The sequence below is a fragment of the Martes martes genome, assembly GCF_963455335.1.
Source record: "Martes martes genome assembly, chromosome: 7".
Lineage (NCBI taxonomy): Eukaryota > Metazoa > Chordata > Mammalia > Carnivora > Mustelidae > Martes > Martes martes.
Window position 1 is genome coordinate 114,987,497 of NC_137894.1, and position 115,253 is coordinate 115,102,749.

General features: G+C 38.8%; 2 protein-coding genes across 8 annotated transcripts; both read left to right on the plus strand.

Annotated features, from left to right (window-relative positions):
- The first annotated feature begins 2,793 nt into the window (after positions 1 to 2,793).
- Positions 2,794 to 38,601, plus strand: ATXN3 (ataxin 3). 6 transcript variants are annotated; one of them, XM_080808256.1, is made up of 11 exons: positions 2,794 to 2,888; positions 10,461 to 10,625; positions 10,872 to 10,916; positions 12,751 to 12,836; positions 13,232 to 13,298; positions 18,952 to 19,039; positions 20,294 to 20,426; positions 21,292 to 21,458; positions 22,985 to 23,081; positions 28,966 to 29,066; positions 34,345 to 38,601. In XM_080808256.1, exons 1-11 carry the CDS (start codon positions 2,865 to 2,867, stop codon positions 34,437 to 34,439), a joined length of 1,068 nt encoding a protein of 355 aa, XP_080664382.1. In that variant the 5' UTR covers positions 2,794 to 2,864; the 3' UTR covers positions 34,440 to 38,601. The 6 variants fall into 6 exon arrangements, with proteins under 6 accessions (XP_080664382.1, XP_080664384.1, XP_080664385.1 ...); XM_080808258.1 differs by having other exon boundaries at positions 2,810 to 2,888; positions 10,510 to 10,625; XM_080808257.1 differs by having other exon boundaries at positions 2,864 to 2,888; positions 10,875 to 10,916.
- Positions 38,602 to 46,443: 7,842 nt separating this feature from the next.
- TRIP11 (thyroid hormone receptor interactor 11) lies at positions 46,444 to 114,353 on the plus strand. Of its 2 annotated transcripts, none has more exons than XM_080808262.1 (21): positions 46,444 to 47,199; positions 51,054 to 51,115; positions 57,952 to 58,062; positions 61,178 to 61,456; positions 64,058 to 64,126; positions 66,471 to 66,636; positions 68,975 to 69,340; positions 72,430 to 72,470; positions 73,033 to 73,119; positions 76,552 to 76,764; positions 77,586 to 80,606; positions 81,519 to 81,659; positions 82,869 to 83,062; positions 86,684 to 86,847; positions 87,994 to 88,097; positions 92,715 to 92,814; positions 105,156 to 105,237; positions 106,070 to 106,184; positions 106,661 to 106,777; positions 108,742 to 108,886; positions 111,637 to 114,353. In XM_080808262.1, exons 1-21 carry the CDS (start codon positions 47,061 to 47,063, stop codon positions 111,855 to 111,857), a joined length of 5,937 nt encoding a protein of 1,978 aa, XP_080664388.1. In that variant the 5' UTR covers positions 46,444 to 47,060; the 3' UTR covers positions 111,858 to 114,353. The 2 variants fall into 2 exon arrangements, with proteins under 2 accessions (XP_080664388.1, XP_080664389.1); XM_080808263.1 differs by having other exon boundaries at positions 46,499 to 47,199; positions 51,057 to 51,115.
- The last annotated feature ends 900 nt before the right edge of the window (positions 114,354 to 115,253 follow it).

The following is a 115,253-nucleotide window of genomic DNA, read 5'->3' on the forward strand; positions in this document are numbered from 1 at the left end:
TGCTCAGTGGGGAGTCTGCTTCTTCCTCTGCCTCTCACCCTGCTCGTGCTCACTCACTCTCAATAAATAATAAATTTTTTAAAAAAATCTTAAAAGAATTACAAGGGGGCACAAGAAAACTTCAGAGTATACGTTGTTCATTTTCTTGATTGTGATGGTTCCATGTATGCATACATGTTATCTGTTGTATTCAACTACCTCTTCTCAGAAAACATTTTGTTTTAGGTAATATTGAATTTAGGAAAAGTAAAATTACAATAAAATGATAGTCCCTAATTATCACTGATAGGGTCTTTGACAGTATAATTAAAGATCTCAGTATGAAATCACCCTGCATTAGGGTAGGATCTAAATCCAATCATTGGTACTTATAAGAGGAGAGGACAGAGACACAAAAGGAAAAAGGCCACATGAAAACCAAAGCCAAGGTTGGAGTTCTGCAACCACAAGGCAACTAATGCCAGGGAAGTTGGAAGAAGTGAGGAAAGAATTCTTCCTGTCACCATGGAGCATGACCCTGCTAACACCTTGGTTTCAGACTTGTGGCCTCAAGAACAGTGAGAGAATAAATTTCTGTTTTTACCCATCAAGTTCGTGATGATTTGGTGCAGCAGCCGTAGCAAATGAATACAATTTTTTTCTGAGAATCTAATACATTAAATATTTGAAAAATCAAGAATAAAACTGTATACTGTGAAAAGTCTCGTTCCCACCCCTGTCTCCTATTGCCTAGTTCTCTTCCCATCTCAAAAACAGGCATAACCTCAGGATTTCTTGAATATTCTTCCACAGATTTGTAATGTATATGAACAACAACAAAAAGATAGTGTTTCTGTACACACTCACTTTCTTTAAAAATAAATCAGGAGGGACTCCTTGGTGGCTCCATTAGTTAGGCATCTGCCTTTGGCTTGGGTCATGATCCCAGGGTCCTGGAATCCGAATCTAGCATCTGGCTCCTTGTTCAGGGGGGAAACTGCTTCCTCTGTCTGCTGCTCCCCGTGCTTGTGCATGCACTCTTTCTGTTAAATAAAATCTTTTAAAAGTTAAATAAATAAATAAAAATAAATCAGGAGAAAATGTTTTGCATATTTTTTCACTTCGTGAGACCCTGATTTGTTTCCCCAGTTAGGCCACAGTTCCTTAAGAACATGCATATACTGTTCCCCCAATAAGGAAATGTGGACTGTGCACCCAGGAGCATTCAGTAAAGGGTAACTAGGTAACCTTGAGCACCTGGTCCTCACTAGTACTCTCCATTTCCTTGCCTCCCGCTGCCCATTCTGTTCCTCTGAGCCTACACTCACTGATGACCCCAGTGGTATCCATAGCAACAATTTAGTGGACTCTTGTAAGTCCTTATGTTGCTGGACCTCTTGGCAGCAACTGACACTGATTCTTGAAACATTCCTTTCTCAGGGCTTTGGGAATGTCACACTCTCCTGCTTTTCCTCCCTTCTCCTTGGCTATTCCTTCTCTGCCCTCAGGGTTCTACTCTAAATCTTCTTTTCAATCTCTTCCTTTTCCCCTAGATGATTTTATTCACTCCTGTGAATAACTCCCCATTCTACAGCAAAACCAAGCCCCTGAATCCAGACCATTTATATAGAAAGAGACAGATAGATAACCTCCACTCATTATTTGTCTTACATATCATAAGTATACCCCCAAACCTTGCCCCTTCCTCCAGTATTCCCTATCTCGCTGAATATTATTCCTGCCACAGTGGCTGCCTAGGGCAGAAACCCAGACATCATCCCTAACATTTCTGTGTCCCTCGCTCTCCACTCTCACCAAGTTCTGTTGAGTTTCCCCACTTCGTAATCATCTCTCAACATGGTTTCCTCTCCACTGCAGGTCATTACTCTAGCGCAAACACCATCATCTCTCCCAAGATTCCTTCCACAGCATCAGCTCTTTTCTGCAGCTAGAGTGATCTTTATAAAATGCAAATCTGAGCATCTCTTCGTTAAAAATTTTATATAACTCCCCAACTGTCTTTAAAAACATAACTTCCTTAATCTAATTTCAAGGTGCAAAATCTACTATTTTCCTACTCCTTCAGCTTCATCAAACCCCTTCCCCCACTTTACTGAACTTTTCAGTTCCCCCAACTCATGCTGCCTTTTCAGGGTCAGAACGCAGACACTTAGTAACAAGGTGTCTGGATTTGAACCCCAGCAAGGGCAACTCACTAGCTGACCTTGAGTTCCCTTCTTTTCTTAACCTCCCTGTGCATCAGTGCCCTCGTGTAAAGCAGGGATCATAACAACACCTATGTCAAAGGTTGTTGTATTAAATTCATTAATATACGCAAAGTAGTTCAAAAAGAATGCCTACCTTACAGTAAGTTCTCTATAAATATTGTATTTTTACACAAGCGCTAGTGTTGGGGAATGCAATGATGTCTTTTGCTTAATCAGGCTTTCAGTGGGGGAGGAGGAGAAAGATACTAAATAATTTAACGCAGATATAAGCAGAAAGTACAAAGTGGAAAACATAAAAGAACATAGAACCCAAGTGTTCCTCATCCAGACCCCTTAATAGCCTAAAAATCCATAGCAATGGGTGGGAAGCAGAGAAATTCCTCCAGACAGTAGGTGGCGCTGCAACACCCCCAGCCGGCCCGATAGAGGGATATGGGAGGACGCGCTACAAAGGTCACGTGCGCTTGCATTTACCGCCCCGGCGTTCACTTGCTCTTCGTTCCACGTGATTCATATCCTCCGGGATGATTGGTTTGTACGAGGCACGTGGGCGGGGGCGGCTCGGGGCGGGGCGGGGTGGGAGGAGGGGTGGGGCCGAGGGGCGGGGCTGGAGGGGGGTGGTTCGGCGCGGGGGCCGTTGGCTCCAGACAAATAAACATGGAGTCCATCTTCCACGAGAAAGTGAGTGTCCGCGTTCGGTGGGGAGCTGTCTGCGGTGCGGTGGCTGCGGTGGGGCGCGGTACCGCCTCCTTTCGGAGCGCTGGCTGGGGCCCCCGTCGCCCCCGTCCCAGTCTCGCCGGGCGGAGGAGCTTCATAGGGCGGGGAGCTTCACCGACGCCCCCACCGCACCCTGTGCCTCAGAGGCGGGTCCCGGTGGAGTCCCGGGCCGGGACCGCCGGGGAGCTGGGAGGGAATGAAGCAGGGCCGGGGGCGCCATGGGGCACGGGAGGGGGGTGGCACCGAATGGGTTAGCTTTTGCGCTTCCCCTCCACTTTCCGTGGGATTCGTTCTCCAGTCCCTTCTCCTTACTCTCCTAGGTTTCTAGCTGTTCACCTCTTCCACAAGTCCCTCGACCCTTCCCAACTCCACCCCACTCCTCCCGTCCTGCTCCTGGCAGAATTAACTTTTCCTTCTCTGGGCTCCTCAATTCTATGTTGGAACCTCCCATACACTTAGATCTCTGGGATTGTGTTCTTGTTCGGCTGCACTAGGTCCAGGAGCCTCCCGAGGGCGGGGTCCTTGGCTTGTCCCCTGTAGGGGCTGACACTTAGGGAAGTGAGGTAGGAAATCCTCCGCGCCCCTAAATAGGGAAGTCGTCACAAGAGTTTTTGTTACGGGATATTTAAGTTTCGTTTCTTTTGGTAGTTGCATCTTTCCGGATCAGGAGGCCAGCTCTCTTATTAGGTATTAGGAGTGGACTGGAATAATTGTGTTGTGGTCCGCCTAGTGCTTGTGTTTTATTCTTGGATGACCACGCACTTGAAGATGCTGTTTGTGGCATGTGGAGAAACTCGTCTTTTCTCACATACAGTAAACAAGCTATTTGGGTGTGAGTGAAACCTTCCTCAGGACAACTTTGGCACATGATATGTTGTTTCATAATAGTTTCATGTTTGGAAAGGGTTGCTAGTGAGGTTATTATGTAGTACGAGCAAAGGGGTTTTGTTTTGTTAAATACTTGTAAACTTTCATTTATCCATTTAAAAAGTCACACAATTCAGAGCCATCAAAGATGAAAGAGGCACAGAATAAATCTAAACGAGTGGTTAAGTAGAATGCTTTTCTTTGTAGAAAACATTTTAGCACATTTTGACACTGGAGTAGACCAGTTTTTATGTGTGGGGAAGGACTCAGTGGTATAGTTATCACTAATCTTTTGACTTAATTGACATGATTTATGAATCTTGCACAAGAGAAATTTAGTTGCTTGATTAAGGCGATTGGGTGATGAGAACCCTACATATATATATTTTTTATTATTAATTTTCAAAAGCTTTAGTGTAGGACCAGATGTTTCAAATGGAAGACTTTAAACGTTTCCACACCACCTCTTGAGTTTCATATAATATATTTTTACAAATATCGATTGGTGGGTATGGGGCGCTATTTGGATAGATTTCAGTGAAGGTAACAACAACTGAACCACCAGATCAAAAGAAGCTGGGTGCTAGCCTCATTAAGGTGTCCTTCCCTGAAAGAACTCACTATCCAGGGATGCCTGGGTGGCTCAGTCTGTTGAGCATCTGCCTTTGGCTGGGGTCATGATCCTAGGGTCCTGGGATCCAGTCCTGCATCAGGCTCCTTGCTCAGCCAGGATCCTGCTTCTCATTCTGCCTGCCAATCCCCCTGCTTGTGCAATCCCTCTTTGACAAATAAATAAATAAAATCTTAAAAAAAAAAGTCACAATAAGCGTCTGTGTAGGCTTAAAGATACTTAAAAAGTACAATTTACCTTTGTCATCAACTTAAATGTACTTAATAGATGAGGCTTGTAAGGTTTCGGGGGCGTATTTCAAGAATGGAAAGCACCTGTAACCATAGGGCTCATTGTTAATCTTGTACACAGTCCATTCTGGGAATATTTTAGCTTAATATGCCATTTTCTAGCACACTCCCTTCCCCTATGCCACACACGTTTAACCTTTGCTAGAGTCAGAGAACCAGCTTTGACTCTAATGAAGCTGTGTATGTAGAGATACCTGCCTACAACAGGCCTTGCAACTACTTTCTGTGGGATGTTGGGTTCCGCATTTTCAGAGTTACCATTTTGAGTGTCCTTTTTAAAGATAGAATCTAAGCTTAACAGTTGTTTGGTGATCTGTCCCTGGTGCCTAAGACAGTGCCTGACACACAGTAATTGCTCAATAAATATTTGACTGAATCGAGAATTTCTTGAGCTTCTAAGATGTGTGTGGTGCTATTTATCTAAAGTAAATAATTTCTTTTTAGATATTTTAGGCTTTCTAGGCTATCTATGGTATCTCACATATCCTTGTTTAATGTGTGTATGGGTGTGTTACCCAACCATCTAAGATCGTAAAACCCCGGGGCACCTGGGTAGCTCAGTCAGTTGCATAGCTGGCTCTTGGTCTTAGCTCAGGTCATGATATCAGGGGTTGTGTGGTCCAGGCCCGCATGGGGCTCCATACTGAGCACAGAGTCTGCTTCAGATTCTTTCTCCCTCTCCCCCTATCCTCCTCCCTCCTTAGATGCACGCTCCCTCTCTCTAAAATAAATAAAGACATCTTTAAAATTTTTTTAAAAAATAAAATAATAAAAACCATTCTTAGCTACTGGAGCAGGTTGTATTTGTCTATAGGCTAGAGTTTGCCAACCCCTAGCTTAAATCCTAATACTAAATGGCCACTAACCGCTGGGTGTTTTGGTTTTTGTTTTGGTTCTGGTGTCTGCTGTCATTTTTGTTACTTTTTCTGTTGCTACCTGCTCTTGGTACAGTCACTGTGCCATCTCAATTGGTACTTTTAATGTAATGTAAACTGAGAATGATAATCAAACTTTTGGGGATTGTATTTGAAAATACTTAAAAGGTGCTGAGCTTTGACTGTGATATTTGACTGTGATTGTTGGTTCATAATTGTATTTAGGATAGTTGAGGTTTGGGAATAACCAAATTCCAAATGAGTGGTTTGAGGAAGTAATAATATCATAGACATGAAACTTCTGCCTGAGTTTGAATCCTACCTCTGCCATCTACTACCCATACGATCTTGGGCAAGTTACTTGTTATGTCTCTCTGCTCCAGTTTCCTCCTCTGTGGTGAGAGGATAGGAAAGTGTCCACCTCGGTTATAAGCACTTGGAAGGCTTCCTAGCCAGCAGTATAGACATACTGGCTGTTGTTTTTATTCAGATGCATGTGTTCGCTGAACCTTATAATAGGGAGTGAGACCTTATCATCCCTGAGATGGGATGAAGATCTGCTAGGTTGATGGCGTGGCCCTTTAGGTTAGGCCATTTCTGAGCACACACTGTTAGGTTTATGCCTGGTTTCTATTGTAATCTGTTGTAAACAATAGTATCTCTGGGAATTTGAACTAGTGGCAGGTTGGTCCTGAAGACTTTGGTGACAGTAAGGGAGTGATGTGGTTCCAGTTACTATTTATGGTTTTGGTTTTTTGTTTTTTGGGTTTTTTTTTAAGATTTTATTTATTTATTTGACAGATAGAGATCACAAGTAGGTAGAGAGGCAAACAGAGAGAGAGGGGGAAGCAGGCTCCCTGCTGAGCAGAGAGCCTGATGTGGGGCTCAATCCCAGGACCCTGGGATCATGACCTGAGCTGAAGGCAGAGGCTTTAACCCACTGAGCCACCCAGGCGCCCCACTATTTATGGTTTTATAAAACACCTTGGTAGGGACATCTTGGGGGCTCAGTGGGTTAAGCATCTGCCTTCAGCTCAGGTCATGATCTCAGGGTCCTGGGATTGAGCCCTGCGTGGGTCTCCCTGTTCAGTGGGGAGTCTTCTTTTCCCTCTTCCTCTGCCCTGTGCTTTCTCTCTCTCTCTCAAATAAATAAATAAAATCTTAAAAATAAAATAAAATATCCTAGTTTGTTCATCCTCTGATCCCAGCACAATAAGTCTGGGCCTGAAATCATGGAATTTCAGTACCACTGAATTTTGACTACTGCACAGATAAACTTCTATCTAACTTTGGTTGAAGTTCCATGAGAAAGAGGTGGGTGGGGATAAGTTGGGCGCAGGGATGCATAATCTTAGGTGGGGCCATTGTGCAATTTTTTTTGGTTCATACAGAATTTGATTCATCTTGTGACTTTAAAAAATGATTTTAAATTTGGACAGAACAGTTCTTTTCTTCCATTAAATCATATTAGAAGTTCAGAACTTGATGTTTCCTATAGCAGTACAGTTTTACTTAGACAAGGTTTGATATTAAATGCTTATTTTTTTTGTATTTCAAGGCTTTTTTATAGAGACTTTCTTTAGTTTTTTTATAGAGAGAAGTTTTAAACTAATAGTTGGATTCACAATTTCAATGTATGTATTCAGTGTGATGACTGTAGTTTGAGAGTACCAAGCTGAGGCATGTAGCCTGTCAGCTGGACAGAAAATTTGCATTAGAACTGTTCCCAGAAAATCCAGTGTCTAGTCACCGTAGTAGGGAGCTCTTGATATGTGAAAATAGCTGTATCTTAGCAGAGGTCTTTTTGTTGTTACTTGAATTTTTTTAAGTGTAACAAAAACAGGTTAGGGGCACACAGATCATCAGAGTACAGCTCAGTGAGGTCTCACCAAGTGAACACATAAATAATGTAAATAATTCTTAGATCGGGTAACAGAACATTTATCTGCATTCTATAAGCTCCCCTTAGGCCATCTTCCAGATACTCTCCCTCTGCCCCACCTTCACCCCTGCAAGGTTAATTGCTATGCTGAATTCTAATGTCATAGATGAGTTTTGCCTGTTTTTGAGCTTTGTAAATAGAATCATATAGTGTGTGTTCTTTTGAGTCTGTCTTCTTTTTTTTTTTTTTTTAAATATTTTATTTAGAGAGAAAGTTTGAGCAGGGGGAGGGCAAGAGGGGGTAGGAGAGAGAATCTCAAGCAGACTGTGCTGAGAGCAGAGCCCGATGCAGGGCTCAATCCCATGACCCTGAGATCATGACCTGAGCTGAAGTTGAAAGTTGGATGCTGGGGCACCTGGGTGGCTCAGTGGGTTAAAGCCTCTGCCTTCAGCTCAGGTCATGATCTCAGGGTCCTGGGATCGAGCCCCGCATCGGGCTCTCTGCTCAGCAGGGAGCCTGCTTCTTCCTCTCTCTCTCTGCCTGCCTCTCTGCCTACTTATGATCTCTGTCTGTCAAATAAATAAATAAAATCTTTAAAAAATAAAAAATAAATAGAAGTCAGATGCTTAACCAACTGAGCTACCCAGGTGCCCCTTGAATCTGTCTTCTTTAACATCGATTGATCCATACCGTTGCAGGTAGCTGTAGTTAATTCATTGTCATTGTCATATAGTATTCCCTTGTGAATATAACACAATTAACCTGTTCTACTCTGATGGCATCTGGGTGGTTTGGGTTGGGAACGTTACGAATAGTGGCTCTTTTATAGATGTCTTTTGATAAATGTATGTTTACATTTCTAATGTTGGCATTATGCACATAGTTGTGGAATTGCTAGATCGTAGAGTTGGTATATGTTAAGCTTTGTAGATACTCCAAATAGTTTTCCTGAGTGGGTGTGCAATTTAATGTCCACCAGCGGCATACAGTGGTTTTAATGTTTCTAATCTCCAACATTTTAGGCATTTTGGAGAGTCTGTAGTAGTGACGTTGTGGTTTTACAATGTCATTCCCTGATGGTTAATGAAGTGAAACATCTTTTTGTGTTTTTTAGCCATTTGACTATCTTCTTGTGAATACTTCTTTGTCTTGCCCATCTTTCAGTACAGTAGAATATTATTAGTAGGATGTCTGTATATCCCTTCAATTCACATTTTATTTTTCAGAAGGAGTTGCTTTTTGGCAATAGGAATACAGTAAGAGGGAAACAAGGTCAATATAAGTTCTCTCTCACTATGTAGCTGTGACTTGAGGGAAAGATTGTGTCTTTATCTTCAGGTGAAGTACCTATTCTGTACTAGAATTTGAAGATGAGTTTATCTCAGTCCCCTGTCTCACACTCAGATGGTCTCAATGCTCCCTTCCTGTTCTGTTGTATACATATACCCTGTATCATTTTCAGAAGCTGAATCTTGTTCCTAGAAAATTAATTCATCAGGAAAAATATGTATCTTGCAAGGTGTTGCTCTCTGGGGTCACCATCTCTTGAGTAACGTAGCTCAGAACAAACTGCACAAGGTAAGACAGGCTGGGGAAGACTTTACTGGGGAAAAAGAACTAGAGGGCAAGGTTAGCAGGAAAAGAAAAGTGTTGTCATCTTCTTCCATCATTCCGCAGAGGGATCTGTGTTCACAGGAAGAGATCTCACCCACCAGTCTGTCTCCCTTCTTACAAGGCAAGCATGGGAGAGTGGCCTTGTTGTGGGGAGCAGGGTGATAGACAGACTGCTCAGTGCCAGGCAGCTTGGATTTAGATTTGGGGAGCCAGTGGTGTGAGAGCCAGCCGCCCAGCACCTGAAGACCCTGGGCCCGCAGGAAGTTGTATTCCCTCCACCCCGCACCATAGGAGGGTGGTGATCTCGAAGATCCTGTGGTTTCGTGGATGCAGCTCCCCTTACTGGCTTGTCTGGAAATGAGCTCCAGGGGTGGTTTTTGGAAGTTTTGTCCATTGTACTGTACTGCATACACATTTTGTGCAGAGTTCCCCAAAGAGAACCTTGGCTCTCTTAGCTACAGTCTTCATTAACATCAAATGGGATCTTTCTTACCTGTAGTAATTCTTAAAATTCTTTTGTTCATTGATTTCAAATTCCTTGAATAAGCATTTTTTTTTAAGATTTTATTTATTTATTTGACAGAGAGAGACACAGCGAGAGAGGGAACACAAGCAGGGGGAGTGAGGAAGAAGCTGGCTTCCAGCTAAGCAGGGAGCCAGATGCTGGATCGTGACCTGAGCCGAAGGCAGACGCTTAATGACTGAGCCACCCAGGCACTCCTCCTTGAATAAGCATTTAGATGGGTAGAATGTCTTGGTAAAAGAATACAAATGTTCTAGGGATTAAAATTCCCTTTCAGCATTTTTAATTTGCTTTGGAGTCTCCGAAGATGTATGTATTTAAGGTACTGAAAATGAGAGGTGCTAATGTTTTTTATAGAGTAGTTTCTAGTAAAGTATGAAATTTGTCATATTTGATAGAGAGTGATATTTGTTTAATATAAATCATTCTTAAGGGGCGCCTGGGTGGCTCAGTGGGTTAAGCCTCTGCGTTCTGCTCAGGTCATGATCTCCTGGGATCGATCCCCCACATAGGGCTCTCTGCTCAGCAGGGAGCCTGCTCTCCCCTTTCTCTCTCTACCTGCCTCTCTATCTGCTTATGATCTCTATCAAATAAATTTTTTAAAAAATCTAAAAAAAAAATCATTCTCAAGTTTTTGTTCATATAGTTAACTAATTATAGTTTTATTAGTGGTAAAATAATGAAATAAGTGTTAGCAAATGAAAACTCCTGCATTTATGTTAATCATACTCATCTAAAGCCAAACGGTTCTGTTTGGCAGCGTTAAGTTAATGATTAAATTCCTCTTTAGAGGAAGCTACTGTACAAATTTGTTAAACCAGTCACATTTGAATTTTTTCTTTTGGAAATATTAGCAAGAAGGCTCACTTTGTGCTCAACATTGCTTGAATAATCTATTGCAAGGAGAATATTTTAGCCCTGTGGAATTATCTTCAATTGCACATCAGCTAGATGAAGAAGAGAGGATGAGAATGGCAGAAGGAGGAGTTACTAGTGAAGACTATCGCACATTTTTACAGGTACTGATTTTAAACCCACTAAATCATGTTTTTGTTTATTGTTTTTTGTTTTTTAATGTGGGTACTGTTTAGAAAAGGATGCGCCATTCTTCCTATGGGGCTCTGACTTGTTAATTATAATTGTGCTCTTGACTGTGTAAATGGGAATGCACAAGATGTTATTTTAAATATGCGCACTAATGACAGTTTTTATCCTTCTCTCCCCACCCTCAACCTCTGCCTCAACTACCTATCCAAATTAAACAGCAGCCTTCTGGAAATATGGATGACAGTGGTTTTTTCTCTATTCAAGTAAGTAGTCAAAGCGTGTTCTAAGGGTTGTTTATCTCCCAGGCACTGTTCAAGCTAAGGATAGGGTTGATGTGAATATCTTTTCACAGCCTTTCATGGTCAGTGTAATGATATGACCTTCAGAAATTCCTCCAGTAGATGGTGTCTAAGAGTGTACAATTATTAAAAAAATAAAAATGACGGGCACCTGGGTGGCTCAGTGGGTTAAGCCTCTGCCTTCATTCAGCTCAGATCATGATCTCAGGGTACTGGGATCAAGCCTGGCGTTGGGCTCTCTGCTCAGCATTCTGCCCCCCCCCCCCATCTTCTTGTGATCTCTGTCTGTCAAATAAATAAATAAAATCTTTTTTAAAAAATAAATAAATAAAAAGTAAAAATGAGCTATAGAGCACAAGGAAAAAAGTGGAAAAAAGATTATACTCTAGAGTACTAGATTTTTATAGAGATAAACATGAAAATTAGGATTGTAGATGCTTCATTTTATTTTATTTTATTATTTTTTATTTTTTTAAGTAGACTCCATGCCTAGCCTGGATCCCAGTGTGAGGCTTGAACTCACCACCCTGAGATCAAGACCTGAGTTGAAATCAAGAGTCAGACGCTTAACCGACTGAGCTACCCAAGTGCCCCAGAACCTTCATTTTTAGAGTAGAGCTTTTTGAAAGGAGACTATTTAATTTACATCTGAATGCTGATAACCATAATTCCAATAAGTTGCAGTATTTCGCGCTTCCTACTTGTGTAAATTTGAGAAAACGCAATTCCTCACTGCCTTCCATTTAAATCCACCTACCAGGATTGGATTCCTTTATTGTGGTCTAAGGCTTCTGCTGGTTTTCTTTTTTGCAACTTAAGTCTCCCCTTGAATTCTCTGGATGATTATACATGTACTGGTGAGATCTTTTATCTTCTCTTTGGGTCTTTCATTCTGTTTCTGACCCCTGAGAGGTTGAGAGGTGTGTCCAGAGTTCTTTCAGAAGCTCTCATGAGGAGTCTTTTTATACACATATCTCTGTCTCACTCCCTTGTGCTGTCCTGCCGGACTCCTTATGCAGCGGCCTGTCCGTCCAGCACTCCATGGTGGCCTGCAGCCCTCTGCGGCTGCTGCAGAACTGGAGGAGGCCGGGGCAGGCCCAGCACCTGCCGTTGCCTGTGCGTGCAGTGCTGCTCTTGGTGCCCACTCCCGTTTGCCCACTGCACTGCGTTCACTGTGTGTCGGCGCAGGTACCTGCTTCACTTCCGGCTTCATTGGCTGCCTTGGAGGGCAGAGGGTGAATTCTCAGAAAGCTTTTTGTTTTCTCAGTTTGAAGTAATCAGGTATGTTTTTGTGGGGGGTTTTTCCCCCTACAAATTATAAACCCATGATAACAGAAGCTTAAATTCTGAAAGCTTCTGTTGAAATTCCCAGAAAAAACTCTTTTTAATAGACAGTATTTTTATCACTACCGAAACCTCTAGATAGTGAGTTGAATATAACTTTTCTAAAGTAGGACCCGTAGCAGCCAAATTATCGCATGTGTATATTGGACTAGTTTTAAGAATAGTACCCACTGGATAGAATGTACATCTGGATTTTTGAGGCAGTTCTCTTTAGGAATTGTGTGCTTCTCTGGAACGTTCCAGAAACCTAGTGTAAATAGCACTCCCTTAATGCTACGTTTGTTCTTCTATGGATTTAGTGATGCAGCTATACACACACACTTTTTTTAAAAACCATAACCTTCTGGGGAAAATTATATATAAAATACAGTTGTTTATACCCTAACATGCCTACACTACTTAAATTTGGAATTGATGGTTTAGCTTATGGAAAGTTGCTATTTTTTTTTAACAGGTTATAAGCAATGCCTTGAAAGTTTGGGGTTTAGAACTAATTCTCTTCAACAGTCCGGAGTATCAGAGGCTCAGGATCGATCCCATGTAAGATTTTATTTTGCTTTTCCTAAATTTGATTTTTAAAGTTAAAATTTCTTAAAGAAGAAAAGTTTATTCTGAATGCTTTTGTTTTGATGATCCCTGTTTCATTCCCTTGGTTTCCCATTACATCTTTTGGGGATGTCGTGAACATCTGCCCACTGAGCCTTCCCCACACCTCAGTGTCGGAGCTGATCCTTAAATGCTGTGTGAGGCCAGTGTGTGTGCCTGGCACCGCTAATCTGCAGAGAGATTTATACTGTTTTGTAATTTCTTAAAAACCAGTGATCCCTAACTGTGAGCATAATCCTAATGTTTTTTATAATACTTGCCAGTAGATAAAGTAAATGAATATGAACTCTACTATTTCAACTTGTGTATGTATCTTTTTCTTTTTCTAGAAATGAAAGATCATTTATATGCAATTACAAAGAACACTGGTTTACAGTTAGAAAATTAGGGAAACAGGTAATGTTTGTCCCCTTCCCTCTCTTTTTTCTCATTTTGCACTCCATTTGCAGCTATAATGTAAAGGATTGGTACCTTAAAGGTGAAGAAACTTACCAGTAATGTGTGTATGTGGTATGGTTTCAATCTTGATAGACAGATTTGCTATTTCTTTTTTTTAATTGAGATTTTATTTATCTATTTGACAGAAAGAGACAGTGAGAGAGGGAATATAAGCAGGGGGAGTGGGAGAGGGAGAAGCAGGCTCCCTGCCGAGCAAGGAGCCTGATGTGGGGCTCGATTCCAGGACCCTGGGATCATGACTTGAGCTGAAGGCAGACACTTAACGACTGAGCCACTCAGGCGCCCCGAGATTTCCTGTATTAAAAGATGGTATCAGTTTCCTTGGGGCACCTGGGTGGTTCAGTCGTTAAGCGTCTGCCTTCGGCTCAGGTCATGATCCCAGGGTTCTGGGATTGAGCCCCGCATCAAGCTCCCTGCTCTGTGAGAAGCCTGCTTCTCCCTCTCCCACTCCCCCTGCTTATGTTCCCTCTCTCCCTGTCTCTCTCTCTCTCTCTCTGTTAAATAAATAAATAAAATCTTAAAAAAAAAAAGAAGACAGTATCAGTTTCCCTTATAGATTTATTTATAACAACCATGCAGAGTTGGCTCTTGAACAGTGTGAGTTTGAACTACATGGGTCCACTTACACATGGATTTTTTTTTTTAACAATACAATACAGTAAATGTATTCTCTGTATGGTTTTCATAGTAACATTTTCTTTTCTCTAGCTTTATTGTAAAAATAAGTATATAAGAGACACTTGGCTGGTCATAGAGCATGCGACTCTTAGAACACTTAGAACTTTCAGAGTTGCGGGTTCAAGGCCTGTGTTGGGCATGGAGCCTACTTAAAAAAAAAAAAGGTACATAAATAATACATTATACAAAATATGTGTTAATTGTTCATGTTAGCAGTAAGGCATGTAGTCACCAGTAGGCTATTAGTAGTTGAGTTTTTTGAGGAGTCAAAAGTTACATGTGGATTTTCAACTGTGGAAGGGGTCAGCACCCCTAGCTAGGGTCAACTGCACAATTTAACTATATCATAAGAAAAAGTTTCTATTTAATACAATACAGATGTGGTTACTTTTAGTGCGTTTTTATGTGATAAAGATGTTAATCCAGTTAATGGTGACTTTTATAGATTTGTGTTTAGTGTATAATAGTGTCACGAAGCCTAGAACAATGTCCAACATGAGTAAAAGTTTTTCAGTTATGTTAGCTTTAGCATATCAGAATTATTCACATGCCAGAATGCCATGTAATACGTATATCTACATGAAGTCATTTCTGGTTTGGGGTGGGGGGCAGTTTCAAAAAAGAATATCAAGAAATGTACTTAAGATATCATTTTTGTAAACAATAACCAAACATCTTTATATACATGATACCACTTTTGAAACAATTATTTAAAGTCCTTTTTTTTAGAATTTTGAACTTTCAAAAGAGGATTATTGTAAATGATCTAATATAAAAAGAAAGAAACTATTGGTATGTTCAATAACATGGGTGGATCTAAAAATAATTAAGCTGAGTGAAAGAAGCCAGACACAAAATACTACGTAGTGGATGGTTCTATTACATAAAGGTTTAGAAGATGCAAGCTAACCTATAGATACAGAAAACAGATTGACCAGTGGTTGCCTGGGGATGAGGAAGGCAAGGAGCAGTGAGAGATTAGGATCATACGGGGCACCAGAAACTTGGTTGTGGTGATGGTTTCTTAGGTGTGTAGATATGTTAAACTTCAAATTGGACATTTTAAATGTGTGCGATTTCTTGCATGTCAGTTACATCCCCGTAAAACTTAAAAAAAAAAAAAAAAACAGGGCAGGGGCACCTGGGTTGCTCAGTGGGTTAAACCTCTGCTTTCGGCCCAGGTCATGATCTCAGGGTCCTGGGATCAAACCCCGCATCGGGCTCTCTGCTGGGTGGGGAGCCTGCTTCCCCCTCTCTCTCTGCCTGCTGCTCTGCCTACTTGTATTATGTCTCTCTCTCTCTCTCTCTCTCTCTCTGAAATAAATAAATAAAATCTTTTAAAAAATAATACAGAACAAAAAAAATGAAATCAGGAATGAGTGCATTGAATTAAATCAATGAGATCATTCAAAAGCAGGAACTGTACTGTTACCTTTTAAGTCAGCTACCTAGAGGCAGCTTCATGTGACATGGTTATCCCTAAAGGTCCCTCCTGAGTTACAAAGAGCAGGGAAGGCAGTGTGGCTCATTAGAGGCTGAACTGAATGGAAATCAACTCTAGGGAAAGACTATGGAGGACGCCGCCAAGATTGTTTCACCCTTGGCTTTTATTTATATTTCTTAAAAATGTAATTAAGTATTCCTTACTTTTTCTGTATAAGGTAATCACTAGATGTCTTTAAGATCTGAAAACTTAGATCCCAGAAGTTCCTTTATATTGATTTGCATATAAACTTAACATCATTATTTTGATAGGTTGTAAAAATTTTAGTTCTTAATTTTTTTTTAAAGATTTTATTTATCTATTTGTCAGAGAGAGAAAGAGTGCAGGAGAGCACATAAGCAGGGGGAGAAGCAGGCTCCCCACTGAGCAAGGAACCCAATGTGGGGCTCAGTCCCAAGACCCTAGGATCATGACCTGAGCTGAAGACAGACGCTTAACTGACTGAGCCACACAGCCATCCCCAAAATTTTAACTCTTTAAAATTGAATTTTTAGGGTGCCTGGGTGGCTCAGTCAGTTAACTGTCCAAGTCTTAATTTTGGCTTAAGTCTGATCTCATGATTCGTGAAATCCAGCCCGCTGAGGAAGGAGCGTGCTCGAACATTCTCTCTCCCTCTGTCCCTCCCCACACACTCTCACTCACTCTCTGTCTTTCTTTCTCAAACAATTAAATGAAACTTAAAAAAAAATAGTAAATAAAACTGAGTTTTCACATTTTAAATTATTTTATCTTTGACAAATACAAGAAATATTATCATTTTGACTTATCTTTGGCTCTAATTTCTATTTTTGTTTATAGTTATATTTCTCATTACATAGTCTTTTGTATGAGGTTCTTGTATAACAAAAAAGATGACTGGAAAAGTTTCTTTTTTTTCCCTGTGTATGTTTTTGATTCCGGTGTAGTTAACATGCAGCGTTGCATTAGTCTCAGGTGTGGAGTACAGTGAATCAGCGACTCTGTACATTACCCAGTGCTGCTCACAGTCAGTGTATTCATCACCTTCACCCGTTTCACCCATCCCTTCAGTTTGTTCTTTGTAGTTAAGAGTCTGTTTTTGGGGTGCCTGGGTGGCTTAGTGGGTTAAGCCTCTGTCTTCAGCCCAGGTCATGGTCTCAGGGTCTTGGGATCAAGCCCCATATCGGGCTCTCTGCTCAGCCGGAAGTCTGCTTCCTCCTCTCTGCCTGCCTGCCTTTCTGCCTACTTGTGATCTCTCTCTCTCAAATAAATAAATAAAATCTTTAAAAAAAAAAGTCTGTTTTTGGTTTGTCTCTTTTTTTCTTTGTTCCTTTGTTCTGTTTCTTAAATTCCACATATGAGTGAAATTATATATTATTTGTTTTTCTCTGACTGATTTCACTTACTTTTTTTTTTTTTTTTATTTGACAGACAGAGATCACAAGTAGGCAGAGAGGCAGGCAGAGAGAGAGGGGGAAGCAGGCTCCCCGCTGAGCAGAGAGGCTGATGCGGGGCTTGATCCCAGGACCCTGAGATCATGACCTGAGCTGAAGGCAGAGGCTTTAACCTACTGAGCCACCCAGGCACCCCCCCCCCTTTTTTTAATGATTTCACTTATTATTATACTCTCTAGATCCATCCATGTTGTGGCAAGTGGCAAGAGTTCATTTTTTTTTTTTTCAGATTTATTTATTTATTTAGAGAGAGAGCATGAGTTGTGGGGGGAGAGCCAGAGGGGAGGGAGAGAGAGTCTTTTTTTTTTTTTTTTTAAGATTTTATTTATTTATTTGTCAGAGAGAGAGAGGAGTGAGAGTGAGCACAAGCAGACAGAGTGGCAGGCAGAGGCAGAGGGAGAAGCAGGCTCCCTGCCGAGCAAGGAGCCTGATGTGGGACTCGATCCCAGGATGCTGGGATCATGACCTGAGCCGAAGGCAGCTGCTTAACCAACTGAGCCACCCAGGCGTCCCGGGAGAGAGAGTCTTAAGCAGACTCTGATCTAAGCACAGAGCTAGACTTAGGGCTTGACCTCTTGACCTCCAGATCATGACCTGAGCCAAAATCAACAGTCGGAGGCTTATCCAGCTGAGCCCCCCAGGTGCCCCAAGATTTCATTCTTTTTTTTATGGCTGAGTAATATCCCAGGGGTGTGTGTGTGTGTGTGTGTGTGTATCTATCTTCTATCTTCAGCCATTCATCTGTCGGTGGACACTTGGGCTGCTTCCATAATTTGTCTCTTGTAAATAATGCTGCAGTAAACATAGAGGTGCATATATCTTTTCAAAGTAGTGTTTGGTATTCTTTGGGTAAATATCCAGTAGTGGAATTACTGGATTGTAGGGTAGTTCTATTTTTAATTTTTTGAGGAACCTCCATACTGTTTTCCACAGTGGCTGCACCAGCTTGCATTCCCACGCAAGGGTTCCTCTTTCACCTCATCCTTGCCAACACTTGTTGTTTCTTATGTGTTTGATTTTAGCCATTCTGACAGCTGATATCTCATGGTAGTTTTGATATGCATTTCTGTGATGAAAAGTGACGTTGAGCATCTTTTCATGTGTCTGTTGGCCATTGGCATGTTGTCTTTGGCAAAATGAATGACTGGAAAAGCATTGTATCTGTCAAAATCAAGGAAACGTAGTAGGTCATGATGCTGAGTAATTTTTGAAACTTCTGGATCTTGTGGGTTAAATTAGGAGTCCTGTGAAGTAGTGACTAAATGATCTTAATTACATGTGATAGTGGCTTAGTGATGTTTGTAAGATAATTGGCGATTATGAATTCTCTTCCTGGAATGTCTAGTTTTCTCACAATTGAAATCTTTTTAAATTTTATTTATTTGAGAAAGGGGGGGAGAGCGTGTGCAGGAGCAGGAAGAGGGGCAGGGGGGAGAGAGAATCCTTGAGTAGAGTCTGCATTGAACCTGGAGCCGAACATGGGGCTCCATCTCATAGCCCTGAGATCATTACCTGAGCTGAGACCAAGAGTCAGACACTTAACTGACTGAGCCACCCAGGCACCCCTGAAATCTTTTGACCAAAATTATCAGCAGTGGGAAAATTTTGTGTAGTTTATTTTTCTTCAGTATAATGTGATAAGGATTTTGTTGGGCCGATACTTTGAAAAAAGATTCAATTATACCTATCAATAAAGATACTTTAAAGTACTGACTTAGTTTCTATACTCTTTTTGGGGGTGGGAGATTTAAAATTTATGACTTAAAGCAAAATTCTATTTTTAAACATTTTTTAAAGGCATTTAATATTGATAAATCTGCAATGCTTATCTCAGTTCTTAAAAATCTCATTATTACTTTTAAAAAATCTTGGTTTGACAATGTTTTCAGTATTTAGATAGTCTTAATAAGTTTAGACATGTTATATTCTTAACACGTGGAACTTCCTTATTACTTATAATGTACATTAACTTAAATATTTACAATTTTTTTTCCAGTGGTTCAACTTGAATTCTCTCTTGACGGGTCCAGAATTAATATCAGACACATACCTTGCACTTTTCTTGGCTCAATTACAACAGGAAGGTAAATAAAGACTGAAATTTTTACAATGTTATCTTTCGAAGTAGCTAAATAAAACTAGCTCTATTAGGTTTAAGTATAAAAAGAACTTTATGGCAGTGAAATCATCTTGGTGAACCTTAATCTGTGATTTGGATTACACCATCCAGGCAGAATTTTCACTGATACTTTGCCCTCACCTGAGGATGCTGCTTCCTTAGCAGCCCCACTAAGTGTGGCTTTTTTTCCTTCCAGACCCCACAGACCCCATGGCTAAGGGTTGGGGGTGGGTAATCTTCCTGCTTCTCCTTGCCCCTCTTGGGCCACTGTCCTTTGCTGAAAACTCTAGCTCCTTTAAAATACCTGACCCTAAAAAATTAATCAATTAATTCATTCATTAATTAAAAAGCTAAAATAAAACACCTGACCCTGGAGTAAACTCTCCCTCCTGCTCTTTTGCATTTATCTGTGATCCTCCTTTTCCACAGGAGATTTTTAGAGTCTGACTTGCGGTTTTCTCTCAACTTGAACTCCTTTCGTCATTCTTAAGTGATTTCTACATCAAAATATGAACCACATCAGCAACACCTTGACTGGGTTTTGAGCCTTGTTTTCTCAGCTCCTGTTTTCAGCAAGGAGGGGGTTGTGTGTGCGTGTGCCCGTGAGTGTGTGCGTGTGTAGGTGTGCATCAGGGTGGGGGGTCGGCTTTTTCTACATGATTCATTTTACCCATATTTCACATTATTACACACATTATCTGGCTGTATCCTTACAACAGCCCTCTGAGGAAGGTACCAGTATCATTAGTTTAACAATGGCAAAAACTGAGATGTAGCAGGGTACACTGATTCACCAAAGACCATGCTCAGTCTTGGAACTGGAAGAGCTAGGACCAAAACCCTGGCCATCTGATTCCAAATTCCTTGCTCTTCCCCACTCCTTTACCTGCCTTTCTGTTAGCATTTAGTGAGTAGTCTCCTTGGGCACACATTCTCTTGGTAGGGTCCTTTGCAGACATTTCATTTATTCCTCACAGTCGCTCTATGAGATGGCTATTCCCATCTTGCAGATGAAGAAAGTGGGGCTTAGAAACTTTCAGTAGTTTGTCCAAGATCACCCTGCCAGTAAGTGTAAGAACCATTATTTGAACCCACGTCTTCCCCACCCTTCAGTTTGTATTCTTTCCACTCTACTGTGCTGCCTTTCCATCTGCTGTCATTTTAAACCTATTTTTAATCTCTTACTAGCTGTTTTAGTGTATTTTTGCCTTTTTTTTAGGTTATTCTATATTTGTTGTTAAGGGTGATCTGCCAGATTGTGAAGCTGACCAACTTCTACAGATGATCAGGGTCCAACAGATGCAGAGACCAAAACTTATCGGAGAAGAATTAGCACAACTGAAAGAACAGAGGTAAAATTAAACCTACAGTATGGAGTATATGATAGTATTTCATCACAAGAATTACATTTTCTTTATTTTTCTTTAAAGATTTTGTTTTTTTAAGTAATCTCTATATCCAGGATGAGGCTTGTACTCACAAGGCCGAGATCAAGAGCTGCATGCTGTACTAAGTCAGCCAGAGACCCCCTAGAATTACATTTTCATGCTTACTTCGGGTGTGTGGTCCTTTTATTGTTGGTGATTTTTTTCTTTTTAGACTTGTTATATTTTTAGTGAAGTTTTTTGGTTCAAACTTGAATCAGTTCTTTGAATTACTTAATTAGCTTAGATCCAAATCACAGCACGATCTTTTTTTCTTTTTTTAAAGATTTTTATTTATTTATTTATTTGACAGAGAGGGATCACAAGCAGGCAGAGAGGCAGGCAGAGAGAGAGAGGGAAGCAGGCCCCACGCCGAGCAGAGAGCCCACTGCAGGGCTCAATCCCAGGACCCTGAGACCATGACCCGAGCCAAAGGCAGAGACTTAACCCACTGAGCCACCCAGGCGCCCCAGCATGATCTTTATATTATGAGATGCTCTGCCAGAAAATGTGTAATTCTTGACTTACATAGACTCTTTGGGGGCAACTGGCTGGCTCAGTCCGTGGATCATATAACTCTCAATCTCGGGGTTGTGAGTTTAAGCCCCACATTGGATGTAGAGATTACTTAAAAAAAACAAATGTAAGTGTGAGCCCCATGTTGGGTGTAGAGATTACTTAAAAATAAAATCTTAAAAAAATTATTTAAAAATATTTTTCATTTGTAAGTGTCTCTATGTTTCATCCAAAACAGAAGACTGATCTGCAGTTACTATCTGTTTTTGTTCTTCAGAGTCCAGAAAACAGATCTGGAACGAGTCTTAGAAGCAAATGACGGGTCGGCCATGTTGGACGAAGATGAGGAAGATTTGCAGAGGGCTTTGGCACTAAGTCGCCAAGAAATTGACATGGAAGATGAAGAAGCAGATCTCCGCAGGGCTATTCAGCTCAGTATGCAAGGTCGCGATGTTTGGATGTGTACTTCATTTGTTGTTGAAGGGCTGATTCAGATCATTCTTTGTTCCCCTGGTAGTAAACGTACTGTTGGTAAAAGTTCTTTAACAATTACTACAGGAGCAGTAACTATGTACATACAGCCAGCTATTCTTTTAGCTTTCTTATAATATAAGTAACTTTTTACAACCTAAATTATATTAGGACTAGTTATGTTTTTATGCTGGTTTTTCCATTTGGTTATAATACTGTACTAGCACAACAATAAATGGAGCTTAATCTTTTTGGGCAAAATGCAGGGAGGCCCTTCCCAGACCAGCTGTTCTGTAAATGTATGCTGTTGGATACAAAGGAAGGCCTGGGCAGAAAATATTTAAAAAGTCTAACTTAGTGGCTGTGCAGCTTAACAACTTAAGCCCACTTGGATGGGCCCACCTTGACAGTGACATAAGGAGAATGAAGATGTATCCCTGAGGGAGTCCAGGCAGAGGGAATTGTCTGGGATATAGCTCAGAGAGGCTTCCTGAAAGGTATGCGTGGGTTTTTTTTCGGCTGTTTTGTTTTCATCTAATTAATGTGAATTTGCCTTCTGCTTAATGAGATTACTCAATGGAATTTCTTAAATATCTAAACAAAATTGAAGTTATGTTACTATGAAAATTATCCTTTCTATCCTGAATTCTCCTGCCTCCTGGCACATCTTGGAGTGCTTCATGTGTGTGTAATCCCATTTTTGATTAGTAGAGCCCTGCTCGATTAGCCCAACAATGAACAGACAGCAGCTTTTATAATTTTAGGTATTTTGGGGATCTTCACCTTTCTTCCTGCTTTATTTCACCATCTGAGCAGGATCTGTGCTTGGTGCAGTTACTAAGTGAGAACAGGGACACACACTTCCTTGACTTGGTATATATAGCATGCGAGTATTTTAGATTAGAGGAATACAGAGAATGGGTTTCCAGTCAACCACTTTAAGTTGTTTATAGTTGAAAGAGCCCATTCATTTCTAATAAGTTAAAGAGGGCACACACGTGTGATGTTAATGGCTCTTCCTTCCAGGCTGGCTGTTGGACTTACATCCTCACATCCGCTATGCCACAGATGGGTGTGGACATGGATTATATATGAACTGCCTTATTCAGATTTGTCCTTGAAAGTTTCAGAGCCTTTCTTATATTTATAGAATAGTAGCACAATATTTTTAAGAGGAAAACTTCAAAAACTTGCTCAAATAAGTATAAACATAGGGTTGCTTAAATTGGTAAATAAAGGGGGCGCCTGGCTGGCTCAGTTGGTTAACTGACTGCCTTTGGCTCAGGTCTTGATCCTGGGGTCCTGGGATGGAGTCCCGCATCAGCTCCCTGCTCAGCAGGGAGTCTACTTCTCCCTCTGACCCTCCCCCTTCTCGTGCTCTCTTTCTCTCTCATTCTCTCTCTCTCTTTCTCAAATAAACAGAATCTTTTAAAAAAATTTTTTAGTTTTTAATCTTTTAAAAAAATTTAGTTTTTTATTCTGTTTTCTTTTGTTTTCAGGTAGTTCCAGAAGCATATCTCAAGATACTCCACCCACCTCAGATACACATCTTACTTCAGAAGAGCTCCGGAAGAGAAGAGAAGCCTACTTTGAAAAGTAAAGTAGTTGGTACAATATTAAAATTGTATATTTAATGTGTACTTTGTCTGTTGTGTCTACAGTTTATACGTGTAGAGCTTTGGTTTAAACTATTTTATTTAGGATTCTCGCCTTTTGAAAGATTGGTTACCCCCTGAACCCTGTGAATATCTGAGTGTATTTTTTTTTTTTTTAATTTATGATGAATGAACTGAAATGATAAGTAGTTTTAGGGAAAACCTTTGCCTTGATACCAATTAAGTTTATATGAAATAAGGTGAAGGAAACCCAGTTAAACTTCAGTCATCAAAATAAAATGGACCAAAGCAAGAACAGTGCCTGGTGATCCTCTGGATATTATTCTTGGTTATCTGACCAACCCTGCAAAGTTCTTCTGTCACTTAGCAGGAAAAACAGCATTGTGGTCAGGAAGCGCACTCGCATCTCAGATAGAGGTGGTGATTCATTGTTCTGATGGTCACTTGAGGGGTTATTGCAGGCCTATTGGCATAGGGACATGGGGGCAAACCGTAAATCTGAATCATCAGCTCCCAAAACCCAACTGCTTAAGTGCTCTCAAATTAGAAAATAAAAATGTCATCCTCCTCAGTAATTACCATGCACAAGTTGTCTTCCCTTTTTCTTCTTTTAAGGATAAAACTTTATTTTAAAGGTTACACAGTAAAGTAAAGGTTACACAGATAGATACTCAGATCCTCTGATCCCAGATCCGAAACCAGAAGGCCAGTGGCTGAATCTGGCCTGTTCACTGTGTTTCATCAATTCTGAGATGTACATATTTTCACATTTCAACATCTCTGCAAGTAAGCATCTCACAGTCATAATTGGCAGTATTAGAGGAATCTAAAATATTGGCACATTTTACATTTGATGGTGTAATGAAGATAATATTTACCTTGTTTTCTGTTTGTTTGTTTTTTTAAGTCACAGCTCAGAAGTATATGAAGGAAAGTTCTGATCAGCTGACATCCTCTTAATGTGAGATATTTCTAGTCTTTATTCAGTGATAGATTAATGGATTTAATTATATAAAATTTCAGAATAGTGCTTATTAGTGCTTCACTTCCCTTCAAATTTTTAATTTTCTTACTTTTTAATTTTGATAAACTTCAGATATCTATAAAAGTAGAGAAACCAGCATAATGAACCCCTGTTTACCTAACGTTGCCCAGCTTTAACCAATGTCAGCACATGGCCAGTGTAGTTTTCTGTGCCCCCATCTCCCCTGCTTTCCCCTCTCCTACCACCTAGCTGGAATTATTTTGTGACATCTAAATTATTTTATCCTTTCATCCATTTTTTTTTGGGAATATAGTGAAATGTTATTGTCGCACTATAATATTAATAATTACCACATGATAATTATTGGTAATTCTACAATATCATTAAACATCTAGTTAGTGTTAAAAATAAGGGGCGCCTGTCTGGCTTAGTCAGTGAAGCAGGTGACTCTTCACCTTGGAGTTAAGTTTGAGCCCCACATTGGGTATGTATATTATTTATAAAATCTTTAAAAAAAAACCAAAACTCCAAACTGTTTAATTAGATAAAAACCAATATTCTAGAAAATTTAAGACCTATCAAAATTAAAGGAAAACAATCCTAGCCTTTAAAAATTAATGTTAGTATTTTGACACATTCTCTTCTAGTCATACACATGTATGTTGTATGTTAGTTACATCCATTTTCCCATAATAGTAAATAGTCTTTATAATAGGCTGTGTGATATTTCATAAAATGAATGTATATGTCATAATTTATATGTGAACCTTTGACTTTTACTATTACAATTAATAGTGCAATGAATAATGTTTGTACTAACCCTGTGGCTCAAACCTCTCATCATTTCTTCCAGTTATTCTGAGATTTTTGGGTCAAAGGACAGAAACTTTTTTTTAAGGTCTTGGTATAGATTTCTAAACTGCTTTCCAGAACGTTCCCAAATAATACTTCTATCATGCTTATTTCACATTCCATTTTTTGCCAGATTAAATTGGTCCAAACAGATATACTTTATTTTTTTTAAAAGATTTTATTTATTTATTTGACAGAGATCACAAGTAGGCAGAGAGGCAGGCAGAAAGAGGGGGAAGCAGGCTCCTTGCTGAGCAGAGAGCTCGATGGGCGTGATCCCAGAACCCTGAGACCATGACCTAAGCTGAAGGCAGAGGCTTAACCCACTGAGCCACCCAGGTGCCCCAAACAGATATACTTTATAGCAAAACTAAAAAATTCACAAGTAGACGTAAGAAAAAGAAAATTTTTTATACTTTAAAAAACAAATCCCTTTTTTATTTAAAAATTTTTTTTTTTTTTTTTAGTTTTTTAAATTTTTTTTTTTTTTGTGGCAGTTGGCGGGTTGAAAATGTAGAACTTTAATACATTTCATCTTTATCGTAGAGAGGATTTAAAATGTTTGAGTGTCAGTGCAGCTCCTTCCGGGTTGGAGGATAGTTGACTGGGGAGGAAGATGTGTAGTGATGGTTTCCAGCTTCAGTTTCATCATCTGCCTCCTGGTCTGACCTTGAAAATACTGCTGGGAACTTAAGGAGAACTAGAGAATATTTTACAGTCACATGTTGCTGAGAAGAGTTAAGAGCTGACTTCTTGATGTTTCTTTTCAGCATTGTCTAGCATTCAGAATCTTGTAAGACTCATTAGTAAAGGAGCGGAGAAACAATATTAGTCTCTAATATTAGGCCTTTCACTAGAATTCCTGATTACTTAGACTACAAGCTTCAGTCTTTGGGAACTGATCTCTAAGGTTATTGAGCTAACTCTTTGTTCCTTCTGACCCTCTCTAAATGGGCCCTGGTGCTAACTTGTTATTCAAACAAATTTTAAATTCAAAATAAGGGTTTTTTTTTTCCATTCAAAGGGTTTATTATTCATTCAAATAGGTTTTTTCCCCTATACAGTATTTGAAGCTTCGTGCCTAATGTAGTAACCACAGTATTCATGCATCAAGCATAAAAATACTGTTTAAAAACCTACTTGTTACAAAGTCATAGTCAATGGGGACACCTGGGTGGCTCAGTTGGCTAAGTGTCCAACTCTTTTGATTTCTGCTGAGGTCATGATCTCAGGGTTGTGAGATCCAGCGCTGCACTGGGCTCCCCGCTCAGCAGGGAGTCTGCTTCTCTCCCTCTCACTGAAATAAATCTTAAAAAAAAAAAAAAAACCAACAAAGTCATTGTTAATGAATATTAAGTAATATGTTCATAGCCAAGATATATTTTCCAGTAGTAATCTCTAAACCCATTACCTATTACTAAACCCCAAGTAAAACTCTTACTATATATCAGCAATGTCGCTATAAAACCTACCTTAAAAACTCACAAATTGAGTGTCAAATTAGACAATGTGTGTAAAACTATTGTGTAAACTGTAAAGTATTCCACAAATATCTTAGTTCCCACGAATTTTTAATTCTTCTCCATGTGTAGCTCTGAAATGATACAGATTCTTTCCTCTGTTACTAAAAAAGCATTTCCCAACAAAGAGGGAATTACTGGCATTGTCTTCATGGTCATGGATTGCTGTGATTTTTTTCATTGTTTAACACTTGAGCTCAGTGCCCAGTGGCATGGCATAACAGGATTCAGTTTAAGAAACAAGCTAGTAGAGGTATTTTAAGCAGGAAAATACTTAGTACGGAAACTCAGCATTTACCCAGTCTTAGGAAGAGCTGAAGGTACAGTCTTTAGGCCAGGCTTCCAGAATTCCAAAGACCAGCTTGTTTGAAGAGCTGTGTCCACTGCCCCAGTTGGCATCATGGGGAATTGGGATATATGGAGTTGAAGAACACACTACTATGGCTGTCATCCTAGGATCAGGAAGCTGCCACCACAGTTGCCTAGACATGGAAACACAAAGTCTGGCCCCCACTGCAGCTGGCATGAAGCAGAATCCTGGCACGGCAGCTTCTTGACTTGACTTGCCAGCAGAGAACAGCCAAAGCAGCAGGAGGATGGTTGTGTCTCATTTCTGCGAGTGCTTAATTGATAACCAGAATCCTAGCTGTACAGAGATGTAAGATGATGTTTTTAGCTTTCTAGCCTCCGATTCTGAGGCCACATTCAAAGCCACAGTGAAAATGATGCCGCTTTGCTGTTCAAACGTGTTGCATATTACTGTGTCATCAAATATGAAAGTGTCAAAATTGTTTCAAGGTTGGCAACTCATTTACTTCTCACTTTTCGTAAATTTAAAGTAGAATAAAGGTTATCCCTCTTAAGGTCACTGCCTCACCTGCCACGCTCCTGTGTTCTGACATATTGTCTTGATTGAAGGGGGAAAGGGCACGGAGAGAGAGCTGATGGGCCAAGATTTTCCTCCCACCTCGCAGCCTGTCTGGTGCACATCCCAAACTCGGGGTATGCTGGTGGGAGCGTCCCGCCATCTGATGCATCATTAGCCCCGCGTGCCTGAGAATAAACTGAGACAAATATCGGTATACTTGGGTTTTTTTGTTACTCATATTTAAAACAGAAGATTGAGACTCTAAGGAGAAAAAAGTGTGCTATTCTATGAATAATGTTACTGGTAAATTTAAAATACTGGTTCCTTTACAAATCCTTCTAAACATGTTTTTTTAAAGCTATGGCTTCTCAGAGTATCAGCTCTTTATAAGGTTCATCTAATTTTCAACATATATCTGCATATGATGTGAAATAATTTGAAATTTATGTAAAAGCAGAAATAGTTAACAGAACTCCTTTATACCCTTTGCCCAAATTCCCCAATTGTTGACATTTCTGAGGGATTTGAGCATAACTTGCAGACATGATCTCCCATTACATCTCAGTACTTCAGTATGTATTTTTTTTACATACAAGGACACTGTCCTACATATTTATTTATTTATTTATTTTTAAGATTTTATTTATTTATTTGACTGACAGAGATCATAAGTAGGCAGAGAGGCAGGCAGAGAGAGGAGGAAGCAGGCCCCCCGCTGAGCAGAGAGCTTGATATGGGGCTTGATCCCAAGACCTTGGGACCATGACCTGAGCTGAAGGCAGAGGCTTTAACCCACTGAGCCACCCAGGAACCCCTGTCCTACATATTTAGATCATAACCATCGTGTTAAAAGTTTTAAAATGTGGATTTTTCTGATGTTGTTTTTCCGTCTGAAAAAATACAGGGAAAATTTATTTTAATGCAATAAATGGTACTGAAACTTGATCATGCATCTTAAAGTTACATTCTTTTATTGAGCAAGTATTTGGCGAATGCCTGCTAACGTGACAGGCACTATTTTAGGCACTTGGGAAACAAGATAAAGTTTGTGCTCTTGTTAGCTGATGCTCGAAAGAGGGAGACACAGAGTATCAGATGGTAATAAGTTGATGCCAGAAATTGAAAGGGAGCAGCGATGAGATAATGAGAGTACTTGGAGGCTGCTGCAGGTGGCTAGTCAGGAAAGGTCTCTCGGAGGACATGCTGAAGGTCAGAGCTAGAGGACAAGGAGGAGCTGGCCATGGAAAGATCATGCTAACTTGCATGGTAGTTGGGATGCTTTATATTCTCAAAGGTGCTTATTTTTAGTGACTTCAACAATATTAAGGATCTGTAAACCAACATGTTTGCATAAGAATAGCTACCAGCAAATGCTTATGTTGATGTGTTATTTTGTGGTGAAAATCTTTACCTATTAATTTGATAATTCAGATTTTGTATCTAGGTTTCCTAGGACCGGCACTGTGATACTTTCAAGTAACATAAATCGGACTCATTGCCCTGGCATTCTTTTGTGGAGTTCGTGACAATGACTCTTGTTTTGTGGAACTTTATATTTTCCATGTGAATACTTTTTCTCATGGCATATTTATTCTTAAGGTTTGTTTTTTTAATGTACATTCACTTTTGACTGTTTCAGGCAGCAGCAGCAGCAGCAGCAGCAGCAGGGTCCCCCGGGACAGCTTTCACAGCCGTGTGAGAAGCCGACCACAAGTTCAGGAGCACCAGGCAGTGATCCAGGTATGCATCTCTGCCCATGCTTTGACACAGGTTCCCTGTGATCTTGGCTTTACAGGCTTTTTTTCTCCCCTCTTTAATATACTGAAACTCTTGCATGATTTCATAATCTACTAAATCCTTAGATTAAGAAGCAGGCAGACTAGAGTACTCAATGAATATGTTTCTTTAGAATTATGAACAACAAGGCACCTGGGTGGTTCAGTCATTAGGTGTCTGCCTTTAAGTTGGATCATCCCAGGGTCCTGGGATGGAGCTCCACGTTGGGCTCCCTGCTCAGTGGGAAGCCTGCTTCTCCTTCTCCCACTCCCCCTGCTCATGTTCCCTCTCTCGCTGTCTCTCTGTCAAATAAATAAATAAAATCTTTTAAAAAAATTATAAACAACACTTGCAATTTAGAGTAATTAATAATTCTCCAAAAATTCCTCAGATATAATGTATATTAGTAGTTGGAAGATGAATACATTTTACCCCCTGGAAAACTAAAATGCCCAAGTGTAGTCTAAAATTATTTATCAGGCCTTGGTTTAATAGGTCTTAAACTTTGGTCAATTATTTGTAGTACAAGTTGAGTAAGAAAACAACTGTATGTGACAAAGGCCAAGAAAATTCAGATGGGCAATGATTGGAACAGATCCTTCACCAAACATAAGGTTGACAAAGAAGCCTATGAAAATATGGTTACTATTAATAATCATTAGGGAAATGTAAATTAAAATACAAAGAGATACCATTACACACCTTATTATAAGAATGGCTTAATAAAAAAAAAAAAATCGAGAGTACCAAATGCTGGCTAGGATCAGAGCAACTAGACACCCGTACATTGTTAGTAGGAATATAAAATGGTACAGCAACTTTGGAAAACGGTTTAGTATTTTCTTACAAATTTAAATGTACACTTAACCATATGATTCAGTAGGCCCCACTCCTAGGTATGTAACCAAGAAAAAAAAGAAAACATAAGTTCCCAGAAAAACTTGCAGGTGAATGTTCACAGCAGCTTCATTTTTAATTGTCAGAAACTAGAAGTTACCTAACTGTGGTCCTTCAGTGGTGAATGAATGCACAAACTGTGGTACTTGCAAACAGTGGACTACTATTTCACAATAAAAAGAAATGAACTGGGGCTTTTCCCTATTCTGCTATTTACAGCTAATAACCACGGACATTTATAACAAACGTAAGAAAATTCTGAAAGGCAGAGAGAAGACAGGCTGTATAGGAGGCTCAAGGACCAGAGGAATGACACAGTGGTGTGTAGCCTGGATTTTCTTTTTGTCTCACATATTCTGCACTTAGAGCTGAAGAAGCCACAGTAAGGATGAAGTAATAAAGCCTATTCTGTGTGGTCAAAAGGGACTACCTAGCAAGTAAAAACTTTGAGATAATAAATACTCTATTCCAGCCAAACAGGATTAGGTAAATAAACTGGCCTTACTGTCACCCCACCCCATCAACACAGACCAAGTAGGAGGGTAGACTGGTATCCCAGCTGCCAGGAACGAGGTGTACCTCCTGCTTCCCCTGGCCAGTGTGGTGTCAGAGAAAGCCATGTGGGAAGCTGGGACTTTAGGTCCCTCCAGGAGACAACAAGGGGCTCTTTCCCATGGTGTCCGTGGTCGTAGGGAGCCTAGACTTCCCCCCACCAATACAATATGGAGGTGTCCCTCTGGCTTCCTGCCTGGCTGGCTTCAAAAGAGGCCCAGTGGAGAATTGGAGTTAGTGATTTGAGGCACTAAAGAGGCCATACCGAGAATGTCGGTGAGAGGCAGTAAGGAGGCATTCCTGCCCCTTCCGGTGAAGGAGCTAGCAGTGGAGTACAGTGGGGAGCCAGAACCCCCACATGGGCACAGAAGTAATGATCACACACACGCTCCCCCTCTCGGGCTGCAGCAGGCAGTGCCCCTCTCCCACACTTGTCAGAAGAAGCCTCCTAAAAGAGAAGATTTAAGTAAGACTCATAGTCTTATAAAATGCAACACCACAGATGTTTAGGATGTGATCAGAAGTGTTACCATACCAAGAGCCAGGGAAAATTCAACTTGATTGAGAAAAGACAGTTCATAGATACCATCACCAAAATGACACTGGTATCAGAATAAATCTCACAAGGATTTTTAAAGCAGCCATCATAAAAATGCTACACTAAGCAATTATGAACATGCTTAAATGAAGAAATAGAAAGCTTCAAGAAAGAAATAGAAGATGAACTAAATGGAAATTTTAGAACTGAAAAATAATAATACCTGAAATTTGAAAGTGCAGTGGTTGGATCCAACAGGTGAATGGAAGGACAGAGGAGAGAATCCATGAACTTGAGGACTGTTGCCCATTCTGAGCAACAGCGAGAATTAGACTGGAAAAAATTAACAAAACCTGTAGGACTATAGTAGAAGATCTAATGTGCCATGGGAATCCTAGGAGATGAGGAGGGTGGGGCTGAAAAAATATTTGAAGACATAATGGCTGAAAATCTCCAGCTTTGGCAAAAGATCTAAAACTACAGAATCAGGGTACCTGGGTGGCTCACTAGGTTAAGCATCCGACTCTTGATTTTGGCTCAGGTCATGGTCTCAGGATGTAAGATCAAGCCCCATGTTGGACTCCACACTGTGCGTGAAGCCTGCTTAAGATTCTCCCTCCCTCCCTCCCTCTCTCTCTGCCCCTCCCTGCCTAATAAATAAATAAATCAACAAGTTAATTAATTATAAATTAATTATATAATTATAAGTTAAGTATATAATTATAAGTTAATTAATTAATTAGTATAATAATATAATATAATTAATTATAAACCAACTGCAGAATTAAGAAGCCGCGTGAAGCTCTGACAGTTAAGCCCAAAGAAATTTATGTCAGAACATCATAGTGTAACTTCTGAAAACTGAACAAAAGAGGAAAATCTTGAAACCAACTTGAAACATCTTGCCTATAGCAATTTGTATGACAGCACATTTCTCACCTGAAATCATGGATATCAGTAGGAAGTGGCACAACTTTTTTTTTTTTTAAGATTTATTTATTTTAGAATCTTCAAGCATGCATGAGCAGGCAGAGACAGAGAGAGAATCTTCAAGCAGTTTCTCCACTGAGCACAGAGCCTGATCTCATGACCCTGAGATCCTGACCTGAGCCAAAATCAAGAGTCAGATGCTTAACCAACTGAGCCACCCAGGCGCCCTTCATTTTTTCAAGTGTTTGAAAGAAAAAACCCAGGGGTACCTGGGTGGCTTAGTCGGTTAAGCATATGCCTTTGGCTCAGGTCATGATCCCGGACTTCTGGGATTGAGTCCTGAGTCAGGCTCCCTACTTGGTGAGGAGTCTGCTTCTCTCTCTCCCTCCGCCCCTCCCCCTCACTGGTAGTTTCTCTCCCTCCCTTTCTCAAATAAATAAGATCTTAAAAAAAAGAAAAGAAAAAAGAAACCCTAGAATTCCCAGTGAAAATTTCCTTCAGGAATGAAGAGAAAAATTAAGAGAATTTTCCTTAGTAGACCCATCCTAAAATAATGGCTAAAGGAAGTTTTCTAAACAGAAATAATGGGGGCGCTTGGGTGGCTCAGTCATTAGGAGTCTGCCTTCAGCTCAGGTCATGATCCCAGGGTCCTGGGATTGAGCCCCATGTTGGGCTACCTGCTCAGCGCCTGCTTCTCCCTCTCCTACTCTCCCTGCTTGTGTTCCCTCTCTCGCTGTATCTCTGTCGAATAAATAAATGAAATCTTAAAAAAAAAAAAACCACACAGAAATAATAAGAATTAATCTGGGAACATGAGAAAGAAAAAAAGAATAGTAGTAAGAGTAAAAACATGGGTAAGCAATAGATATTCTCCTTTTGAGTTTTCTAAATTATGTTGGATGATTGAAGCAAGAATTAGAATATTGATTTTGTTTTTAGTGTATATGTAGAAAATATTTAAGACAATTACATTATAAATGGTAGAGTAAAGGGAAGTGAAATTTCTATGTTTTTCAACTGTTACAGTCATTCTGGAAAATAGTTTGTCATTTCTTTAAAAACTGAACTTGTACCACATACAACCCAGAAGTTACACTCCTGGACATTTATCTCAGAGAAATGAACACTTAACCTGTCCATGCAAAAACCTGTACACAAATGTTCATAGCAGTTTTATTTCTCATAATCAGTATCTGGAGACAACCAAAATGTTCTGCAGGAAGGCAGAGAAGGTTAAACAAATGGTAGTATATCTATGAAATACTACTCAGGACTAAAAAGAAACCAGCTCTTGATACATGAGCAGTTTGGTTGTGCCTCAAGGGCACTATGCTAAGTGCAGGAAAGATCTGTTACAGTGTGGTTATATTTGTGTGGCATTCTAAAAATGACAAATTTGGGGGTACCTGGGTGGTTCAGTCGGTTAAGCATCCGCCTTCAGCTCAGGTCATGATCCCAGGGTCCTGGGATTGAGTCATGCATAGGGCTCCCTGCTCAGCCAGGGAGTCTGCTTATTCCTCTGCCTCTCCCCCTGCTTGTGCTCTCTCTCTCTGTCAAATAAATTAATAAAATCTTCAAAAAAAAATAAAAAATAAAAACGACAAATTTGTAGAGGTGGAGAACAAATTAGTGGCTGCCTACAGTTAGGGAAGTTGGGGGCAGAGAAGTGGGTGTGAATCAGAAGGGACAGCAGGAAAGAAATCTTTGTGGTAGTTGAACAGTTCTCCGTCCTGGTTGTGGTGCTGGTGCTTACACAAATCTACACATGTGACGAAATAGCATAGAACTACACACAACTTTGTACCAATGTCAATATCCAAGTTTGGGGTTAAGCTGTAGTTCCCTAGGATTTAACTACTGGGTGAAATTGAGCCAAAATGTACACAGGAACCCTTTGAACTATCCTTGCAACTTCCTGTATATAAATTGTTTAAAAACAAGATTTAGGTAACAAATTATGTATATGTATGTACACACACACACACACACACACACAACTAAGTTTAATCTTTCATTTAGCATAATGCACTTGTTTTGAAATATAGAATAAATGTATTATGGGGATTGACCACAAAGGGGCAGCATGTGCAAATTTGGGAGAGCAGCAGAGCAGGTCTGGATCTGGTGGTGATGGTAGTTATACGGCTCTATGCATTTGTCAAAACTTATAAAATTGTAAGAGAGTGCATGTTACTTTATTTAAGTATTAGAAATTTTAAAAGGAAGCTATAGTAGTCAAATGTATTTTCTAAGAGCTTACCTTTTGATGACTTTGAGAATTTTCCAGAAACGTCTAAGAGAGATGCTTGTTTTCTTTCCCAACAGGAGATGCTATGAGTGAAGAAGACATGCTTCAGGCAGCCGTGACCATGTCTTTAGAAACTGTTAGAAATAATTTCAAAACAGAAGGGAAAAAATAATACCTTTTACAAATCATTTAGATATTCATATTTTCCAACATTATTATTCTGTGTGGTTAGAGCATAGAGGGTCCATTTTAGTAATGTGTCAAACAATGTTCAACAGAGGAGATAAGACTTTAGGTGGTTTGCAACAAAAAGATGAGAAAGTGGAAAAATGTGCCAGTCGTGGGACTAAATAGTGATCCTCCAAACACTAGCCAAAGAGGCATTTAGCAATTAAAGAAATTTAAAATAGTTTTCTAAATGTTCCTTTTTCTTTCTGAGTGTGCAATATCTCACTTGTCTAAAATTAGGGCATTTTTCTTGGATCTTTTTGCAGACCAACTAATTAGCTCTTGCCACAGAACTTTTCCATACATGTTCTTCTCATCCTTTCTGTTCAGGTCGTTTGACTCACTTTCCATCATCTCATAGTTGCTTTTCTTTCTCATTAACCAAGTTAACCTTTTAGGACAGTGTCTCTTTTCTGTGTTGATAGTAGTAACGGTTCCAGAAAGATCCGCTGCTTTCCCTCCAATTATGTAGCGTGCCCTTGGATGTTTTCTCATGTTATTTCTCTAATCAGTTTCTTTGCTACTTGGTTTTCCTTACTTTTCTACAGCTCTTTTGAAAGATGGTAATCTTTCTGGAGGTTTTGCTTTTTAAGCCCTCTAAGATGGGATCATTAGTTCATGATTCTGGTGCATTCCAAAATGCTGAAATCAACAAGTATTTGAGAATAAATGAGAATTTTTTTTAATGTTGAGCACATCCTTTTCCAGATGTTTTATGAATGTCTTCTCAATTATGTTAGACTGTCACAGCTCTGCTGTGACTTTTTCTCCTGCACCTTGATATTTCCTTTTCTCCAGTTGAGAAAAATAGGAGAAGCACAGTATGCAAGCAAGTTTCCTTCTGTGTCAGACTTCACAAATAATACCCACCATGAACGTATGGGAGACAAAGATGGGCTTTCAATTTAGCGGCAGCTTCATTTTATTCTCTCTTGTGACCAGAGCTCTCTTGTTTATGGTGGAGTCACGGAACATAGATGGCTGCTTCTGCTGCATATCTTGTAGTAGGTATTATTGCCAGAGATGATGATCTGGAACATGAAATTAATCTACTAACAAAAGTACATTTACATTTATACTGTGATTTGACACTCACATCATGTTTAAATAGCTTAAGAATTACAGAAGTCACACAGTACTTAATGGGTCTGTAAATAAGAAAGCCTTTAGTTTTGATAAATATTCTTTAATTGGGATGCACAGAAAGTTTCTTGCTGTGTCAGTACAGTGGTATGATTTTGGTGGAAATTAACTATGTCTCTCTGAAATGGACATTTCGGATTCTGTCACTTACTCCCCCATCCCTCATCCTCCACCCCCTTTGAAGCCCTTTGGAATGTTGACTTATTCATAAGCTAAAGGTTAGGAAATTTCAGCTAACAACATAGAAAATTAAAGTATGATATGTTGCCATGACTAGTGTATGGCTACACATTTTATCAGGGAAATTTTTTTGACCTAGGATTTATTGCTGAGGTGAAAAGAGATGAAAAAATGCCTTTTATGATTATGAAAGAGGTTTTTTTTTTGGATAGAGACAAAATTTTTTTAGTCATTATTTTGTGCCAAATAACGTTTTCTGAAGTTTCCCTTGCAAAAGTAGACTGTTTTACTTTAAAATCTAAAGTTTTCTTTTGAGAATTGATAATGTTTCAGAAGAGTTATAAAACTTTAGAATTGCAAGGGACATTGGCGTTAGTACTGCTCCCTCAAGATTTATAAACCAAAATATTTTAAGATTGAACATTTCTGTAGTTATACCCAATATACTTGTCCTATTTTCCATGGATATTAGTTTTTACCTTATCCCATTGGAAAAATACATTAAACTTTTCATACGAATGGGTGACTTACCTAATATAAAAATGAGAAAAGAAATATGCATTTGAAAGTTTTAACCTTAGAGTTTATAAAGTTCTTATATTACACGCCTTTATTAAAGCACTTAAGGAAATATGGCATGTTGACCTTCATTTAGGGATTTTTTTTTTTCCTCTGCAGCAGAGCTGAGCACACACTGGATACATTTGAATGTGTTTAGTTTCTTTTGAATATTGCATTTGGCAGGCAGATCCAGAATGACTAGAGAACTGCCAGATTTTAGGATTGGCTTAAACTTAATTTAGATTCCATTCCTTAATTGATTGGCCAGTATGAAAAGATGCCAATGCTCATAATTACAGTATCAGAAAACTTCGTTATACAAAGGTATAGTTCACACATCAGGAACTGTTACCTACTGTAAGCAACTTGCAAGAAAGTCAGAAACAATGAAATTCACAATAGCTGTCCTGCTCCGAACTCTAGATAAAGATTTCCATTCTGTTTTACCAATTGGGAACACCTTAATGTTTAATATTTAAACTACTGGTATCATTTTTCTAATGTATAAATTGCGTTACCAGGATAAAATACATGCAGTGGTTATGCTAGTATTTAAACAAGTTTTGGAAACACCATTTTCATATTTTGAGATGTCATGAATATAATAAGTAGTTATTTATGTTTTAAAAATTCACAGTAGTTTAAAGAAATTAACAGTAGTTAACCTCTGCTCTAAAATCAATAAACACTTTTACAGTAATTCACATACAGATATTTCAGTAATGTAAATTGAAAAGATTGCTGCAGGTAAACTATATTTTAACTTTTAAGATCTTGATCAAATAATTTACAATTCACAGAATATTTAAGGAGGTGCTTTTTTTTCTTTAAAACTTGATTTTTCTTAATTAAGACTTTATTCATGCCAAAGTTAATGAAAAAAGTTCAACACTGGTTGAGGGTCATTATAGGCAAAACTACCAATAGTCTGTGGTTTTTCATGTAATATTAAGTTGAATGAAGTAAATTTTATTCCTGTCAGAGCCTGAATCACATTTTTAATGTCTGCATGTTTGATACTCTTCTTAAATAGTATCATGCCAGTGCCAAGATTTACTAAATGTGTTAAAATTGGCCTATTGGGCCCACACAAATTTAAAGAAGATTGAGTCAGTGCATAAGCAAAATATAGTGATAGAAATTAAAATATCTCCAGTTGAAATAAATCTCGATGTTTTAAATTGTCAAGAGAACTCAATAATTAATATTGATGCCTTCCTATTTAAAACTTTATGTGCAACTGGAAAGCCCAATGACCACCACTCTAAAGGTAAATAGTTGTATCTGGGCCCTAACAAGTACGAAGATATATATGTGACCTTAATTAAGAAAAAACAGATTGGATCAACTAAACATTTCAGCAGTGTCAATAATTTTTCATATTTTCAAAAGAAAAACTTTCCTTTATTCCTGGTCCCTTTATGAACCAGCATCTTCTGCTAAAGAGAGAAACTGGCTTGTATTTTTTAAAGTCTTACATTAGCAAAAATGTTTTGTTCCGTTTTACTTTCATGAATGAAAAGATTATTGACATAGTTGTTTAATTCTTGAATTTTGATTTTTTTTATTTGAAGAAAATCTTTGCTTTTATTTTTGCAAAATGTTCTGGCATTTTGAGGATTAATACTAGTAACATAATTTCTAAATTTACAGTAATTGGCATGTTTAACAATAGTGTATCAGTAAATATATTAAGACTGGATTCATAGACAAGGAATGGGAAGCAATAGTGAAATGTATGTAAAAATTCCTGATTCATTTAGGAAGCACTTCACCTTCTTGCATAGTTCAAAGGTGAATGTCTCCAGGAACTTTTAAGAATTTTTTTAAAAGAGAAAGATGTACATTTGAATGTGAAAAATTAATTTCTACAACACTGGACTACTAGAAATAACTTTGTAAAAATTACTGTTCTGTATAAACTATTTGAAATTCAAGTACAAAGAAAACACCTGAAAAGCATTGTCTTTTGGCCATGACACCAGTGCACTGTGGCTGTGCCATTTGCTCAGGACCCAGCTCCGTAGCCCTCTCTGTGTGTGCCCTCCCTCCAAGTTCTGTTGCAGTTACTACACACACAGGTCTTCCTGTCTGGTCCTTAGAAAAGCCGGGCTTCCAAAGCACTGTTGAACACTGAGGATTCTATTGTTAATGTGGATGTTCGATGAGTTGTATTTTAAATATCAAAGATTATTAAATAAAGATAATGTTTGCTTTTTTTATTTCTGTTTTTATTTGTGTTGATGGGTTAATTCCTAGCCTTGCTAAGTAGGCAAAGGGTGGAAGACCAGCCGCCTCTGCACCACCTGAGAGCTTTCCAGAAATACAGAGCTTTAGGCCACACCTAGACTCAGGACCTGTGTTTTTAACAAGACCCCCAAGGAATCACATGCAGATTCAAGTATGAGAGGCTTGTTTTATGAGCAGTTTGTGACAAATAAAAGGGGTGGGGCACTGATAATCCATTCCAGCTCACTGCTGCCCAAGGGCCCACTATTACTGGAACCTCTCATCTTTTCTTGGAGATGCTAGGTCCAAAGTTTTACTTGAAATCTGATTTTTAAATGGTGATCCATTGCTTATATAACCCTGAGGGCCAAACAAATCACCTTGGTAACAATTTTTAGGAGTGCTGTTTTTTCCTCATCCAACTCTGGACACCAGAATCCAACTGTAGTAATTGGAATCCACTTGGACGGATCGAGGATTCTAGAATCTTCAAATCATAACGAGGGTTATATATCCATTTTATCCTTAATTAGGGTTGGGCACGAATATTGAAATATAAAATGTTCAAACTGATTACATGAATCTTAGCAAAACCTCAGCTTAGTGCTTAGAAGGACCGTGTCATTGAATTTGGATGCCACCAAATGGCTCTGATCTCATCAATACCTACTTGTGGGCCCCATGAATTTTAAGTTGAAGACCCATTTTATACGTTAGCTGATATAAAGGGGAATTTGAGGGTTGTCTTTATCCCGAAGATTTGCATGTTTGAGGACTCTAACCATTTTGTCACCAAATGCTCAAAAGCAAAGTTCATTCTTTAAGTAATTTGGGTTGGGCTGACCTACTCTCTTGATGTTTCCCCTTTACACACTGTGGTCCTAGCAGACCTCCTTGTGGGTCTTCCCCCGACCCCCCCCCCCCAGTGCTCCCTAACATTCTCCTCGCTCCCTTCCCTTCACTCCTTTGATATCCCTGCCCCAGAAGTCTGTTGGCCACCCCCTTGCTGGGAGGGCTCTTTCATCGGGGCTACCACCCTTTGCTGTGCCCTGTTCTCCCCCTCCATCGTTCCAGTGCTTTCTGTGTTGGGAACCGCAGCCACCCTCTGTCTCGGGCTGCTAGCAAGAAACAATCACTGTGGCACTCATTCAACAAAACATCTGAGCACTCCCGGTGTGCCAGGCATGGTTCTGGGTCCTCGGAAATGAGTCATGAGTCAGATACTGTGCTCTTGTCCTTGCATTCTGGCTGGCTGTTATGCAGAGGAAACCTTTCATGAACATAACTTCACAACATGTAAAGAACTGTGCTTGTTTTGTGAGCTCCGAAGACAGGGTGATGCACTGGAGTGTGATTGAGAGGGAGAGCCACTCGTTCTGGATGCAAGGAAAGGCCTGCGCAGAGGTGACCTTCACACAGACACCTGGTAACTCCTGAGGCCTCCCTGCAAAGGTGAAGGGCGTGAGACCGGCCTGAGGAAACGGCAAGCACAGCAGCTCTGAGGTGAGGGCTGGTTGTGTCCGAGGAACAGAGAGAAGGCTGGAATAGGCTAGCAGGTAGTGAAGAGAGATGGAATTAGGATGTAGACAATTTCTGTAAGCTTTTATAAATACAGATAAGTTTGTATTGTATTGTCCTATTATACCAAGCCATCTGCTTCCATTTTCTAAAATATTCCCCACTTCTTTCTAGAATAGTCCCAAGACTTTTTAAAGGATTTATTAGAGAGCGCGCATGCGTGAGTATGAGCAGAGGGGAGGGGCAGACAGAATGAATCTCAAGCAGACACCCAGCTGAGAACAGAGCCTCACTCGGGCTCAATCCCCCGACCCTGAGATCATGACCTGAGCCGAAATCAGAGAGTCAGACACTTAACTGAATGAACCACCCAGGCGCCCCTGAAAAAATAATCTTTTAAAAGGTTTATGGGGAGCCTGGGTGGCTCAGTGGGTTAAAGCCTCTGCCTTCGGCTCAGATCATGATCCCAGGGTCCTGGGATCGAGCCCTGCATCGGGCTCTCTGCTCAGCAGGGAGCCTGCTTCCTCCTCTCTCTGCCTGCCTCTTTGCCTACTTGTGATCTCTGTCAAATAAATAAATAAATAAATCTTTAAAAGGTTTATTAACTACATCTACCAAAGATCATGCCAGTGCTCACCTTCAGCAACCCCCAAAACTGGCTGTATTTTAGCATTAAAGATACTGCTTAACATAACCTCAGATCAGGATTTCAGGCAAGCCTCCCATTCCCCACCTGTGCATTTTGTTTTTCTTCCTCTCATATCTATGCAATTGTTTTCATCACTATCAGACAAATTACAGTTCATTTTGAAATCTTAGCGTCATATTTTGGTTGGTAATCCACATCAACTGTAGTGATTAATATCCAGATATCTCCCAGTTACTCTGAGCCTTTTGTCCAGGATGCCATCATATTATGGTAAGCATGAGCAACAGTATCATAGCTCTTCACTTGGACTTCAGCCTTTAGATTTGGTTGTCGGAGAAAAACAATATAACAGTGACTTTATTAGCTCTAAGTTTTTTCTCTCTCAGCTTAAGAAAACCAGAGCTGATTGGGCATTACACAGTGTAAAGATTTTTTTTTTTTTTTTTTTTTTTTTTTAGAATCTGCTTTCTGGTGGCACCTAGGTGGCTTAGTCCGTTAAGCCTCTGCCTTTAGCTCAGGTCATGATCTCAGGGTCCTGGGATCGAGCCCCGTGTCAGGCTCCCTGCTCAGCGGGAAGCTTGCTTCTTCCTCTCATCCCCAGCTCGTGCTCTCTATCGATATCTCTGTGTCTCTCTCAAATAAATAAATTTTTAAAAAATCTTTAAAAGAATCTGCTTTCTGTATTCTTGCTTTACATACATGGATGGCTTCATTGCTAAGATCAATTCATGGTTCAAGAAAGCTGCTGCAGGCGGGGCCCATGATTACATCTGCATCCCAGCAATCAGAAAGCAAAAGGAGGATCGAAGAAGGCCACGTGCCCATCCTTTCTTTAAATAATATCTATGCCTAAAGTGGGACTCGAATTCACGACTCTGAGATCAAGCGTCCCATGCCCTACTGAATGAGCCAGCCAGGTGCCCCCATGTGCCTTTTCCTTAAGGTTACCTCCTTGAAGTTGCATACGCCATTTCCACTTACATTTACATGGGCCAGAACTGAATCACATGGCCCCTTCCAGCTATAAGATGGTTTTTATTCGGGTTGGTCATGAGTCTTAGCTTGGGCATCCTAAAGGCAGATCCTGAGTTGAGGATTCCTGTGAAAGTGATTTTTTTTTTTTTTTAAAGTGTTTCCAGGGGCACCTGGGTGGCTCAGTCAGTTAAGCATCTGACTTCATTTCAGGTCATGATCTCAGGGTCCTGGGATTGAGTCCCCTCACTGAGCTCTGCATCAAGCCCTGCACTGGGCTCGCCGCTCAGCAGGGAGTCTGGTTCTCCCTTTCCCTCTGCCCCTACCCCTACTCATGCACTCTCTCTCTCTCAAATAAATAAAATCTTTAAAAAGAAAAAAAAGTAATTCCAGGAAGAAAGGGAAGGGGCATAGTGGGGTAAGAAAGTGGAATAAGGAAAGGAAGCCAAGCAAGGGTATAACAATAAGCAAAGGCTTAATCCTGCAGACAGATCCAGTTGGATACAGTATATTCACATCTTGGAGTTGTGACATCGTGGGCAGGGAGCTGCATCATTTTATTTTATTTTTTTTTAAGATTTTATTTATTTATTTGACAGAGAGAGAGAGAGATCACAAGTAGGCAGAGAGGCAGGCAGAGAGAGAAGGGGGGTGGGTAGCAGGCTCCCCGCTGAGCAGAGAGCCCGATGCGGGGCTTGATACCAGGACCCTGAGATCATGACCTGAGCCGAAGGCAGAAACAACCCACTGAGCCACCCAGGCACCCTTCATTTTAAATGCTACTACACGCAGTTCCTCCAGCAGAGGAACACCTGTTGAGAGTGAAAGCACCCCAAGAAAAGGTGTGCACAAAAGAGGTAAAAGGATGAAGGGGTCAGGAGGGGGCCCCGGCATTTTCTGCTATACCACGCATCCAGGCAACAAGGGAGGGTTCAGTAACTGCGCGTGAAGTGGAGAACAGACTCTGCAGAACGATTAGCCACTGCTAGGTGAGGCGACAGCAGAAGTGAGATGTGGCATTTTGGGCAAAGATGGAAAGTCTGTATAGGACTGAGCAGAGGTGAGGAGGCTGAACACTGTGTTGAAGAGAGGTACACGCAATAGCAAACAGGAGACAAAAGTAACAACTATCTTGGAAGGTGGGGGTGAGATGTGGACTGAGATCAAGAGGATTGATTTAAAGTCTCCAAGACTAGCAGAGTCCCCAGAGAGGAGGCACTCACCAATTAAAAACAAAACAAAACACAATGCTTTTAAATAATTTGCTGAACTAAAAGACATAGTTTTTTAAAGTGTTTGCTGAATGCCAAGCATAATGAATGAAACTACAAACAACCGATTGCAAAACACATCACTATTAATTTCAGAGCATCAGGGGCACCTGGGTGGCTCAGTCGGTTAAGCATCTGCCTTCAGCTCAGGTCATGATCCCAGGGTCCTGGGATTGAGCCCCTTGTCCGGGCTCCCTGCTTAGTAGGGAGTCTGCTTCATGCTGTACCTGCCACTCCCCCTGCTTGTGCTCTCTCTCTGATAAATAAACAACTAATTAATTAATTAAAGTGAAATAAAGTAGGTTTTTTTTGCTTTACACTTGCATAAATAAACCCATTTAGATAGTTTTCTCACAAGAAAGGAATTTTTTTTTTTTTTTTCTGGAGACATATTGATGATACCACCACTTGAGAAACCAGGTTCCAGCTGATAATATTTTTGTTTCCTTTTTTTTTTTTTTTTTCCCCAGCCATTGAGATTTCAAAACTCCTAGGTTCAGGGGGTGCCTAGGTGGCTCAGTCATTTAAGAGTCCAACTCTTGGTTTCAGACCAGGTCATGATCTCAGGGTCATGAGTCAGCCCTGCATTGGACTCTGCAATAGGTATGGAGCCTGCTTAAGAGTCTCTCTCTCTCTCCCTCTCTGCCTCTGCACCATCCCCTCTCCAGCCCCCAAATAGCATGCTCGTGCTCTCTTTAAAAAAAAATCCTAGGTTCAGAATTGCAGGTAAGCAGCCTAGCCCCCATCACCCCGAGCCACTCAGATTCATGGGCTCTCTCCGATGTGATATGTTTGATTGTGCAGGAGTGATTTTGCTACTCATTGTGTGATAATGAACATCCATGTTAGCTACAGGGATATTTGGCAGGAAAATGAGAAGTTATCTTCAGCCCCTCAGCCCAAACTTCATTAAACTTGGATGTCTTCATTTTATTATAAAAAATTTCAAATACCTATGATGAGTGCTGTGAAATGTGTAAACCTGACGATTCACAGACCTGTACCCCTGGGGATAAAAATACATTATATGTTTATTAAAATAAAAAAATTAAAAAAAAATTTCAAATACATGCAAAAGTAAAAGACTATTATAATGAACCTCTGTGTACCCAGCTTCAACAATGATCAATTCCTGGCAATTATTGTTTCATCTACTCTAATCCCATTATTTTGCAGCACATCCCAAACATCATGGTATTTGTCAGAATCATTCTTTAAGTCTCTTGAGCCATAGTTCATCCCACAGGAAAAAAAAAGATACCTCATAAGGAACTTATAGGACATAGCTTTTTATGCTAATTACTTTAAAATGATGTAAATACATATAATTGTGCTTGTTTTCTTCATTAATTGCAGCATCTTTATGGCATGACATGTATTTACAGGATGGCTCTCCAGAGAATTTACAGCTGTAGGCAATAAAAGCTTGATTTACAGTAGCTAAAGTTTTCACTGTGGTCCAGAAACCCACAACTTCATGTGATTCCTCTGTTCAGAGCAGTTTCCCACTCTGCTAATACTGCCTGATCCTACTCAGTAAAAGCCAGAGTCCTTATAATATGGCCTACCAGGCCCTATGTGATCTGTGCCCTCGCACTCTGACTTCTTGGTTCTTATCACTTAACCAGCATTCCCCACCCCACTCTACTCCAACCATCCTTGCCTTTTTGCTATTCCTCTAACCTGCCAAGGACCCTCCTGCCGCAGGACCTTTGCATTAGCTGTTATTTCCTGCCTGTACCACTCTTTTCCAATATATATCCACATAGCTCAATTTTTTTTTTTCCTAAGTAAGCTTACTTAGGCCCCATGTGGAGCTTAAACTCACAACCCTGAGATCAAGAGGTACGTGCTCTACCGACGGAACCATCCAGGCGCCCTGACATTTCTCATTCTCTTAATTCCTTCAAGTATCTGTTCAAATATCACCATATCAGTGAGGCCTTCCCTGACTACCTTCTATAACATTACAAGTGCCCTCTCTCCTATCTTTTCCATATGACCCTTACCCTGTGTTTTTTTCCTCCAAGTGGTCATCACTACTTGTCTGTATTTACTACATTTTATTTATCATTTATCCCTTCCCAGTAGAATGCAAGCTCCATTAGACCAGGAGCTAGATGTTTTTTTCTCCTGCCATGCTCCCAGTACCCAGAATAACTGTAGACACATCAACTGTAGACGCATCAACAGGTCATCCGGATGCCACATTTTTGAAACCTTTTAAACACTTAAATAGAACTCACCAGGTACCAGGCACTGTTCCAAGCTCTTAAAAATATTACCCTATTTAATCCTCCTAATGACCCCACCCAGTAGACACTATTATTATCATTTTCCATTTTACAAAAGAGAAACTGATGCACAGAGAGGTTAAGTAACCCACCCAAGGTCGTACAGCTAATAAGTAACAGCTCCAGGCAGTCAGGCCCTGGAGTCTGCATATGCAACCCTTGGGCACTGATGTCTTACAAATAAAACATTTAATAAACACTTCCAGAATGGGATGCAATTTTCTTTTAAAAGCATTCAGATTTCAGGGAGAACTACTATTGCCTGGTGCCATCAGATTCTCAATAGTAGAGGCATTCCCAATGTTCCAGTCACAGTGTACTCTGTGGTGACCCCTCCTATAAATAAAATCAGAGAGAAAGATGCCAGTGTATTTAGTGCTATGCTTAAAAGGACTGCAGACCTATTCTTTTTAAAGCAAAAAACGTCATCGTCTCTCTGGCCAGGTAAAGTGCATCCCGTACCATTGCGTCAAGTACCTGTAAGTCACGTGACTTTTCTTCCTCTGGGGAATAAAGCAAGCGAGGCAGGGCACTCCGCTGTGTGCACCCACTCGTGTAACAGGGCTGAGAGGGATGGGGACTTGCACAGTTAGTGCTACCAACACCATAGAAGAGTTTCTGTTAGAACAGCATTTCTTCATAATAAGTTGTCCCGCTGTCCTTTACTGAGTTATTATTTTTTAAAGGTGTTCTGTGTTTTAACTTCATGGGTTAGTTATATCGGCTTCCTGAACAAAGCGCTTGGTATGTTAGAGAAGGCAGGATTTCAGTGACGCGTTGTAAAGTTACCAGGGAAAATGACTACTGTGGAGAGTAACAACGTGTGTTTCTTGCCTGGACACGAGTTTGCTGCCCATCGCTTCTATCTGTGTATCCTGAGCCCCTACCCTAGCCGAGGGCACAGAGCAGCCCGAGACGCTGATGCAGAATCAATATAGGAACTGTGCTAAGTAAAACCGTTTGCTGCGCAGTGCAGCGACCCCGCCACCTGAGTGCCCTTGCACCGCGGTAGTCAGAATTAAAACTCAGGTTTCACCGACACCGCGAAGGTTCAGCGGCTTCCCGGGGCACGTCCGCTTCAAGGGGCCCCCACTCACGAACGGCTCGGCCGGAAGCGCAGGTGCAGCGGGCGGGGACGGCCGCGTCATCTCTGGCTCTTGAGACCACTCCCGCAGCGGCCAAAGCCGGCGCGCTACGTGGAGGCTGACCTTGCCCTGCTCCGGAGGTATGCAGCCCCAGCCAGCAGCTCTCGGTCCTCCGCGATCCCACGCTCCCTTGCGCCAAGGACACGTCCGGCAGCTCCGCAGAGCCCTTCTACGACAGCGCGGCGCCTCTCTATGATCCATTGCCGCGTTCAGAGTGGGTGTCATGGCGGCCGGCGTCGAGTTGGCAGGAGTTGCCCTCGGAACTGGGGAAAGTCACTAAAGCAGAGGAAGAAGTGCCCCATCCCGGACGTGGGGAAGTCTTGGGAATGAGCAGAGGCCTCGCGGGGTTGACAGTGGCACCCGAGGCGGGCCCCCGGTAACGTGCCAGGTCAGGCCTCTGCGTTTCTAGGCAGAGTCCGGCGGTTGATGGGAGCCCCCCGAAGCCGGCATTGCCTAGGAACCCTTCATCGTGTTATCGCATCTGGAGTGTCTTGATTTGGACTGGTTCGGTGAAGGCGGCGGCCCGAGGACATTTGGCGGGATCGTCCGACGACGCCGGACGCTTTTCTAGGAGCGGACCAGGTCGTTCTCTAAACCGCAGCGATGTCGTCCTGGCTTGGGGGCCTCGGCTCCGGTTTGGGCCAGTCTCTGGGTCAAGTCGGAGGCAGCCTGGCTTCCCTCACTGGCCAGATTTCAAACTTTACAAAGGATATGCTGATGGAGGGCACGGAGGAAGTGGAAGGTAACAGCTGGAGCGGTGGGAGGGAGGGCTTTTTATGGGACCCCGGGAGCGCCAGTTTGGTTTCCACTTCCATCCGTCTGGAGAGTCACTCCTCCTTTTTTTCTTTCCACTTCTGTTGCTTCTTCTTAACAGATTTTCTCTGATGAAAGACACTGGAGTCCGGGGAAGAGTTCTGCCTCTTCTCCCACTGAATACTGTGGGAATCTCAGAGCAGAGAGAAACTGCTTCTACTTCGAATGGTTTATTTTTGTTTGGTTCTTCCACGCCCACCGCTTACTTTGCCTTTAGCTTGGGGGCGGATCTGATTTCGATCCTTTTTCTTTATACTGACACAGTTAAAAAGTATCTGTGCATGACACATAGTCACCTTTTCCCTTCGAGTTTTGTAACAGTTGAAGCAACTCATTAAAATATTTAGTGAATCTTAAGCCCTTTCTGACTTGATATATTGTTAAACATGGCTCTAAGTTTTTCCTATTAGTTACCTTGTATTTTTGCTTATTCTGGTGACACAACGTTCCAGCTGAAATGTATTTTTGTGCCTAACTGCCCATTCTACCCATTATTTCGACAATAAAACAAGGAAGATATGCTGCCTGTTCTTAGTAACTTTCACTCATTTTGGAAGTCCTTGTTTTGTTTTACTAATGAGTAGTGACCCAGCGTTACATAGTAATTAGTAGTTAGGTTAATATTTTGATTTCTTGATATTTCTTTCCACAAGTAGTATTTAGATCTAAAGAGTACTTTGTTTTTATTTATTTATTTATTAAAGAGTACTTTAATTCCAATGGAAGTTTACCTCCACAGAGATGATGGGCTGGTCTTTTGGATGAGAGCACCTCCTTGGATAATTTTATTTCTTATAAGTTAATTAGCATTATGGTTTAATTTTTTTATCCTGATATAATTGAAACTTCCAGTTTATTGGGTTGAAGTAGAGAAAGATAGTTTGAGAAAAAGTATATTTAGAATGTTTGTCTTTTAGAAAGCAGAAGCATTGGAGAGCTGCTGAAACCCATTTTACTGCTTAGAGTATACCTTGGGTGGGAGTTGCATCAGGTGGGACATGTTGGGGGTAACAGTGAAAGGGATTCTCCCTCCCTGTGTTCGGTAAAGGGTCATGTGACCTTGAAATTTAGAAAGGAGACGAACTGGATGACATGGAAATGACGAGTCTCTCCTTGTATCCTAGTTAGGGGAAAACAGTTGGCTATTCCTAGAAAATATGCATCCCCCCCACCCCCACCAACCTGACTGTCCTATAGGCTTAAGGTGGAATGCATTTGTTCTTCCTTCCAAATCTACTCCTATATTCTCATTGTTAATGGTTTCATCATCTGCCCAATCTCCTAAACTAGAAATCTTTGTCACCTTTGTTTTGCCTCTGTGTTTTCCATTTTGTTTCCAGTTGGTCACCAAACCTTGTCCATCGACTATGCCAGAGTTGTTTCTTATATCTGTCCCTTGCTTTTTTACCCCTGTGTTCTTTGATTTACACCCCCCTTCTCTCTCCCGTGCACTTTCTCCTTCCCATCCTGTCACACGTTTCTCTGGACTCCACTCCAATTTTCTCTGTGTTGCCAATTTTCTAAAACATAGGTGCTGTAGAATCTTTTAGCTCTGTTCCTTTCAGAACATTCATTGGATGAAATCCAATCCTCTTAGTTTTGGGAGACCAGAAGCCTATCCTATCTGAGATCAACCTCCCTTTTCTAGTCTTAACCTCTTATTCCCTCCCCTTCTCTTCAAATTGCCATACATATGCATGTTCACACACATACACGCTTGCACCCAGAGGTTTTGCTACATGGAACTTTGTGAAGTACCTACACAACTCCAAGCCTCTGTGTGGAAAGCCCTTCCTTTTCTACTTCCTCCTCTGTCCTTCTTTGCTTGGAAAACAGTTTTTTCCTGTATGACCTTGCTCATGTGCCAGGTACTTGGTGAAACCATACTCATTCCATGGCAGGCTGAGTCGATTGCATGTGATCTTGTAGATCTCTGTGAGAACACTTAACCATGTGGAGTTATAATTTACCTCTGGTCTTGATGTCCAAGGTGGGGACTGTGTGTGTGTGTGTGTGTGTGTGTATGTGTGTGTGTATAAATATATATAAATAATCCTTATATCACCAATATTTGGCACCTTCCGTGATACGTAGTAGATGCTCAGTAAAAAAATTGCTGAGTATTAAAAATCTGCAAAGTTGCTTAATTCTTTTATTATTTCCCTTTCTATTAAAATAGGACTTGTTTAACACCTAATTTATTGATTTTGCAAATCATTTAAAGGGTCAGAGTACAGTTCATTTATTCATTTAACAAGTATTTATTGAACATCTACCCTGTGCCAGCAGTGAACAAGATAACAGTTCCAACATAGCTCTGTTGGTAGAGCTTGAAAGATTATCTGTATTTGCAATAGCAGAAAGTTGCTCTTGTACCAGAAACTGTACTGATTTATTCAGGGTTAGGAACTTGGGCTTTTCAATTAGACATGGGTTGAAATCCCACTTCCATGCATTATAGATTGTGGGTCTTTGGCAAATTCTTAAATACTTAGCCTCTATAAAGCAGTTTCCTTATCAAATAGAGGTAGTCATGCCTATCACGGGGTTGGGAGGATTAAATGAAATCATGAGTGTAAAATGCTTGGCAGATGGTAAGCATTAATAAAGAGTACCTGTTGTTTTTGTTTTCCCTCAGCGAGAAAGAATTTTTGGGTCTGCATAACATCTCCCCTTTATCCTTAAGAAGACTAGGTTTTTGTTTGTTTGTTTTGGAGGGAGGTAAGAGAGGAGGGCTGCACAAGTCTATTTTTATTTCTCTTTAAAACAATTTCTGCTTCTAACAATGACCCTCCTAAACAGACTGGATTATAATTTGTTCTCTTCTGAGTAGCAATTAGACAGTCCTGTCAGAGTTTTAAGCAAGATGTATGAGCAACCACAGAAGCAACTGCACCTGGTGGTTTTCAAAACAAGAAGAGTGGGTTTGCCACTATTCTTTATTGGATGTCACTTGTATTTTCTTTTGATTTAAACTGTAAATCAGAGAAGTTCTCCCCCCCTACAGAGAAGTCATTTCTTTAGTATTAAAGTGCTGTGACTAATGAAAAATACTGGCACCTAGAAAAAATCTTAACTGATGATGATGTTCTGGTAGCATCAGCAGTGCCATTTTGACGGAGCTTACCTCTGATTCTGGTTTTTTTTTTTTAAATTTTTAATTATGATTTTTTAAGTAAACTCTGCACCCAACGTGGGGCTTGAACTCATGACCCTGAGATCAAGAGTCTCACGCTGCACCGGCTGAGCCAGCCAGGTGCCCTGTCTCTGACTCTCCATTTAAATGAAAATGTACAAGAGCAGACTGAGCTCATCCCCATTTTAAATAGATAGTGCTCATGTTACTTGACCTAAGTGTTCTTTTAGTGCATTTTCTTCTTTATTTAGGGGTCATTATTTGATAGTATTGGGAGCAGAAGTTAGAAATAAGGCCTAAACCCCAGTTGTGTAAGTTCCATCTAAAATTAAACTAAACCCACAGAGAGATTTAATTTGTAAAACTCAGTTTTCCATAATAAAATCTTATTGAACACTTCCAAGGGGGAAATGTAGATGTCTTACCTAGGTCCAGAAGATAGGCAAAAAGAACGATTTACATGATAATAAAGTACATATGTGGCAATAGGAAATTGTGATAAAAATCAAGTGGTACATGTCTTCTGAGTTTGTTCTCAGATCAGCATACCATTGTGTTGAAAGCTCAGTGAAATATATGTACTTGAAAATGCCTGTTTATTCACATGGTGTTTATCATATATTAAGTGTATGCTGTTTCTTTCGTAGCAGAATTACCTAATTCTAGAAGAAAGGAAATTGAAGCCATTCATTCAGTCTTAAGATCAGAGGTAAGGAAAATTAAAGACTGTTATTGAACTTAGATTTTTTTCTTTTTTGAAGGCACGGCAGTAACTCTTTTTCAGCTCTCTGTTTTTACTACACTGCTTACCACTTTTATCTCTTCCCCTTTGTCCCAGTTCTTTTTAGTGTTATCATCTTTTAGATGAAGAACATTTACATGTTACTCCACTTTCTTGTTTAATAGTCCCATCATCTTTTACATGCTGGAAAATGGCCTGGGGTAGAAGAACTAGTGGCAGCAGTTTATCTAGGAATTACCATGTTCTGACAGTGTGCACAATTGCAGTAGTACATTTATTGAAGTATAATGTGAAGAATGCAATTCTATTTAATCTAGACCTTTTTAATCTGCTAACATGAAAAAAGGTGTGGTATTTGTAAACAAAGAAGTTTAGAATATAGATCTAACTAATTTTACCATTTTCTGCCCATTGTTAGTGCCTCGTGGTAACTACCTCTGGACATTGTACTTAATGGAGATGAGGAAAACTTGGGAAGGGTTCAAAGGAAAGCCATAAAGAAAATGAAATGATTTAAAATAGGATCTATTATAAAGTACTAAAGACACTCAACTATTTAGCTTATGGGTAAGAACAGTGAGGGAACACAATATTTCATTAAAAGGTATTTTTAGAGGACTGTGGTAAGCATGTTTTCCTTTTGCTAAGCCCATAAACAGAGAAAATTGAATTTAAAATATTAGAAAATATTTACTGACAAGCAGTATTGAATTCTGACCCAGATTACCAAGGTGGACGTAGAGGGACCTCTCAAGAGGGACTGTCTCGGTATTGTGTCTCAATTGAAGATGGCTTTTTGGTGACACTTGAGTTAGGTATAATTACCTAATAAGTAGATGCTTCAGTGAGAGATGAACTTAATAACTTCTTTCTTTGTACGGCTGAGAAAATTGTTCCTGTAATCCCTAAAGAAATTCTTGAGAAGGCACTCATTAATTAGTACAGACCCACTCAGAAAAAGTAAATGGCAGAGATGTGTGTAGTGGCATTAATTTAGGTAAATTCTCCAGTGTCCATTTGGGGGGAAAAAAGTAAGTAGGGTGAATCTGCTTAGTGACTGACTGCTCTCTGTTGAGCTTGAGAAGGGAGAGAGAATTCTTCTGTCCCTCTGATGATCTCACTTCTAATCTCTCATGGGGTTAAGGTAAGCATGATTCTAGTGTTTAGAAATATTTTTGGTATCATGCATCCCCAGATGAAAGCCACCTTCCTCATTTGATGCTTATTCACAGTATCTTGAGCTACTCACGTGCTAGAAGAAAAGGTACTGTTGGATTTCCCAAAGGCTTTGTTTTCTAAGGTGATTTTGATTCTTGCTGTGTGTTGGCACAGAAGCACTTCATACCCTCACCCCGTACATGACTATGTAATAAGGGAATAAGGTGAAGCTGTGATTAAAGCCATGAGGAAACTAAAAAATATAAAATCCTATTTAGAAAGTCTTAGATTTTATTTATTTATCTATTTTAGAGAAAGAAAGAAAGCGAGAGTGGAAAAGGGGCAGAGGGAGAAGGAGGGAGAATCTCAAACAGGCTCCAAGATGTGGGGCTTGATCCTCAACCCTGACATCATGACCTAGCCAGAACCAAGAGTTGGATGCTTAACCAACTGAGCCACCCAGGCAGCCCTTTTTAGAAAGTTTTAGTATAGACAGAGGGCATTGTGTTTTCCAGAGATTAGATTTGTTTACAGACATTAATATTTCAAGCTGACTGAATTAGTTAGGTTTCTTCAATTTAACCTCTATGCCAAGAAAAAAAATCTCATACACATTTACCATCTGGGTCCAATGAACTCTTAAATTTTTTCATATTAAATCATTTTGTAAGAAAGTTACAGAAGTAGGAATAAAGTGATAGTGAAAAACTTGTTCAGAAATTTTAGTAAGAACTTATTTATGGCAAGGCTGTATTTTTATTCCTTATGTTTCTGGTTTTGAAAACATATACTCAAAATAGACAGTGTTTGAATGCAGTTAACTACTTTTTAACTCCTTTTTTTTTTTTTTTTAAGAGGGTCAGTGTGTCCTTCTTATCCCCGTTGTTTCTTAAGCAACTTTTTTTTTTTTTTTAAAGATTTTGTTTATTTATTTGACAGACAGAGATCACAAGTAGGCAGAGAGGCAGGCAGAGAGAGAGGAAGGGAAGCAGACTCCCTGCTGAGAAGAGAGCCTGATGTGGGGCTCAATCCCAGGACCCTGAGATCATGACCTGAGCAGAGGCTAACCCACTGAGCCACCCAGGCGCCCCTGCTTTTTTACTCTTATGCATGAACCGAAATGCACGTTATTTTGTAAATACTGATTCCAGATTTCATTTACATCTCTAGTAGATTTCAGCTGATCATGACTTCTGGTTCTTGTGTCATTAAAACCAGTATTTTTGCAAACTTTGATGGCTCATGATTTTGTTGAAGAGACGATGACTGTCGTCTTTGCTCCATAATTACAGAGCTAATTTATAAATATCAATTAGATTTATAAATACCAATTAGATATATAAATACCAGTTAGAATGATCAGTCCACTGAATTTTTTTCACTTTATGTCATCTTTTTCTTCCCAGGCACCTTTGTATACACACCTGCCTACAGCATTTGTCCTCCTATGGACTATATCAAGTAAATGTTGGTGTACAAATATATACATAGTGAAAGAATACCATCACATAGCCATTTAGCGAAGTGGGATGTTTCAGGTCCTTGTCACAAAATATTGTGAAGTAAAATCTTTTCCTATCGAATGACTAACTTGATGAGAACACCGTATATCTTTTTTGTTCTTAGAAATATATTGGGGTCACCTGGGTGGCTCATTCTGTTAAGTGTCTGTCTTTGGCTTAGGTAATGATCTCAGGGTCCTGGGATCAAGCCCTGAATCCGAGTCTGGCTCTCTGCTCAGCAGGGAGTCTGCTTCTCCCTCTATGCTCAAGCACAGTCTTTCTCTCTCTCAAATAAATAAAAAATCTTGTAAAGAAAATTAGTAAAAAGAAATACATTGTTCACTCATCAGTTTTGGAGTTTGAGAATATTCCTCTAGGATGCTTTTATTTGAAGACTTGGCTAGGATTTTACCTCTACAGCCTGCTCACCACGACCATCAGACTCTGGAATGCTGTTTTCTGTCTCTTCATATTTGTCTTCTGGTTTGTGTTAATAACTGAAGTGTTTTCCTCTGTCCATTTTCTTTTCTTTGTGGAAACAAAAGTTCTGAATTTTCAAATGTGTTCAATAAAAGTGAAAAACAAAACCAAAAAGACACTACAAAGTGGGTGTCTCTAGCTTTTTCCTTTCTGAAAGGTGGTACAGTACTTTGGGCACTGCAGTCAGAAAACTGGTTATTTCAGTCTTGCGTCATTCTTCTGGGTGAGTCTGTCAGTCTTCTGTTTTCTTATTATATAAGACTTTTTTTTTTTTTAAAGATTTTATTTACTTATTTGACAGGGATCACAATTAGGCAGAGGGGCAGGCAGAGAGAGAGGAAGGGAAGTAGGCTCCATGCTGAGCTGAGAGCCCGATGAGGGGCTGGAACCCAGGACCCTGGGATCATGACCTGAGCCGAAGGCAGAGGCTTTAACCCACTGAGCCACCCAGGTGCCCCTATATAAGACTTTTTTTTTAGCCTACTTGAGAATAATTGGTGAATAATGACAAAATATATAATTTTTAGAATGCCAAAATATCAAAATGTTTCAAAGACAGAAGAACAAGGTCATTATAATCTCGTGAAAATTCTTAGATTTTTAAAGGGTTCAACATCCCTTTATGGTAATTCCACGATAGAATGAGTTACATATATACTTTTAAGTAATATACATATTACTTAAAATAAATTACTTAAAATTACTTAAAAATAAAATCACATATATATGTATATATGTGATTTTATTTTTATTTATTTTATTTTTATTTATTTATGTATTTTATTATTTATTATTTAATTATTTTATTTATTTTTATTTTATTTTTAAAAATAAAACCACATATATATACGTATATATGTATATATTAATTAATTAAATAATAAATGTATATATGTATATATATGTGATTTTATTTTTAAGTAATATATATATGTGTGTGTGTATATATATATACATATATGTGTGTGTATATATATATGTGATTTTATTTTTAAGTAATCTCTACTCCCAGTGGGGGGCTTAAACTCTCAACCTCGAGATCAGGAATTGCACGCTCCACCAACTGAGCCAGCCAGGCGCTCTGAGTTTTATTTTTATTTTAAAAAATAAGTACTTTTACAGAGTGCCTTGTTGGCTCAGTGGGTTAACTGTCTGCCTTTGACTCAGGTCACCATCCCATGGTTCTGGGATTGAGCTCCCCCCCATTGTCAGGCTCCCTGCTCACCGGAGAGTTTGCTTCTCCCTCTCCCATTCTCTCTGCTTGTGCTCTCTCACCCGCTCTCTCTTTCTCTGTTAAATAAATTCTTTAAAAAAATTTTATTTTTCTCCATTAGGGGACATCTAAGAAAGAATAAAAGTCTTAAATCTCTGTCCTTACAGATAGATAGGACTGCTCAAAAAGAAACTCAGAAAGTAAAGTTGATTCTAGTAGACCATGATGGTATAACAGTGTTGAGCAGGATGGAATAATTTTTTTTTTAAAGATTTTATTTATTTGGGGCGCCTGGGTGGCTCAGTGGGTTAAAGCCTCTGCCTTCGGCTCAGGTCATGATCCCAGGGTCCTGGGATCGAGCCCCGCATCAGGCTCTCTGCTCAGCAGGGAGCCTGCTTCCTCCCTTCTCTCTCTCTGCCTGCCTCTCTGCCTACTTGTGATCTCTGTCTGTCAAATAAATAAATAAAATCTTAAAAAAAAAAAAGATTTTATTTATTTATTTGACAGAGAGGCAGCAAGAGAGAAAACAAAAGCAGAGGGAGTGGGAGAGGGAGAAGCAGGCTTCCTGCTGAGCGGTGAGCCTGTTGTGGGGCTCCCAGGACTCTGGGATCATGACCTGAGCCAAAGGCAGATGCTTAACAGTTGAGCCACCCAGGTACCCCCCAGGATGGGATAATTTAAGGATATGAGAATCTCATGGATTTCAAGGGCAGAAATCGTAACCAGATTTTAGAAAGGGGATGCAAGCAGAACTTCAGACCACCAGGGATTTGTCTCTCTCATTTTACCCCTCTCTGTTCTAGTTGTGTGTCTATTCATTTTCCTTTCACCTCCTGGTTCCATATTCCATGTAATGAGAAATCTGGCCACTGACAAGTAATGTTATAGATCAGCCACATGAAGAGAATCTGTCCTTCATATACTTTGTCAACCTTTGTGACTCACATGGCTAGGGACATGAGGGCAGATAAGCAATTAGATATTGGCCAAATAGGAAGTTTTCAAGTACTAGTTATTAACCAGAATTCAACAAATAGCCTTAGTTAGTTTTATCTGAAAAAGTCTAGAGTGGACTTTCCTGACAGGGTTTTGACTTCATTATATCATGTTGCTTCAGTTGTGTTGGTGCTTTTCATGTTAAAAGTTCGCAGAAAGTCACACAAAAGCCACCAATAGAATAGAAGGTAATTAGTTGTGTGGGCCTCTGTCTTATTTCTATTTCTTCAGGATAACCAGAGTCTGCATTAGATTTCTGGAGACAGACCCCCCAAACTAGGGTTTATGTTTGTTCCTTTGATTTTTCTCTGCATACTTATGTAATCTCCCTGGATCATACTTTCACATCTGTTGATGTAAGAAATTCCTAGACTCTAAGAAAGTGAAAAAGTCTTCATCTTCTAACAGGAACTTTTTTCCCCACCACAGCTGTCACCTTTCTCTCAGTTTTCATTGTTAAACTATGTTTGTAGCTATATTAGTAGAATTCTTAGTAAGTTACCCGTGACAGTTTGTAAATTCTTTTGCAAAAAGCTTTAGTGCCTGTTTGTCTTGCTCTATGTCCTTATTCATTAAGGTAGTTTAATATTTGAGTACATAGAATTTAAGTAAATTTTTAGAAGATTTATTTATTTGAGAGAGAGAATGTGTGTGCATACCAGCATGGGGGGCGCAGAGGGAGAGAATCTTTCAAGCAGACTCCCCAGTGACCTCAACACAGGGCTCCATCCCATGACCCATGAGATCATGACTTGAGTTAAAACCAAGTCAGACAATTGACTGAGCCACTCAGGTGCCCCAAAATTTAAGTAATTTTAAAAATTATTTTCCAAAATCTTAGAACAAAAGACTATGATATCTTGATTCATTGAGTTAGAATATTTTGTGTACTTCTAACTAGTTTTTGAACTGAGCTCTAGTATGGTTTTCAAATTGGAATTTTCAGAGGCACCTCAGGAGCCTGGCAGGTAGGTAGTATGAAGGTATGATAGGTAATATGAAGTTTGGCCTCCTACCTGTACTTCCATCAAGAATTCTTTTTTAAAAAGATTTCTTTTAAAAAGTTATGTTTGGGAAGAAAACAAAAGTTGAAATGTGTAATCTAGTTTATTCATTAACCAGACATGGGTTGCCTGTTATATGCTAGACCCCGGACACACAGAGATGGAGGAAACATAGATCATTGGCCTTTTCTAAGCAGAAAATCAAACTGAACAAGATTTACATTTTTTTTTAAAACTCTGGTTCAGAATTTTGCATAATCTCTATAAACATGCTTATTGCACTTGTAGCTTTAATTAAAACTATTTCAAAGGTCAGAATTCTGAGATCTTCTGTATTTTATATCTTTTTCTGTATAAAGTGATATGTTTTTCATGATGCCATGCACATAACTGTTATGACATGTTTTACTTTTAGTCTTTTTGTTGAAAATACTTTTTCCTTTGTTCTAGAATGAGAGACTCAAAAAACTTTGTACTGATTTAGAAGAGAAGCATGAAGCATCAGAGCTTCAAATAAAGCAGCAATCTACAAGTTATCGAAATCAACTACAACAGAAGGAGGTAAAAGTTATTAAAGTTACTTCATATTTATTTCCTTGTAATGTTTTTAGGAAGGTTTTTAAGAGTTACAAATCAGGCTATCTACAGATCCATAAAAATATTGAAAGGGGGATGAAGCTAGTAATTCCCAACTCAGTTTGATACCATTATTTTAAGAATTTTAAGCTTTTCTGTTAAATTTGTATTTTATAAGCTAACCTTTACTTCCTACTTTCCAAAAGAGGAAAACCCTTTCAATAAAGTATCTTCAGGCATCTGTTGCTTATAATTTCTGATTTTATGAAACCTAATTTTTCCTCTGTTCACTTAAAATTGTGAATCAGTGTGATAATGGCATTTTGTTTTTAAAAATGATTTTGACTACCAGTGTTCATATATATTGAGTTGGCATTTATTTGACTTTCCATGAAAAAACAGAATATTAAGTATGTTAAGTTGAATTATATCATTCTATAAATATTTTTTCCCTTTAGTTCATTAGAAGTGTTTATTTTTGAATTGGCTTATCTTTTCTTTGCCATGCTGATAATAGATATTATATAATTTAAACAGCATTATAATGAATTCTTAAAATATAGACTATGTCTCCATGTTTCATTTTGTTGTTGAAATATCTTCAGTGTTTAGTACATAAATGGAATTTAGTTCTATTGAATTGAGCGATTTCTTGTTTTATTAATCATTGGGGTTTTCTTTAGTTTGTTGATTAAATATTCATTTCTATCATAACTTCATATATAAGGTTTTTTTAAAAGGTTTATTTATTTTTATCACTTCTTGGCCTTTTGTCTAAGATCAAGTGTAAGATTTACTTATTTTAGAGAGAGAGAGCATGTGTGAGAGGGGGAGGGGCAGATGGAGAGGAAGAGACAGAATCTCAAGCAGACTCTGCACTGAGCATGGAGCCTGACACCATTCTCAGATTCATGACCCTGAAATCGTGACCTGAACCGAGACCAGGATTCAGATGCTCAATCAGTTGAGCCACCCAGGCATCCCCATATTTGAGGTTTTAAAATTTAGATGCATTGAGTTTTAGTTCTTTCAGTAACATACTGAGATGAAAAGTGAAAGCAAGCCGCATTACAGGTAAACATTTAAAGAAGAGCTTAAATTTCCAATCTGTTGGGAATTGATTTCATAAAATATTTAAAAATAAATTACTACAAAAATAAAATTAGTATAAAAAAGGAAAATTACAAGCTCTAGTTAAAGCTAAAAGCCCATTTTTAAGAAAAATTTAACAGATTATAAAATTGCTCTGTTGAATTGTTTTAAACGACTTTAAGCCTTATTTTTTAAACTTATGTACGTATCACAGATTGGTAGTAAACATTCATGCCTTTAGTCCACAGACCACACTTTGATCAGCACTGACTTATAAATATTACAGTAGTGCAGTAGTTGTCACCCAGGGGTTTACAGCTGAATCATCCATGATACTTTAAATTATGCCCTCCAGGACATTCTGATTTTGGTTTACTGGGAAGGGGCCCTGGTACTGGTATTTTTCAGAAACTCCAGAGGTGATTCTGATGCTTACATTCTAATTGGAAACACTGCTGTAGAAAATCTGTAATTTTATTTTCTACTTAACTATTGATATTAGAGGGCAAATAAAGCATTTTAGTTTAGAAATGCTTCTTTGTTACTACTTTGCATTTTTTAACTCAATAACTTGATATTAATACCAGTTTTAAAATGAGAACTTTCTTTGTATAAAAATTACTCTTGGGGGCACCTGGGTGGCTCAGTTGGTTAAGTGACTGGGTTCAGCTCAGGTCATGATCCTAGAGTGCCAGGATTGAGTCCACATCAGGCTCCCTGCCCAGCAGGGAGTCTGCTTCTCCCTCTGACCCTCCCCCCCTCATGCTCTGTCTTTCTCTCTCTCAAATAAATAAGTAAAATCTTTAAAAGAAAAAAAGTTACACTTGAAAATAATTTTGTTTTTCAGAATTTAAGTATTTTTTACTAGAATGAAAGATAATATATGAATATACTTAAGGTCTACAGTTTTCTGCCCTCATTATGATGTTAATATTCCAGAGATGCAATTTACGTCATGTCATTTATGGGCAAATGAATGAAATGTGTATGGTACCCATACATTTTAGAGAAGGGGTTCTGGTACAAGAAACCTGTTTGTTATGACACTTGACATAATTGTATTTGGTTTTTATTTGTCTAATTGCTTGGTTGTACATGTGTAGAAATATTGTTACTGGTCAGCTAACTGCCAGTATCATATTCTCCATTGTGGCAGGGTCTCTTCTGAGGTAGGTATTTTACAGAAAGCTTATCTCAATTCTCCCTAACTTACTCACTTTTATATTTTGAATAATCTCTCACTGAGTATGGATATGGTGTTGTGGTAAGTCCATATATTTGTAATTTCTTTTGGACAATGAGTTGGTATTTCCAGTCCTTAGTTAAAACTCCACTAAGGGTTTCAGAATTTTTATATTATTCTTTCCCTGAGTAAGTCAAATTTTCACTGGCTCCTCTTTGCCAAGGCTAAAGCCAAGGCCTTTTTCATTGTGTGATTTCTTTCTAAGACTCAAAGGCTGATAATAACTGTTATCTAAGAGTGGATTAATAAAGCATTCTTCCAGCTGTTGAACAGACCAGTACAAAGCTACTCCTGATTCATGGTGCATTTTAAGCCTAAATTCTGCCATAATCGGTAACATCAGAGTATTCCAACAGATGCTCCAAAGAAGCTTGCTAATACACAGACTGCTGCAGCCTTCACTTTCCCATCACTTATGGTTTGATAATACGGATAGAACCCATGAGAATTGTCTGTACTAACTGATACACAGAAGATAATAAACCCATGTTCAACTGAGAATTTCGTTGCTCTAGTTAACACATGAGTGAGATATTCTGATCTTTGTACTATTTGAAACATCCCTACTTTAACTGGTAAATCATGTTTGGTTTTTAAATAAAGGTTTCCTGGTTGGGGTGTTATAGAAGACTTGGATGCAGCTGAAGGAGTTACTATCATTGGATAATCTTAAATTATTACAACTTTTAGCATTGTGGGTCTATAAAGACGTCAGTATGGTTATTTTAAAGTACCTTCTCTAACATACAGATTATAAATGTGTAGGTAGAAATCAGCCATCTTAAAGCAAGACAGATTGCGCTGCAGGATCAGCTGCTGAAGCTGCAGTCCGCTGCTCAGTCCACACAGTCAGGAGCTGGCGGAGGACCGGCAGCCCCTGCGTCCTCTCCATTCGGCTACCGTGTCAGCCAGCATGCTTCGGGTTTCCATGATGACGACATGGACTTTGGTGACATAATTTCATCACAACAAGAAATAAATAGATTGTCAAACCAAGTTTCAAGACTTGAGTCAGAAGTTGGTCATTGGAGGCATATTGCTCAGGTAGGTAAAATTATCATGAGTCTTTGGAAACTGTTACTGAGGAAAAATAGTGGTTTTATATGTAGAGCTTTTAGTATCAGAAAGAACCCTGGACTAGGAAATTGAAAGCCTGTGTTCTAATTCTGCCAGTGATTTTCTGAGTGATTTTGGTCAGGTCATTTTTTTCTCAGCCTCCATTTCCCCCTCTATGAAATATTCGGAAGAAATTTTCAAAAAATTGAAAGCTGGGGTGCCTGAATGGCTCAGTCGGTTAAGCATCCACCTTTGGTTCAGGTCATGATCCTGGGATCGAGTCCTGCATCAGGCTCCCTGCTCAGCAGGGAGTCTGCTTTTCCCTCTCCCTCTGCCTGCCACTCCCCCTGTTTGTACTCTCAGTCTGCCAAATAAAGAAATAAAATCTTTTAAAAAAATTTTGAGAGCAACACAACCATGTCTTAAAATAAAAAGTTATAAGTCCAGGACTTACAAGACAGAAAAATGGAGTTGCTGTGGTTGAACTAGTGTCTTCCCCTAGAGTCCCTGAGGCTTCTTAGATGGCAACTCCAGGGCTCCAAGACCCCAGGTGTGAAACTACTTGTGTAGATGTTCTCTGAGGTTCCTCTTATCAGTTACGTGTAAAATGAAAATCTGATCATTGGTGTAAAATACATTAAAAGAACTTTTGTGTTGTTTTTTGTACATTAGAAATTAAATCCTTGCTATTTGAGGCATAAACTTTGAAGGAACACTTTTCACCTTACATATCCGATCGTATGTGCTATTGACATCACTCGACATGAGACCCAAAGGAAACTGGAACATTGTACATTTGGATTTCATTTCATCAGTGTAGAGAAAAAATATATAAGTAAAGAAATTAGTTTCTTTTTATGAGTGTGATCTAGTTATATAAAGGCGAAATCATACCAATTAAAATTACCTTTTTGCTTCCCAAGTTGCTAGACATTCCCAGTATCCAAAATAAATCTTAGAATGATCAGTTTGTCCATCTTATCTCTAAAAATGTAATAGTTCTTAAAGTACCATAGAATTGTAGATTCTCTGTCCAGCCTTTAGAGACGAGGATTTCATAGCCTATTTTAGAGCCTTAGAAATTGCATTCAAACAAGTAAATTCTTCAGGTGATTCTGATACACATTTTAGGAAACATTGCCTAGGATAAGATTTCATAGGGAAGAGGTGTATTTTTGGTATGTATATTTAAGCATATCTTGCATATTTACTGTGTTATAGACCTGTAGTAGGATATAAAGGTGGAAAAGGTATAATTGGGATCTTTCAGGGGACTCAAGTCTTTAGCAAGCCATACTAAAACTTATTTGTATTATATTTTACAAATGTTTCAATAGGTGTTATCCTGATATATATTAATCTTCATAACCATGTGAGGTATTTATTATCTTTGTTTTACAGATAAGCAAAGTAAAAGTTTAATATACTTACTGTTGCCCTAATTAAGTTGTAATTTAAACAGGCATCTTTTGACTTCAAATCCCGTGTTTCTGGTGGACTATGTTCCTTTTTTTTATCCAGACAGTAGCTTTTGGTTCCTTAACACACTATATAGTAAATAAGTTAATAAAGATAAATGGACAAAAAAATAAAAAATAAATGGAGAACATTTGGCTTTGAATGTGAAGAGAAGAATCCCAAAATTCTTTTAATTGTCAGACCAAAGGGTGTTTTGAATTGAGGTAGGGATCCTCTGGATAAAATCATTTAAAAAAGATTTTAACTGGTTTTTTACTAGAATTAATGTAGTTGGGTAATTTTGGGGGGGTTTAGAAATTTTTTTAGAATTTTAGAATTTTTAAATTTAGAATTTTAGAAATTTTGTTTTAGGAAGCTGCTTGTTTATCATCAAATTTACATTTTGTTAAGCTAAGTAAAGTATTCTCTGGTGTTTTTCTTAACATTGGTTATTTTGTGAAGGTGTCTCCCTAATTAGATAACAAACTCTTAAAAATTATGTTTTGTTTTCTTTTTTTTAGAAGGAGAGTGTTGGGGGAGGGGCAGAGGGAGAGCGAGAATCTCAAGAGGCTTCATGTTCAAAGGGGAGCCTGATTTGGGGCTCAGTCTCACAACACTGAGATCATGTGTGACTTGAGCCGAAATCAATAGTCAGATGCTTAATTGGCTGAGCCTGGACGCCCTTTGAAAATTATCTTTTATTTGTTATGTATTTATTTGTTAAATCTTTTATTTGTATTTATTAATTTGTTATGTACAATTGGACTGGGTTCTTTAAAAGGTGCTTGGTATTCTTAATCAGGATTTGCCTGGGAAATGCTCCTTTAAAAAAATTTATATGTATATGTATATATGTATATACATATATATATATATGATTTTATTTATTCAAGAGAGAGAGAGAGAGAGAATGAACAGGGAGAGGGAGAAGTGGACTCCCAGCTGAGCAGGAAGCCTGACACAGGGCTCCATCCCAGGACCCTGGGATCATGACCTGACCTGAAGGCAGGTGCTTAACTGACTGAGCCACCTAGGCACTCCTGAAAAATATTTTTTAGTAAAATTATTTTGTGACTTTCTCTTTTATAAGAAAGCCAGTACAATTATTTTCTATTTGTTTTTCTGATCTAGACTTCTAAAGCACAAGGATCAAAGAACTCTGATCAAAACGAAATCTGCAAACTGCAAAATATCATTAAGGTAAGGAGGTTGTTGGAACAATGCCTTTTTTTAAAGATTTAATTAATTTATTTATTTGAGTGAGAGCAAGAGAGAGAGAGAGAAGGAGCGGGGTGGGGGGTGGGGAGGGGAAGGGAGAGGGAGAAGCAGATGCCCTGCTGAGCAGGGAGCCCAATTTGGGGCTCGATTCAGGACCCTGGGATCAGGACCTGCACCGAAGCCACCCAGGTGCCCTGCAACAATGGCTATTACACATCTAAAATTTGCTTATTAAAAGTAAAAGTAAAAGTAAAATTTGCTTATTAAAAGTCTGGGGTGCCTGGATGGCTTAATCAGTTAAGCGTCTACCTTCTGCTTGGGTCATGATCTTGGGGTCCTTGGATCCCACCCTGCGTGGGGCTCCCTGCTTAGCAGGGAGTCTGCTTCTCCCTCTCCCTCTGCCTACCACCCCTTCTGCTTGTGCTCACTCTAATAAATGAATAAAAATCTCTAAAAAAAAGTATAAGTCTAATAGAAGGCTCAGTTATAAAGCTAATTATGTAGATTATGATCATTTGTTTTTACCATTTTGTTTTCATCCTTTACGACAGCAAGGTATATAAAAATGTCTCTTCCAAAATCATTTGGTTTTGAACATTTGTTTTTTTTTAAGTAGTTTATATTTCATTAGTGTCTACTTGCTATTGCATCTTGTAAGATTGTCTTTTTTTTTTTTTTTAAGATTTTGTTCATCAGAGAGTGAGTGGGAGGGAAAGAGAGATAATCTGAAGCAGACACCGCGCTGAGCACAGAGCCTGATGCAGTGTTTGATCCCATGACCTTAAGATCATGACCTGAGCTGAAATCAAGAGTCATATGATAACCAAATGAGCCACCGAGGCTCCCCAAAATGATCTTTATTAAACATTTCCGAGGTTGCTTAAGTTTCAGGGTTTAGGGTTAAAGGATATTGACAAAATAAAATGTTAATACTGTTCATTGTAAATAGTTTTCCCATAAGGGTAGAATTTTGCTACTTTTTCTCAGTTATTTCTTTCAAGAAAAGTGTTAGTAACATACTTTTATCATATGGCAGTGAATTGTTTTTAGTGTATAAATTATTGGTATCTGGGTGGCTCAGTCTAAGTGTCTTCCTTCAGCTCAGGTCATGATCCCAGCGTCCCGGATTGAGCCCCATTTTGGGATTCCTGTTCAGTGGAGAATCTGCTTCTCCTGCTCTCTTTGCTCCTCCCTCCACACACCCTGCTTATACTCTCTTGCATGCATGTTCTCTCACTCTCTTAAATAAAAATCTTTAAAATAAAAAATAAATTATTGTCAGGTATAGAATTTTTTGTTTTTGGTTTTACTATTATAGTAATACTAATATGGGTAGGCTCCCAAACTGTCTGTTATACTTTGAGCAAGTTACTTAATCTTTCCAGGTTTCCATTTTACCATCAGTATAGTAGATTTCATAATATCTTCCTTGTAGGATCATTTTAAGGTTTAAATGTGAAGCTGCTTGCCAAGTGCTGGCACATAAATAAGTGCACGGGATTAAAGAGTAATTTTACTGGTCTTCTCAGGAAATAGAAGCTAATTTATTGATTAGGATTCTTGGTTACAAGCAACAAAAACCGTCTCTGGCAAAGGAAAGCAAAAGAGGATTTACTGGAAGGACCCAGGGTAGTCTGTTCCCAGGATTAAAAGAAGAATTGAGCATTCTGGTCTTGGGCAGGACAGAAATGGGAATAGCATCAGGATCTGGATAGTGGGACATGGTGGACAGACTTTTCTGGGTGCAGCTATCACAATGCTTGTGGTCCTAACAATTTCCCCTTTTGAAGGACTAAGCTCAAGATCCAGATTCCTAGGAGAGAGACTGGTGGTCTCAACTTGGGTAGCAAGATATTTTTACTCATCTTCTGTTTCATTTTTTTTTTCTTGCTGGCATTCTGTCATTAAATAGAAAAACTGTTCTTAAGGCCCAAGAAAGAAGGGGGACCCGGGTGGCTCAGTTGGTTAAGCGTCTGCCTTCGGCTCAGGTCATGATCTCAGGGTCCTGGCATTGAGCCACATGTCTGGCTCCCTGCTCTGTGGGGAGTCTGCTTCTCCCTTTCTCTCTGCCTTTCCCTTCCTGCTCATGCTCACTCTCTCTCTTGAATAAATAAATAAAATCTTAAAAAAAAAAAAAGTAAAGACTCAAGAAAGGAAAGGGTAGAATTTTTTGGGAATTGTCCAGATTTGGGGTCTTTATTTAAAGTCTTTACAATCTTAGCGTGTTCAGAGAATTACTTTTAATACAGGCTTTTGCACAACAATGAAATGGCTTAGGTATATTATTGACTATAAATGTAGTTTACTTTACTTTTATTTGTTTAAGGAACTCAAACAGACTCGAAGTCAGGAAATTGATGACCATCAACATGAAATGTCAGTTTTGCAGAACGCACATCAGCAGAAATTGACAGAAATAAGTCGTCGTCATCGAGAAGAATTAAGTGACTATGAAGAACGAATTGAAGAACTGGAAAACCTGTTACAACAAGGTCATTAATTGTTTTTGTATTTTTAAGATTTTATTTATTTATTTGAGAGATGGAGAGAACACGAACGGGGGAAGGGCAAAGGGAGAAGCTGGCTCCACACTGAGCAGAGAGCCCAACTTCGTGCTCGATCCCAGGAACCTAAGATCATGACTCAAGCCAAAGGCAGCTGCTTGATCAGTTGAGCCACCCAGGTGCCCCAGGGTTGTTAGTTTTATTAACTTAATGGATTAGGTAACATAATTAGATGACAAGCCTAGTATTGTAAAACCAACACACTGGTGTAAACTTAGACTACATTCTAAAGAATGAATGAATGACTAGTTCTGTTCATCTGCCTGAAATTTGCAGTGGCATTACTGTTGGAAGATTATACAGAAATGGAAAGGTCCTTTTGCTCTTTTGGCGAATAGTTACATGGATTTCTTTGCATTGTTTGGTGATGATAGTTTGGTAATAAATGATTAGAAATATTTTTCCTTTCTTTAAAACTCCTATAAATAGGTGTTTTAGTGGTTGATTCAAATAGTTTTCCTCAACTGTTTATTTAAAAATGCTTTATTATGGGGGTGCCTGGCTGGCTCAGTAAGTGGAATGTATAACTCCTGATCTTGGGGTCATGAGTTTGAGCCCCACATTGAGGGTAGAGATTACCTAAAACATTTTTATTCAAATTTTTATTTTGGTAATTTAACTTTTTGTGTATTTATTTTTATTTTTTATTTTATTTTATTTTTTTAAAAGATTTTATTTATTTGACACAGAGAGAGATCAATAAGTAGGCAGAGAACCAGGCAGAGACGGGGGGGAAGCAGGCTTCCCACTGAGCAGAGAGCTCCATGCAGGGCTCGATCCCAGGACCCTGAGACCATGACCTGAACCGAAGGCAGAGGCTTAACCACTAAAGAATGAATGAATGACTAGTTCTGTCATTCTGTCACTGAGCCACCCATAATTTAACTTCTTTTTTTTTTAAAAATATTTTATTTATTTATTTGACAGACAGATCACAAGTAGGCAGAGAGGCAGGCAGAGAGAGAGAAGGGAGGAAGCAGGCTCCCTGCTGAGCAGAGAGCCCGATGCGGGGCTCGATCCCAGGACCCTGGGATCATGACCTGAGCCGAAGGCAGAGGCTTTAATCCACTGAGCCACCCAGGCACCCCCATAATTTAACTTCTTAAAAGACTTTCTTTTCATAACAAAATTGAGAAGGAAGTACAGAGATTCCCCATATACCCATGCCCTGATATGGGTACATCATCAGAATGGTACATTTTTTACCAAGATGAACCTGCATTAACAGATCATGGTCCCTCAGCATGTGTGTTTTACCTTAGGGTTCACTCTTGGTGTGTACATTCTCTGGGTTGGACAGATATATGACACATATTCATCATTATAATATACAGAGTTGTTTCAGTGCTCTTAAAATCCTCTGTGCTCTGCCTACTCACTTCCCACCCACCCTCCCCCACAGTCTTTGTATTGTGTCTATTGTTTCACCTTTTCCAGAATGTCACATAGTTGGAGTCACATAGTATGTAGCCTTTTCAGATTGATTTCTTTCACTTAGTAATTTGCATTTGAGTTTTTTCCATGTTTTTTTCATTGCTTGACACCTCAATTCTTTTTTTTTTTAAGTTTTTTTTTTTTTTAAAGATTTTATTTATTTGACAGATCACAAGCAGGCAGAGAGGCAGGCAGAGAGAGAGAGAGAGAGAGAGAGAGAGGAGGAAGCAGGCCCCCCGCTGAGCAGAGAGCCTGATGCAGGGCTTGATCCCAGAAGCCTGGGATCATGACCTGAGCCGAAGGCAGCGGCTTTAACCCACTGAGCCACCCAGGCGCCCCTACACCTCAATTCTTTTTAATGCTGAATAGTATTCCATTGCCTGGATGTACCGGAGTTTATCCATTCACCCACTGAAGGACATCTTTTCCAAGTTTTGGCAGTTATGAATAAAGCTGCTATAAATATCATTGTTCAGGTTTTTATGTGGATTAGAGTTTTTAGTTCCTTTGAATAAATACCAGCTAGTGCAATTGCTGATCATATCATAAGGCTGTGTTTTGTTAGAGAGTGCTGAACTGTTTCCAAAAGTTTTGCATTTTGCCAGGAATGAATGAGAATTTGTACTGCTTCACATGCTCACCAGCATTTGGTGTTGTGAGTGTTCTGAATCTTGGCCCTTTTAATAGGAGTGTAATGATATCTCATTGTTTTCTTAACTTTTTAAGTTTTTTCAAGTTCCCAAGTCTGTTAAATCTCCTAGTTGTATATAGAAAGCTACTTATCTCTCAGTAATTGACACTGGCTGTGCTTGATTTTCTGTTTATGTTCTAGGTGGCTCAGGAATTGTAATAACCGATCACTCAAAAATCCATGAAATGCAAAAAACTATACAGGATCTACAAAATGAAAAAGTAGCGTCTATTAAAAAAATTGAAGAGCTTGAGGATAAAATTAAAGACATAAATGAAAAATTATCTTCTGCAGAAAATGACAGAGATATTTTGAGGAAGGAACAAGAACGCCTAAATGTTGAAAACAGACAAATAACAGAAGAATGTGAAAGCTTAAAACTGAAATGTAGTAAATTGCAGCCTGATGCTGTGAAGCAAAGTGATACTGTGACAGAAAAAGAAAAAATCCTTCCACAGAGTCCATCGGTGGAAGAGGAAGTGCTCAGACTGCAGCAAGCACTGTCTGGTATAAAACGTTTAGAACTTATCTATGATTGGTGTTTATTGCATACTAGTTTTTATTTTTTTAAGATTTTATTTGTTTGACAGAGAGAAATTACAAGTAAGCAGAGAGGCAGGCAGTGGGGCGGGAAGCAGGCTCCCTTCTGAGCAGAGAGTCGGATGCGGGGCTCGATCCCAGGACCCTGAGACCATGACCTGAGCCAAAGGCAGAGACTCAACCCACTGAGCCACCCAGGTGCCCCTGCATCCTAGTTTTTAAAGACAAACTGAGTACTTTATGGAAATGGAGTGTTCATGCAAATTGGCTGTAGAAGTTGAGTAGAATTGTTTGGTTTTGGATTCAGTGCCATAATTAATGGATCACAAATAGGAATTTTCTACTAAAAAGGCTTGGTTGTTGGCTGGATGTCTCTCAACCTCCCTTTCTCATCCTTTAAGTAGTTACATGGAACTCATTGATGTCAGAAGCCATGTAGATTTCTGAGAAATATGTATGTAGCTATTTACTGGGAGGAGGTATGGCCCTATTTCTGTTAGTCTGCATAGAACCAGATACTTTATGGAACTCTAAAGTTCCAGGCTCTCCAATTAGGGAATGCAATCTTCCTTGTCCAGAATTCTTTATTACTTTTTGAAATGATGTCCTCTAAGCCGACATGAGAATGATAAGAGCCATCAGTCCTTCACCATTTTCCATGCTCAAGATGATATTTAGTTATCTGTGTTCTGTGTAAGAAAAAGTAAGTTAGTAAACGAAATATGCCAAATACCGGTGTTCATTCATGCCAGGAAAACATAATGGGAGCTCTTAACTGTGAAGATGTATTTTATTTTGCACTTTTGTCTTCTCACAATACAAACTCTCACTTTATGAACTGGTTCATTGCTCCTCTGGAGGTTTCTAGCCCTTGTGTGCTGTTCTCCACCCCCTCCTCCAACCCCCTTGGCTAGGTTTTTATCATGAGCTTCTGACCCAGATGGCCAACTCTATAAACTCCAGTTAGAGTTAGGTTCAAAGTCACCATGTCCTCCTTCTCCTCTTCCTCTCCCTACCTTGGTGATTTACCCGTTTGCCAAAACAGAAAATTTGAAGTCATCACCTAGTGTGTCCTGTAGGTTCTAATTCCTTAGCTTCTCTCATTCAGTATACTTCAGGATTGTACCCCAGAGGAGCTCTAGAGTTTCTTAGAAGGGCCTCAGTCTTGGGAGCTGCCATGAAGGCAAAGAGAAGGTTGTTCACTAGGGTTCTAGACTTCTCTCTCATTTGACTTCCGAGTAGCTCTGCTCCTTTCAAAATACATATTGGATGACTCATGGGTTTATTTGCTTTAAAAATACCTGCTGTCCTAGTCCTTCCTCTTTTTCTCATTTCCATTGCTGCTGAATAACTTCAGCCAGTCATAATTTCTTTTGCCTGGTTATCTATAGTTGTTACCTTTTGTTTCTTTTCTTTCCTTTCCTTCTTTTTTTTTTTTTTTTAAATTTTATTTATTTATTTGTTAGAGAACATAAGCAGGGGGAGCAGCAGGCAGGAGAAGTAGACTCCCTGCTGAGCAAGGAGCCCTGTGCAGGACTCATCTCAGAACCCTGGGATCATGACTTGAGCCAGGGGCAGACCCTTAACCCACTGAGCCACCCAGGCATCCTGTCTATAGCCATTTCTTAATGTAGGGAAATAGCTGAGTGGTTAAGAATATGACTTAATTGGAATCCAGCTCCATCACTAATTAGCTGATCTTGGGCAAGTTAATTAACATCTCTGTGCTTTGGTTTTTCCATCCCTATGGTTAGGATAATACTCCTTTCTTCTTCATAGTTGCAGTAGTAGTAATGGGGAGTCTATGAGTTACTAGATGCAGAGTTCTCTTTAATACAGGGGCTATCCCATTTTAAGTATTATAAAAGTATTAGCTGTTATTATTCTCTGGTTTCTATGATTCCTTCAATTTTTTTTCTCTATCTGTATCCAGAAAGGTTTTTTTTCTATCTGTATCAGAAAGGTTTTTCAGAAACACGTAACAGGTTTAACTCCCCTGATCATAGTACTTTGTGGCTCCCTGTGAACTTCAGGATAAAGTCTTTCACGATCCTGTCTGTTTCTCTCTTTAGTTTCACCTCTTCCCATTCACCTAACATGCTAAGCATTAGCCATACTGAACTTTGTACATAGCTCCTAGAGTCAGTGACTTTGTCTATTAGCTCTGTTGTCTTTACACTTGCTGCTCTGTTTGTGTGGAGGGTGTCTGTTTCTCTCTGCTGAGTCTTAAGTATATTATGATTCATTGCGGGTATTGTGTCTGTGGGGAGGTACATGTGCTGCTGCTTTCCTGGCCTGCCTTAGCCCCCATCCCCCCAGTCTGGAGTAGGTGTTGGCCCTTTCTGCTCTAGTAGCACCTTGTGCTCCCTGTATCATACTGTCCAGGAGTCATGTGTTTCCTTTCTCTCTGAATTGAAAGCTGCTTGAGAGTAAGCAGGGACTAAATGTTTTCATCTTGTTGTCTAGCAACTAACTGATTTCATAGAAAATGCTTAGTGTTATCTGAGTGAAAGTTGAATGAATTACTTCAGCTGAACTAATGGTATTCTGTCTTTGTGTTCTTCTAGAACCACTTCTATATATGGATCTATCTGTAATACCAGCTTGAATGGACTTTTTTTTCTCTTGTTATATCTAAGTTACTTTAGAGAATTGAGAGATTATTATATCATTACAAGAATAAAAAATATACATTTTTGTTCCATTTCCCCCCACTCTCAGTCCTTTTACTGTTTCCTGCTACGCAAACTTATCAGCTCATTTTGAAACATTGTTATTAATGTTTTTATCAAAGCAATAACTTCCGATTCATCCAGAATACGATTATAATTCTTTCTCCTGTTCCATAGGACTGCATTTTAATGGAGCATCTAACTGGCATTTATGTTATGATTTCTTTGATATGTCAAATAGAAGTATAAAACAACAAGCCGTTTGAGCTTGCTGATTGTGCTTATAGATATACTTCATTTTAATTGAGTTTTATTCCTGAGTTTAATATAGGAGGTAATTATTAAGTTGAGGAGTTTTAATATCATTCATTATTGTTTTTACAGATGCTGAAAATGAAATTATGAGATTGAGTAATTTAAACCAGGTAAACTAATTTTAAGAGAAAAGCTTTTGGCTTTGATTTATAAAGAAAAAGTATTTTGATTATTGTAGTTGCTTATTTTGTGTTTTTTACAAATTCACTTGAACTTATCCTGGGAACTTGCATCTTAGTAATTTTATGTTTGCTGATTAATAACAAACTTCTTGAATCATAAATTGACATAATTTTAAAAGTTACATAATTTAAAAAATGCAAGTATATCATTTTCAGGATTAATTTGACAGACATTATGTTTATAGATAGAGGAAGCAGATTTTCCACCAGTGAGGAATGCGTTTTGATTTCCCTTAAGGAATTCAGAGAGTTGCTTCTATTGCTAATGATTATAGGCTACTTTGTAAATGTGTTTATTTTTTGAAATATAATAAAATTCTAAGAATATTTATAAAATGAGTGACTGGCTTTGGGCAGTCCAGTGTTGCTTGCCTATAATTTTTATACATCACTGGAGAAATGCTGAGTACAAACGTACAGTAGTACAACTTGAGTACTTTTTTGTAAACTTGAAATTTATCTGAAAACACACTGTTTTAACATTTTGTAGGATAACAGTCTCACTGAAGACAATCTGAAACTTAAAATGCATGTTGAAACTTTAGAAAAACAGAAGTCCTTATTGAGTCAAGAAAAGGTGGGTACAGTAAAAGTGGGGGCAGAATTAAAATGTGTGACTACAGGTCACAGCCAAGGGCCACTTTGTATCAAAATGGAACGTTTAGGTCTTGAGAGTCCTGAGGGTAAAACTGATGTCACTGATGCTTGTCAGACAGGATGAAGTATTTAGGGCAAAGTTCAGAGAATGAGAGGCTGGCCAGAGTTCATATTTACAGATAAGGGAGCCGGTAGACATACATATATGAGCAGAAAAGATAGGTAAAGACTCTGCTTTGGTTTCCGTTGAAGTCCTCACAGCAGCAACACACACAGGTGGTTTTAGAGTCTGGAGTGGTGGTAGTGGTATCCTACAGAATCTATTAACTGCTTCTGTGTCCTGGAACCTATCTAGTGTGGAATTTCTTAATGGTGAGGGATGAAGAGGGATACATTCTCAGTGGCAGATAAGAGTCTTTGTGTATGTTGGTAGCAGGTTTGGAATAAGGTTCTATAATGCAGTGTTGGGAATGAGGAGAGGTTTTTTTTTTTTCTTATAAATTTTGGTCTCCTTTTTTTTTTTTTTTTTAAGATTTTATTTATTTATTTGACACAGAGAGAGCGAGCACAGGTAGGCAGAGAGAGAGAGGGAGGGAAGCAGGCTCCTTGCCGAGCAGAGAGCCCAATGTGGGGCTCGATCTCATGACCCTGAGATCATGACCTGAGTGGAAGGCAGAGGCTTAACCCACTGAGCCACTCAGGTGCCCCGAGGAGAGGTATTTTTATTATGTACTTGGCGATAATTCCTTGGCTAAGACAGGTGCTTAAATACAGGATGGCTGTGAGCTGATATTATTAAGTTATAGGCCAGTATCTTAACTCACTTGAAAAAATTGATTTTTAAAAAATAATACATATATTCACTGATGTACAAACTCAGTAATTCATATGGAAAACCTTTAGATGGTACAAATGGAGTATCCTTTGTACCTCTTTTGGTTGGCCTCTTTTTTTTTAAGATTTTATTTACTTATTTGAAAGAGGAGAGAGATTGAGAGAAAGAGAGAGAACACATGCAGGGTAGGGGTAGAGGGAGAGGAAGAAGCAGACTCCCTGCTGAGCAGGAACCCCGACATGGGGCTCGATCCCAAGACCTTGAGATCATGACCTGAGCTGAAGGCAGACGCTTAACTGACTGAGTCACCCAGCAGCCCCTGAAGGCAGTCTTTCTTACCAGTTTCTTGTATGTCCATCCTTCTAGACTATACTTAAGATGTACGATTATATAAATAGCTTTAAAAAAATACAACTTTTAGCCTCCTATACATACTATTCTTATATACCTTAACATATTTTCAGCATCCTTCCACATTAGCATATACACAGTGTTTCTCAGAGGGATGCTGTCAGCGTGGAAAATTCTTAGTTTTGTGCACTGTCGTATGCATGGTGGGATCCTTGCCTCCACCCTTTCTGTTTACTAAAAACTAGTGTCTCCTCCTCTTTCTTGATCCCTATATTATCTCTATTTTCTCTGCTGTTTTTCTGCTCTCTTTGCATTCTCCTTTTTCAGTTCCTCCTTTCTCTAACTGGCTTAGGTATACTTCATAGTTTGCAGATCTCTGCACATACCTGATAGTATCTGTAACCTTGCCATGATATTTTTGGATTCTGTAGCCATTCCTGATAGCTCTTGGTCCTTTCTTTCAATGTTATGTAAGCCTTCTTAACTTTTCCTGTAAGTTTCTCTGATATGGGTCTACTCACTGCTTAAGAACCTACCTGCAGGGCCATGCATGTTTTTTGTTGTTGTTGTTGTTGTTGTTTTTTAAAGATTTTATTTATTTATTTGACAGAGAGAGATCATGAGTAGGCAGAGAGGGGGAAAGCAGACTCCCTGCTGAACAGAGAGCCTGATTCGGGGTTTGATCCCAGGATTCTGAATCATGACCTGAGCCGAAGGCAGAGGCTTAACCCACTGAGCCACTCAGGCGCCCCAAGGCCATGCATGTTCTTATCATCTACCTGAGAAAGCTTGCAGTTCCCCTGATTGAACATATAACTTTATTATTTTTTTAAAATTTAAACTCAATTAGCCAACATATAGTATATAGTATGCCATTAGTTTCAGATGTAGAGTTCAGTAATTCATCAGTGCCTATCACCCAGTTACCCCATCCCCCTACCTGTTGCATTACCCCATCCCCCTACCCGTTGCACACGTAACTTTAGAAAGGCATTAGAAAATGCTGTTTTCATTAACCGTAGTTCAGAATAAACTTTTGAATTGAAACTAAAATGGGAATTTTGAGGGAGATGTTCTAGTTTTCCCTGGTCTCTTTGTAAGGTATGTATAGTCGCTTTATTTGTAGATGTTCAGGATTCTTATTTGCTTTAAAGTAGAGTCCATAGAAATTTGATATTTTCTGTTGGTGAAAGAAGGCTTTAAACTTTTGTTGTACCACAAGCATCACAATGAGAGGTTGAAACAGTGTTGGAGCATAGAGAACTGTCCCACTTCTGGAGTTTAGAGGAAAAGCATTAAGTACCTCTAGAACAGAATATAAAATATAGTTTAAAGATCATACATATATAGATACATAAATCTTTAGGACTGTTAAGACTTGAGAGAGGGGAACCTAGTCTCAGGTTGGATGGGAAAGGAAGGAAGGAGTCTACTTTCTTGGGTCAAGGGAGTTTCATGTGCTGACAGGAGCCAGTAATAAGGGAAATTCCTTTAATGAGAGAAAAGAAGCATTTTATTTTCTAACTAGAGAATGAATGAATGTTGATTTTTATAGATGTTTATTTAGTTTATGGTTGTTGGTGACTGGACATTAGGGGAATGGAAGTGCAGAGAACCAGGACACTTGGGACATTTTGAAGAGACTGTGTGGTAAGAGAAGCAGCAGACAGAAGGGAAGCTGAGTGGGAGTGGGATTAGGAAGGCTCCCAAATGGGAAGGTTTTTGTATAAAGAAGCTGGAGCTGAATGAACTTTTAACAGTCATTCCATCTTGTCTGGTGTTACAGAAATTTTTTTTTTTTTTTTTTAGATTTTATATTTATTTGACAGAGATTACAAGTAGGCAGAGAGGCAGACAGAGGGGGAGGGGAGAGCAGGCTCCCCACTGAGCAGAGAACCCAATGTGGGGCTCGATCCTGGGACCCTGGGATCATGACCCGAGCTGAAAGCAGAGGCTTTAACCCACTGAGCCACCCAGGAACCCCCAGAAATGTTTTTCTTGAAGCTACCCATAAAATCGCACATGAGTGAAGGCTGTGATTTGTTGAATTTTATGTATCGTTGCTGAAGTCTTATTCAATATTGTTTCTGACACAGGCATCTGAGAATAGATTCCCGTGTGTGTGTGTGTGTGTGTGTGTGTGTGTGTCTGTATATATATAAAACTTTTTGGTGTCTTCTTCCAATTGACAATGTATGTTGTTTCTCCCCGTTTTTACTATTTAAGGAAGAGCTTCAGGTATCACTTTTAAAATTGAACAATGAATATGAAGTAATTAAAAGTACAGTTGTGAGAGACACGGATTTGAATTCAGCACTACATGACTTAAGATTGACTTTGGAAGCAAAGGAACAGGAGCTCAATCAGAGTCTCACTGAGAAGGAAATACTTGTAGCTGAATTAGAGGAATTGGACAGACAGAACCAGGAAGCTACAAAGGTAACACGATGTGAAAACCAGAGTGGCACACATTCTTTTCAGTACACTGAAGATTGGAATAACAAGTGAAAATGATGGGTGTGATTTAAACCTGTGATCTCATCAATATTTTGCTTCATTGATAATCTAATCACAGAGGCTGGCAAACTTCTTCTGTAAAGAGTTAGATAGTAAATATTTTTTGGCCCTGCAGGCTGTATAGTGGTCTCAGTTGTACTCAACTCTGCTCTTGCGATATGTAAACAATGAATGGTGGCTGTATTCCAGTAAGACTTGATCTACAAAAATAGGTGGCTGGCCTGATTTGGTTCATTGGCTGTATGACTCCTGCTTCAGTGATGAAGAGTTGAAATTGAACAATATATATCATTTACCTTCTCTGGTTTTAAATTGTAGTCTCTAGGATAATGAAATAGATTTGCTGTAAGATGTTAGTAATTTTGTTAAGATTTTTTAAAAAAAGATTTGTTTATTTTAGAGAGAGAGAGGAAACAGAGAGAGAAAGAATGTGCATGCATGTAAACAAGGCAAGGGGCAGGGGAAGGAGAGTCTCAAGCTGGCTCCGCACTAAGCATGGAGCCTGATGTAGGGCTCAGTCCCACGACCCTGAGATCATGACCTGAGCTAAAACCAAGAGTCGGACGCTTAACCAACTGCGCCACCCAGGCGCTCCTAAATGTTGGGATTTTTAAAAAAGTTTAAGAAGGATTAGAAGTATCTGAGGAGTATTCTTTATTATTTATGACATTTTACCAAATTTTCGTTAGGTACTAAAATGAGAGATTGTCTTAAAGTTACCATTCAAATTATTTTTCTTTCAGCATATGATTCTGATAAAAGATCAGCTATCAAAACAACAAAGTGAGGGAGACAGCATCATTAGCAAACTAAGACAAGATCTAACTGATGAAAACAGGAGAGTCCATCAACTTGAAGATGATAATATGAACATGACTAAAGAGCTGGATGTGCAGAAAGAAAAGTTAGTTCAAAGTGAACTTGTCCTAAATGATTTGCATTTAGCCAAGCAGAAGCTTGAGGAGAAAGTGGAAGATTTAGTAGATCAACTAAATAAATCACAGAACAGTAATTTAAACATGCAGAAGGAGAACTTTGGACTTAAGGAACATATTAAACAAAATGAGGAAGAGCTTTCTAGAGTCAGGGATGAGTTAACTCGGTCTCTGAATCGAGACTCCGGCAGTGATTTTAAGGATGACTTACTTAAAGAAAAGGAGGCCGAAGTCAGAAACTTAAAGCAGAATCTTTCAGAAATAGAACAGCTCAATGGCCATTTAAACAAAGTTGCCTTTGATCTGAAAAGGGAAAATGAAAAGTTGGTTTTAGCATGTGAGGATGTAAGACATGAGTTAGAAGAATCCATTGCTGGTAGCAATCAGATTTCTCTGGAAAGAAACACTTTTGTGGAGGCTCTAAAAATGGAGAAAGGACAGTTAGAAGCAGAATTGAGTCGGGCTGAACAGAGGCTGGTAGAAGAAGCAAATAAGTATGAGCAGATGATCGAACAACTATCTAAGGCACGTGGTTTGAGTACTTCTGCTTTACAGCTGGAACAACAGCGTTTAATGAAACTTAGTCAAGAGAAAGACTTTGAAATAGCGGAACTCAAAAAGAACCTTGAACAAATGGATACGCACCATAAAGAAACAAAGGAAATTTTGTCCTCTAGTTCAGAAGAGCAGAAGCACTTGTCCCAACTTCTAAGTGAGAAGGACGTTTTTATTGAAAAACTTAAAGAAAGAAGTTCAGTGCTTCAGGAGGAATTAGATAAATGTACTGAGGCCTTAAGAAAAAATGAAATTTTAAAGCAAACCGTGGAGGAAAAAGACCGAAGTCTTGGGTCCATGAAAGAAGAAAACAATCATCTCAAAGAAGAACTGGAACGGCTCCGTGAACAGCACAGTCGGGCTGCGCCTGTGGTGGAGCCTAAGCCCCCGGGTAGCGCTACAGAGCTAGAGTCTGAGGTGCTGCAGCTGAATATTATAAAGGGGAATCTTGAGGAGGAAATAAAACGTCATCAAAAGATTATTGAAGATCAAAATCAGAGTAAAATGCAGCTGCTTCAGTCTTTGGAGGAGCAGAAGAAGGAAATGGCTGAGTTTAAGAGCCAGCATGAGCAAATGAATGTCACACACACCCAACTCTTCTTGGAGAAAGATGAAGAAATTAAGAATTTGCAAAAAACAGTTGAACAAATCAAAACCCAGTTGCACGAAGAAAGACAGGGCGTTCCAATGGAGAATTCTGAGATCTTTCAAGAAACGAAAGTACAGAGCCTTAATATAGAAAATGGCAGTGAAAAACATGATTTATCTAAAGCCGAAACTGAGAGATTAGTAAAAGGAATAAAAGAACGAGAATTGGAGATTAAGCTCCTAAACGAAAAGAATATATCTTTAACGAAACAGATTGATCAGTTGTCCAAAGATGAGGTTGGTAAACTCACTCAGATCATCCAGCAGAAAGACTTGGAGATACAAGCTCTTCACGCTAGAATTTCTTCCGCTTCCTACACCCAGGATGTTGTCTACCTTCAGCAACAGCTGCAGGCCTACGCTAAGGAGAGGGAACAGGTATTAGCTGTTTTGAGTGAGAAGACTAGGGAAAATAGCCACCTGAAAACGGAGTACCACAAAATGATGGATATCATTGCCGCCAAAGAGGCAGCTCTCGTGAAGCTGCAGGAGGACAATCAAAAATTGTCCACTAGATCCGAGGGTGGTGGCCAAGATATGTTTAGAGAAACTGTACAGAATTTGTCGCGTATCATTCGAGAAAAAGACATTGAGATAGATGCATTAAGTCAGAAATGCCAGACCTTACTGACGGTTTTACAGACATCCAGCACTGGGAGTGAGGTCGGAGGTGTTAACAGCAATCAGTTTGAGGAGCTTCTCCAGGAACGCGACAAACTCAAGCAGCAAGTGAAGAAGATGGAAGAGTGGAAGCAGCAGGTGATGACCACGGTCCAGAATATGCAGCACGAGTCTGCCCAGCTTCAGGAGGAGCTCCATCAGCTTCAGGCACAAGTTCTGGTTGACAGCGATAACAATTCTAAATTACAAGTAGACTATACTGGCCTGATCCAAAGTTATGAGCAGAATGAAACCAAACTCAAAAATTTTGGGCAGGAGCTAGCACAAGTTCAGCACAGCATCGGGCAGCTGTGCAGCACCAAGGAGCTGCTTCTAGGAAAACTTGATAGTATTTCGCCCCAACTCTCCTCCGGATCTTCACCGCCTTCCCAGCTGGCAGAGTCTCTTGGCACGGTGAAGCCCGATAGATCGAGGGAGTCTTCGAAACAGGAGCTAGAAGAGCTAAGAAAGTCACTGCAGGAGAAAGATGCAACAATTAAAACGCTCCAGGAAAACAATCACAGATTGTCTGATTCCATTGCTGCCACCTCAGAGCTGGAAAGAAAAGAACACGAACAGACAGACTCAGAAATGAAGCAGCTCAAGGAGAAACTAGAGGTCTTACAGAAGTCACTGAAGGAGAAAGACCTCTTAATCAAAGCCAAAAGTGATCAGTTACTTTCTTTAAATGAAAATTTCACCAACAAAGTGAATGAAAACGAACTTTTGAGGCAGGCAGTAACCAACCTGAAGGAGCGGATACTAATTTTAGAAATGGACATTTGTAAGCTAAAAGAAGAAAATGAAAGAATAGTAGAAACAACCAGGGAAAAGGAAACGGAGTATCAAGCGTTACAGGAGACTAATACGAAGTTTTCCATGATGCTTCGAGAAAAAGAGTTTGAGTGCCATTCAATGAAGGAAAAGGCTCTCGCGTTTGAGCAGCTGCTGAAAGAAAAGGAGCAGGTATGTTGGGGATGGAATTTTTATACGGGAAAGTTGGGTGGGGAAGATTTTCTGATGGGTTGGTTACTTTATAGGTAATTGTGTTTGAAGGGGAAATGAATTTGTTCATTCAGAAATACCTCTTTCAGGCTTTTGTGACTTCATTCTGAGTAAATTTTCCTTAGAGGTACCTGGAGGTTTCTCCCCTAAATTACTAGATCTTTCTAAACATTTTTAGCAGCAGGTTAATTTAAATAGGAAAAAAAATGACTTTAGTAGCGATTAATATTTTTCTTTAGAAAACAGAAGTGTTGAAATGACTTCCCTGTCTTTTCTTTGCCAGCAACTTGCACTTTCTGAGGAACAGTTGTGCGTGCCTGATGAAGGAACGCACACACACATAGCTCTCTCTCATACTCTTTTGATTGATTTTGGGATCTGTGAACATTTTGTTGTATAGAGTAAATTTGAAGAGATTGTGTCTTTTGAATTCTTTTGAAAACTTTTCTGATAACTTTTTCTTCCAGAATAGTTTGATTGTTTTGAGAAAGTTGCAAAAGATTATAGAGTTCCCATATGCCTCACACTCAGTTTCTCTTGTTTGTTAACATCTCAGATTACTATGATGCATTTGTAACAACTAATTCACCAATATTGATGTATTAACTAAAGTTCCTACTTTATTTGAATTTTTTTTTTTTTAAACTGAAGAAATGACCACATGTCTTCTTTCTGTTCAGGGTGCCATTTAGGATAATACATTGTATTTAGTTGTCATGTCTCCTTAGGCTTCCCTAGACTGACAGTTTCTCAGACTCTGTTTTTGATGACCTTGATATGGTTAACTGTATCTCAAAATTAATTATTTAATAAAGAAAATGTGTCTTTTTTAAATGTATTTTTCTTAAAGCTAAACTTACTTCTTTCCAAAAGGGCAAGACTGGGGAGTTAAATCAGCTTTTAAATGCAGTTAAGTCAATGCAGGAGAAGACAGTTAAGTTTCAACAGGAGAGAGACCAGGTCATGTTGGCCCTGAAACAGAAACAAATGGAAAACAGTACTTTACAGAATGAGGTATGTTTTTACTTTAAAGAAATTGATTGAAGCAATAAGTTAGTAATCATTAAGAAAACTAGAAGGATTTATCAAAATTAATTTCTCTCTTAGGTGATTTTTTTTCTGTCTTCCTCTGATGTGTTATTATAGGATTTTGATCTCCCAGAGTATATATTATTTGTTTTCAAAGGTAAAAACTATGGTGTATCTTGGGTATAAAAAAAATTTCCCACTGATGCAATCACTGTAGAAACAGGTATGCAGATTCCCCAAAAATATTAACCATAGAAATACCATATACTCCAGTAGTCCATTACTGAGTATTTACTCCCCCAAAATGAAAATACTAAATCAGAAAGATACCTGCATCCTTATGCTGACTGTACCTTATTTACAATAGCTAAGATAGGGAAGCAACCCAAGTTTCCATTGATAGATGAACAGATGAAGGGGGTATAAATGGAATGTTACTCAGCCATAAAAAGGAATGAGCTCTGGCTGTTTGCAACAACATGGATGGACCTGGAGGGTATATTACGCTAAGTGAAGTCAGACAGAGAAAGGAAAATACTGTATGATTTCACTTATGTGGAATCTAAAAAAACAGTGAAACAGAGACAGAATCATAAACATGGGGAACAAACTGGTCGTTGCTGGAGGGGTTGGGTTTGGGGGGATGGGCAAAATAGGTCAAGGGGATTAAGAGGTGAAAATTCCTAGTTATAAATTAAGTCACAGGGCTGAAAAATATGTCATAAGTGATAGAGTCAGTAATATTGTAATAATGTCTGATGACAGATGATAACTTCATGTACTGTGGGGAGCAGAGTGTAACATGTAGAGTTGTTGAATCACTGTTTTGTATACTTGAAACTAGTATAACCTTGTCTTCAGCTTAAAAAAAAAAATTCTCACCTGTGATATATGAAAAAATGAGATTTTTCACTGAAAAAGTGGTGTATCACAAAGAGGCATATACTTGGTACAATTCCATTTTTCATTAAAAGCCGCAGGGAATGAGCTCTTATGAAATGAAACTTCCAGATGAAACGTCAAGTTGACTTTCGGTGACTTTTTTTTCTAATATAAATACATCTTGCAATATGAGAAATTAGTATGTAATTAATATACTTCAATAATGGGCAAAAGATTTGGTAACAGAGTGCCTTGTAGAGGGGAAAGGGGAACATTTTATAGAAAAAAAATAAAGAGGTGTTCTCTGCCTAGGTTCAACATTTACGTGACAAAGAAATACGGTTAAACCAGGAGCTAGAGAGATTGCGTAACCATCTTTTAGAATCAGAGGATTCTTACACCCGAGAAGCTTTGGCTGCAGAAGACAGAGAGGCCAAACTGAGAAAGAAAGTTACAGTATTGGAGGAAAAGCTAGTTTCATCTTCTAATGCAATGGAAAATGCAAGGTAACTTTTCCCTGTTTTTAGCACTCACATTAGTTGAACCCTCCTTGAGTGTCAGAATCAGAAAGCGTTTTTCCTGGCTTACCTCGTTTTACTCTTAAGAAATTCATTCTCTCCAAATGATAGATGAAGATAATGAAGGTAGAGAGGGTTAGTAAGCTGCCCAAGGTCAGACCCAGAGTATGTTTGCGCGTTTCACGTTTGGGTCTGTAACTCTTGACACCAGATCTGGCATTCAAATAGCTCTCTCAATCTATCTTTCTTTCTTTCTTCTTTTTTTTTAAAATAACTTTATTTACGTATTTATTATTTTTTTTTATCATAAGTGTACTTAGCTCTGTCTGAATCTTAACTACTACCCTAGATAATTGCCTCTCATTGTTTTAAGAGTTTAGACTTAAATTCTGACTGATTTTTTTTTCCTGACAGATTTTAATTAGTTTTGTCACGCTCCCAAAGAACTAATTTGACTTATGTGATTTTACTCTTGATTAAATGATCTGAGGTTGAATAAGGTTTGGATATTAGAAGGGAGAGAGTAAAGGAAGTAGCACGGTGAAGACCTAAGTCAGCATGAATTAACTCTTAGTTTGTTGGAACTTTTGAATTATTAGATTCCCTACTTACATATTTTTTTAAATTTTATTTTTACTAGAGTAGTAGTTTATTATAAAAGGCTTTAACTCAGGAACAGCAGATGGAGGAGATATGTAGGACAAGGCATGGGGTAGGGGTGCACATCTTCCGGCTCCCTCCCAGCAAGCAGCTGTCCCCATAGCTCTCAGTGTTCATGAGCCCAGAAGATTTCCAGAGCCTCTCGTTGTGAGGTTTTATGGAGAGTTCATTATAGAGACATGATTGACTCCCTACTTATATACTTTAAAATTTTATTTCTCTCAATAAAATGTATTTTCTTGGGATGCCAGGGTCCTGGAATTGAACCCCACATCAGGCTCCTGCTCAGCGGGGAACCTGCTTCTTCCTCTCCCTCTGCTGCTCCCCCTGCTTGTGCACGCTCACTCTCTCTCTCTTTCTCTCTCTCTCACATAAATAAAATCTTTTATTTTATTTTATTTTTTTTTTAAGATTTTTTATTTATTTATTAGTCAGAGAGAGAGAGAGAGAGAGAGCGCGAGCGCACAGGCAGACAGAGTGGCAAGCAGAGGCAGAGGGTAAAGCAGGCTCCCTGCCGAGCAAGGAGCCCGATGCGGGACTCGATCCCAGGACGCTGGGATCATGACCTGAGCCGAAGGCAGCCGCTTAACCAACTGAGCCACCCAGGCGTCCCTCACATAAATAAAATCTTTTAAAAATAAGGTATTTTCTTCTCTTTATACCCTTTTTACTATAAAAACCTATTTGCACTTCGGAAAAATTACAGTCTTTTCTTCGAAATTTTGAGTCCTTATTTTCTCTAATTAAAATAGTTTCTGGGCTCTCTGCACCCTCATTAGCCTTATTTCACACTATCGCATTAGCCTTATTTCGCACTGATTAAGACACAAACTGTCTTATTCATTCCTTTCACAGAGCTACTCTTTTCCTATTCTCCTTTTTCTATGCTTTTCTTTAAGATTCACTTATTAGCGAGTGAATGCCTGTGGGGGCACACACGTGAGCAGGGAGGAGGGTGGGAGAGAAAAATCTACAGGAGACTCCCCACAGAGCCTGATGTGGGACTTGATCTCATGACCCTGAGTTCATGACTTGAGCCAAAATCTAGAGGTGGATGCTTAGCCACTGACTGAACCACTGAGTTGCCTCATCTTCTACCTTTTCATTTCATATTCTTCTACCTTGAGTGGGCCTGATTCCTAACAGTTTTTCTATTGGTCCCACCTTCTTTAAATAGCATTTCTTTCGTAAAGAATGCTTTAGTTAGCATCCCGCTCCTCAAATTCAAAACCAAACCCTGGTGTGATGTTTTTCTTTTGAACCTGCTTAATCCTTTGTTGGAGTCTTTGGTAGTGCACTTACATTTTACTTTAGGGTACGTAAGTAATTGTTGACCCATCTTATATCTTACACCTTCTCCCATCCAGTGAAATATAAGGCCACTGGGAGTGGGCGTGATGCCATTTATTTATTTATTTATTTAACATTTTAGTCATTTATTTGACAGAGAGCATAAGCAGGGAAATGACAGGCAGAGGGAAAGAGAGAAGCAGACTCCCTGTGGATCAGGGAGCCTGACACAGAGCTTGATCCCAGGACCCTGGGATCATGACCTGAGCCAAAGGCAGACACTTAACTGACTGAGCCATCCAGGTGTTCTGATGCCATCTATTTTGTACCCTTCCCACAGCATATCTTCTTACACAGAGTTAATAGATGTGCAGTAATATTTTTGAATGAGTGACTCAGATCTACAAGTCAGATTATCGTGTTTTGAGCCCTTAATTAGCTGTAGTAATACCTGGTGTTTATTAACTTTTTGAGTGACATCATAGCTCATTTCATCCTTGCAATGACCTGTTCCATGGCATGCCAGCCAGCAAAGTTGTATAAAATCCAGGAACACTCGAGGGCAGAGTTGTCTCCTGATTATCAATTTACTGCTTTTCCCACAAGAGGGTGCTGTTGGGTAAAGTTTCTTCAGAGTGCATGGTGCTTAAAGGGCTTTAATGGACTGCTTCTGAATAAGAATTTATTAACTGGATATTAAAAACTCAGGAAAGACTATTGCAATATTTTGTTTGTAATCATTATATATTAAGGAGGTACATCAATGATATAATCCTGTGTCAATAAATCTCTAACTTATCTCTGATTTATTATTTGGGGCAGGTGTAGGGGTTATTATATTGAATGTAAAGAGAAAGAAAGATGGTAGTGAAAGATAATTAGTAATTAGAGCATTTTGTCAATGGATAGCTTTTGGAAACTTGGGAGTTCACCATAGTTGCAAGTGTCAAAAGCCAAGGAAGTTTCAGAATCCATTGCTTATTGGGTTGGAAGCTGGACAAAATGACTTCTAAGGTTCTTGCAACTTACAGTTTTTTGATAAATTACATCTTAGAGTTTTAGCCTGAAAACATGAATGTTGTAGGCTGTTTATAAATTTTTATTATACTGACGTTTCTTGTTTAGTTCAGCTTTTAATCTTTAAAATGACTGCCATTTGTTCAAAGTAATTTTCATGGGAAGAATAAATTAACAAAAGAGGGAGAATGAAGATTGAACTCTTCAAGTTTCTTTGAAATCTATTGTGAATGCAATGAAATGTAAGGAAGGTCAAATTCATAGAGTCAGAAGGTAGGACATTGCTTGCTGGGGGAAAGGGTACTGCTTAATGGATATGGAGCTTCCCCTTGGGAGGATGAAGTTCTGGAGATGGATGGTGGTGATGCTTGTACAACATTGTGAATGTTATGTATATATTAACACAATTTTTAAAAAGTAGGGAGGAGATTTCATCTTGTTAAAGTAATAGAAACAGTTGGACTTTTATTCTTTTTCTTCGGTGGGTGGGGGCAGAGAGAGAGAGAGAATCTTAAGCAGGCTTCATGACTCGGGGCACGATCTCACAACCCTGAGATATTAGCTGAGCCGAAAGCAGAAGTCGGATGGCTTAACTGACTGAGTCATCTAGGCACCCCTGACTTTTATTCTTTTTGTTGGAAGCCATCAGGCCAGTTTGCAGGTGGAGTCACTGCAGGAGCAATTGAATGTGGTCTCCAAGCAAAGGGATGAAACCACACTGCAGCTTTCTGTCTCTCGGGAACAAGTAAAGCAGTACGCTCTGTCACTCTCCAACCTCCAGATGGTACTGGAGCATTTCCAGCAGGGTGAGTTGTGCAGTCGGCCTTCCAGGGAAGAAAAATTATTGTGTTCTTGGGAATTCTGGCTTATTTGAGTGCTGTTTTGAAATAGGCACAGGGAAATCTTTGAAAGGTTACCCCACTTGTAGGAGGAAAAGATAAATTGCCCTCAAAAAGTTAACATAGACTCCTTTTACAGTTAAGACTAGAGAATGCGACATAGGAATTATTAAAGATATGTTTTAGTGTCATATTATGACCAATGAAGGTGAGAATTGGGGAAGAATAAGGATCACATAGGAAGGATGGTCACGTGATAAAGAGGGGACCATGTAGAAGCAATACTTAAGTTTTGAGATATAGGTCAAAGGTTGACTCTACTTCAGAGAGTTAATCATCAGTAATTACTGTCCTTTGAAATATTGACTGACTTGTTCTTAGCTGTTCGTATACCTTGAGGTAACTACATTTCTAGTCCCGGTGGAAAATATTTCTCTGGAGATGTAGTACTAATGACCAGAGAGCAATATTCCTCTGATAACCAAGTATGCTTTTTCACATCTAACTCCCACCCTCATATTTACTTCCTTTAGATCATTCATTTCACCCATCTGTTTATAATGATTGGCGGTGAATTTACTGCTGGTAGGGGCAGGTGATGGGGGATATGAGGGACATGAAGTAACAGGGGTTACAGTTTTGTGTGTGGTTTTTTTTTTTTTTTTTTAGGGGTTACAGTTTTGTGCTGAAGCAAAACTTTGAATTTGTATGTATGTTGATCTTCAGGCTTACTTATGGTTGAAATCTTGAATTTTAAGATAAGAATTCTCAAGGTGCATTGTACCTAATACTTTCTAGAATGGACAGGTGTACAAAGTAGTATGGCCGTAGGGAAGGCTTTACCGAAGAGGAGATACTTGAGTGGAGTTCTGAAGGGAGGGAAGAGTTTGCATGATGAACAAAGTGGAGAAGGGTTTAGGCAGAGGAAACCAATCTCTTTAATCCCAGCTCACATGATCTAAGGCAGAGGAAACTAATCTCTTTAATTCCTGCTCACATGATCGCATGATTTTCTTGCTGAGAGATTTGAATTGTTAAAATTTCAAGAGGTATAAAATTCTAATTTTATCACAAAATTGCAGAATACTAATGTAATTTTATTATTCTCTTTAGAGGAAAAAGCTATGTATTCTGCTGAACTAGAAAAGCACAAACAGCTTGTAGCTGAATGGAAGAAGAAGGCAGAAAATCTGGAAGGAAAACTAATGTCGTTACAGGTTGGTCAAAATAATTTTCTCTTGTAAATCTTATTATTCATGAACAGTTACTTGTTGAATCTGTATCTTGAAATAATTTCCTAAACAATTTTAGTAAATACTGTTTGGTTACTTGTTATCCTATGCTGTGATCCACTGGTGAACAAGATTTCAGGACTTTCCCCATGTGGCTTATAGTTTAAACACAACAAATATGAGATGATGGGAAATTTTAATTCTTTGGCACAGATGGGTGTTTTTCTCTTTTCAGCAAGATATATCTCGGGTACTCTATTTCACATGGATTTGAATAATGTATATAATCCTTTAGATCTTTTTCTTTTGTGGTATAATCCTTTAAATACCATAGTCCTTTAAAGTATCTTTCTTTGGGTGTTCCCTGGGTGGCTCAGTCGGTTAAGTGGCTGCCTTCAGCTTAGATCACAATCCCAGAGACCTGGGATTGAGCCCTACATCTTCCTCTGCCTACTCTGCCTGCCCTGCCTGCTGCTCCTCCTCCTTGTGCTCTCTCTCTTTGGCAAATAAATAAATAAAATCTTTAAAAAAAAAACAAACAACCAAAACTTTGTTATAGTTCATATGTAGAAGAATTTTATAAAATCTAAATATATATTTTACAATATATACAAATATATGTTATATATAAAATATAAGATATATATTTATATAATATATAGTAATATAAAATGTAAAATTTAGAAAACATAAATATATAAAATATAAATAAAATGAATCCCCATGAAGAGATATGACATAAAATAACTTGCTTTTAGAATTAGGATGAACTTTTCTAAGTTATAAGTAAACTTTGTTGATACCTGATGGAAATTAATAAAATTTGTTTACCTGTCATTAGTTGTGAATATGCTCTTCAGCCATGTTAATATTCCTAATAAAAGAAGACATATTTCCTTTAAAGTTTTGAAATTTTTATTAAATATTGAATAGCTGCAAAACAGTATTTAGATAATACATATAAAATAATAGCAGTCCAGCAGCTACCTTTGTACTTGCCCACCCAGTATAAGAAGAATGTCATCCTTAGAAGTCCTGACGTGCCCTCCATATCTCATCCCCTTCTTGTTTTTTAAGATTTTATTTATCAGAGAGAGAGAGAGAGAGTGCCCATAAGCGGGGCGGAGGGGCAGAGGGAGAAGCAAACTTCCCACTGAGCATGGAGCCCAATGTGAGGCTCAATCCCAAGACCTGGAAATTATGACCTGAGCTGAAGGCAGATGCTTAACCAACTGAGCCACCCAGGTGCCCTCTCATCCCCTTCTTATCATTTCATAGAGAACGAGTCTAGAATGTTATATTTATCACCCCTTGTTTTTCTTTTTTCTTTTTTTTTTTTGTTTTAATAAACATATAATGTATTTTTATCCCCAGGGTATCACCCCTTATTTTTCTTTACGGTTTTATCGCATGTATTTGAATCTCCAAAAGATACATTGTATGGTTTTACATAATTTTGAACTCTGTGTAAATGGAATTTTGAAATTAATGTAAATTTAATAATTCTCCTGAAACTTGCTTTTTTTTTTTTTCACCTGGTATTATATTCATGAGTTTTAACTGTGTTACTGTGTGCTGTTATATGTGCATGGCTTATTACTTTCATCACTGTATTTATTGCATGAATGTATAATTTATTTACCTATTTTACTGATAGAAGACCTTGCCATTGTTTGCTATACAAACAATGTGGTTCTGAACTCCCTTGTTTACATCTCCTGGTGCACATGTTCTGAAGTTTCTTCCAGGCGTGTATCTTAATCGGAATTGCTGAGTCCTGAGATATATATGGGCAATTTCAACTTTATTCAGTGATAGCAAGTTGTTTTATGGCAGTAGTGCTAGTGTCCTCCTACCAGTGGTGCATGAGAGTTCTTGGTCTGCGTCCTTGGCAATACTTGGCCTTAGTAGAATTTTTAAGGTTTTTGCCACTGTAGTGGGAAGGGCTATCATCTTATGGTTTTAATTTGCATTTGTCTGACTGCTAACAAGATTAAGCATCTTTTAACATGTTTATTGACCATTTATGCTTACTTTCTGGTCAGCTCATTAATGTATTTAAAAAGATACTTTATCTAACACTTTTAGTTGTTTCCAGTAGGTCTAGAGTATGTCGTCTGCCATACTGTTAGAAGTCCAGATCTTCTTTTTAAACTAGCTTTATTTTTAATTTAAAATATAGCCTATACTTAGAAAACAAAACCAAAAGAAACTAAGAGGGAAGTAGTAAAAATAAAAGCTGGAATTGGTGAAATAAAACCCAAACAAATGGTAGAAAGAATAATGAAGTCTAAATGTTAATTTTAGAAAAAAATCTTAGTGTAGTTTTGAGATTTAATAATTTCTTAAATAGAAATACTGTGAAGGGGGTGTCTGGGTGACTCAGTCATTGGGCGTCTGCCTTTGGCTCCAGTCATGATCCCAGGGTTCTGGGATCAAGCCCCGCATCGGGCTCCCTGATCGGCAGGAGGCCTGCTTCTCCCTCTCCCACTCCCCCTGCTTGTGTTCACTCTCTCACTGTCTCCCTCTCTGTCTGTCAAATAAATAAATAAAATCTTAAAAAAAAAAATACTGTGAGTTTTAAAAAAAATTATTTGAAGATTTATTTAAATTTCCTTTATACTAAATTTAGTTTTCTGGATTTTGAATATTAAAAGTTTTATTTAAAATTTTTTGTTTCAGTCCCTTTGTGTATCAGTTAGGGTTCAACCTGAGAAGCAAAACCAGTAGGGAGGGGGTGTTGTGTGTACACACACACATACACACACACACACATTGATACATCTATGAGATTTATTATAAGGAATTGGCAATGTGATGATGGGAGTTGGTAGTCAAAATCCGAAGATCCTGGGGCGCCTGGGTGGCTCAGTGGGTTAAAGCCTCTGCCTTCGGCTCAGGTCATGATCCCAGGGTCCTGGGATCGAGCCCCGCATCGGGCTCTCTGCTCCGTGGAGAGCCTGCTTTCTCTTCTCTCTCTGCCTGCCTCTCTGCCTACTTGTGATCTCTGTCTATCAAATAAATAAATAAAATCTTAAAAAAAAAAAATCCAGAGATCCCATCACAGGCATGGGCCAGAGTGGTTCTCCACAGATGGTCAGGAAAGAAAATCAGAAGCAGGATATACGACTCTGTGGGTGGAGCTGAAGTTGCAGTCGGCAGGAATTTTTTCTTTTTCTGGGGAAGGCTCATCCTTGCTTTCCAGGACTTTCAACTAGCTCAGCCCCAACCCTGATTATTCATGCCTTCCTTAAATTCAGCTGATTAGGTGCTTTGATTACATTTGCAAAGTACCTTCACAGCAACATGTAGATAGTGGTTGATAAAGTAACTCTGGACTGTAGCCTAAGATGACACATCAAAAAAACTGTCACTTTGTTTCAGGATGGTAAAATTTGACCTAAAATTTACATGGGTGAATACACGAAAATAGCCAAGAAGATGGAAAGAACAACAGTGAGGAGTGTCTTCCTACTGAAGATCAAAAGAGAGCCATTAATCAACAGCGTATTGACTAGATTAGTCAAACAGAAGGAGAATCCAGAAACAGAGTGTAAGATGTATTTGAGAATTTAAAACCAAATCCTAAACTAATTTCAGTTTAATGAAAAAAGGTTAGATTATCTAATAAATGATGTTGCACAGCTGGCTGGCTGTGTGGGAGAAAATAAGACTGGATCCCTTACACCATATGCAACAATAAATTCCAATTGTATTAAAGTTCAGATTCTCACCTGAGAGTGTTGCTATAGAAATGGGGCTATTTTTGCTCATTACAGTGACTGGATATAGTGGGCAGGGGCCAGGAATGCCAAAATCACACCCATTGAGAAACACTGTTGGAAAGATTTAAATGTTAAAAACAAAACAAAAAACCTTGCCAGAAAATCTGGAAGAGTGCATTTAGAGTCTGGGGGCAGAGAGGAGCCTACCCAAGACTAAAACTCAAGAAACTGTGAAAACAGAGGGAGGACATGTTTGTATACAATTTAAATACTTTTACATGGCAGTAGGTATCATGCAGTCAGTAGACAAATGGCAGATCTGGCAAATAATACTTCTAGCACTGATGGCAAAGGGTTCACGTCTACTCTACAAGGTATGCTCAGAAACAGACAAGAGAAAGTTCACTAGAAAGACAAGGTAGGCAAAGAAATTTTCACAGAAAAGCAGCTCTAGCTGTCCTGTAAACATGGGAAGAATACTCAAATTCATTAGTAGTGAAGGAAATAAAAATCAAGTTGTAATGAAATGTCATTTTATACCATCAGAGTTGCAAAAATTAAAAAGACCATTTGTTGTATTTCTTGACCTTTTGTATCTGCTTTTTGTAGTGTTTATGCTCTTATTATTGTCCTTTTTAAAAAACTTTTGTCACCATATCTTAAGTAGCATCCTCTTTTTTATTTAGTTCTGAGGAAAACAGTATTGTGCTGTGAAGTATGGGCTCTGTCTTGGATACTTACCCTGTGAACTTGCCCGAGGTCACAGAAGCACAGCTTCATCAGCTGAATAGAGGAGGGTGGACTGACTTTGGCTTCCAGCTATGTAGTTTGTGAGATGGTTTTTGTATGCACTTTTTAACGGACTTTTCTTCTTCAGGAGCGTTTTGATGAAGCAAATGCTGCATTGGATTCAGCATCAAGACTTACAGAACAGTTAGATTTAAAAGAAGAAAAAATTGAAGAACTTAAAAAACAAAGTAGGTGTTTCTTTCTTACCATTTTTTTCCATATAACACCCGTGTTAAATTAGATGTAGTCTTCCCCCTTGCGTCCATGCGGTTGAGTGAGACCAACTTCCACTGGGTGTGACTTCCATTTCTTTGTCCCATGACCAGCTTGCTTCGATTTTAATACAGTCCTGGTGAAACCAGAGTCGAAAGTTGGCCCTGTCCATTTAGTTTTCCTGTATATGGAAGCAAGCTGGTGGTGTAGGTTGTCACTCTGTTGACCGTCACTGGGAAGCGATTTTACTGACCCAACTTTTCATGGTTAGGACTTCTCTCTGATCATTCTGTGTTCATCCATGGGATGTATTACGACAATATTCTCAAGAAAAAGAATAACTTCTTATGGAATGAATGTCTGAGTATAACTAGCTTTTTATGATTATAGATGGTGCTTTATATCTAGGCACTCACTATGTAATTGCGTGGTGCTTGTTAGATACAAGCCTTGCCACTTTCCTAAGGTGAGTGCTATGCTTAGCATTATGCGTTGGGTCTCAAGTAATAAGGTGATTCATAATAAGTAATCATAAGTAATCAGGTGATTCTTAATACTTTGTTGAATCTAACAGCTAAGATTGCATGTCTCTGTTTAATCTCTGATTTAAGGGTCTGTGGAAGTTGAGCTCTTCTAGAGCTGCATTCAGTAGGTAATGATTTAAGGTGATCATTGAATCATGATACCTTTGGGTATCTGGGTTGGGCACAGGCAGTAATTAAGGAATTAAGAAGTGCCACTTAAGGGACGCCCGGGTGGGTCAGTTGGTTAAGCAGCTCCCTTCGGCTCAGGTCATGATCCCGGTGTGCTGGGATCGAGTCCCACATTGGGCTCCTTGCTCAGCGGGGAGCCTGCTTCTCCCTCTGCCTCTGCCTGCCTCTCTGTCTGCCTGTGCTCACTCTCTCTGATAAATAAATAAAATCTTAAAAAAAAAAATGCCACTTAACATAAAATAGAAATTAGAAATAGGCAAAATTAGGAGGTGGCACAGCAGAGATGCTGTCAGATGACAGAAACAGTGACTTGGACACTAGGAAGGCAAACAAGCAGGATTCACTGAAGCCTGGGTACCAGCAGATAAGCCAGAGGAAGTCGTCCTACCTCTAACAGCAGATAGCAGATGAGAGATTTTAGGACTACGAAAAACAGTAAGCTTCGTCATGTGAGGTAGGTATCCTCAAGATAGCTTGATTCTGAGCAGATTACTGCTCTTACTTTGTCAGGCTTGGCCAGCCTTGGAACTCTAAATCTCGTACAGGGCCAGAAATGGGCAGCAAGGAAACAATTACATACTGAATATCGTGGGCGTTTTATGTAACATATACTGCATTGTATTTAGTCTTCTCTTATTTACTCTTTACAAGCATTTCTAGAGTAGGTGATAAGAGTTTGATTTTATAAGTCAATGAAACTGAGATTTGAGCTCTGATCTTCTTACCCTTGACCAAAGCTCATGATGTTTCCATGTTACTTTTTTTTTTTTTTAAAGATTTTATTTATTTATTTGTCAGAGAGAGAGAGGGAGAGTGAGCAAGCACAGGCAGAGGCAGAGGGAGAAGCAGGCTCCCTGCCAAGCAAGGAGCCCCATGTGGGACTCGATCCCAGGACGCTGGGATCATGACCTGAGCCGAAGGCAGCTGCTTAACCAACTGACCCACCCAGGCGTCCCTCCATGTTACTTTATTTCATCCTGTCAGAAGAATGGTTATTTATAGTGTGACTTGTATTTTGTTTTGTGTATCTCCATCTCCTTTAAAGATAGGGCAGCATCATTTATATTGTGCCCTTAATGTTGATATGGTTGCTCTTATGGGGAGGCCGTATTTATTGGGAAAATGCCAGAGCATTACACTATAGCGTTATCTGCAGACACATGGCCAGCCCAGAGAAGATGCACTGGTTACCCAAGAAGTAGCGAGAGAATTGACAGCTTAGGGTAGTGCTGCACTAATGGAGGTGAACAGGCGTATTGTGAGCCAACTCATTGGTCCTGTGACACCCCAATGCATTGTGGCATGCCTCTGTATAATGTTTAAGGCCACATCCTTTTTTAGGTATCTACCTGAGTCATTTCCGGTAGATGATGCTAAGATAAAAAAATGCCATGACTTACTGTAGTTGGTAAATATTTTCAGACTCCCGACACTCCTTAGGACTTGTTCAGGCACTCATTTAAACCCCCAGTAGTAGACTGTTTCAAAGTTAGATTGTATCTGACAAGGCTTAGGTGGCTTAGATCCCTATTGATATAAAAAATGACAGTTGCCATTCAGTGTAAGTGTATGGAAACTTTGGATTCATTACGTGGGGTGTATATTAGCTACAGGGAGCTCTGATTATGCTTACACAACTGGTGTTTGAGAGGACAGGCAAGAGGCCAGTGTTTCACAGACAGGAAGGGGAGTGAGGAGATCATTCTGTTGTGTCTTTAAGTCATTCTTGCCATTTACATTCTTGTCTCTTCTTTACGATGTTTTCTTTTATTACCTCAGTGCTTAATATTGCTTTTATATCTATAAACACAAATGTGATTTTATTTTCCCAAAGCTGCACTCTTGATTTGATAATATAAATAAACCTTGATTGGCTTGGTTGTTTCAAAAGAATTACTGTATATTTTCTTTCATAGATCATTAAGTACTTTAAATGCTGATTGATGTTGTAACACTGTACTTTATTTTTAACACGAAACTTGGCCAGACAGCAAAAATATTTGCCAGGAGAAACAGTTTTGAAAAAGACAGATTGGCTTTTGTTGCAAGAAAGTACCTAGAGACTTAAATTGTAGAAGCAAAGTATTGTTTTATTTCTAAGCATCTGGAGACTGATGATTAGTTGATACGCAGTTTCAACATTTAAACAATATTGGGAAGCTTACTTTAAAAGTGGTATTTTATTCAAAATACTTGTTATGCTCTTGCTACTGGAGATGAGATGATTCATTGTGGTCAAACATATGAAAAGGGAGCCATTACATACAACACCAACATTAAAACAGTAGATCGTTGATATATTTTGGTATTCTTAGAGTACACAATCGTGTATGTACTTGGAACTGTAGTTCTAGGTTCAGGTATTTACAGGCCTTGTATGAAAAACATGAAGATACTTTATCAGGCATTAAGTAATTAATGAGAACCGACTAGTTGGCCTCACACTAGATGCTGTGTGAGTCCCTCGCGAGTAACACGTGGCATAGGTCCCGCATAGGTTCACAGTGTAAGACAGTGGCTCGCAGCAGTGGTCATGAGACATGCATATTTACCTCTCTAAAAATCTTGAGTGTCAGGGGCATGCCATTGAAGAAAGGAACTTGAGAAGAACTTCTACTAGTAGAAGATTTCACCCCTAAAATGTAAGAACTTCTGTCTCCCTTCCCCTCATAACCTCATTTTCCCATAAAATAACAATGAAAGGTAACCCTAAGATCCTGTAGGTGCTATATTTTAGTAATGTGTCTGGTAGAAGAAATATTGCTTTCCTTCCTTCTAGAAATTACTCTTGCATCATTTTACCTGAAAGCGTTTTTGTTCAATATGGTTCCAAAGACTCACTTCACACACCATCCTGTATTACTGGTTTTTCAAACTTAAGATGCTAGTCCTCTGTGAAGCAGGTAGGAGGACAGAATCTTTCTTTCACTATTTTGAATTGATCAGAGTTCAGAATTTCCATGGAATTGTCATACATGGAAAAATACACACCTGTGGAATCCTAGAGTACTGCCGAACCATTTAAAGATGGATCATCATGCTATATTTATGGCCAGATTTGACATTTTACTTCTTTGACTTCTTGTTCCCTACCATCATCTTTGAGATGAATTCCTGCTTAAATGAAAATGATTAGATAAAATTGAAATGGCACAAAATAGTTCTGGTTTTGATTTTGTGATACACAAAAATATGTTTGCATAAACAACACAAATTTAGATTCTAGCATTGGGAGTATCTTTTGGTATGTCTGCCAGTATAGAGCTACACCTTGAAGGGTCTCATAACTGATTTTTGTTTTGTTTTGTTTATGTTGTTAGTTTTTTAAGACTATCTTTTAGAGCAGTTTTAGGTTTGTAACAAAGTTGAGAGGGAGGTACAGACATTTCCCATATAACTCCTTCTTCCTGTTTTTAACATCACTTACCAGAATGGTGCTTTTTTTTTTTTTTTTTTTTTTTTTTAAACAAAGGCTGAACCCACTGTGATATATCATCTCTCCCGAAGTCCACGGTTTACCTTAGGGTTTACTCTTGGTGTTATATATTTTGTGGGTTTGGGCAAATGTATAAGTAACTACAACATTATTTTAGTATCATGCAGAGTTTTTTTTTTTTTAAGATTTTATTTTTATATGAAAGAGAGAGTGTGAGTGAGAGAGAGAGCATGAGGAGGGTGAGCGGGAGAAGCAGACTCCCCTGCTGAGCAGGGAGCCTGACGCCGGGCTCGATCTCAGGACTTCAGGATCATGACCTGAGCCAAAGGCAGACACTTAACTGACTGAACCACTCAGGTGCCCCTCATGTAGAGTGTTTTTACTGCCCTAAAAATCCTGTGTTCCTTCTGTTCGTTTCCCCACCCACCTCCACCCTCACTCACCTCTGGAAACTACTGATCTTTTCACTGTCTCCATAGTTTGCCTTTTCCAGAACATCATAGAGTTGGAATCAGACAGTATGGAGTTTTTCCAGAGTAGTTTCTCTCCCTTCATAATACGCATTTAAGGTTCCACTGTGTCTTTTCATGGTTTGTTAGCTCAGTTCTTTGTAGTGCTGAGTAACATTCCCCTCTCTGGATGGACCACAGTTCATCCATTCATCTGCTGAAGGACTTCTTGTTGGCATCCAAGTTTTGGCAGTTACGAGGAAAGCTCCTGTAAACATCTGTGTGCAGGTTTATGTGTGGACATAAGTTTTCAACTCCTTGGTGTCAATACCAAAGAGTGCAATTACTGGAACATACGGTAGTTTTTCAAGAAAGTGCCCACCTGTCTTCGAGAGTGGCTGTCCCATTTTGTATTTCCACCGATGATGCAGGAGCGTCACCGACGCTCACCCCCACCAGCATTTGCTGGTGACAGAGCTCCAGTGCGGCATTCTCTTAGGTGTGTAGTGATAGCTTGTTTTAATTTGCATTTCCCTGATGACATATCATGCGGAACATCTTTTCATATTCTTATTTGCCATCTGTGTATCTTTTTTAGTGAGGTTAAGGTTTTTGGCCCATTTTTTAAAAAATTTTTAAAGACATTTTGGTGACTACTTTTTAAAAAGTCTATAAGTTGAGAATGGAAAATTTCCTTACAGTGTTTTGTTTTGTTTTGTTGATGAAAATCTGGAAGAATGTATAAAAATAAGCCCCAGTAAACCTGGTATAATATGAAGCATAAAAATATGTTTTAAAACTACAAATAAAAAAAAGGTTTAAACTGTTTTTCATGGAACTACCTTTATGGTTGCTAGATGGTGGAGTTTTTATTTTAAATAAAGACATTCCGTTTTCCAGGACATGATTTATACAAGAAAACATATAATGTCCTGTTGAACATAAGCCAAATACATTCCCAGACGCTTTGTTACCCAAACCTTTTGAGGGATTTCTTTATAGATGTTTTTGGCAGAAGTGGTGATTTTAGAGGAAACATATAAGAAATACCAGATGCAGTTTTCTGAATTGCCATAAATGGTTAAAAAATTATTTGTGATGATATAAACATCTGGGTATAGTAGACAATGCCAGGACTTTAGTTAAGAAAAAAGTTTGTATCAATTAGGTGAATAACAGCCCTTTTAAACATAATGGTTATATTTAAATGTGCGTTCTATTAATTCTTCTAAATACAAAGGAAAAAAGTTATGTAGAGATGTTTCGAGTTAATATGTTTTGTGTATTTTCCCTCATATGGACAGAGTAATTCAAAACATAAATCATTTATTCTTTTTGTCTTGTGTTCTGTTCTTCCCAGATACTCTCCCTTCCTAGAGAAAAATCATTTTTTCATTTAGTTATCAAAAATGCATTGTTTCCTGCTATGTATGCAACACTGAAGTAGGCACTGAAGATACAGAGATAGGGGACTGGTACTTCCAGGAGGTTTAGAGTCCAACTAGAAGGGGAAGATTACATGTAATCACATACGTACAACCAGTTGTTTCAAAAGGAAGGAACCATTCATTCTCCTTGGTTATGGGGATATGGAAGGGTAAGAAGGCTAGTGAATGGTATACTTGACCTCACTTGAGCTATGAATTAGGTGGAGATTTGGGGAAGAGTATTCTAGATTGAGGGAGGAATTCATATGAATCTATAAAGCTTAATCTGAAACTGGCTGAAGATCTGGTGGACTGGTCATGACCAAAGGAGAGGCGGTCATGGAAGTGAGTTATTATGTGGAGAAAAGAAACTATAAGGATGGATCGCAAACACAAATTATTAAACCAGGGCCGAGGAAATAATACAAAAGAACAAATAGGACCAAGTAGAGAGAGTGGTGAATTGGACATTTTCTTAGGGAGGCAGTAAATTCTCGGTTCTACCCGACTGTTGCAATGCGGACCTGTGGGCCCAATGTTGCCAAATCTCCAGATCTTTCAAGAGACACTGGAAATGTAGACTTTTATGTGAAATATTCCAATTTTTTAATGTGATACCAAATTTAAAACACCCTGTGTGGGCTGAAAAAACATTTCTTTGGGCCATAGTCAGCCTGTGCTATTTGCAACAGGGAGCTTTCAGAAATGAGTTGAGGTTCACCCATAAGCCTAGAGAGCCTTTTGTCATTATTTTCTACAGGGATGATGATATTCAGTAAGTGTCAGAATTATTATAATGGCTTTACTTTTCTCTGACAAAAATTCCAGCCCTTTCTTTTGGGATATGGCTGTTCTGTGTGAACCTTTTAAAATTAAATATATAATTTGATTCACAGTATTCAGTCTTCTAAAAAACTTTTGTTTCAGTATGGAAAAGCGCAGTACAGATTATCTGAATTCATACTAAAGGATCGAGGGAGGCGGGTAGAGAGGGAAAATAAATTTGATCTAGTTACATTAAAGATATTTGTATAAGACCTGTTGTAAATGCCCCTAGTCTCTCTAATTTTATATTGTACAAATAACCCAAGAGACCTCAGTGTTGCTATTTTCTTTTTTAAGATTTTGTTTATTTATTTGACAGAGAGATCACAAGTAGGCAGAGAGGCAGGCAGAGAGAGAGAGAGAGGAGGAAGCAGGCTTCCCCTCCGAGCAGAGAGCCTGATGCGGGGCTCAATCCCAGGACCCTGGGACCATGACCTGAGCCAAGGCAGAGGCTTTAACCCATTGAGCCACCCAGGCGCCCCAATGTTGCTTTTTTCATGGAGTCACAGATCTGACCTAGTGAAGTTCAAATTAATGAGTTTATATTATATTAATAAAATCTTCTCACGTGATGTCATTGCTAGGAAGTGGAATTTCAAAAATTACTTTCGTTCACCAATTAATAAATACAGTTATGGAATGAGAAAGCATTCACCATGTACTCTAGACCTTAAAATTCTATGATATGGTTGAAAAGAATTGAGTTAAAAGACAAAGCAGTTGCTAGTATGTCTTAACTTCAAATGTTAAATATAAGATGCCTTTAAAGAGTATTATTTGGGGGCACCTGGGTGGCTTAGTGGGTTGGGCCTCTGCCTTCGGCTCGGGTCGTGGTCTCGGGGTCCTGGGATCGAGCCCTGCATCGGGCTCTCTGCTCGGCGGGGTGCCTGCTTCTCCCTCTTCCTCTCTGCCTATTTGTGCTTTCTTTCTCTGTCAAATAAATAAGTGGAATCTTAAAAAAAAAAAAAAATTATTTGGTGTTTATAAAGAAGTTGATCTTGTACAAGTTGAAATTCTGTGACAAAAAGATCATCTAATTTCTAACCTTTGTTTTGATTATATTTAATTATATGAAGAGGCTAAGTTTCTTTATATAAGATTTAATGTATTAAGATTCACGTTTATTTTTTAGGTAGCTAGTACAGATAAGACACTAGACCCAGTTAATTTACCAACATATCTGTAAATGAAATCATCTTTGTAACATTTTTTTCTTCCTTCTCTTAGCTTCTTGGTTCATAAAGAGGACAAGACAAAATGGAGGCAGAATTATCAGTGTTAATATTAACTCAAGTGATAGCATAGTTGTATTGGTCAGGGGTAGGTTAAAAAGTGAATTCTTTAGTTATTTTAGGAAATCAGATGAGTGAGTACTAATGCTTAATATAGCACTTCACTGTTTAGAAAAGTCGCATTTAATCAGTAGATTCAAAATCCTTGGAGATTAAGCATGCATATTTTACAAAATAGGCAACAGCATCTGGCCCTGGTGAGAGGACCGTGATTCATATGCAGGTCTTCTGACCCTCAAGTCCTGTTCCAATCACCTTTCTTTTCTCTGTCAGATGACTGTTAAATAAATCTGACTTGAGTCTTGTCCAAGGGAGCTAAGTCATGCAATAGCCAGATGACTTTGTAAGGAGTGTGACTTAATTTTACGATGTGCTCTAAAGACAGTATTATAGTGCAGTGTTACTAATCACAAATAAAATGTAAAGTTATGATGGACTTATTTGTTATAGTCAGTATGTTTCATGTTCAGTTTTGATTTTAAATCACGTGGTGAGGACCACGGTGTCCTCTCGAGGCATTATGGAGAAGAGGCTGTCATACGGCAGGCTTTAGGATGGCGTATATTTAGGGTAACCCTTCCCCTAAAATAGACTAAATCTCAGTTGCTTTATTGTTCAACTTTAAAGCGTATCCCCCTGCCTTTTATTTTCTTTTTTTAACTTCCAGAGAATTATTTTGGCATGTTAGATTATTTCACAGGGATATTATATTTGGCTAAAAACCCATTTCTGAATAACCGTTATTTTGTCTGCCCATATAAATACAGTTCTGATTTCAAATTGTGGTTTGAATTAGTGTTCGGTTTTTGTGGAGAAATATTTAGAATCTCTGATGGGAGGAAAATCAGGGTGCCTAGAGAAAAAGAGAAGTCCGTAGGGACCTTTGAAGTCAGTATTTGACTTTCTTTTCTAAGCCTTTCCTATTTAGTACCATTCTTCCAAGCCTTCCCTCCAAATTCTGAGGGTTTTTTTGTAGACTTTAATATCAGAATATGTTTAAACTACTACTTGAATTTGAAACAGCCCTCTGCATGCCTGCAGGGATATGCAGAGTTATCAGTTTTCTATCACATTTGTTTAGGACTAACTTGTATTCTGATGAGTTTTAAGAAATTTTTACCCTATTATTTTGGCCATTAGGATGTTTTGATCTTACCTTTCAGAACAGAGATTTTAATCAAAATTATACTGATACTAATGAATTTCATCAAGAAAATATCTTTGACTTGAACTTTATTTTATTTTAAGATTTCATTTGTTTATTTGACAGAGAGAGAACTCAGGCAGGGGGAGCGGGAGAGGGAGAGGCAGGCTCCTTGCTGAGCAGGGAGCCCGATGCAGGGCTTGGGAGCTTAGGGTTGCGCCCTGAACCAAAGGCAGATGCTTAACCGACTGAGTCATCCAGGTGCCCCGAACTTGGTTTTTGTTAAAGATTTATTTATTTATTTTGTGAGAGAGAGAAGAGGGGGCTGAGGGGGGAATGGCGGGGGTGGGGGCAGAGCGAGAGAATCTCAAGCAGACCCCCTGCTGAGGGCAGAGCCTGATGCTGGACTCTGTCCCACCATCCCAGGATCATGACCTGAGCCAAAATCAAGAGTCAGATGCTTAACTGACTGAGTGACCCAGGTGCCCCTTGATTTGAACTTTATTAAGATAGATTTCTTGATCTGTTTTTATAGAACAAAATTAAGTTTTTCCAGATTATTTTATTAAAATTTTAATCAGAGCAAAATCAACTCTTTCCTCTGTCAATTTTACTCTGAAGATGTCTATCATTCAGTTTTATCTTTCTTTTTTAAATAAGAGACAGTATATTATAGTGGTTACATTCTGGTTATGCTCCAAAGCAGTGCTATCCAACAAAAATATAATGCAAGCCACATGTTTAGTAGCCATGTTAAAGCAAGTGAAGTTAATCTTAGTCACATTTTATATAGCTCAGAATATTATTATTTTAATATATAATCAATATAAAAAATCATTAATTTGGGAAGAAAGTAGGTGGAGGTCTGAGAGAAAGGGAAAGTAGAGGTAAATTTGACCTCTGTTTCTCTGCTACCTTTCCATAGTGGAGGAGGATGAAACAGAAGACTCTGCCCGTCGTTACTCGGGCTCTTACTGTAGTCCATGAGTGGAATGGTTAATTGAGAACATTGACAAGAGATTAATTTACTTGCTGTTCTTCCTCGAATAATTGAGAATTCTACTTACATTCAGAATGTAGTAATAGAAAGGGCCCAGATAGCAGCACGTGTTCATAGTATATACATGCATGTTAAGAATCTAAAATGTCTTTTACTGACTCAGATTTTAATAGTAATCTTGTTCTCTCTCTCTCTCTCTCTCTTTTTAATGTCCAAGCTTAAATTCCTTACTGGAAAGACAGGAAAGGAAACGTTTGTAGTAGATTTTCCGAACACAAACCTTGCTTTTATAATATGGTTATGGCAACCATCTCTATTTTGGTAAAGTTAGCCTATAAATGAATTACATTATGCAATTTAGATTTTTGCAATTTAGAAGAACCACAAGCCATTGCAGACCGTTAAACTGGACGTTTAGTACTTGAACTGAATAGTAGGCATTGTGCAAGGGTGATTCAAAACATAAAGCAAGTGGACCTGGCTAATCTGTAGGGTTCAGAGAAAACTTTGAGGAAGTGACCTATGAACTTAGACGTGAAGGTGAATAGGAGTTAGTAAGTATCCTGATGGAAAAGAGCTTTTCAGGTAAAAGAAAAAACATATGCAGAAGTCTTGTAGTAGGAATTGAGAGTCCAGAAATAAACCATACATGTCTGATCAGTTGGTTTTCAACAAAGGTGCCAAAAGAAGAGTTTTTTCAAAACGTGGTGCTGCAACAGCTGGGTGTCTACATGCACAAGAACACATTGATCCCTTACCTAATACCGTGTGTGTAAATTAACTAAAAATGGATCATAGACCTGCATTTTAGAGTTACATTTATAAAAAATCTTAGAAGAATACACAGGAATAGATCTTTGTGATGTTGAATGTGACTCTGAAAGCACAGGTAACAAAAGAAAAAAGTTGAACTTCATCAAAAATTAAAAACTTGTACTTCAAAGGATAACATCATGAAAGCAAAATGACAACTCATGGAATGGGAGAAAATATTTATGAGTCCTGTATCTGACAAGGGGACTTGTATCCAGCTACCACGAGTAAAATGCAGCATAATTCAAAGTCTATTTTGTGGAAAGAGGTCAGAGTCTAGCGTTTGGATTGGAGTGTTTCTTGATTTGAAAAGTAGAGCTCTGCCACAGAGCAATCTCTTCTCTTCTTTCAGAACCAAACTTGTAATGTAGCTTGGATAAGCATCTACTTCAGCTTAAATTATCCATTTCTGAGGTGACAGGTACCAAAACTCCATGGGTCTGGCTGAGAGTTCCTTTGTCTGGGAATAGTTGGCCCCGTGGCATGGTCGGATTTATGAACAGGGTATCTCCTGTTGTAATTCTAGACTGTGCCTGTAATACTGCTTGGATTCCAGCTGTTCCACCAAGATTTCACAGATTCTGCTTCTTCTTTAAATAAGAATTATAAAATGAAGTAGTCCAACATTCTTCTGAGTTAATCATAAAAGTTATAGTTATCTTGATGAGTGTGTTAGACCAGTGATCTGAATTGGGTTTTACAACCTGTATACCTCAGAATACTCTGTCCTCTGAGCTGCATCCGGAGCCATGCTCTTAGTTATATTAAATACTCTTCTTTGCTCACCAAAAACCAGAGTCCAGCCAGGAAAATGGAAACAGGAAAATCTAAAATTGTCCTTTCCATTTCTCCCCCATTAAAGAGAGACTCTGGAAATGTTTTATGCAAGGAAGCAGTGGTGAAAAATCTCTTTTTTGCTTTTAAGTTTCTGAAGAGAATGAAAACCCGTTTTTGGTGTTTAAATTTTCTTCTAAAGAATTGAATACTTTATTGGGGATAAGCTGTGTGAATAAAAGCGTACTCTGGCTGTTGGGTAATTTCTATACCAGAAAGCCCAGTTCCTAAACCAAAGAAGAGATGGAAGTCATTAAATATTACTAATTAGAATAAGTGTACATATTTGAAATTTGCAGTGAAGATGTTATAAATCTCATTGTATATTCATCCAGGCTGTTTTAATCAGTTAATGATTATCTTTATCACATGTTTTAAAACAGATGAACTCCGACAAGAAATGCTGGATGATGTACAAAAGAAATTGATGAACTTAGTAAACAGCACAGAAGGAAAAGTGGACAAGTATGCTCTTTTTAACTTTTATGTATTTTATGGAGACTACCTTTACGGGAATAACAGCCGCTACATGTAGATGTTTATATGCGATTAAGTTTTTAAAAGCCTTTTCTTGTATGGTGATGAGATGTAGCTCGTTTTCGGGAGGAGTCTGTAGAATAACTTCTCTTGATTTTTTTTTTCTCTTGATTTTTTAAATGGATTTATCCCAGCTCAAATTCTTTTTCTTAAAACCATACAGAAGAATTAAAACATCACCATGCTAGGAAGTACCTGAAATAAAAACTTTTATTCTTAGCAGTCTTTCTAGCTCCCTCTTGGTGTCCTTCAGTGAACGTACCTTGCTTCAGTGTATTAGGTCTGGAACCTGGGTGTATACGTAACATATTAATATTTTAAAGATTTAGATATTATTAGCAAATTTGTAATAAATGTGAGTGGGGAACTATGAGCATACTTGTGGTGAAGCACAAGTGCTGTCCTCACCATTCGAGGTGAGGAGGGAGACATCGGGAGTGTCTTAAGGCAGAAGCTGGACAGACACTGAGTGTCACTGAGCACTGTCTCAGGTGGTCGATTCGATGGGAGAAAATGAGTGGGTGATAACTGATGTTGTAAAAGGTACGCATTTTTAGATTGTTTGAAATGTCCTTGTTTAAAGTTATCAAGAGGTTTTCTTTTTAAGTATTCCAAAATATTTTGTTGTTTAGTGTTTTTTGGTAACTTTTTAAAGTATAATTAAATACCTATATGTTTATTGTTTATTGTGGTTTACACTAAATACGGGGATAACTGGGATAACTGTTGAGTTAGCCTGAGCTATTCTTTATTTTCACAGAGTCCTAATGAGAAACCTCTTCATTGGACATTTCCACACGCCCAAACATCAGCGCCATGAGGTGCTACGGTTAATGGGAAGCATCCTGGGTATCAAGAGGGAGGAAATGGAGCAGGTAACTAAACGATGGAAAGCCATCCTGAATGTGTTTATAACTTAACTGTGGCATCCCGTAAAATTGTCTCCTTTTACTCTGTATTATACAGCTTTTCCATTTTCTTAGTAATGTGGAAATGGACCAGTTCATACTGGTGAGGAATATGGTTATAGTGGCTGTGGATATGGATATGGATATGCAGCTTCATATAGTGAAGAGGTGGATTTGTTCAGCTTGTGCAATACTAGCTTTGTCGCTTAAAAGCCACCTCTCCTGTCAAAATGCTGACATTTGGAGACCTGACAGTCTTCAACTCTGATTTAGTGCTTGGGATGATACTTTATTGTATTTATAGCCTCTTTGAGTAGGAGATACTTACTAGGAATTGGGCTTGAAAAGCATAGTGTGCTACCACTGAGATCAAGTAAAAATAGTTCTTATTTTTTTCTTTTCTTGTATTGGTAATATTTTTCTGTTTTAAAATAATCTTTCAGTTGCTTCACGAAGGTCAAGGTGGTGTTACCAGGTGGATGACTGGGTGGCTTGGAGGAGGATCAAAAAGTGTCCCCAACACGCCTCTGAGACCAAATCAACAATCTGTGCTTAATAGTGTAAGAGCCAGTTTTATTCTTGCCCCGAATAGGAGTGGTGAAATGATTGTGCGTCACATGCATTTGCAAAAATCAGATATCTTTTTTAGATTTTTTTATTATACAGCCCTTTTATTTTGGGGTTGTGGAAACTGAGATCCAGAGAGGTGATTAGCTTAAGGATAATAAGCCAGTTTATTAATTATAGTGTAGTATATTTATTTATTTATTTATTTATTAACATTAGTTATTTATTTGGTAGAGCAATCACAAGTACGCAGAGAGGCAGGCAGAGAGAGAGGGGGAAGCAGGCTCCCCCCTGAGCAGAGGGCCCGATGCGGGGCTCGATCCCAGGACCCCGAGATTATGACCTGAGCCAAAGGCAGAGGCTCAACCCACTGAGCCACTCAGGTGCCCCTGTTTATTTATTTTTAAGGATTTTACTTAGGTATTGACAGAGAATACAAGCAAGGGGACCAACAGGGAGAGGGAGGAGCAGGTCCCCCGCTGAGCAGGGAGCCCAGTGCAGGGCTTGATCCCAGGACCCTGGGATCATGACCTGAGCCAAAAGCAGATGCTTAACTGACTGAGCTTCCCAGGTGCCCCAATAAGCCAGTTTAAATATTTTATTACATTTATGTTTTATTCTAGCTTTTTATTTATACAGTACTTTTGTTTTTCACGGTATTAGGTACTTTTGTATTTGATCATGCTGCTATAGGCACAGAGTCATTTATCTTACTACTAAATTGTGAGATTCTTAACGACAGAGGTTTTATTTTATGCATGTGTGTGTCTGGTCGTTGAGCACTTACTGAGTACATGCTGTGTACCAGACGGTTCTCAACTTTGGGGATGCAGCAGCAAACCAGAAGACAAAGTGCCTGCCCGCAACAAACTTAGATCCTGGCAGGAGGAGGCAGTTAATAAACATGAACACACAGTGCCTAGTAGTCTGAATGAACAGTAATACATTGAGTAAGCTTGGGGGCTCAGTCGGAAGAACATGTGACTCTTGATCTCAGGGTTGTGAGTTCAAGCCCCATGTTGGGTGTAGAAATTACTTAAAAACTAAAAAACTAAAAATAAATTGAGTAGCTTTGTGAGTTAGAATATGGAGTTTGCTTCTTTATTTTTTACTTTGTTTTTTTGTTTTTGTTTTAAAGATTTTATTATTTATTTGACACAGAGAGACCTAGCGAGAGAGGGAACACAAGCAGGGGGAGATGGAGAAGGGAGAAGCAGACCTCCTGCGGAGCAGGGAGCCTGATGTGGGGCTCCATCCCAGGACCCTGGGACCATGACCCGAGCTAAAGGCAGGCGCTCAACGACTGAGCCACCCAGGCGGCCCTACTTTGTTTTTTAATAAAGAAGAAACTGAGGCTAGGTAACATACCCAGGGCTGTTTGAAGATTAAAAATATACCCTATTTTAAATCAGATGGCATGAAACTTACTTTAAAGGAAAGTTCTAGGGGTGTCTGGCTGGCTTAGTCGGTGGAGCAGGGGTTGTGGGTTTGTGTCCCATGTTGGGTGTAGAGATTATTTAAAAATAAAATCTTTTACACTACATTATTTTAATCTGATAATTGGTAAGTTTTTGCTGTATTCATTGACTAAATATGACTGTTTAATACTTGTTTTCTATATTGTGTTTCATGTCCACATAAACAGTTACTAAAATGATTTAAGACTTGGATGTCCTAAATGCCATTGATGGCAGGAAATCTCAGTGTCATTGGGTAGCTAATTATGAGTAAGTTCTGTAACAAATGTTGTCATCAAACAATATTGATTATATTGCTGAAGGTTTTAATGGAGAAACTTAACTAAAGCACTAGTAGTTTTCATGGTTCGTAAAGCTTAATAATAAAGAAGTGATTCAGAAGGCATGATTAGTGTTTTTATATTTAGAGTTGCTACATTTTCTTGGTTGTAGTGAGTATAATTTAATATCTGCCTAAAATAACCCAAATATTTCTTTAGTCTTTTTCAGAACTTTTTGTTAAATTTCTAGAAACAGAATCTCATCCATCTGTTCCACCACCAAAGCTTTCTGTTCATGATATGAAACCTCTGGATTCACCAGGAAGGAGAAAAGCAGTTACAAATGTACCAGAAAGTTTTAAAGGTAAGACCAGATACTTATTTTTCTATAATTTAAAAAAGTTGAATGTTTAATTTATGATTGTTTTACAGTGATCTTAACTAAATTTTTAGTATTTTTGAAAATGTGCAGTGACTTCTTCCAAAATTCCAGTAAAGCATTAGATTTTGGCTTCATATATTCTGTAGCAATCTGATATTTAATTAGCTTAGATTAACCTAAACAATATGAAGTATTTTTCCTTTCTATATTGGAATAATTCTTTTCTCTACATAAGCCACTTGGAATTATTCTTGGAAGTGCTGGCGAACCAGTATACCTTTGCTTGGTCACCTGTTTTTCTCTCATACTAATTAATGGTGCTTATTGCTAAATTAGAGTTGAAAGTGTAGTTTATGTTCAGATTGTGTCAGTTTCTCTGTTATAAATTTTTTTTTAAGATTTTATTTATTTATTTGACAGAGATCACAAGTAGGCAGAGAGGCAGGCAGAGAGAAAGGAGGAAGCAGGCTCTCTGCTGAGCAGACAGCCCGATGTGGGGCTCGATCCCAGGATGCGGGGCTCGATCCCAGGATGCTGGGATCATGACCTGAGCCAAAGGCAGAGGCTTTAACGCACTGAGCCACCCAGGCGCCCCTCTCTGTTATAAATATTGCTGTGATGTTCATCATTTATCTTTGATAAATTTTTGCACACATCATTAATGTTTCCCTTAAGATAAATTTCTGAAAGTATAATACCTACTTAAGAATTGAAATATAATGGCAAATTACCCTCAAAAAAACAAGTGTAGTTTATGGTTAGAGAAAGGTTTTTTTCCCTGTGAACATCTAAGTGTTACATTCAATAACCAAACCTTGGTATGTTAGTAATATTTATAAGAGCAGTTTAGTAAACTGGCTTAGACATCCAAGAACATTTTGACGCATTCTTATACCTTACACTTGCCTGGAAGCAAATGGTTTGGTTGTTCTGGGATCTGTATGTATGGTTTTCTATTTCACTAGGTTGTAAGGGCCTTACAAGTGACTTATGTCCCCTATATTATAGGCATGCAGTGAATTTTCTTGAGTTGAAATTGAAGTATAATCCATTAGACAATAAACATTATTAAAAAGTCTCTTATTTGAAATATTTGTATTTTAATACAGACTAAAATCTTTGCTAGTTGGACTGTAAAGGTGTATGTTATTATATACTCTCAGGCTTATCTCACATCAGGTACTTAAATTTGGATAAAGAAGAATTTATATTTTAAAATTTTAAAAAACTCTCTTAAAGTCTAATTTAGCTGAATATTTCTATTTTCCTGAACTTTTATATAAAGGAAAATGGTAAAATTTGTTTCGATAAAAGGTTTAGCTCCTAAATTCAATAAAAGGTCTTCACTTTATCTAATAGCTATAGACTGTATACTAAAAACACTTTATTCTTGGGTTGCCTGGGTGACTCAGTTGGTGAAGCGTTTGCATTCTGCTCAGGTCATGATCTCAGGGTCCTGGGATTGAGCCCCACATCAGGCTCCTTGCTCAGCGGGAGGCCTGCTTCTCCCTCTCCCTCTGCCACTCTCCCTGCTTAAACACTCACTCTCTCTCTCTCTCTCTCTGTGTCAAATAAATAAATAAATAAATAAATAAAGTCTTTAAAAACAAACAGAACCATATTTTTTCTTGCTACACTAGGTCGTAGCATCTTCAGGTGGATTCCAAAATGCATTATGGTGTCGTCTCCTACTCCCTGTCCTCCCTTCCCCTCCGTCCCCTCCCCTTCTTCCCTGTCTTCTTTCCTTTTCTCCCCCTCTTCACTTACCAAGACATGTGCCCACCTTGGTTTGGAATGATCAGAGACAAAAGCCAGTGATGTTCGGAGCTGGTACAGGGTTTACATTAAAAAACAACAGCGGCACCAAATAAGAAGCTTAGTCTTTAATCCTGGATTTGGAAGTGTGTGGCAAGGGTCAGAGCTTACTAAGGAGCACCGGAAGCTTTTCCAGAGTTTGGAAAGTTACCATTTAGAGGGAAGGAAAGCTTGGGGACCCAGGGTGCTCAACGTTAAGTTGATTGGATGAATTTGTATCAGTGCTTTCTTTGTTTTAGAAGCTTTTTTTTTTTTTTTTTGGTGGTACTTGTGTCTTAAGAAGTTAGTCGTCTTGGGTAATAAAGCAGAATTCTAACCACCAGGTCATTAGAGCATTAACAGATACCTATTCCAATAAAAAAATGAGTTTCAGCATAACTTGATAGAGAAGTAATCTAACAGAGAATTATTTCAAACCTTTGTATGTCTAAAAAAGGATCAGGTTTTTCTTCGGTTAAAAAACTTGGTTTTTATCACTGTGGAATTGGTGCCAGTTTTTTTCATGGCCCTCATAATTATTGGGGGAAAAGGAGTTTTCAAGTCCTTCAGTCTTTCAGGTGAGTAGTTAGAAAATTTGCATTGTAACGTAGAAAACACCTCCTGAAAAGCCATCATTAAAGTAAGTGAAGTTCATTAGTTATATAACTGGTATTTGAGTATCAAACAATATTAATGTGTTTGATAAAGTGTTAGTGTGCATACAGCTCTTCCTCCCTCCCCTGTTCTTTCTCCATTCCTCTCGCTTCCTTTCTTGTCTTTTTTTACCCTTTTTATGTTACAGACCCTGCTTAGGGGGTCCAGACCCAGCAGCATAGGAATTAAATTTATTTGGGGGCCAAATCTAGGAACCTAAAACACATGTATGGTGTTAACTGATAATATATAGGAGACTGAATAACTTGCATTTTATCGTCTAGATACCACGGAATCCAGATCTGGTAGAAGAACAGATGTGAATCCATTCTTGGCTCCCCGCTCTGCGGCTGTGCCTCTCATTAACCCAGCTGGACTTGGACCCGGTGGGCCCGGGCATCTTCTTTTGAAACCCATCTCAGATGTGTTGCCCACATTTACACCTTTGCCAGTGTCACCTGACAACAGCGCTGGAGTTGTGTTGAAAGACCTTTTAAAGCAATAGGTGATTCCCAAGCCAGAGACAACATACGTAGCACTTTAAAGAAACCGTGAACACTATATGTATGTACTCTCTCACGAAGTGGCCTTTCGGAAAAAGTCATGTATTTGTTTGCAGTTGTACATTCTCTAAACTTAATAAAAATATTCTTTTTGCTTTTAGAAATTGCAGGTATCACAGGAGGAAGTGTTTGCTATATTACATGCTTTTTCCTTCCCTGATTTGGCCTAATTTAAGCTAGAAACATTTGATCTTTCATCTTAATTTATAAAAAATAAGAAAAATATAAAGATAAAAATTTGTAGTAGCTATATATCAGCTCTTTATTTCTTTGATTTTTAAGCTCATTTAAGCTAGAGACCTGGTTTATCTTTTAAAGATAATCAAGAAATTTACAAAAAGAAAATAGTAGTGGCTTATCTGTATAGTGCAAACAATTGATCTGAAGCATATATGGGTCATTTTTTTTTTTCCCCCTTAAGCCCTCCTGAGAGGACTTGGTGTAGACAGGCCAACAGCAGGGTTGTCCCTGGGAGATCACAGATGTCCTGAGGTGGAATGTGCATGTGTTTGGTTCTGTGCGGTTGTATCACACGTGTGGGTCGATGTGATCAGCTCTGCGGTGCCGTGCGGATACCCAGCAGTTTCATCAAGCCTCGGAGCTGCCCTGCTCCTCCTTCCCGCCCGTACTTGCCTGACCCCGGCAACCACTGACTGCTCTCCAGTTCCGTAATTGGGTCATCTCAAGAGTGCTGTGTAAATGGACTCAGGCAGCATGTAACCTTTGCGAGGGGCTTTTTTCTTCGCTCAACATAATTCCCTGGAGACCCATCCTCATTGTTACGTATATCAGTCATTTGTTCCTTTTCAACGTTGAGTACTTCCAGTGGGGATATAATTTTTAGTTTAAAGAGCCAAGGTATCTTTTTAAAGGTATCATCTCAAAACCGTTTGCTCATACACGCACGCACAGCTTTCGTGTAAGTGTTAAGTCAAAAACAGCTGCGCTCACGTACCTATAATTAGCAATATCACTGAACGGGAGACTTCCTGCCTCGGTCTGGGGTGGGGTGGAAGAGGTTCGTCGATCCGGGAGTCCCCCGTTCTCATCCTCGTGGTCACTGAGGGTAGTGACGTCAACCCCACCAGTGCTGGGTGTTTGCAACCGAAGAGAAGGGAGTAGAAGGGAGTAGTTCTTTAAAAAATCTTGACCTGGAATTTCATTTTATCAGGATGTTCGTGTTTGTATTAGTCGTTGGGAGTTGTACATTTATGCGAATTTTGTAAATTTCAGTATGCCTTGAAAACAGAAACATCTGTATAACAAGGAAAGGTGAAAATAATACTAATCCAAATATGTAAATAGGCCTGGCCCCGACCAGGGCTCAATTTGTTTATTTGTAAATTTTGTTGTAACTGTCTACTGTATTTAGATTGGAGGATTAGAAGTCTTCATGTATGGATGGGTAAAGCTCATTTTTTCTGAAATGTTCAGTAGCCAAGATGTCGCTGCCTCAGAGCATCACCTGTCTCCCGAGCTAATGTATTTATATATATCGCTGTTCTTTGTTCAGTCCACTTTAAAGGAAATTGTTGTACAGGTTCTATATTAGAACTGTCAAACTGCCTCATGTCTGTTTTGCCCATTATTATTTCTCTATGAAATTATTACCCTTAAGTTTTATATGATCCTTCCAAAGACGCTTTCACTGGCCATCCTAAATTATGTGCTGCTTGCCATTGAAGTTTCATTTCAGTGTGGAGCATCTGAAATAAAAGTTTCTAAGTTGGAAAAAAAAAAAGACACATGATCCTTCATTTTGAAGAGAACATGCAAAAAAAAGTTTCATCTTTTAATTTGAAAAGGAGATGCATGCTACATATTTAAGTGTAGCATATCATCATATTTTAAAGGCCATTGAGGACATTTTGAGCATTTCCTTCCCGCCCTCCCCCCACCATAGTTTCATGTAAGTTTGAAAGCTGTTATGGGTGGATTGCATATCTAAACATCACAGCCTGTCCTTTCATGGCTGCTATTTAAGTAAGTATGTGACCTTGTCCTCAAGTTGTGGTACCTAATGTTTCAGTTGTATCATAGCTGAAACTATAGCTCACTGGTATGCACACTAAGTGTTTGTTGATCTAAACCAGGCATAACTCATCTACTTTTCTGAAACCAAGTTGTGTCAGAGATGAGACATCTGCTCAAGGAATCTTTAGTAACCATACAGTGATGAAGCATATAATTGTTATGTTAGCAATAGGACCTGGCGAACGGTATTTTTACTGCAATATTTTAACTACAGTACTTTTACTGTTTACTTCTCTCTAAACTTTGTGGTTGAATTTTGCTTTAGCTGCCAGTTTTTCACAACATTCCTAATGGTTTTCAACTGCTATAATATAGTAGAAAAGCCATCCAGTCATTGAATTTGATTTTAATATAATCCTGTATCATGGTTGGTTGAGTTTTAGTCCCTGGCATTATCAATTTTTAAAAGAAAAAAAAAAAAGGAAACAAAACCAAAATAACAAAAACGTGGGGGAAAAGGAATGACTTTCTTAAAACCAGCCAGTTAAAATATTAACTATCCTCTGCAAATAAAGCCTCCCATTTATTTTAACCTTTGAATGGTTAAAGGCAAAGGGGAAAAAGACTCAAAATACTTATCCCATCAGTAGATGGAAAACAAACTTCATCTTCAAGGTTAGGGGAGTGATAAGAATTAGTGGGGGAGTGCCAGTATGTGTCAGACTTAAAAGCATTTGAATCTGATTTTTCAAGCCAATGAAGTTTTTCATATATCAGTATTTAAAATGTCTTCCATCCACAAAAATTTAATATTGTAAATATCAACTATAACTGATAATTTATTTTATATATTCCTATGGAAAAAGTAATGGTATTTTAATGTTCTGACATTTGTGATTATTTGCCAGTCTTTTTAACTTATTAAGGTTTCTCTAATTAAACTTGATAAGTTGTCCTTTGGTTTTTAGGGAAATACCTAAATGTGGGGAATTTACAACCCAACCTTAATACTGGGCTGTGTTTTATAGAGCTAAAGTCAATGCATTTCTGAATTTCTCAGGAGCACTGCAAGGCGGGAAAAAAAAAATTACTCCAAATAAAAATGATATATGTAAGTTGGCAATGTCTTTATCCACAATAAAAAAATTTTTTTAGCAAACAGCTGCTGACTTTTTCTTTAGAAGGGGGAGAAATGACTTACACATGTTGTTTGTAGCAGCAGTTGACGGACTGTCTTCAAGCGCTCACCGGATGTTGCCGTTAGGATGCTGTGTGAGCCTTGGAAATGTTAAGTATGAATAATTGAATAGATGCCGAAGATTTTGCATGAAAAGAGGATCTGAGAGATTTTATCCAGCCTTTTA

Bases quoted from the DNA above. Each gene is read 5' to 3' on its own strand.
- ATXN3 (XM_080808256.1), top strand. From the start codon at position 2,865: ATGGAGTCCATCTTCCACGAGAAA. The intron at 13,299-18,951 runs GTAATGTTTGTC...TTTTTTTTCCAG, and splicing joins TTAGAAAATTAGGGAAACAG to TGGTTCAACTTGAATTCTCT. The intron at 20,427-21,291 runs GTAAAATTAAAC...TTTGTTCTTCAG, and splicing joins GCACAACTGAAAGAACAGAG to AGTCCAGAAAACAGATCTGG.
- TRIP11 (XM_080808262.1), top strand. From the start codon at position 47,061: ATGTCGTCCTGGCTTGGGGGCCTCGGCTCCGGTTTGGGCCAGTCTCTG. The intron at 66,637-68,974 runs GTCATTAATTGT...TTTATGTTCTAG, and splicing joins GGAAAACCTGTTACAACAAG to GTGGCTCAGGAATTGTAATA. The intron at 106,185-106,660 runs GTAACTAAACGA...ATAATCTTTCAG, and splicing joins AGAGGGAGGAAATGGAGCAG to TTGCTTCACGAAGGTCAAGG.